The sequence below is a fragment of the Coturnix japonica genome, chromosome 7 (genome assembly GCF_001577835.2).
Source record: "Coturnix japonica isolate 7356 chromosome 7, Coturnix japonica 2.1, whole genome shotgun sequence".
In the NCBI taxonomy this organism is placed as follows: domain Eukaryota; kingdom Metazoa; phylum Chordata; class Aves; order Galliformes; family Phasianidae; genus Coturnix; species Coturnix japonica.
Genome location: NC_029522.1, coordinates 28,330,294 through 28,474,472, shown reverse-complemented (window position 1 = coordinate 28,474,472; position 144,179 = coordinate 28,330,294). Strand labels below are relative to the sequence as shown.

General features: G+C 41.9%; 3 protein-coding genes and 1 long non-coding RNA gene across 15 annotated transcripts in view; all 4 read right to left on the bottom strand.

Moving 5' to 3' along the window:
• Positions 1–33,178: 33,178 nt before the first annotated feature.
• LOC107316987 lies at positions 33,179–40,903 on the bottom strand. Of its 2 annotated transcripts, XR_004308032.1 has the most exons (6): positions 39,132–40,901; positions 38,522–38,589; positions 37,474–37,571; positions 36,741–36,942; positions 35,770–35,891; positions 33,179–35,280 (listed from the first exon to the last, which is right to left on the bottom strand). It is a non-coding gene; the product is annotated as an uncharacterized LOC107316987 (long non-coding RNA). The 2 variants fall into 2 exon arrangements; XR_001556663.2 differs by having other exon boundaries at positions 35,770–36,942; positions 39,132–40,903.
• Positions 40,904–68,119: 27,216 nt separating this feature from the next.
• LOC107316986 (histamine N-methyltransferase-like) lies at positions 68,120–93,349 on the bottom strand. Of its 5 annotated transcripts, XM_015869145.2 has the most exons (8): positions 83,632–83,693; positions 83,124–83,212; positions 80,949–81,099; positions 80,797–80,849; positions 77,902–78,009; positions 75,728–75,858; positions 75,149–75,242; positions 68,120–72,380 (listed from the first exon to the last, which is right to left on the bottom strand). In XM_015869145.2, exons 3-8 carry the CDS (start codon positions 81,083–81,085, stop codon positions 72,025–72,027), a joined length of 879 nt encoding a protein of 292 aa, XP_015724631.1. In that variant the 5' UTR covers positions 81,086–81,099; positions 83,124–83,212; positions 83,632–83,693; the 3' UTR covers positions 68,120–72,024. The 5 variants fall into 5 exon arrangements, with proteins under 5 accessions (XP_015724631.1, XP_015724630.1, XP_015724632.1 ...); XM_015869144.2 differs by lacking the exon at positions 83,124–83,212 and having other exon boundaries at positions 83,632–83,770; XM_015869146.2 differs by lacking the exons at positions 83,124–83,212; positions 83,632–83,693 and adding an exon at positions 81,307–81,869.
• Positions 93,350–101,934: 8,585 nt separating this feature from the next.
• On the bottom strand, positions 101,935–113,475 carry LOC107317036 (carnosine N-methyltransferase 2). 3 transcript variants are annotated; one of them, XM_032445894.1, is made up of 9 exons: positions 113,099–113,475; positions 111,142–111,322; positions 109,124–109,185; positions 107,641–107,779; positions 106,478–106,530; positions 104,026–104,133; positions 103,781–103,911; positions 103,321–103,414; positions 101,935–102,728 (listed from the first exon to the last, which is right to left on the bottom strand). In XM_032445894.1, exons 2-9 carry the CDS (start codon positions 111,165–111,167, stop codon positions 102,373–102,375), a joined length of 969 nt encoding a protein of 322 aa, XP_032301785.1. In that variant the 5' UTR covers positions 111,168–111,322; positions 113,099–113,475; the 3' UTR covers positions 101,935–102,372. The 3 variants fall into 3 exon arrangements, with proteins under 3 accessions (XP_032301785.1, XP_015724723.1, XP_015724724.1); XM_015869237.2 differs by lacking the exon at positions 113,099–113,475 and adding an exon at positions 111,810–111,939; XM_015869238.2 differs by lacking the exons at positions 109,124–109,185; positions 113,099–113,475 and adding an exon at positions 111,810–111,939.
• A 9,543-nt stretch (positions 113,476–123,018) lies between these two features.
• Positions 123,019–144,179, bottom strand: part of THSD7B (thrombospondin type 1 domain containing 7B) — a 461,190-nt gene continuing 440,029 nt past the window's right edge. For 4 of the 5 annotated variants that reach the window (XM_015869059.1, XM_015869058.2, XM_032445654.1 and 1 more), the window contains 10 exons: positions 143,632–143,747; positions 143,384–143,501; positions 137,819–137,964; positions 132,888–133,047; positions 132,381–132,554; positions 132,202–132,297; positions 130,799–130,896; positions 129,051–129,243; positions 125,685–125,772; positions 123,019–124,176 (listed from right to left, as the gene is read on the bottom strand). In XM_015869059.1, the coding sequence (XP_015724545.1) occupies positions 124,095–124,176; positions 125,685–125,772; positions 129,051–129,243; positions 130,799–130,896; positions 132,202–132,297; positions 132,381–132,554; positions 132,888–133,047; positions 137,819–137,964; positions 143,384–143,501; positions 143,632–143,747 (1,271 nt within the window). In that variant the 3' untranslated portion in view covers positions 123,019–124,094. The remainder of the gene's footprint in view (positions 124,177–125,684; positions 125,773–129,050; positions 129,244–130,798; positions 130,897–132,201; positions 132,298–132,380; positions 132,555–132,887; positions 133,048–137,818; positions 137,965–143,383; positions 143,502–143,631; positions 143,748–144,179) is intronic. The other variant, XM_015869061.1, reaches the window with a different exon arrangement.

Genomic DNA, 144,179 nt, shown 5'->3' with positions numbered 1-144,179 from the left:
AAGAGTTCAAGGGACTGTTGGATACCAGCTCTTTTACTTGGTTTATTTCCAGAGAGCTGTGATAGGCACAGAACTGCCATGTAAGCTTTGTAAGCTTTCCTACAAGCTGAAGATGTGTTTGGATCAAGGAATTTATGTAATCAAGATCTGAGTGCCAAGTGACTTCTTTTGCTCTGAAGAAGTGTGTTGAACTCCTGTGGGTAGGTCAAGATTTAAATATAGCCTTTCATGTTATTTTATATATTTGACCTTACACAATTTAATAGTATTATTTTGCTCCCCAAAGAAATGTCCTTCGAACTACATCTTTCCAGCATAGCAGCATTTTTATCAGATTCATCTGGAGCTCACGTTGCCCTGGAAGCTGACTGAAATGTGGGTCAAGTCTGACATCAAGTGGTCAGATGCACTGTGTTCCCAATGGGACTACTAACACTTTGCCTCTCCTGTCTTAACATGAAAAACCTCCACCTCCACTTTTTATCTCCAAGTTTTTTTCTTCTGTTAACAAGATTTCTTAGTACGCATCCTACATTGGTTTCCACTAAGGCTCTGGTTATGTTATTCCTGATACACTTATGAAGTGTTGTTGAATTAGTCTTGCAGTAGGTATTGCAGCTGCAGAATCAGTCAACAGAACATCCTGACTGTATAAACAAAGTAAGTGTCCATGACATGGAACTGCAGATAAGACCTTTACATGCACTGCTTTGTTTTCCCAATGAACTCTAACAAGATCTATTTCTTTTTAAAGATGCTCTTAGCTCTTGAGGTGCTGAGTCTCCCATCAGTGCAGAACTTGAAGCTTACAAGAACTACAAGAGGGTTTCACACTCACACGGTGCCTCCTACTGTTGAAACATGCAGAAAACTCTTAATTCAATAGCTCTTGTCATTCAGTTCTGAAGAAACTTAATGAGACTATTTATTCCAAGGTATAGGAGATGTAGTGGGAAGAGAGATCAGAAAGAATTGAAGCGTTTGACTGGAGATCTTAGTTTTTCCTAGATGTGTCTCTCAGGTTCAGTCTTTGGCATACTGAGTTGCTGCCTTCATGTTTTAAGTGGGATTTGTACCCATGTTGACTCAGGAACAGGGCAGGAAAACAAGGTTGGTGCTCTCTTCCTCCAAAGCTGGTGTTATCCTTCAGTGGCCAGAGGGATGTTTTTCATCTGTCTGCTCAGTGATCAGCAGGTTTGGTTTGACATGTTCAAATGGCAACAAACTGCAGGTCGTAAGTTGTACCATATAAACTTTTTATCTGCACGACTGACTTACTTATTTTTTCACTGAAACAGTAGTGTATTTCTATCCTCTCTGCATAAATCAAAGATCAGCGTACCTTATAACTGTAGAGTCAGCAATGCAAATACAAATGTTCTGTTTCTGCCATAAATGCCACAGCTTGATAAGATTAGCCGCTGTGTTTACGTCTCTGGGACTCCGAAGCAGCTATTAGCAGGTGGGCACCATACTTTAAATTCATTACAGAGGTGAAGACGTTCACTTCAGCTTATTTCCTTCTGGGGCAGATTTGGCTTTTTAGTCTGGAGCAGTAGTTTTACAAGGACCTTAAGCTGACATAAACCAGCATTGCTGCCAAAAGAAATACAGCCCTTCCCCTGGTTCAGCACAGCTGTTTTTGCAGCTCTGCAGAGACATGGATTGGGAAATTCTTACAGTAAAAATAGCAAACAAAAAAATAAGGCACATTTAGTTCATAACCTTAAACGCTTTGTAGGGATGCACTGTAATTTATGTCAGTGCCTAATGGTCACCTTATCCTCTGTGAGCAGAACTTCTTGCTTGAACTGTATTTCTTATGATAAACAACTCCTTTCTGTGAGGTAAGCGGACATGGCTCACTTTCCCAGCATATTCTCTGTTTGGAGATCACTGAGGAAAAGGGGCATGCAGAGTTTTTGTTCTAAAGTCCTGCATCCTGCTTTACCTGCAGGTAATTCAGAAATGAAGAGAGAGACAGGATTCTGCTCTATGGTTATAAACATAACAAGCTTGACTAGAACGTTCAATGCAGTAGGTTCTATTTTAATGTATCTGGACACATTTTGTTGCCATCCATCTGATTTTGAGTTTTTTATCTTTAGTCTTCTATAATTCCAATGCCTAGATAATGCTGTGGTGAATCCTCTTAGTAGTTCAAGGCATACTTGCGTGTGTATCCTTATGGATGGCTCTGACCAACAATGTATTACTAAAATAACTACTGTTAACTGTTTAAAATTGTTTTGGTTTAAATACTAACTATATGATTTGTACTAAACCATGCTATCACTGAAGTCCCAAATCATGCCATAACTTGTCCCAGCACTGGTGTTGCGATCCATGGTTCAACATCCATAGAGCACTAAAAAGATTCGCCTTTGACCCAAGGAGCTGGTATTTTAAAAGAGATGGGAAGGAAAGAATATTTGAGCAAATGACCACGGACTACAGACTTCAGAATGCCTCTTCAAACAGATTTTCATGTTGCTGTCCAAGTTAGAAGCCATATGGGGTGTGAAATGTCATGGCTTCCATCCTAGGTAAAAATAAGCTCAGAGCAAACCATTCTTTTACATCTCTATCGTGGCCATCTAATTCTCATGAAGTATTTCTGCTGAGCCATGCTGTTTGCATTTTAACTAGTTACAGCATTTTTCCATTGAGTAAAGCTTTGCCACAGCAGCAAATATACCAAATGGTCCTGTTGAACATTTTAAAAGGGCATCTTTTCAGGGCACTATTGATGCCAGACTGATGGGTGCACTGAGGTTCATCATAGAAAATAAACTTGGTAGCCAAATGGCAGAGCTATGTGGCTCAAGCTGCATCTTAAGGGCTTTGAAAGGAATTTTGGCCCGAGTTCACAACTGTAGTTTATTGCAACTCATACAATTTTTGCAGTAATTTTACACAAATCTGGGCTTTTTTGTACTGTACAGACAATTCAGCATGTGTGTGCATTTTTAGCAAAACAAATCATTCTCTTGTTTAAAAACAAAAACAAAGCGCTACATATGTTACAGGACTGTAGTTACCGTTCTTTATTTTAAAGTCATACACAAATGGTTTGTTCTGCTCTGATTAGCTTATTAGTTAATGTTGGATCTGAAAGGCAGTTTTGGGGCATTGTCTGTCAACTTAGTGGAAATTAGGACAGTGAGTGCCTTCAATAGTCTTTGTTCATTAAACCATATCTCTGCAGATGTTCAGTCTTTTAACATTTCTTTTGCTGCTCTGAAGTATTCTCATTTTTTTTCCAGCCAAAGAGAAATGTGCGGCTCTGTGTACTGTCATTTATTAAAGATGCAAAAGAGGTAGTGTTCAAAAGACTGGCACCTTTCCTCTGAATATATTATACCCATAAGTGCCAATTCACATTTACAAGCCCTCTAAGAGAAAGATGAGTGAAATGAAAAAATCCAGAGAAATTTTTGCTCTCAGGAGAGCCCTGAGAATCTAAGAAATCTAAGAAATCATTAGTTCCAGGGGAAATTCAGCTTTAGCCAGCTGTGTTTCTCTGTGAAGAAGGGTTCACATGCAGGTTCCCACTGCCAGCTTTTTTCACTTACACTTCTGTAGGTGCTTACCAAAGTTAGAATGTTGTCCATCTGCAGGCACCTAATGAAAGGGCAGGCTGTGTTCTTCTGATGTCTTTGAGGCAGAGCTCCCATCAGAATGGCAAACTAGATGCTGTTGTAAGTGGAAATCTTTCTCCAAGTGATGAAGTCAAAATTTTCTGACTGACACTGTGCTCTCACTCCTAGCAGAAATGCCTTATTTATGTTGAAATGAAAGCAAAGATGGTTGTTCATACCTGAAGTGCAGTTAATGGGCCTGGCTGGCAATGACAAGTGAGTGCTCTAATTGATTAGCCAGGGAAATGTACTTTATCTGCTTCTCTGTGGTGAGATTTATGCTGGATTGATCATCAGGGTGCTAGTTTTACTCCTTAAGACTGATTTCTTCTTCAAATCATGCACATCATTAGTCAATAGGATGGATGAAAAGGTGGTGAGGTAGTTGTTTGTGCTTCTAATAGGTATTCTTTATATGTGTAACTATATTCTGTTGGGATTCCTGATCACCTTCTAGCTCCAATTTATGTGTTTTACTTTAACAACTTCCAATCTGGATAGAAATTTGCTTATTCATAGGGAATGCTGCTCCTGCTGGAGAAATTAATGAGTAAATGTTTATGAAATTCACAAGGTGATTTCATCACGTTTGCTCACTTTGACCCACTCTTATCTTGAAAGTACAGATAATAACCAACAAGAAAAAAACACTATATAATACCCTTGAAATATGTAAAATTAACTGGTTATAAAAGGAAAGGTCATGTTTTATCTTGTTGCTTATCATCATGTGTTCTCTGTACTTACATATACGAGAATATATTGGAGTAAAAATTAGGATAACACTACAGTGTGTGAAAATAGGAGTTGATAGTAATATGACTGGTCACTGGTACAATACGTGCTTTATGGGAACATAATATAGACATAGGTTGATAGTACAAAGAAAGGGGCTGTTGGAAAAGTTCAGTATATTAAAAATGATAGCATATCAGATATGGCAATTACACTAGCCATCAATCTTCAATAGTTTGTGAAGAATACTGCTAAAATGCAGTGAAGCTTTATAAGATTTGTGATCACAGAGTGTAAAATATAACAGATGCTACAATATTTAGATGCCTGCTGGCATTTACTTTTACCCTACACAGCTCATTTCAGTTATATGAAAATTTTATGTGCTCTGTAACCCCATTGAAATAGAGACATATTTGCAAAGAACCCACAATGGAACAGAGTATTTTGAAGATACGCAGTATTTGATCTGTCTAATAAGGTAAAAAAAGAGAGGAAATGACTAGTTAGACTAAACTACTATTAGTTTATAAGTAAATTACTATTAATACAGAAACCATGATACATGTAATGCAGTCTGCTATGAACTCTGTCAAATATTCATTACTCTAAACTGGCTGGAGAGTTCATGCAGCCACTGTGCAGTGCATGCTGAGATCTTGTGGGGGTGATCTCTGTGAGTCAAAACTAATGAAATAAGACAGGAAAAGAAAGTTCCTTTACTTCACTATTCCTTTCAGCTGGGAAGGATGACGGACAGCCTTCTCTGTGAAATGGGAATCTTTCGTAATAGCTGCCAAGGCTGCTGCAGTTTCTTGCCACTCTGAAGACTACTAGAGGACTGTGAAATCAGGACCTAGATGTGCTTGCTAATTAATACTGTCTTTTGGAAGGGTGCCCAGAAGTAGCTTTTGCTATCAAGCTTTATGTAAGTCACCATGCTTCTGTTCTTGTAGACTTCTGTATTCCTTGCATCACAACTCTGACGTTATTTACCTTTTCCTAGTTTCCCTTGAGGCTACTGTACTAAAAAACATAATAGCAGAGCACATCTGATGTAATTCTGGTAATCACTGGACTCGTTACACTACAACAAAGAAATGAATTAAGGTCAAAAGCATCCTCTCTAACTTGAGAAGTGTTCCCAAGGCTTGACCTTGTAGATGTCTGACACGCTATTTGATCAAGAGAAAAATTCGCTCAACCCAGACATGCTAAAGGACACCAAATCTTTCAAAAGCTTTTGAGCTGGCAGTTTGTCCATATGGCATTTGGCTTGCTTTCTTTCCATCTTTAGGTTTCACGAGCTGCTTTTCCATTTGCTAACCTGGCAGGTCTGCAAGTGTCAGACCTGTAGTAAACCAAAAGGCTCCATATGCTTTTCATTATAATGGAGCCCTGTTTAACTCACCACAGTAACTCTTAGGTAACTGTAACTTGCTTTCTTTTAATCATTAATATTTTGATTTCGTCAAAAGCAGCCTGGCTCTTACTGAGGTCAGTATCCGGATTGTGACCTTTCATCCACAAAGCTCACAGCAACTAGCCCTGTGTTACTGACTTATCTTTTAAAGCCACTCAACATTAGTAGTTACAGTTTACAAATCAGATCCCTTGGCACCTATGGAGGCAAAATATTTTTTCTTCTTCTACTAGTCCATAAATCATAATATGGTAGAAAGCCTGTCATTTGTGACTTGACTGGAAACAAGTTGACTTGGGCCTTGGAGATAATTTCTGCTGTGAGCCTGAATTCCTTGAGCTTTAAAGAGCCACTTCAGTGACTCTTCTGTCCTGTACAAGGTATTTTACTGAGAGTCACTGCAGCTTGACAGTACACAAGATAGCCAAGTTACATTATTGCTGGAGTCATCCAAGCTGTATGTTCTGTAAATCAAAACAGTATCTTGAAGTGATGTTGCACTTTCATTTCATTGGCTGTATACACAAAGAGCACAAGAATCTAGCCACAGCTAAATCTGGTAAATTTAGGGTCTGTCTGTTCTGCTGCAAAGCAATAAAACAGTCATTTTCTAGTTTCAACAAGCATGTTTTGATGTTAGAGGCAGAATAATTTCATTTTGTGCTTCTGCAAAATTGAACAAATTGTGTCCAGATAAGGGACATAAGGCATAGGAACTTCCCTATGAGATGAAATAAATTACGTCTATGAATGTCAGATAGTATTGAACAGTATCTTCATCACAGTAATTCTGAAATGTAATCTAAGCTTACTTGGAAATACGGGTGATTATTATAACACATTTCTGTCATAGACATGGCATTGGAATTAGTGAAGTCTAGTGCAAATGAACACAAAGTCCAGAAAAACCAACTAGGTCAGAGAACTTTAGACTGCAGTATTTCTTGTTAAATTCTCAAAACTCAAACTGTTATGTGAACTGTAGCAATTCCACAACAATATATTTTCCAGTAGCTAGAAAACTGAAGCAAATACGTGAACTAATACCACCTCACCTGGCATATAAAATACAAAATTATGCACATGTATAATATGCATCAAATGTTTCTCACTCGTCTCTGGTGACTGCAGAACGTTGGCTGCAGTACTCCTGGTTGGAGTGTGAACAGTTCTGCCTGCGTTTTCTATAGGCTGCCGTGGCTTTGGGCTGCTGGGATGTCAGCTTTGCCCTTCCTATGGTTGCTGTTCCTGCTGCTCCATCCAAGCGGTGATTCACCCAGGTGGCAGTGGGAACAGTGGCAGATGGCATAGCAGGTGGTGGTCAGAGAATTTGGAGAAGTATTTTGATATCCTTCCCAAGTGCCCCAGTTCCTGCACCAGAGCCTTGGCCAGTAACGGTGAAGGAGAACAGATCATTGCCCTCCAAAAGATCCCAGCTCTAAGAGAGAGCTTTGTCCCAGGATGCAAGTGATATTTGTATTATCTCAAGTCCTCACTTTCTGCCCACTCAAGCTACAACCACATGCAGCCTATTCAACATCCATACTGCAACCAGCTGTGACTAGTTGTATGTACTGCTGGTAGCTATGCCAGTGAACCTCACTGATGCCTGTTTTTAGGATCCCAAGTGAGGTGTTTGGCTGTCTAGTTCATGTGCTTTTTCCATGCTCCTGGTCCAGACTCAGAGCCCCAGGACCTCTTTGTTCTTAGCTACTTGCCCAGCCTCTGTAACCTTCTTGCTTGGCAACAGTGAAACTGTAGGGGAAAGAGAGATGCATGTAGCTCTCTAGGTCAGCAGCCTACTCCTCAAAGCATTTATCCATTGACTTTAGTGGGTTTCAGCAGAGGCCTATATTTGGATATTATGCTGGAGTAAATTCCCTATTCACAGATCACATCCCAAGAGGCGAAGTTTGTCCTGCTTCACATTCCATGACAAATCCATTCTGAATCCTTTTATTATTAATAATAGACAGCAAATTCTGATCTCAGAGTTCCTGTGGAAGAGTCAGTGATATCTGTGTAATCTGAATCAAAACTGTTCTTAAAGGTTTAAGTGAGTTCTAAAGATTTTATCAGCTCAATTTCCCTGTGCAGCTGGGCAAGCTAGCACATAATTAGAGATAAGAGCCAAGAACTTTAAAAGATCAAGAGGTGAAACTAAGCTTTGCTAATGAAGGATATCATGTGAATAGTATTTGATTTTTTTTGTGTATCTGATGCTACAGCTGAACAAGGTAGAGTTGTTCAGCGCTTAATGGTGGCTTCTGCAACAATATAGGCCTTTGTGTGACAAATATTGTGACAAACATTGCACAGATGCAAGGGAGAAAGGATTCTCTCTATTGAATAGCAACAAACCTGCCCTCTCTTTAAATTAGCTCAACCTTTGCCACTAAGAAAAATACTAAAATGATAACTCCTTCCTCTGCAAACAAAATAGCAGCACAGAGATTGCTTCTCTTCACCTGCCCCAGTCTCTTATGAGACTGTATATGGCTCCCAAATGCAAGACAGTGAAACTGTCATTGTTCCCCTTAAGCCTGTCTTACCATAACACCCTTGAGCATAAGAGTGACTCCCCCCCCCCCCCATGACTGCCATTGCTCAATGTCAAATCTCAGCTGATCCTGTCCCAGAATTAGGAAGCTTTAAAATATACTCAGATTTAATGCAGTTCTTTTTAATGTCTTCCAAAGAAGGCACAAAGACTAATGTCTGAGGAGCTTTTGATATTAGGAGGCAAGGTGAGATGGGTAAAGTTGGGTTTTGTAAGATTTTTATAAGATTGTTAATGATGTCCCTTTGACTCCAAAGGTGCTTGTAAAACTGTTGTTACTTTCGTGATAGTGCAGGTACAGATATGACATGCATGAGTTAATGTGTAATTGGAGGCATAAGGTTCTTTTGCAGCTATTTGAATCATCAGCAGGCTCTGATGTGCTCCCCAGTATTCTTCCAGCAATTATTGATAGGATTGTGCTAGGCAAGGAGACTGTGTGAAAAGATACAGGAATAATTCAGGTTGGAATAGTTAGGGTTTCCAGTCCAAACTCCTGATCACAGCAAGGCCAGTTCTGTGCTTGGACCAGTCTGCTCATGACATGATCCAGCTGTTAACCAGTACCCCAAGGTGCCTTTCTGCAGTGCCAGTCCTCAGCCTTTACTGTTGCTGAGGATTATTTGCAGTTTGTCGAACATCAAAGTTTTTGTTGGCACATTCCTCCTGCTTGTTTAAGTCTCTCCAAATGACGGCCCTGCTATATATGCTTTGAATTTTTCTTGTAAGCTTTATGAATATATTTTATTTCATTTTTAGTTTGCTTACTATTTCTTCAGACAAACTCAATTCCTCATTGCCAGATTTTTTTCCTTTCATACCAAACTCGTAAGTTTGCTTTTTGAGCATTATAGAGATAGTGAATATAGCTATAGCCTGGAACTACAGTTTAAGTACTAGCCATGCTTTCCTGCCTTCTGAAGAGAAGTTAATTGCAGCAGTAGGGTAGCTTCACTGTTGTTGCATTTTACCCTCACAATTTCCCTCGTGAAATCTAATTAACATTTTGCAGACTCGGATCATATCTTCCTGTTTGCCACTTGTGCTTATGTAGGCATAAATATCCTTGGAGCAAAATACCTTTTTCCTCCACCAAGATCATTATCCCTATTATCAGACTAGCTGATTGTCTCTCATCTCTGCAGCATTCCAGTACTATTTGTATAAAACAGTAAAGAACTATTGTTTTCATTTTACAGATGGGAAAAGTAAAATGACGAGGTATTAGAGGTCTGAGGCCCTTACCTAATGCTCGTTTGAAACTCAAGTAATGTCAGAACAAACGAAACCATATGACAGGGTGAGACATATGGGATCTATATCCACTCTTCATCAGTCTGCTTCAGAAAAGTCTATAGGAACTGAATTAGAGTAATGCTGGTATAGCTACATTTATCCCCTTCATAGGCATTTGGAGAACTGGGATTACATACACAGAGCTCCATCCATGAATGACAAATCTTTGGGGGGGGGGGGGGGGGGGGAAGGCAAGTGAAAAATTCAGCCATTTATTATAGCATTTTTGAACAATATCACAACTATTTTCAGTTGAAAATATCTTCCTTCTTTTGGAGAAAAGCCATCTCTCCATTACAATTAGGGCAAATAAGCAAGTACTGACTATAAAGGGTAAATTTCCTTTGCTCTGTAAGAGCTGAACAACAAGGGAGTTCTGAGAGCAATCTACAGAAGACACCTTTTGTTTTCATTGACTACAATACACAGAGGAACCCCCCTCCCTTGCTGTCAACTACAACACATCACTGCTTCTGTCCTGTGCAAGTGGGTCAGGCATAGCGGTGATGTGCAGCACTAGTATGAACAGTGAAGCCTGGTTGATTTTTTATTAGCTGTCAGTAAGAAATTGTTTTGTTTGTGAAATCAGAAGATAAAATACAATGAAGTCTCTTAAGGAGTATTTGACAGAGATTTAAAACAGAATCCTAAAAAGGGAAGGCCATCGATACAGTACACAACAAACAGAACTAATAGATGCAGGGAAATAGATTTACTATCTGCGCTCGACAGCTTCCAAACTTAAGGTTCTTGTTAAAACGCTGAGTCAAAACAAGGAAGAATTATTCCTGTGTTTGAAGCGTTTCTGTTTCGGACTATAATGTGAGCAATAGCCAGAGCTGGTCCTGCCACTGCAGCAGTGCTTTGGGAAGATGCTCGGTCACTACAAGTGACAAAGAGCCAGAAGATCCCACTTAGCTTTCAGACATTTTCATCTGCGGGTATACACATTATACCAGCAAGGTGAAGAATCCAGTCAGATGTATATTTATGGACTGATTTTATAACCCTGGCCACTGGTCCTAAAATGACTTTTGAGTTATGTTAATTGTGTTGGCTCGTGGAAATAGTACAGTCTAAACAACCCTCAGAAAGAAGAAACTGAAGCTTTAATTGTACATGTGCATCTTGGTGTTCAGACACTTAATTATGCCATGCAAGGTGGCTCCATCGATAGGCAGAAGTCTAGGAGCTGCCAGAACCTGTGTGCCATCAGCTATGCCACATACAAATGATGCTACAGCCTCAGAATGCCAAGCAGCCCTATCTCACCAGCAGCAAATTACTATATGCAAAGCTTTGCTCAGCCCCTCTTTTGGATATGGGATAGGTTGGTGCACTACATCTCCTGGCCTTTTTTGTGGCCAAAAGCAGGATCTAGCCAAGAGAGAAAGCCAAATTAACTATGCATTTGTTATGAATGATTTAATCTTGCTTTATGAATCCTTTGTTCACATTTTGCTTGTTTTGTTTCCTTAGTCCTAATAGACTTAGAGTAGTTGTGGAAGTTGTACATGCTACAAAAGAACTATTTCAGTAGCACAATTGTTTGCTGTTGAGAAAATAGTTGTTGAGAAATCTTATAACAACCACTGCTGATCCCTAAAGGGGATTGCTTCTCCCACTAGCTATTATCTAAATTGGATGTTGTCTGGGAAGACAAGCTGAATAAATAAAGTAACGCTAGCAGGACTGGAGTGCTAAGGACTCAAAGATTCTGACTGCACCGTTTTAATTTCAGTGTAACTCCACTGAACTCAGGAAAGTTATTCTGGCTTTAAACCTCAGCCCTGGGGTCCAAAACGCTACAGGGAAAGAAGCTGTCTGCTCCCATTTGAACAAGAGGAAGGCCACAGCATGACTTTATTTACATAAACTGCCTACCAGATGGAGAGAAACCCTGGGGAAAGGCTTGCGCTCCCTGCCCCCACCACTTCTCATATGCAAGGTGTGGGGGAAGGCTCTGTCTGCTAGAGGTGCCCACCTCTTTCCTTCCAATGGCACCTGAGGAGTCACTAGGTGCTTTTCAGACTTGTTTGCTTTCATGAGAGTAAACTAAGAGGAGAATTATATTTCAGACCAGATGGACCAAACTCACTTGATGCAGCTTTTGCTTAATGCATCTGTGCACTGCTGGGTCTGTGCTCGGGACTGTTTTTCGCTAGAGGGACTTCTTGACTAGAAAGAGCAGCCAAAGAGAAGAGTTCAGCCCTGCCCTTAGATACTCCACACAATAAAACTGCTTGAGATTTCAGCTTTGTTAAGAAGCAGAGGCTGGAGGAGGAAGAGATAGCCACCCCTTGGATAAGGCCAGTTTTAGGAGTCAGCTAGTGAATCTAGCTGTGAAATCACTAAGGCCGCAAAAGACCTCTAAGATAAGTCCAGCCATCACCATACTCACTAAACCGGTGGGTCAAGCACTAGTTGTGGCTAACATGCTCTTCACAGCACTGATTCCTATTCAAGTAGGTGTAGTATTACTACATGTATCAGAACTGATTTTTTCTTATCTTCTAAATAATAATTTTCTCTGATTCATACATAGAGTCTGTGTGAGGTTCCATTACCTTTGGAGGGCACTAAGGATGGGTGATAGTCGGAAAACTGCAGGCTGCAGCTCCCATCCCAGGTTTATATGGATGCTCAGTGTTCATCCTACCTATGAGCTGCCTGGATGATGGTATCTGGCTGTTCGCAGAGCTGTGTGTGTTTCTGGTGCTTACACTTTGCAGCATAAAAGCTCTGAGTCTGGGACTTAGGATAAGACATAGCTTTGACCACATTTGTTCTGCTTTTGCTCCCATGACAGCTTCAGCAGAGGTCAGTAGAGAATTTGATATCTGATACAAACATGGCTGTTTACCAAATTCTAATTTGAAAGTGTAAGGCATTTTATTTCTGTTTGGTTTTCTTTTCATCAACTCATCTGTCTAGGATCTCTCTTTCTGGAAAGAGGCAGGGTGAAGAATTTAGTTTAATACACCATTTAAATTCCATAAACAAGACAGAAATCTAGTAGCAGGCAGAGAATATATATTGCAGCAATAAAACTTCTCTGAAAGAATTGCAGCAGCAGCTAGGGAATGCTAACAAGGGTTTATTTCCTGTGAAGTAACATTTACAGGCCTAGGTTGGCTTGATTTTCATTTAATGAAACACTGCATTAATATAATCGTGTTATTTTGTGAGGAGGAAATACTCTGGAAGCTTTTTGATTCTCTTCAAGTCCCTTCTCTCTCCAATACTGCCACTGCACTGGAGAGATAGGAGAAAAGTGATTGTTACTGAATTTTACTTTCCTATTGAAAGTGTACATCATAATTGGGTTTAATGTGTAAAATTCCAAATAAAATGTAAGTTAAACTTATTTCCTAATTATATAGAAAAAGTTAAACTACTCTGAATTAAGAGCCTGTAGGTTTGGTGTGAGCAACATCAACTCCTGCCAGTGACTCCAGAATCTAATAGAGCTCAACAGCAAATGTTTCATCCCTTTTTTTTCAGCCACATGAAGAATCAAATCATGGCAAGGATCTCACAGAAACTAGAAAAGTAGCTACAAAAGATCAACTTGTAAGAAGAAAATGACAGGAAAAGAAAGTGCTTGTATGCAAAGAGTCCTTTTCCATTCTCTAACTGGGAAGATGAGGGGCACAGCACTCTTTAAAGTGGTTGGTGGGGGAGGGCTGTGCAAGGAAGGGCACAGTTTGCTGTTACCATCTTAAGCCCCTGCTGGAGTTCTCTTGCCTTTATTTAGATACAGAAGGAAAATATAAATGTAATGAACATGAGGAACACAGTGCTTACTTGAGTTACATTATATGAGGCTAGTATTGATAGAACATGCCTTACTCCAATTACAGCCAGTATCAGTAGCCTACTCAAGTAGATTGGCTTCTCTTTGTCATACATTCCAGGTTATTGGTGTATATTGTGTTAACTGCAGTACATTAGCAAAGAACCAAGCTAATCCATGTGAAAAGGCTACTTCCTATGGTTCCTGCCTGCCTACTGCCAGTTTCATGCTTAATCTACTGCTCCATTTTTTACTCCTCTCTTGCCAGCAATTATATTTCATTGGTGACTGTTGTAGTATAGAATGGGAGGCAAGGGCTCCTACATTGCCTGAGAAGCAGCATTTCATACGGCATACCACTTCAAGGTATAGAATCCAGAAAACTAGCAATTCCACACTTGATTTCTAGCATAATTTACAATACCGAAGGAATACTACTGTCAACTTCTGCTGATAGTGGTATGTGGTATTTTCTGTATCTAAAGGCTTGCTGTGTTTCCATGTCTTCTCTCAGCTATGAGAGCAATTGTGCATATCCAAAACTGTTACTTGACCATCTTCTTTTATAAGCTCTGCAGAAGGAGCTGATTCTTTCTCCCCCCCCCCCCCAAAGAAGAATGAAATCCAAACCAAGCAAACAAACAGAAAAGTAATCAAAATAGTGAAACTACAAACCCACAATTGCTTTCTTATTTTTACAGAAGCAACAGGAACCTAATACCTAAAATGAAAGCCTACACAAAATCTTCACATTTCCTTTCGGAGCTGTAATAGGATGGAAGGTACCATGACAATAGCAGGGTAGCAACATCTTTGAATGCAACAAATGAGAATAAACACAAGTATAGTAGCCACAGATGTAAAAAATTAAGGAAAAAAAAATGCTGCTTACCTTTAGAAGACCTCAGGTAGTCAGGAATCTCCAACAAGAGATGCCCTCACCTCCACTGGCAACCCTTAAATGAGGTCTGGGAAGGGGTGGATCCTTCCAGTCAATCAGGTGCACTACTTGCACCTGAGCTGCCCTGGGTTGGCCCTTCCTTCCCACCAGGTGCTCAATCACTGCTTCAAGCGGTGACTCATTTCCACTACAGCAGCGGACTTAAAGGTCCTGATTACCATAGATAATAATACTGGTGTAATGTACAGTATTGATACTGTTAAATATGTGTCTATTTTAAAGCAGGCTGAAGTGGTGTAGTTAACTGGAATGTTTCACAACTGATAGGAAGGAATTTACAGTTAAGCTTGTAAAATACATAGTTAAAGAACTAACTTACTTTTAAGGTTCCTTAAGGTGTGACAGGAAATGTCACAATGTCTTTGGCACTAGAAATCCATTTTATTTAGAACAGGTTTCAGTTACTTTCCTCTTCCTTTCTCCAGCAACTGGAAGCTTACTTGGAAATCTGTAATTGCTTAGTCCGGCTTTCATGTAAAGTGCCAAGCTTGGGAGCCCAGTCCAAACCAAGTAAGCTGATGAATTACAAATGCATTTGTGATAATAAGAGTTTCACCCACAGGCTCTCTTGTTGCAGACTGAACATTGTAGAAAGCAGCCAGCGGTTCTGCACACTGTGAAGGTGAAGCCTTGGGTGCACTGTGCACAAAGCAGCCGCTGATTGCTGTTAAACAACGTCCACATCTTTGAATCCCAATTTAGTTGCAATGCTGGCAACCCAGGTGGCTCCGAAAGGGAAGATGTCTGTGAATCTTTGATGCCTAGTAGCTTTCATTTTAGCACATTCTGTGACATTTTCCCATCCATGGGAGCCCAGCTCTAACTGCAGAATGTGTCCTTGTCAGCTCGAGCGGTCCAAGCCTCCAGGATTGTGCTCACTATTCATCCTGCTCAAGGAAGCATTTCGGATAAGAGCAGGACTGAGGTCTGGGAACGTGCCATTGCAATCATTTTTCCAGAAGATTCACTTACCATAAAATTAAAATATCCTAGCTGAAAATGTAACAGAGACTGCTCCCTGTCCGTCCTCTCTGTCAAACTGGCAGGCATGCAGGCTTCCTGACTTCTTGGCATCATGTCAGCCTGTCAGGCAAATTTTTGTTACTGGAGCACTGGGGACTGACCTGGGACTGACGTGTTCCCTGACCCCAGAGTATTTAGGGAAGCCTCACATTTCTGGTTTGCTTCTGGGGTTCCAAAGAATATGAAGGCATTTGGAAACACTGAAATAGGGCAAGGTTTTCATGGCTGTAGAATAGAATGTGAAAGTTTTCATTTCTGGAATAATTTTCCTAAAGTTTAAATAGAAAACAGTACTCAGCATCTCCATTCCCTGGCTGTCTTTAGTCCAAACTGTAATTGTTCCTCTGTATGTTTTGTACAGACAAGATAATCTTGTAACATAATTCCTTTAACACCTAGGAGTGGTTGTTCAAGTTCATACATGAAAAGCTGTACCTATAAAATGAATCTCTTTCTGCGCTGCAGTCACTTCTGAAGCAGGACAGAGCCAGTCATTACATGAAGACTCCCAGACCTCAGGCAGATTATCTCTACAAAGAGTCCAACCTTTGTCAAATGTATTTTCTGCCCTGTTTTCTACCTCCAGATGTATCCCTGCTTGTCTCAGCACAGCTTATGTGTACACCAAACTAGATCTGAACTCAGACAAGACCACACTGCTCCCTCTGTCTTATCCTGCGAGTTGTTCAGTTGCTCTTGCAGTAAATACATTGTACTTCAGGAATAGGATGCTAAGGCACTAAACCAAATTGCTGCAGCAACATATACTCTATTTTCAAAGCCTTCTGAATAGTCCATTAGATTTAAAATGACTTTGGAAAGAGCAATTAGAAGGTTATACCTTTAAGAGAAGTGTTATACATTGCTGCTTTGAAACTAGAATTGACCACTTGGAACAGTATGTGTTGGCTACATCTCTTGTCTTTTATTGAGTATAGAGGAATTAAAAAAATATGTGTAATTATCATTAAACCTGATAGATTATTTCCATTAAGGAAAGGGAAGCAGATATAATGCCGCACAGCTAGTAGCATAGCAGAGGTTCAGTTGCTAAAACATAGGTGTTTCAGCTGGGGTCCCATTACACCAAGTGTTCATATTTTGAAGAGGTTTGGAAGCTTTTCATTAATGATAATGGGAATTGCCAGGTGCCCAGTAGCTCATGAAATGAAGAACTGAGTCCAAAATATGCCAGTTATACCTTGTAAATGTATTTCTCTTGTATTTAACCCAGATTTTCAATAAATAAACTGACACTTGTTAACCAGACTGCTGATACTACTACCAATGTGGCTGAGTAAACTCAAAAGTACTTTGAATAATACATTTAATATGACTGTATTTAGCATGAATATACTATAATTTGTATAGGAGAAAGTTACAATCTTGTTAAGTTTACTGGCTAAGAACTACTTTTATCTCAGTATTAATGACTCAAACATAATTTTATCTGAACATTTAATCTAAATTAGCTGTCTTCTGAGGTGATTACACTGCTTAGAATTACTTTTTTTTTTCTTCTGGACCGTGCATTTCCCTGCAGCTTAGTTTGCTGATCTTTGATTTGTGGTGATACAGATCATATACAAGCTGGTTTGTTGTTTTTAATGAACTGGATGTGTTGTATAATAGAATTGCTAGGTTTGTGTTAAATTACAGCTTTGGGACTCATTATTGTGAGATGTTATCCACTTCGAACCGGCTTATTTTATCACAAGGAAAGAAATTGAATTTGCTTAAGATGGCAAATGCGGCAATAGATGGGGTAGGCGGTGGGCATTTTGGGGCACCCCGTTGAGCTGGTATGTATTATGTCTGATCTAATTCACCATGTATACACTCCTACATACGTCAGAGTCTGTATAAAAGAAGCCTAAAGCAAACAACAGCCACAATGCATTGTTGAACTGTTAAAGTTGCTCTCTAGCCACTGGCCTTTGACTGTTTCGATGGTAAATTTATGAGATCCTTTCCTTAGGGTAATTTGTTCTGATTTTTAGTAATGTGCATGTAGATGCTAATGATGCATTTCTTCCTTCACTTTTTTTTTAGCTTCAGCATGCAAATATTTCAGCACATACACAGAAGCAGTTATCAAGCACTGAAGTTAGAGTGTGTGCAGCAGGGTAAATTGAGTAAAAGCCAGAAATTATATTCCCTTTGACAACTGCAGGGATGGAAGATGATGAAACTTCTGTGTGCCCTTCTTGGTATTTCTTTTGGTTTGAAAAACACGATAAGCTTTCAGCCTAGTGTGATGCTGTATGGGAAAATTAAAGAAATGATGTTTACTGAAATAATTCTAGCTACCACCTGCAACACTATATAAAAACACTGCCTTGTTTTGATGGAAAATAAAGACACATGATGATGGACGTTTCTTATACCCAGTTAATTTAAATCAGTGAGAAAAGGGTTCATTTCAAAGGTGATTTTGAAATGAAAGGAGTAATGGAAAGTAAAGTAAAGTAAAGTAAAAGGAGCAATGTCTGGGTGATTTAGGTTTTTATATAGGGGTATTTGAATCACTGCAGTTTAAGTCAGAGTTTTATTATAAAAGAAGGTTAATTGATAGCTACAGGGGCTCTGGTCTAAAATGTCACATTAAGGTTTGCAATGTAGCAGATCTATCCTACCTCCAAAATAAAGCCAATAAGCAACAATAAATATATATATATTTTCAGAACATATTAAACAACTCATTTTAAATGAGTCTTCTCTCTGTGTTCCAGCATCACATGGCATAAAAAGAAATACTGGCTATTTGCTCTCTGCAAACCTTAATATTTAGGGTGATATGGAATACTGAAGTTGACATTGAACTTTGTGCAGTTAATTTGCTTTTGTTGAAATAACCTTTAAATTATCCTTCCCTTAAACAGACTTTTACTTTGCATATTGGTAGGTGCTCTGTTCCATTCAAACCCATCATGCTGCTTTATATCCACTCTCCCATCACTTTGCTACCGGTATTTGATAGATAGGATATTATATGCCATACAGCATGATATTTTTCCTTAAATTGCTTTCCTGTCTTAAGGAAGTTCCAATTTTTGCATGACCTTGGTTCTAGAGGCCTTGATTTACATTACATTAACAGGTTTATAGAGTCGCTTCATAGTTTGCTTTATTGCTGAAAAACGGAATGGTTTTACTGTTAGAATTTACTGTTCTTTTTTTTCCCAATTTTTTTTGGCATATGTTCATGCTTTGAATTTCTCATCACTGTTACTAGTAATGACTTTGCTTCCTTTTTTTCCCCTTTTTAATAGAGGATAAATGAGCATGTGATATTTTTCTTCAGTAGAGACTGGGTAAATCCGAGATATCACATAGGATGAGAAGAATACTGTGGGTATGATTAATAGCATCATCACTGTAACATAATTTAGTTAGAAGGACTTATACAACTGATAAAGTGTCATGCGCTTCTACTAAACTGCAATCTAAGTGAACTATATTTCAGGTTTTTATATCCTCATTTCTGTCTTCTGTAAAGACATTACTGTAAGATTCACACAAGAGTCTTTATAGTCTCACCATAAGTACAGAAAGTTAAATCAGAGCTTTTTGCATGAAACATTGTTTTTTGATATAAAAAAACAGTAATTATGATTTTGACGAAGGAATAAATTATTTCACTAAATACATTCATTACAGGCTGAAGCTGAGACTAGAAGAGATTGTTTCTAGAGTGAAAATAAATTTGTTAAAATATAAAACACTTTGAAGCATTTGCAGTAGATAATGCCTTCAATCGTAGACCGTGGACCTTGTATTTATTAATTAGAGAAAATAGAAATGTAAGTTACAGGCAAATAAATGTCCTTTTGTTGATAATTAAAACCATTCCTGACTTAGGCTACTTGACCCAACTTCTTTGAACAATTGAAATACTGCATTTTAATTTTGTCTGTGTGTGTTTTCATCAACACTGTAAAGCCTCCTTTCCCAGCTTTCTATCCTTTCTATCTTCCACATTCAAGACCTCGAGAGGAGCCCAGTAGCGTTTTCTTCATCTCCATCAGCCTGTTTCCTTATCATCCTTCTCATTCTGTTAAATTGTCTCGCTTAGGTCATTTCCTCTTTTGTATTACTGCTGCTTTGCCTTGCCATGTATACAGTCTGCTTCTTTTAAGATCAAACTTTTACGTATTTTCAAATAAATCTGAACCCCAAGATAGCAGAGCGCATCTATGTGTGATTTGCTGGTCAGGAGTTGTATCATTTCCAGCTCTTCACTGACTTGGTGTTCTGCATTATTTCCCCTTTCCTTCTGCTGTTTCCTTTTCTTTTCACTGTCTGCTGTGTTTTCAGGCACTAAACCTATCCAAAGGAGTTGTTTTGCCCAGTGTGTTGGTACGCTGGGGCCTCAGTCTGCGACAGCCACTATAGGCAACAAAAATGGAATAGTGAATGGGCTCCACTAAGTTATTGAATGTTATTACAATTTCTGATCCCGAAACAACAGCGTGCACATCTGGTTCCTCACTTCAGCTTGCTCAAACACATAGTGATTTTTTCTTCCCTCTGTGGTGCTTCATCCATTCTTGCTGCTGCTTGTACTCCTTTGGCAGCTTCCTTGGCTTTATGCTGAGTCCTTGTACTCTTAATTCATCCACTACCAAGACTGAGAATAGAGAGCCTAGCTAATTGGTAAGTAGCTCATTTGGACTTCACACATTGAATCACAGGACTGACACTATGTAGACCCAGCACTCAGGTAGGGCATTATCTAATTATTATTGCGGAGGAGGCTCTGTAAAAGCTATGGTTCATACTACTTCATCAGCCTACTACTGAAAAATGGAATGGGCTTAAAATTAAGATCCCCTTACATAATGGAAGTCATAATGAAGGGTATGGCTCATAAATTTCAATTGTTAAATAGTCTCAGTGGGAAAGGTGACTTGACGTTCCCATATTTTAAGGATTTAAAATCCAAATTCAACAATAATGGTAGAGGGTTTAATTATCAGCTTATATTAAGTCTTGAATACACGAGGGGCATTTCCACTCTTCTTTATCTGACTCATAAGCCTTTGACTGAAGATTTCTCCTACTCCTGAAGTTCCAAATTCTAAAGATATGTTTTAATGGATGCCAGCTGTATAAAGTACACCTTATAGATGCAGTTAGTCTAAAAATGTCCTGATGCGAGCTATGTAAAAAGAAGGTGACAAGCCCAGTTTAATAATTTTGTAAATGTTCACATTTACGCAAACTGTCTTCCAGAAGCATATGACATGTAAGGCATTTTAAGAATACTTAAGGAAGCCACTAAATGGCCATTAGGCAAAATAACAAGTATTGCTTCTGTCAGAGTAGGAAGAAGCATTTATGGGCCGGGGGGCTTGGAAGGGAAAAAATCTTTGCCTTTCCACTCCAATATAAAGCAACCTTTGAGGTGTCTCAGAACTCACTGTATTAGAGACAGCAGCATCCATAACAGACCAAACATTGCTGTTGTTCATCATAAAACTGATGTGCTCGATATTTATCTCTACAGTGTAAGATTGAAAGACCTTCTGTTTCAAAAAATCCTTGTGTGGTTCATCCATTTGTGGGTATGGAGTCTGTGACTTTCTTCAGGTTTAGAAAGCACTGATCACAGCGTGGGCACTACTGTAATATAAATAAATAGTAATTGCAATAGTAAGAGTGTAATACTGCAGAAAGTAATATTGTGTTTGTAACCACTGCTGAAACAGAGGTAGTGAGTGATGACCGTGTTTAGCTAGACTGCTGATGCAGGAATACAGAAACTGGAAAGATATCAACCAGCCTGATTTAAGACTTGGAGAGAGTACAGAGCTGTGAGATTGATAGCACAGAAAGGAATCTTTTGGTTGAGGTCCATGGCCTGCATCAGAGCTTTTGGGATTGATAGCACACAGCACTATCAATCTCAAAGCAGCAAATGGGACGACTATTCTCCATGAAGAATGGGTGATATTAAATACTCTGACATCCACTAGATTGAGAACTGCAAAATGACTGAGGAAGAGTACATGTTTGTAGAGATAATACGGTGCTGATTCTTCATGTAGTTTGTTTTGCACCTGAGAAGCATCAGTGGCTACTCCAAGTCCAGCTTCTAGAAGCTGCAAATTGTACTGAAAATAATAACAGAAAGCAGAAAAATGCCTAGAAGGTAGGGAAGCTATAAAGGAGAGTGGCTGCTTCAAAAAAGTGTCGAAAATAAGTAACACCGCTTACTGTGAGCTATTTACCATTTTCCATTTGGATTTCATTGCATATTTTGAATATTGTATCATGGACTTTTCCATGCTGTGTGTTTTGCTCAGAAACTGATGGCAGAATCTGTTTTCTTGTATCTTGTGTTCCAATCCTCTGTGTTTTATGAGGCTCGTGAACCTGAAAGCTAAATCCCATTTAGGCAGACATGTTGTGCTTCAGGTCTGTGGAGTTACTGGCATGAGTTGGTTTGCATTTATTATTTCATATATTTATTTTACCCAGCCCTATATTCTCTTCCTCAATACAGTCCTATGTAACACTATTTCATGAGAAAAGGTAATTTACTCACTAACATTTCAAGGGATGTGGAAATCACTTTCTCCCTGTGTGGACACAGTTGCCTTAGCAAACATTGCTGCTCACAGCACTAGCAGATGCATTGCTAAATGAGCATAAGTACCTCATGTGTGAAATGATTTGCATAACAGCAATCCACAGTCAGAGCCATTAGAGGACACAACCCAAGCAGTAAAAACTATTGTTGCCTTCCAACAGTAGAGAAATGTATGAATAGTAGTGGAACACCCCCTGAAATCTGGAGGTTATTTGCTCCTGTAAATCCTTACTGTTGATCAATGTGTTTGATCGCTCAGTGTAAAATTAGGGAATAAGTATCAAACTTTAGTCAGACAATTATTATTATTATTATTTTAAGATCTGCCCATAAGTCTGTTAAAACCTGACTTTTGCTTAAATGTACCCCTTGAAGAGCATGAAGACAAACAGAAATGTATGCATGAAGCAAGAAGTAGCTGGTTGCCCTTGTTGCAGAGAATTCCCAGCTGCAAAATGTTACTAGTTTTTAATGCTATTTATTATATAATAATATTATTTATTTTCCTTTGTATACTCCAGCTTTTCCTCTAGGTTTTAGTAATTCAGGTCTTGCTTGAGAACAGTACAGACTTGTATTGTAGATCTGCTGGGCATTTCCTTGACAACTTGACTCTTGAACCCTTCTGGAAAATAAGAGGATCTTCAAACAAGGAGTCCCCTGGCTCTCATTTCCAGTGGTTCATGACAGGGCTTAAATGAAAGGATGGTAAGTTACAAAGACCATATATTTCATCTGAGAAATCAGTATTTCAAGTGTGATTAACAGGACTTCCAGAGTGTGTTAAAATCCGTATTTATTGTTCATACTGTATTATAAGTACTGAGTTTTGATTGGGAAAAAAAATTTTTTTTCAAGTATTCAAGTTCTAAGCGCATCTTTTTGTGAAGAAAATGGAATGGCTGTTATGGGCTTATTTACTGTAATGTACCATCAAAATCCAAAGTACAGTTAAACTCAACTTTGTGTACATGCCTTCCTGTGAAACACTTAAGGCTGAATACCTGGGGTTGACTAACTACTGCTTCAATGAGAAAAATAAATTGTTGCTATGCTGGTCATTAAGGAAGATGTAGAGGTAATCATATTTAGATTCTTAGAAGGTGTTTCATAATAGTCCGAAGGGGATTTTGAAGTCAGACGTTAAGAACTAAAGATAGCTGAAGGAGTTTTAGTGCTCGTGTGTCACAATTACGGACTGGGGAGGCTGATGCTGAAGCACAAACGTTGCATTAGCGTCAGATTGTGACAGATTGAAATAATAGACCTGTGCAGAGGAAGACTGTAGTTGGCATCAGCAGAATATGCTCTTTAATTATAAACTGAGTTTCCACATAGTAACACTAACATCAACTGAGTGCATAAAGAAAAAAATCCCATGTGTACAGTATAGCTCATTTGGGAAGACATCTAGATTATGGGACCTACCAATGACAAATGAAATTCAGTCCAGGTAAATGAATAAACAATGAAAACAACAGCTATTCATAAACTGGAAAATCTGCTGATATCTAGACAAATAAAGCAATCTGGATATTTCTGCATTAAAATAATCCCCAAAGTATTCATCCCAGTGTGTACTGGCAATGAAAAACAAATCAAGTAGTGGAGCGAATTGAATTACTTGTCCTCTGCAGTATAAATCAAAAGGAGATCCAGGCATTTTTATTGCTCCATATGGTAGAGTTGGCCATTATCTAGAGTACTGTTTATAATACTCACATCAATGTAGGGAAGTTATTACTAGAGGAGGCAAATCACAAAACAATCCAAAACAAGAAAGCTGTTAATGTAATCTTCATTAACGAGGAAAAGTAAAATGACAAGTTAACTATATGGAAAGGGAAAAGAGCAAAAACAATTGAATTTATCAATCCGAATCTTCTGGTCAGTGAAGAGAATCTGAAACTGAACACATGATGAAAATGGAGAACCAAAAGGAAGTTTCAACAAAGCTTCATGCTGATACAAAATTCATATATCACTACGTGTCTTGTCCTCAGTCATTGGAAGCTAATGGAAGGGGCATTATCTACAGCTCTTGTGAATGCCTGAATCATATCAAAGATGAGCATACTAATTGAATGAGCCTATGAGGTGGATGCGAGGCAGAAATGCCTTAATGAAGCTTTGTCTCCAGTCAGATCTTAAATAGCAATTCTTAAACCATGCAAGGTTTATGAATGAATGAAATTAGGACATGGTAAACATAATACTGAATTTATCTTTAATACGAAATTCTGCTTCTTGGATTTCCACTTTGCATTATCCAGCTTTGTACCATATGTTTGCACAGTTCTAGAAATTACCAGTGGTTGAGCTCAGTTCTGCTAAGAAAACTGAAAGGTTTTGGTCTGGATCTGCACTCTGTTGCACCTTTGCTTGACCATAACTCTGGAAGTCACTGGGCCACTAATACAAAAAAGCAACTCAGAAAATAAGGGAACTAGCCAACTCCAAAATGTTTAAGGATGAACTCAATCATCCTGCTAAGTACTATTCAGCATGGAGATGAAGAGGTTAATTGCAGTTGTCCAGCCAGTTAGAGATCGATCTTACTGTCAACATAAAAGACTCCGCGACCCTTTCACCTTCCTACTTTCAAACTATCTCTGGACCTCTTCCTTTAAAAACCTCTTCTGGCATCCACCAGTTTGCTTTGTCCTGTGTTGCCTTCATGCCCAAGGGAGCACTAGCTGATACAGTTTACCAGTCACAGTTGCCTCAGGGTTTGCTGAGTTTGCTTATTTTGGATTTACAACCTCAGGTTTAGGCTCATCAAAGTATGCAGATGGGAAAGAGATTACCTTCCCTTTCCACTACATGGAGCGAATTGAAATGTGTGGAGCTTCCAAATACTGAGTTTCCTCTTCTGTGGAAGCATTTGGCTTATGAAAACCTATTAGAACCAGAATGAATTTTAAGCATGTTTCCACTGAGTATAATTAAACATATCAGAGACTCAATGAAATGTATTGTCCTATGCCAGACTAAAGACTGCATGGAATAAAATAAATGAAAATGGATGTCAGAGTGAAAAGAAATTAACATTTAACACCTCTATTAAGATCAATTAAAAATGCGTTGTTGTTCAATGTATTAAACAATGTTCAGGGAATGTAAAATGAAATGTCTCATTGTTGGTTAAAATTAAAACATTGAAATGCTGCTAGAAGTTCAGAGATAATATAGCTAGCCTGAGAATATATCACAATTCCAGCAGCAACCTGATAATTAAGCCTTTGTTTCAAGTGCAAACCCTTTTGCATATAATAGGACTCTGGAAGTTCTGTAGGTGACATGATAAATGGAGGCAAGCATTTTTATTCCTTATTTGTAGACACTGTTGTTTTTTGAAAAAAAGAAAAACAGAACAAAACAAAGCAGAAAAGCTGTAGTATTAAAGCTCAGTTCAGCATAGTGCTTCATATTTCCAACACTAATATCTGTTGTTTTTCGCATCAATAAACACATTAATCAGAAGGAGGAAAGCTGAAAACATTACTCAATGATCCAATGAGATTGTATAATAAGAAGCTAGTAATGGACAAAACTGATGGATGAATGAGAACAGTGATAACATGAAAAAGGTAGCCTTCCAAAACGCAGCCATGCTGCTTATGGTTTTTGAATGAGTTTCAGAGTTTAAGCATGAAAAATTACTCTACGTTAACCTGCTTTTAAAAGTCCTCTGAGCTCTTACAACATAAATTTATAGCACGGAACTTGAATATTGAACAGATCTGTACCTTTCTTTCTGACATGAGATGTAAATTCTAAGAAAACATACCACACGTCTCAGAAGTTCAGCAGTTCGTTCCCATGATTATTAAAGAATGTAAGGATGCTTTTGCAATGCGCCTTAACAGAGGAAATCACCTTAAACATTAGTTCACATTGTAGAGGTGTTTCTGCCCATTTCTTCTTACGTACTTATAGGTGGCTTTTCATGAATCAATCTGTTTGCTGTTAGACAACAATATTTTCATCTGATCTTCTGGAAATGAAGCTTATGCAGCCACAGTGATTCTATGCAGGCCTGCTGGCAGCTTTCAAACACAGCAGCCAACTAAAGTTGGTGAAGGAATCAGTGGTTACTTATAGATGTCTTATAAAAATAGGAGGAATAAAGAAAGAGCATAAAAGGCATTTTCAGTCTAATAGGGCAATTGTCTGTGGAACATTGAACTGCTTACATATAATTGTCCCACTTGTAAGAACAGTTTCTGAGTAAATCTATAATAAAAATTCAGACAGACAGACTCAGTTCTGATGATTACAATGGATTTTGTTCATATGTGATAATTACATGGACTTTTTCTCTACACTCATCTGTATACACACCTAATAATATGTAATCTTTATGTTCACATGAAAAATAAAAAAGGCTTACCAACAGCTAGGCAAGATAAAATACATCCAGACAAGAGCCATCTACTGACATTTGTTTTCCAAGTTCTGATCAAAATAACAAAACTTTATTTACATCAAGCCACCTAAATTTAAGTTAAATTTATTGATCCATCTCCCCCAGCTTATTTAAAACCAGACACAGGTACACACATACATGCCCTATTTAAATATATGATTCTCAATTATGAAAAGCATTTGATAAATTTTTGGATGACTGAAGCATAAGAACAACCGTTGGATTTTGTCACTATCACATGTCCTCCTAAAAGTACCCTAATCCTGAAGAGCTGAGGCAATGAAATTTTACTTCCCAGAAAAATCAAATGGAAACTTTCTGTTTCCAGTGCAACTTCATTGACTTGCATGGACTTTCTGTTGATTTACGTGAATATAAATGGAATCGGAGATGACCCGGTAGAATACGTTGTAGTTTACACAAAAAGGATTTATTGCAAGGACTCATCAAAAGAATTTTTCAACATAATTTATAGAGCTGTTTACTGACTATAACTGACCTTCAGAACTGCTATTAAATATTCACTCTAAGGACTGCTCTGTATATTTAACTAAAACCGTAGTTTTGAAAGGCTGCCCAGCACGTTTCTACCTACCGTGTTTTCCTCCCAGCTTCAAAGACAAAAATTAGTAGCTGGGAAATACACATCCTTTCCACTTTCAATTGACAATGAGAAGTCTAATAAGTTCTGATGAATTGTCCTGTTTCATGACATTAAATGCCAACCTGATTCAATGTGCTGGATTAAGCACTATTTCACTCTTTCCTGCTTCTGTGATGTGTCCTTATAATCATCACGTTGGAAAAATTTGTCCTGACTGTGTTTGTTGGCATTAACTACATACTGCTGGTTTGTGCACAGTGATTGAGGTCTACATTTCTTTGTGTGTGTGAGAGCAGAAAACATTCCCTATGACTTTAATAGCAAAATAGCTTGCTTTAGCCATATGCTTGTCAGAATATGATACCGCCATGCTTTGGTAGGGTAAAAACAACCTTTGGAAAAAAATCTAGAACTTATTGGCTAATTCTTTTCAATGATGCATTTTTACAGCCTAATCAAGATAAGCCCCAGGAGGGAAGCAGAGGTTTGTGAGATGGATCTGTGCCCCGTGTGGTTTTTCAAATGGATTAGAAGTCCGTTTTATTAACAGAGTGCAGTGTAGTATGAAATAAACCTGAAAGCATATGGTTTTGCCCTGATGGAGAGCCACAGGTTGATGTTCTACTGTGGTTCTCCCTCTCCTGTCCTCCCTATGCCAGGCTTCCCAGCACTGGGCTAACAGCTGGACCTCCCTTCTGCTGTTTTTTTGATGTTACAGCAGTGCAGCGAGGGAGATGGGACAGTGGTGCCCAAGTGACTGAACCAAGCTGACTGACCAAGGCTGGAGGATCTGTTGCTTTGATGGTGGCCAGGTACAGCCTGCCTTAAATGCTTAAGGGAAAATGAAATGGTGTTTCCCATGTGCCATTTTCTTACCATGGATAGCATACGGCTGTGGCAAAGAGGTTCTGTTTCCATGCAGCATCTCCAGCTCATGAGGCGATTTCACATCTCAGCTGTGGAAAATGAACAAGCAAACAACAAACTCAGTTATTTATTCTTCAGCTTCCTCTCTATGATCAGTGTGGACAGTCTTTGGATGGAGAGTGCCAATTACTTGTAAATTAAATTGTGTTAGGGGAAACATTTCACCTGCTTTATTTCCTGTTGATGGGATAGTTTTCTTTCCTGAGGAAACAAAACACACCCCAGTTTGTTCTCAAGAGCAGCAAGTGGATCAGTAAGATCAGTAAGTTCTTGTTGATCTACAGCAACCCTGATGCTATTCCTAGCATTCAGTCTTTTTGTGAGCCTCTGCTCTTTTCCCCACTGCTGCCATCAGGGAGCAGAGCAACATAGCATAGTTCCCATGAAATGCAGCCTTCTACCCAGATCAGGGGAATGCCAGCGTGGATATGTATTCAAGCTGATCAAAACATCCTTACCCACAGTGCAAAATAAGCCCAAGATTCCCTCACATGCATTAGACAGAAGATCCCACATAATTCCTGGGATTTCTATGATATTTCTTAATACATCTTACAAGTGCTTCCGAAATGTTTTAAATTAAGTCAGTTGCAGCTGCTCTGTCAGGAATTCACTAAGCACTGCAGCCACTGAAGCAATTAAAAAAATTGCACAGAAGGTAATTAAAAGCCTTACTGGTTCTTGCTATTAGACTGACATTTTAAATGCCTCTAGATGTTTTATTGTGCCAATAACCTATTTCCCTAGTCTCAAAGAGAAATACAACTGACATCAGTAATTTACTAAAGTATTCTACAGGTATCATAACGTTCCAAATAGAAATCTATATTAAATTACCACAGTTTCCTGTTCTTTGCAATCCTCTCTGCGCAACTTAGCAAAACAGTGGTTGTTTGTTCACGGGTATTAGAGCTTAGTCTCTCATTCTCATTTCATATAGTGAGCTGTGTAATATTTGTATTACTTGCACACAAAGCAATGCATTCTGGTTACCACATGGGCTGAAGGGATTTGCCTTTTACTGCACAGCAACATAGAAGCAGAGCTGGGTTACTGCACAGGGTAATTCTCTGTGGCAGTGAGCTTTGCACATGAGTATGGCTGCAGGCATGGGACTCTGCTGTCCACAAGGACAGCAAGAACATAGCTGGGCTTCTCTCCATGTTTCTCCATCCTCATCTCCTGTGCTTGCAGACATCCTAACAGAAAGACCTTGAACGTGGTATTATTGAACCTTATTATGTTCACCTGAGCCCACTGCTCAAGCCCACCTAGATCCCTCCGGATGGCATCCCATCCCTCAGGCATGTCAACCACACCCCACAGCTTGGTGTTATCAGCAAACTTGTTAAGGGAGCACTTGATCCCACTGTCAGTGTCATCGATGAAGATATTAAAGAGCACTGGTCCCAGTACTGACTCCTGAGGGACACCACTTGTCAGTAATCTCTACCATTGAGCCATTGACCACCACTCCCCAGGTAAACTGTTGTTTCTTAATGATAAAAAGAAATTATTCTGATGTGTAAGCATAACAATCAGAAATAATGACGAGCTTTCAACAACTTTTCAGTTTTTTCTCCCCTGAGCAGCTGATTTCTTAGCCTTATTAATATGTAAACAGAATTGCTTTGGAAGGAATTTCAGCAATAGACAAACACACACATTTCTATGACCCATTAAAAACCCACATAGAATGGCTTACGTTGACCTCTGTGGTGTCTTGTTTTACCTCATGCTGATCAATGCTACATGTCTCTACAATTCACATCAACTAGAATGCAAGACTGCTAAACTCTCTTGGCACTGATCTCTGAAGTCGCATCTAATTCTCTTTCAATGAAGCATTGAATTATTCCATACAGTGAGATGCCTGCCAGTTTGTAGCATAGCTCTGTGGATGCTGTTTTTCCAGGTGTAAACCATCAGTGGGATTGGTCAGGCAGGCAATCAGTTAAACAAATCCAAGTAGAAAAAACCTACATACACAGCTGAAAATGAGGCAGATATTTTGTTAAAGTTACTTAATGAAAATGTGATATATGACTACAGTAACTGATGCTACCTAATTAATAGAGAGTTAGTTTTGCCTAAATGATTAATTTACTAGAAAAGGAGATGCAAGGATTAGAACATGTAGAGCCATAGTTGTTTCCCCTCATTTTGCCATGGATTTGGCCTCGGGTCATTTAGTTTCTCCTCCTTGTAGCATTTCCGCTCCCCATTACAAAAAGAAAAATAAGTTTTTCCAACTTTATCCCAAAACTTAGAAAACCTTTTTAAAATTTTTTTAAAATACTACAGTTGTTGAGGTTTATAAGGTTACAAAAGTCTACAAGTGAAAAATTGTCCATGGGAAACAATAATACTAAAACTGTGATGGTAAATGTGCTTTCCTCCAGTTACTAAGACTTCAAAAAGTGCTTGCTCAGGACACTGAAGTCTCTTTAAAAACATAGCCTAGGTGCAAAGACAAATCTTCACACTTTAGCAGGCACAGGTTGTATCCTGTTAACCACTCAGCTAGTCCACATCCTGCAAAGCGCACCTCCTTTGGGCAAGAATGTTCCGGACTTGTAACAGCTGGGGCACTTTGGTAGCTGAAATCTATCTACTCTTTTACATTTAGTCAATGTGTTTCTATTGACTTTAATCACCAGATTACTACATTCTGGTTTTGTTACCTCATTTGCTTAACTCCCATTGTAGAGCCATAGGTTGAAATATATTAATTTATTTACTTACCCACCTTTTGTTCCTGGCCAACATGTTGTTCCTTGGGTTAAGTTATTCTGGAAGGAGTTCTCAGTTGCTTTACAGAACTTTAGTGTTTTTAAGTTCATATCCCATAAAGATCTGAGAGTACATTAAATCAGCAATAGTGGGAAGGCTGAATCCTTGTTATGTCAATGATCCCATAGATTCCAAAGCTGGTAGAGTCAATGCCCTTGTTGCCCTTTTTTTTAAAGGAGACAGGAAGAACTCCTTTCTAGCAAAACCCTATGAGACTAGACTTCAGCATTTGGTTGTCTTTACATTCAAAGAAAAAGCAAGATGTTTGTGAGAAGCATTGGTTTCTAATTAAGCCTACCTGAAGAAGCTGTAGAAAAACATCTCTCCCCTTCAGCCCTGTAAATGAGATCTGTGTAGGATCACCCAAAAGAATCTGCTTAGCCTAGGCAGCTTAAATAGTGATGGGTTCTCATCAGTGGGGTGAGGGAAGCACAGCTGCATCTAGCTGGGGGTCTACAGCTGAATGGAATTTGGTCTTACAGGCAGTGGAATCCAAAGATCTGAAATGGGTTTTCCCATTTAGTGAGCAATGTGAGTGTCTGAGGTAAAGTCTGATGCTTTAAAGCTGAGAAAACATTTTACTTAGGAAATGTTTTGATGATTAAGTTTAACTGAGTAATGATCTAAGAGCATGTGGATGGAAAGCTTGGCTGTTTAGGTGGAATTGTGAAGCTGCGAGCTAATTCACTGACATGCAGTGTAATTTGTGATTAAGGTTATCTGCAATATCTAACCTTTTAGTAAATGCCAGCTGCATAATGACTGTCAGATTTCTCTCCTCAGATATTACACTGCAGAAGGTTCTATTTGGCCATAAGAATCTATTTAATAAGACTCTAATGGGAAATGACCAATATCTGAGTATTACAGATTAAAAGTGACAATGCTAATTGACTGCCGAGGTATCTACATGAAGAGAGACCAGAAGAATCATTTAAGTCTAAATGAAATTGGACTGATTTGATATTTGAAAAAGCATTACATTCCTCTTGTGTTTGGCAGCATGAATTAATTGTTCCGTGTGTCAGAGAGAACTGGTTCCTATATAGCAATAAATAGGCTAAGATTGGTGGGGAGTGAAGAATGTTAACTTGAGGAGGTTAGAAACAGTGTAGTAAAATTGCAGGTACATGTGGTGTATATATATATATATATATATATATATGTAGTATAATTTTGATGTCTAGGAATGGAATGACGTTTTGTGTGTGCAGACACAGCTGTACAGAAAACTTGCAGTAATTTCACTGTGGGGGTTTGTGATTGTTAGAAAAACAAATGGGAGACACAGACAAGTTTCTTTTCTGAAGATGTGAATGCAAGCTCCTTTTTGTCTTAGCTGGGTTTTTGGAACGCATTTTGCAAGTAAATAAAACATGGAAATAGAAAATCACATCTGTCTTATGTGAATGGTAATTGGTAGGAACTTCAATAATGAAATGATTGTACATGGTATATGCTGTCTCATCTAAAAAGAAAATAATAAATTCTTTTCTCTAATCTTTGGTCTGCAAAAATTTTAACTTCCACAAACATTTTATGTGCACAGAAAAAGTAGTATTTTCACATTCAGTTGCTATACAAATCCATGCTATTTTTTTTTTTTTTTTCCCTTATGGAAAATAAATGCTAATAGCAAAAATTATCTGGTAGCATTGCTCTGTGTACTTCAAAATAGCATGGGGTGGGATTGTAGCAGTAGAGGAAAGGCCAAGGGGTTCAATCCACACCCCCTCACCCCCCCAAATCTAATCAAATTCTCTTCAGCAAAGGGGAAGATGTCGTGTATCGCAGCAGCACGAGTCACCTTGCCAGATCTTATTTTGTTTTATATGAAAACAAGTGTTTAATTTCTCTCTGGTAGTTTTTAAAATCCACGTGAACACAGGAAAAATTGCCAGTGAATTTAACACATAATTCGGTGGCTCAGTACAGAGAACTGTTATGTATGTGCTCAGCTTCATGCGAGCAATTTACAATGGAGATGGAGGAACATGTGGCATGGTTCAAATTAAATGGATCCATAAGTTTTCACAAAATCATCTGCTTAGCATCTCTGGTGGAAAATAAAGAAGGAAAGAAGCATGGTAATCTAACAGGAATATGCACTGCTTTCCATTGACCCTCAGCTCATGCCTGAGAAAGCATGCAGGGTTCTCTGTGGGACATCCTGCCAGTGCAAGGAGTGAAGTAGGGAAGAGAAACAAAAATAATAATGTTCAATTCTTTGAAATGCTGTAATTTTGTGTTCTTGCACAATCTTCGGATTAAGTGTAGGGTAATTTATCTTTAAGGCAACAGCTTTTAGGGTTCCGCTTATGGAATGCATAGGATTGAGGTAAAATGAAGATGTAGTACTCAAGTTCAATTACATTTGTTTTTATTCTAGAGTTGATAGATCGTGTGTACAACCGCTGCAGTGTGAAATAACAACACACAGTTATTTGAACAGCTTGGAATTAGGGAAACATAACAAAATAATCAGCATGAAAATGAACTTAAACATATGACCTAATTCTTCCTTCATATCAGTTTAACGCAAGTATTGCTGTTGCAATATAAATAAAGCCCATTTCAGTGCAGCTGGTTCTTAGATAAGTGAAAATGTTCAGACTTCTGCTCTGTGGTCTTCAGTTTGAAATAAAATACCCAGCATTCTTCTGGTCTTTAATTTTTTTTATTTATTTATTTATTTTTTGGTAGCTAAAACTGAGCCAGTTGATTGCTAAAGAAAAAAGTGTGTGAATGTTTGCATAAATAATGTGGCTTTGTTTAAATTTGATAACGACCTTTGAGGTCTTTCTGTTTCATAAGCCAAAAGATTTTTGAAGCTCTTCTGCATAATTCAGTCAAAAACAGATGCTGTACGGCCGCTATTTGTCTCTGTTATTCAGCATCTCTGAAGCCACATTCCTTCACTCCACTCACTGATAGCTCAGCTTAGCACCCTTGAGGCTTAAATACCAAACTCTAGTGTGGGACGTTCCATAAGAAATCTACAAACTGCTGCTAGCTCATCTATAATGTTGGAATGCATATTTTTGTAAACTGTCTAGATTAAAAAGTAATTGGATGGATTCATTCTGTAAAGGCCCAAACTGACCATGTAGTATTCTAAAGTAAAGTCCCAATTGTCTAGTTGCTAATGAGGTGAATACAGTCATCTGGTTTTCTCTCTATGAGTCCCCGTGCTTTTTCCCTTCCTTTAACCTGCCTAAAGATGAAACTGTTAGCTGTGCTTCTTGAGGCATTTTATTCTGAGCAAACGTAGCGTGCAGGGGCAGTTTGCATCAGTTTTAAAATATTAAAGTGAATAGAAAGTAGAGATCATGCGTTATGTCTCTCATAATGCAGTGGAGGGGAAAGAAGAAGGTGAACGCAGAAGAAAGGCTGATTTTTCAGATCACCACTGTGGAGAGGAATGTCTGTCCACGCGTATTTGCACAAAGAGCTCCAACAGAGAGCTACAGATAAATCATTTTTCATACCACAGGATACATCAAAAAATAGTTCTGTTATTTTTTTTTTCTGTTTTATCCTCCCATTTATATAGGTATCTATTAAAAATAGGGTTTCCTTTTAATATTTTTAAATGTCAATATTGTGTCCAAATCATTTTTAACCCTGCTGCAGAATCCATCCCTGTCAATAGATATGAGTGACTTCAATTTTTTTCCCCTTTCCAACAACTTACCATTTTGACATGTAAAGAAGAGTCATTTTGTAAAATTCTAAACTTCTACAAAGGTAAGAAGTGGCAAAATAATAACAACATTTGTCTTCTGTCAGGAAATATTGACATGGTATTACTACAGCAAAATTGGTTTGTGTTGTGAAGTGTGTCTCATAGATAAATCAGGTCTAAGACTTTCTTAAGGTAACTAAATTGTACTTTAGTACTGATACATACAAGGATATCAAGACACAGAGTACGGGGCATTTTTTTCTTTATTTTTTAACCATGGGCTGGGTAGGAGCAATTCAGTTTGTGAAAGAGGTTCCTGCTCTTTATCTGCCTTCACTCTTCCTCCTGGTGCCAATGTGATTGAACATCTTGTGAACATACAGTGCATGCCTCAGCCTCATAAACAAACAAGCAGTGATGAGATAACAGAGATGAGATTTACAGACAGATGCCTTTTCCATGTCAGATTAATTGCATATCATTCTAGTACATTAGGACAAGCATATCTATGTTTTCACATAATTAAAGTATGGGTGAGACACGGGTAGCCAAAATGGCTTTGTAAATTCTTTATTGGCATATGCTGCTTATCAGCCCCAGCGCTGAATGCTTCTGCCTTATTTGTATGCCTGTGTGAAGGACTTGCAGAAGATTTGCAAAGTGCTGCTCCTCGTGGTCATGCTTTGCTGAGAGTTGCTAAGCTGACATCTGGCTGAGCATCTTCTTGCTCCAGGGCATCCTCCACGCCGTCCTAGGAGGTGCTGGCTGCTTTGCCAAATGCACGGTTTGAACTGGTTTCTTCATGCCTTGCTCTGCAGAACACCAATGGTTTTTCCCCATGAACTTGAGAGGAACAGCAGCGCACAATTAGCAGTTCTTCAATACTAGAAAATATCCATCTGCTCTTGGCACAACTGTTTGTCAACATATAAATAGCTCTGCTAGTAGCAAATAGAGCAATTTTCTGCATCTGCCTCATGCTTTCATTCCTCTATATGCAAGTGGCATTTGCAGTTTGGTAAAAGGAATTAATATACTTGCAAAAGTGTCACGTTTTTTCACGATGTCTTAAACGGAATGTTTTCAGGAAATAAATGGAAACATGAAGATTTTTCTTTCTGGCACTGGATTGTACTTTCCTACTCAAAAAGATATAGAAAGTATATCTGATTGGCTGTGTTTAATTTTGCATTGCATAATAAGTCACCTGCTGGAGTTTCTCACAGTTTTTCCATTCACTTGTATAGAGGCTAATCCTAACTGAGAAAGAAACAAGTAATTCTGTGACCAGTGGAACTTACCAAGCTCCGTTCCCTGCGGCTCCCTCCCATGTGTTCCTTTAGTGCCTAATAGTTCAGTTGAGTTCACACTGCAGGTTCTCCCACAGTAAGGTGCCCAGATTAGTTTCCTTAGATCGGACTTTCTGCTCACACAGAACAAGTAGAAATTTACACTGCATTTAACACGATGTGCAAATAAAAGTTTTGTTTCTTCAAAAAACAAAACAAAACAAAACAAAAAGAAAAACAAAAAAACCCAAACATTGGCATTTTAGAGCAGCATTTTACTTCCTCCCCATTCACTGATGATCATAAACGCCATCAGATTTGTAGTGGTAGTACTTAAGTATCTATAGTTGCCTTTGGTTTTGCATTCGGTCTTTATGAAATACAGCAGTAATTTCAAGCATGAGGAAGAGGGAAATAACCATTATTTCCTCAGATATCAACCTATTGTAACTAGGTTAGAACAATTGGTTTTCTAAGATAACCAGGCTGTTTGGTGTGGAGATGATGCATTTTCAATGTTTGTTACAAAGGATTTTTGGAATCCTGGGATTCAGAAGCCTTCACACCTTTGACAGGTGAGCTGAATAGCACTGGGATCCAAGTTGGCTCGCTACTAAAGAGGGAGCACTATATATTTTGGATCCGGGTCATGTCTGCACAATGGAGTTTGAATATGTTAGTTTTTTCCTAATCACAAACTTGTCACATAGGTTACTTCTTTGATTTATGGGAACCTGCTTGATAGGATAGTTGATGCTTGTCACATCATTAAGATAACTGTGGTTTGGGAGTTGCTCAGCTGCTTAATAATATATTGAAATATTTGTCTGCTCTTATTTCCCTGATGGAGTCAATACTAACGAAGAAGATTTTACCAGCAAATCCTAATTCTTTTTCTAATTACATCAATAATAATCAAGGTTATTAATGTCATTGTCTAATTTACCTGTGTTTACGTGAACTGTCATATAGCAGTACATTACCAAACGGCATTTCCTTCCTGTTAGCAATTGCTTCTGGGAGTCCTGGATAGGATGCACTGCAGTCAGCTCCATCTCATAGGAGAGCAGGTGATGGTATCCATGTTACGGGTTGCATGCTCCTTCTCCCAGCAGTGCCAGTTACGCAAAGGTTGGAGAACTGAGAAAAGCTCAGTGCTTGAACCCCATGAATATTTCTCTGCATCTGATTCAAAAGGAAAAATTATTCTCTTGTGTGCAGATGAAGAAAGATTGGGTTGTTGGAGTAAATGTGATGCTAGCAGGCTGATGGTTTGGCTAGGTTCCACGGCAAAAGTCAGAGTCTGAGGTGATTGTCAGTACAGGAAGGAAATATAGCTTTTCCATTAAGTTATTTATTAAGACTTTTCTGGATAAAAGGTCAAACAGAGCATTATTAGATGTTCAAGGGCACTGCCTAGATTCAGAAACTTGCATTTAATATATCTGGGTGCAACAGCAGACAAGAACTCAGATAGGAATTTCAAGCTATTTAGAGAGTTTCTTCCCCTCCTCGCAGCTGTTCCCATTACCTGGTGAATGCCTCTGTGGGCCCAGAAGGAGATGGATACTGTATGAGAGGTTGCTGTTTCAGATGAGCTGGCATGAGTAGGAAAACAACTTCCCTCAGTGTATATTTTTTAGTAGAGAAGGAATGAAAGAGCACAAAAGCTGTTTCTTGCTGATCAGTAAATTAAATATACAAATAAATAATCACCTTGGACAGCTATATATACCAAGATGAGCTGTGAACCTCCAGATGTCCTTAAAATCACTTGCACTGACCTCATGAAGCACAGGAATGATGAGTGGCCCCTTCATAGGAATGGGAACAGCAAAACCAAAATAAAACAGAAAAGAAGCAGTGAGTGAGTGAGAAGGCTGTTTTGCATTGATCCTGGGAGCTTAGTGCCTCGAAGAACTGTGCCTAGGCTTTGCTTCTGGAAGTTTAAGCACATGTAAATCACACAGCAAATCATTACAGTACCGATGGGCATTCAGAGCCGTCACAAGATTTCTCAAGCCTTTTCATTACTTTCTTTTCAGGGACTTAGAAGCAGCATGAATTAAAGAATAGATTTTTGTAACAGTAGCCACTTTTTAATTTTCCATATGACAACTCTCTTTTAATTTCTCATTCACTAGCAGAGCCCAGTGCAGAAGCATTGTACGTGTGCTGTGGGCAGGCTCCACCAACACATAATTCATGCCATACAAACCAGAGTGGGAGCCAAGCTCTGCTTCACAGTCAGCACAGTAGGCAGACAATGCCATACAAAAAAAAATGATATTAGTTTTAAAGGCAGGGAGTGCATTTCTCTAATGGATCTTAGTTATCTATTTACTTGGGGGTTTCCAGAAGGTAAATGATAAATGTGGTGTGCGTTCTGTACAGCCCTGCCTGCCCTGCAACAGCTCTCTGCCTGGGGATGGTGTGGTGATGCTATGGCACTCGTGCAAGGAACTGATGGTTCCAGCACCTTGATGTAGTGACAGCATGCATCCCTTTTTACTAAAACCGTGCACTAGACTCCAAACCTAAATTCAGCTATTATTCACCTAAATGTACAGCCTCATGTTTCATTCAGGATTACTTCAGTGGGGTTGTTTCTCACTGATTGCAGCTGAAAGGCAGACAAATCAGGCTTGTTATGCTTAAGGGCTGTGAATATTTTTATTTTCTTTTTTTTTTTTTTTTTTTCCAGTGGACCTGATGCCAAAGTGGTACCATTTCCTCCAAAGTAAATGGGGAGCAATCACCTTACCTTCGTTGTCATTCACCTTGCCATTAAACCTGGCTCTCCTTCATCAGCATGATGATCGGAGTCTGAGCCTGCGAATAATCAGAGTAACACAGTGCAGTATTTAGCAAAGCAGCTGCTGAAACACAGCCCCTCATCCCCTTGTGTGCCCCAACAGTGGCCTGCAGGAAGAGGCTGCTGTTGTTTCTCTCTCACCCTTTCCCTTCTCCTGCTTATATAAAAACTGAAGGAGGGTGAGGTTTTGTTTTTTTTTTTAACCAGAAAAGAAACTTGGAACTCAAGTCAGTATAATGGGAGATTTAGGGTTTGGTCCTGCTGGAGAGATCAGATGTTGACCCAGATCTCCATGAGATATGTGGCTGAGGCTGCTGGAAGGACATTCCCTGAGAGGAGGCAGGTGGGGATCCTAGCTTGGAAAAAGCCACTTTGAGGACAGGGCTGGTGTGTAAGCTACAGGTAGCAGGGAGAGTTCCAGCAGGGACTTTTCAACCCTTCTTCCAGGCTGCTGTCAAAGACAAAGCAACGAACTACAGCACACCCGTGGCCTGAGCCCTACAGCATGGGTGTGGGATTGGGGCGTTTCCTCCCACCTCTGCCCACCATGAGCCCTCACCTTGTCATGGGTACTCCCACAAGCTCAAGTCCCCACAGGTGGTGCCAAGTTGGAAAATCCCATGGGATGCACAGGATGTGAAGTCTCACAGGCTGCTTGGCTGTTCACAGGCATAACTTCATGCATTTGCACATCTCACATTGGACCTGGGAAGCTCTCAGAGATAGGCAGTGAGTTGAGACTAGACTGCCTGAATCCTTTCCCACATTCAGCATTAGGAAGCTCCCCAGTGTCACCCAACATGCCATAGTGGATGATGGCTGGCATGTGCCTGACCTGCTGGGATTATCCCACTTTTACCATTATTGGTATAAAAAGCTGAAGTTCCAAAAAGATTCGGCAGCATTTAAAATGAAAAAAAGTCTTACCTTTGGTAAAGCTTGCCTTTTATTTATGAAATTCCTAGCATAAATAAAGTCTGGTTACTGTAGACCTAAAAACCACAAGACTTTAAAGACATTTTTGTCAGATCATGGTAAGAACAACCTTGATGTGGTTTTCCAGGCTTTGAATTATAATGTATGTCATCAGCAATGTTAGTTGTTATAATTTACTCCTGACATTAAGATCTTGCTTTTGGGCATATAGTTGCAAATGTATCCTATTCACTTTCTTACTTTTAAATGCCCTTCATGTTTCAGTAAGACAATCCAATCAAAACTAAAGACCAAATGCACTGTAAAACAAATCAAGCATACAAACAATTCTTAAGCATTCCCCTTGTAGTTTCAGTTGCTTGCCCAAGGCTTCTAAACTTCTTAAGCTATGTAATCATGAAGCATAGAGAGGTTTTCAAAGGAAATATTTATATCGTATATATTTTATATGTTGCTTGGGTTGGAATTTATTAAAAGAAAGCCATATATGTATGAATTTATCATCAATTTAACCATTTTGATCTAAAACCCACCAGTACACAACATCCTCATTTAGAAGTGTTTCTTTCTGATTTTCTTATTTCAAATAAGAAGTTTTATGACAATGCTTTGGATGTGAATAGTTGAGCTAAGGGATATACACCTCTGGGTGAAGCAGAAGTCCCCCATGAGGAGAGATGCTTTCACTTAATGATAGTCATAAAGCTGATTTTTAAAGCTATACAAGTCACTGATTCTCTGTCTTCAGCCTTAGGCTGGATCCCATATTCTGTTGCTTTCCTTCAAACCAGTCCATGTTCTGCACATTAGAGCAGAATTTGTGTTTTCTTGTCTTTCTGTACCCCTTCATACAGAGCATGAGAATGAACAAAATCTTTTTAAAGCTCTGGAAGAAACTAGCCCCCTAAAAAGCAGCCCCAAGGAAAGGGTCGTAAGGCTGAAGTAAAAACAGGAATCCTAACTGACATCCCTGGTTTGGGGTTTAATCTGAAGAAGAAGCAGATGAGCTTTTCACTGTGTGATAACCATCCTCCTGCCCTCCTCAGCTGCAAATAATTAAATGAGTTTCAGTAAGTGTGACATAAGATCAGCTCCCAAGAGCTTCCGCCAAGGAGCACTTATAAGGCATGAATTAAATAAAGGTTGAAGTACTTTTAGCCAATCAGCAGGTTTCTCCTAGAGAGACAGGAGCTCCTTCATTTAGGAACCTGACATTTGGTGCCAGTTCTACCGAGCAGAACAGATCTCACCAGTTACGGCGGTAATGAAGGAGCGATGGTGGTATTTGCACTTGACTCGAACGCCGGCATAAATTCTGGTCCTCGTGCAGAGCACTGCGGCTTCTCTGAAATAAAGCATATTTCAGCCTCATTAACCAATTTAAGATCTGAAATGAAATGAGATAAATTTAACCTAAATCCATCTTGCCCAGGCTGGCATTAAGAATTAGCATCTCTGGGTCTGCAAGGCTACTGGAAGTGGCCATTCCTGGAAAGTAATATTTCCTGAGGTGTTTTTGTTAATGGGCACAAAATTTTAATCAGATCAGGTACGTGCATCTTGCTTTGTGAATATTACTGGCACCCATGGAAACTTGCAGTATTCCTGCGCTAGAGTTTCAGGCAATGATTAAATCTTAATGCATTAAAATGCTACATTTACCATTTAGCCACTAATACAGAATTAGAACAATAAACACGATTATAAAATAATTACCACTCATCAGAATAACCTTTATTTCAAACAGCACGTTTCAGTCGTGTTCATACTGCACAATTAGAACCATTAGAATATGCTCAGTTTTCACCAGGATGGCCAGCCAAGGCGGAAGGCTGAGACATAAAAATGGTAATTAAAGCCTTGAAAGAAGGTTACATTGGCTGTTATTTGTTGTAAGGATGGCACCGTCGTTCTCATGGCTCAGCCTTCTGGGATTGGCCAAACAGGTGAAGTTTCCTCATTAATTAATTTTCTCTCAGCTTCAGAACAGCCAAAAGTAGAACTGGAAATAACCTGTTTCTGAAGGGTCACCTCTACGTGACACCCCTGTATTGGTGTCATCAGAATTAATAGGAAAACTTGCCTTAAGCTTAATTGGTATTTTAATGCCTACATTTTTAAATTACTTGAACACTTTCTTAATTAAACTGGAACATTAAAAATGAAACTGCTTTTTATTTTATGCTGTTTTCTTCATATTAAAGTATTTCAAAGATAATTGCAATCCATACGGAAGGGTGGCTTTTTTTTTTTTTTTTTTTTTTTTAATAAAAAAGTCTTGTACTCAATACTACACGTTAATTATAAGAAAGAAACAACTGGGAACAAAACTGTAATGGGTAGTCCAAAGGCCAGCAGTGATTTCACCCCAATGATTGAACATGGCAATTGTTTCCCAGGTGTGCAGATCTTAATCCCACTGTGGATTGGTACTGCTTCCACTGCCTGTATCTTTAATATCTACATAGAGAGACACTGCTGTGGTTGTTAAGACAGTTGGGGAAACTCGTGCTTTACATCAGTACTGTCACAAGTTAAAGGTCCAGAGACCTTAAGCTAACGGCTCAAACCCAGCAAAGCAACAGAATGAAAAACTACACCTGTTATTCCTGCTGGAATTTTAAGGAAAATGAAGTGAACAATGAAATTTCTCAATGGCAATAGGGTCATTCCTTCCCTCAGCTTACGATGTCTGTGGAGAACTTCTGACATCTTTCTAATGTATGGATCATTTATTTTGTGCTTATTATGTGCTTTAACATCTCGCCTGTTGCTGTATCCTCATGCACCATCCTGAGATAAACCACATTCAGCAAATAAACCACATACTTGTCTTCACCTGCACCACTGCAGCTAGGGGTAGAAATGTGTTATTGAGCTTAATGGGTAAATCCATTAAATATTTTCAAGCTATGATTGTTGGAAACAAAATGCTAACTGATTGTAGTAAAGAGCCTTTTATATTCCATATAAACATAACTTGGCTCCCCTGGAGGAGCACAAAGAAGAAATGGGAACTGGATGAAAAAGGAGCTGGGGAAGCAGTGTCAGCTTGGGATATGCAGCTCTCCGCTGTTACACCAGTGCAAGCAGGAGCAGGATATGGCCCTGGCTTCTCTCCCATGCTCTTCAAGCAGGGCCCAGGCTGGGGGGTTGCCCATCTTTTCTTCTGAAAGCATTTAAGCCTGGCACTTCCTTAAAGAACTCATCACTAGTGCCAATTAAACAACTGAATCTTTCTTTTCGTTCCGTTAGGAATTTCTTTTTCTTTTATTTTGTCTTCTGAAGGCCCAGCTTCTGAAGCACAATACTGCGTATGGAGTAAAGCGAGCCATTTGCAAGGCTGAGCCCTGAAATTATAAACAGCTTCTGATTTTATAGGCAAGGAGTTCTCTTCAGAGGAATTTACATCCCTCTGTCTTTAAAGTGGAGACGAAATGGACTTCCATCATCCACTGAGCTCAAAGCTCTTACTGTCCTTTCTCTTCTAAAAACTTTTCTTTTTTGCAGAATAACCAGATCCTTTTCCAGGGAGAAGCAGAAAAAACAGAAGTGAAGGAAAGATGGAGCCATGGTGGATGCTTCATGCTGCACACATCACAAGCAGAGCTGCTCCAGCCCTGGAGACATCCCTCTGCCCTCGGCAGCGTGGCAGCAGAGTGGGCTTTGCTGGTTCTCCTGGCCCTTTTCTCCTTACCCAGGAAAACAGCTCAGGCCGTGGCTCAGAGCCTCTCATTGCCTCCCAATTAATTGCACAGCCGACTCTGTGCTCTTTGATGTCACTGCTGCGAGCGCTGATAAAATTTGAGGAGCTTTAGAGCATGGAAGTTGCCGCAGACAGTTTTTCTTGTTGCTTGTGTGTCAATACCCTATCGAGTCAGCAATTATCCTAAACCCTTACTGCAAGCCGATGCAAAATAAAGGAAAATTTTCTAAGTAATCATTTTTTATAAGACGCTTCCACCGCATCCTGCTCCACATGCAAATTCATGTGTGCTTGCTGGCTTTTACAGAATTCTTGGAATTACTATGCAGAAATGTTCTTACTTCAGCATTGAGAAGGGAAGGACACGTCCATCCACAGACATATGACCACAAAGCGCCCAGCACCACTGACAGAATTTGCCATTCTGCACTATACCTCATCCTCTGACATTTGCAACAGCATGGCTCTGCAACACGCTGGAAATAAAGGTTCTGCATTTACAAATGCCACAGGAGTGAAGATGAAGGAAGAAAGCATCGGCGCCCAGCTGTTGGAACCAACAGCACCATGGAGCAGGGGGCGGGGGCTGGGATTAGCATGCTGCTCACACGCTCACTGCCTTCTCTAATCACAATGCAGGCATTATCAGCAAGCAGTGAATCTTTGTATTATTTCCAAGTTTCCCCTATTGTCAGTCATTGTGACAAAGTGCAGGACGATCTGACACAATGATGAATCACTCCCGACATTGAGTTTTCATGGGGCTGTCAGGCGATCTCAGTAGGCTGCATCACCTGGAAATGCCACAAGACTCAAACACAAGAACAAAAGCAGAGTTTGGGATCAACTCCACTGACTCGGGATATAAACAGGGGAGTTGGAGGGCTGGCTCGGGGTCTTCTCATCCACATATCTTTGTGTTCTTCTAGCGTGAATGCAACCACAGGGCTTATTAAAACATCTTGCATGCAAATAGGAGGATGGGTTAAGTTTTTAATTTAAATTCCTGCATGAATGGATTCGTACTGTGCTCACTTATTGCAGTACTGTCTCCAAGATGCAACTCCTGTCGGATCATGGGTTATTTTCTCCTGACATTTTGGGTTGTATATACAGAAATGAGCTTCTTTCCATTTCTTATTCCTGCCTGGCAAAAATATCTCACAGGCTTTTCATTCTCTCTATGAAGTCAGTAAAATGGAGCAGTGCCGGCAACTGATTGATGTATAGTCAAATGCAAACATGCATGTTTAAGTACATGCCTTGCCTTCTTGTGTGTTTGCTTGTTGGTGCTATTGTAAGTCCAGCCCAGAAGAACACTGCTCTCTCCCACATTATTATTCACAAAGGCAGTTTTCTGAGTTATTTCTGTTCTCGCACAATATTCATGATAGCAATTTGATACCTTAGCAGTTTCAAGGTTATCAAGTGATTGAAAATCCTACTGCTTACTTCAAGGTGTAACATATAAACTCTACTGCCATCCATTCAAGTAATATAATAGTTTTTCTTAATGCCTTTCATGATCCACTGATTTAAAGTGTAAACGAACTTCAGAAAGGGCTTATCAGCCCCAGACTCCATTGGTGCTGTTTGCAGTGGAACGCAGTCCCTTGAGTTTGTATCAGTGCGCGTTGCACTTCCAAGCAATATTTAATCTCTTCCCGAGGTACTGATACATCAGCTCCAGAATGAGGACATTAAACTACAGTCATAATGAGAAACAAAGAAGTGGTTATTCATTTCATGTGCTGAAAGGCCAGCACTCTGAATCTGCTGTGAGAACTGAAGATTGTAGATCATGGCACTAAACTTTGTGCCAAAGAGCAGCTACAGAGCTGTTGGATATGGCAGCATTGGGTAACGATGAACAGATCACTGCATGCTTAATGAAGGCACTGAAGAAAAGGCTATCACTTCTCAACCTGTTTCAGAGGCTCCCAGTCACCCACCCAAGTTTGGCCTTGGTTGCAGTTTGGGTGGTTTGTGATTGGTGGATTGTGTTGCTTGATAGAGTTCACATGGCGGCATCTGCTTAAGTAACAGATGTCTGTGCCACTAAGGTGCTATGTTCCTGCTTTTTATATAGAGAGAAATTGCTTTTTGAAGAGTTTTTATTGTCTTTATGCAAATTAAAATACAAAATTCCTCTCTCTCCTTAAAGGATCCTCATTATAACAAGAAACTTAAATAATCATAAATACATATGCAGCCCCATAAAATCTTTTGCTTGTTGGATATCAAGGAAGTTCCTTCTGCACTGTCAATTGTGCATGAAATTAGTTCTTATTTCAACTACCAGTATGAAGACACTTGCTTTCATTCAGCAAAGCCCCACTGGATTTCTAAACAAATAGTGCAGAATAGTTGTTTGTGCCAAAGTATTTCAAGGAGGAAATTTTGCATTCTGTTTTTTACGCAGGGCTGAAGAGGAAGACAGAGCTCTGTACTTATTCCCTAGAAGCCCAGTGAAAGGAATATATACGCTTTTTATCTTTCCTTTGCCAGCTTTCTTTAGTAGACAAGCGCGTGATGTCTTTACGGATGCATTTTTTTTAACTGGGGATTGAAAACTGTGAAGAAATCATGCCTAGAAAATGACACCCAGAGATGCCAGCCCGCTCAGGACCAAGCATTAAGATAACCAAGTCCTTGGTTCACCTCACATAACTTTGTATCAGATGTGACTTGATTCCCCCCACAGCAATAGATTCCCCATCCATTTTGATTATTTCCAGGAGCAAAGAAGGAAGAACTTTCTCATTTACTTACATATGGATGAAGTCAGCACTCCATAGCACAGCACCATCAGGAAGGACAAAAAGAAGAGACAAAAAGAAGAGCTGCTAAGGGGATACTTAGTCCCCAGCTGGGTGATACCAGACCCTGAGAAAGATGAGACTGCAGTGCAGCAGGATTCCTGGAGATTATTTCCTACAGGCTGCTTGTTGTGGGACAGCAACCTCTGAGCTAGATAGAGCAAGCAATCCCTCACAAAGAAGGGAATAAAGATGTGCTAAAACCAGCCTGGGGCATCTACCAGCCACTTCCAGACCCTTTGCAGAAAGAAGTACGCATTTCAATCAGCATTTAAAAACACCTGCCCATCACCTCCCCCAGTTCAGAACAAATTGTCTCCAGCTGCCTCTTACAAAGACCATTTGGATATCTTCAGTTTTCCAGTTCTCCTGCCCTTTTGTGTGGGCTCAACCACTATCAAAGCTGTGAGTTTTCTTGGAACAGGGAGCTTCATGTCTGGTCTCATCATGTAGTATGTACTCTTTTTGTCCTTTTGGAATATGCTGCATTGAGGGAAAATAAATATAAAGAAAAAGCAATGGCAGCAAAAATGTGATTCCCCACCAGTGGTTTGTGATGCTTTAGGAGACAGAAGGCAAAGTCTGCTCAGTGTTTCAATGGGCAAACCTAATTTTAAATAAGTGTTTCTGATGTGACTTTTTCTTAACAATATTTCTTCATATATCTGCCCAGTAGTCTGAGCAAGGAGGTGGTAGATGTGCAGTGTATTATTAACCCGGTGGCAACAGCATTAATAACATAGAAGGGTGCTTTATTCTACTGCTAGCACTTGCATCTGTTTCACAAACATTACCAAGATAATCACATTCTTCCTGCATCTGCTTTGCTTTAGCTCACACAGATAATTCAAGGGTAATGCACCTTGTCTAAGCTAATTTTAAAAACATGCCTCAAACACAACAAAAAGTGCTTGGTGGGTATTTTGTCTGAATGCACTACATCAAAATAACCAAGTAAGCTCTAAATATTTTGAAGAAGCTTGGTCAAAAGCCAGCATTTGTCCAGCCATGTTTCTGACTTGCAGGTTTTGAGATTTGGCCCTCTGGGTGCAGGTACTGGGGTCAGTGGATACAGACATCAGTTCCTGAAAGGCAGGTTCACATAGAGGATATTTGAAAATGAAGATAAATTAGGCAAAATTAATAAGCATAGTAAAATGTTGTGCTTAATAAAAGTGGAATGTTTGTTCACTGTACATCAGCAAGAGGTCACATCCCTGAAGAAAGTCTCAAATCCTTCCTGAAGCTGTGCTTGTTGCACACCAGATACATCAAGCCCTGGTTTGTCTTTGGATGATTAAGGACCATCAGTGACCACTACTATCAGCAGCTCCTGTGAAGAATTGTGATCACGCAGTAATCCAAGGTGTTAGACACTCGAAATGACTCCATTAGAGCTAGGAATGGAGGGAATTTATGAAGGCATCATTAGCATTTCCTCCCCAGACTACATGCAAATTCCTTGCAGGAACATATGATGCAGTTGCAGCTAAAAGGAGTCTTCTCCTCAACACTGGCCATGGCCTGTCACCTTCAGGAAAGTGTGCCATACGCTCCAGATAGCTCATATCACTCTGAGCATCATTCCATTCATAAGAGTTGCCATCATAATAGCCTGTTTTAAATGTTACTTTTCCCAATAATCTGTATTATAATTGCAATATTATTTCAGCATTATAATTAAAAATTATTAACATCACTCACATTTGTGTTATTCACCAATCAGACTTGATTAGAAAAGTTCGGCTTGCATTTGATTGACATCACAATGAAGTGCCCACCAACATAAAAAATGAAAGAAACCTGGATTTTCCAACCAAACCTTGAATTTCTACAGCCAAGAGAATCCCTCCTAAAATAAAACCAACCTGTTTGTAGCAGCCCAATGTTTATGCATTTGGAAATCAAAGATGGCAAATCTTTTATCTGCAGCAGGCTAGTTTTCTTCATTCCTTCAATGCTATCATTTGCCCAGAGGGGTGGTGGATGCCCCATAACAGAGACACTCAAAGTCAGGCTGGATGGGGCTCTGAGCACCTGACTGAGCTCTGGATGTCCCTGTTCATTACAGGGGAGTTGCATCTGATGAACTTTAAGGGTCCATTCCAACTCAAATGATATTCAAATGGTATTGAGATATTGGTCAAATCATGCCTGGGACGACTGGTGCTGTAAATGGGAACTGGCCAACAGGTCCAAGGAGGGAAAGGCTGAGTCCTCCCGCAACTTGTAGAAGAGAGATTTTAAAATGCCTTGTTGAAACATGCACAGAAAAACACTGCCCTGTCATTGGGGATAATAGGCAACAAATTGATACAGTCATTAGGGAACTGAAAATGAGAACTACAGGAAACAGCAATTAAGCAATTTCAAGCCTAAATCATAACAGCACGAGAGAAACTCCCCAGATGCCTTTGCAGCCTTTCAAATAATCACCGGGTAAGTTTTGCCAGCAAAGAAAAAAAAAAAAAAAATAGAAAAAACAAAATCAATGAGGATATTCAGGAAAATACAGGACTGCAAAATCAAATTAGGTGAGGGGAAATTCCCAATGGAGAGGAAAGGATATGCAAGGGCTGCATGGTCCCCACGCACCACGTGGCTGCAGCCACATCCCCAGCCATGCCCAGTGCCCACCCGGGGGCCTCCTCATTTCAGGCATTCTCTCTGCCTGGAGATGAAGACATGCTGGAGTCTAGTAGGCTTGGTATCACCTGTGGTTACTTTGGTGATGACCTGAGCAGAAGCCACAGCATTGTTCTGTTTATCGACTCCATGATTCAAGACCACAGCGCAGAGAAGGGACTGGGCAACCCTTTATCTTTAGTGGTGCATGCAGAATCTAATCCTAACAGTACAAAATCCCAAATCTTAACTGCAGGTAGTGCAATCAGCTGAATACCTACTTCTCTCCATTTGCATAATTAATTGACTTCTTCTTAACTGCTCACTGGGGACACTGCAAAGCAGAGCAGTACAAAAGAAACACACAGCAACAAAGAAGAGGGCCTGTAATTGTGATTAATTCTCAGAAAAAAAAAGGGGGTTTTAAAACCCATTTCAAGACTCAGCCTGTGCAGCATGCAAGGTGAGCTGGAAGATAGAACTTGGTGAAGAGGAGACAGCCCTGGTGGGTTCCTGCCCATGCATTCTATCTTGCCAGTGTTCTGCAGAGCTTTGGACCTGTATGAGCCGTGCTGGGGAGAGGATTGTAGCAGAGACAATAACTGCAGCTTCTCCTGGAATGGGTAGGATGAGCTCAGCAGTGCATGGAGAGCTACAACCATGCAGCTCACTGTATACACCTTCTGTCCTTCCTGGCCCAATGCAGTGATGACAGCAGGCTTTTTTCCTCCCTGTTGCAGCCTGGCAACTCTGGTGGGAATTCTGGGCTAAATGGCATTTTCTTTGCATGTACCACAGAGTAAAAAAATAATTTGTTTTATTTCCTGTTTATTTTCTATTGTAGCAGCAGAAGGGTCAACAACTGATAAAGGGAGAAAAAGAGAGAGAGCTACAGTAGTATTTTTTCATTTTATTTATGGTGACATCATGTAGCGAAATATAAGAACAGATCTCAGCACTGACAGCTTTGCTGCCTTGCGCTGTCGGAATGGCACACAAAGCTCCATCTCCGCACTGGGATGGGCAAAGGCCTGGGCCTGGCATGGGGCAGCTTTCAGGAGATCAGAGGCAAGAGCAGAATAGCCCATGATTTATGACTTATTTCTATCAGAGGAGAAGGCTCAAGCTAAACATTGCTGTCCCGGTACAGAATTCAAAGGGACAGGTTCTCTGAATGGAGAAGAAAGGGAACTGGAGATTCAGCAAAATCCCCCCCAAAGGAGAATGTGAGTGATATTATAGCTGAAAACAGATATATTCAGCTTCTGTTGCATCTTGTCCTGAATAGAATAACAGAATCCTGAAATGGCTTGCATTGGAAGAGACCTTAAAGATTACTCACTTCCACCCCTGCCACAGGCTGGCTGCCCCCCACCAGCTCAGGCTGCCCAAGACCCATCCAACTTGGCCTCGAGCACCTCCAGGGATGGGGCTCACACACAACACCCAGTTTGTGTGAGGGGGGAGCAACAAATCATGCTTCTTAATCAAAAAACATGCTGAAGGAGATGACGGACATTTCAAAAACAGCAGCCAGTAGGAACAACGGTATTTAACCATAGGGATTTATGTTCTCTGTTGCACACAGTGGTGGAAGCAGCCTTGATGCACACTTCCATTAACACTGCAGGTGCGAGGCACGCCTTGCCACACTCAGCTTAACTTCAGATGTCCTCAAGGGACTGCACAGGGGAGTGACTTTGATGGATCGCAGCTGCTCTTGAAACTGAGCTGGGAGAGATTAGCACATCTCAGGCAGAGAGGTTCTGCTCACCTGTTTTTTTTTTTTTTTTTTTTTGTTTTTTGCTCTGATGAGATAATTTTTCCTATTAACCTTGATAACATTCCCAGACACACAGGCCTATCCCACATAGAGGGAAATACATTTTTAAATGGACATTTCTCCCTTGCCCGTGCTTGTACTGGGTGCTGAGTTTTAACGCCTTGGCTGCCAAGTGGTAGAGAGGTGCCATTCATTGAGTCCTAAAGATATTAATCGTGATGGTTTACAAAATAATTTGCAAAAAAATTAGGCTTGATACTATGTATTTGGGTTTTTTTTCTCACCAGGAAATGCAGTTTTGAAAATGTATTACACTTTTCCAGAATACTTTGGAGAGGAGCTTCATTTCATTTTGTTTTATTTGGAAGCACAGTCTTTCTACCTCAACAGCCTTTGCCATAACTTTTAAAGGACACAGGCAGAGAAAGAACAGATGGAAATCACGAAGATTGCTTACTTTGAACAATGCAAGAAATGCACAATGCCTATAAGGTCTCATCCAACTTAATGGGAGGACTATCAATCTCCTGTACTTATATTGCCTCTGTTACCATAGGATCAAAGCACCTCAGCAACTTTCAGGGATTCATCCTCAGGAATAAGTGAGCTGGGGAAGTGTATTTTTGCCCGTTTAGTTGAGGCAGAGAAGGAATTTTTGTGCTCCACACGGTCACACACAGAGATGGAACAGAGATCTGAATCTGGGTGTTCCAAGTCCTTTCAATGCCCTGATGGCAAGCAAACCCCATATGCTGATTGGGTGTGTTCTGGATCCAGCCCGTCCCAACAGGCATATGTGGCTTCACATTCCAAACATATCAAGCTATCCAACACCAAGTACCTTAAGCACCAAGCATAACAATCAGGTGAGCTATAAGATCTGTCTAGCCATTTCACATGTTTCAGAATATCCAGAATTGGCTCCAAGAACCAGTTGGATTATAAGAACCACACCAAAACCCACATGATTTTTCTACAGCTCAATAAAATAGCTTTGTCCCTCTCAGATGAAGTGCATGTTGATTACTGAATGGGATATGAAGGAAAAAACATTGATGAAGAGCCTTTACTACCTGCAAACAAAATGACCTGTGCAACCATCCACCTGCATCAAATCAAGTGTCGTGAGCATCCATGGGAGAGGTTGCTTCTGAAGAAAGAGGAAAAAGCATGGGCCTGAAAATAAATGCGATATTTTAAACAATATTTAGGATGGAAACTGAGATTTTGTAATTAAAAGCTTGGGTGATTGTTTTGATTTTTGAAGAAATAAAATTGGGAATAATATATGGAACACTCATCAAAAATCTATCTCTACATGCATGCAGTACACAGAGGGCAATTTTGGGTCATTGTGTGTGATATATTTATAATAATAACATAGATATTAACTTCAAGTAGTTGCATACTGCATCCAGCGCACGTGTCATTTCCAGGAACTAATAAAGATGGTGTGAAAGGCTTAGCTATGGGGATTGAAATAGTAAGGAGAATTCAGAAAACATAGTTAAAGAACTTAAAAAGAACATCTGAGAAGATGAACCTTTTGATAGGATTTAAACTGCCTATGGGATTCAAGAGCTTTAATCAACAAAAGCAGCTTATTCCATCAACGTTGTGAGCAAGAGCAGAAAAGGCATCATCAGAGAAGAGGGCTGTAGAAAACAATTTCTTTGGTTTAAAAAAAAGTGTTTGCAGAAATCTGAGAGCCCTCCTTTTGTCTGATGACCATCTGGATGGTTTTTGACTTGGAAAGCCTGTCCTGAACTTGAAGCAAACAAACATTTGTTCACATGGCAGGAAAGAAAAGATTGAAGCAATGTGCCAGAACTAGAAAAGCTGCTCAAGCATATCTGTAATGTTTACCTAGAGCAAGAAAAAACGTGCTTCTCATTTCTGGGACATTTTCTTTAGTCCTCTTGCAAAGGTCTTCTTGACCATTCCACAGAGCATAAAGTTGGGGAAAGATGTTTAATCTTTTCCGTATGCAGTTCTTAGTACTGTAACATATATTTCCGTTCAGGATCTGTTAAAAGAAGACCCTGGAGAGGTCTGAGGATTAATTTTTATGCTTCTTGATGAGGTTTTAGCCCCCATTCAAGCAGTTGGTAAAGCCATTCCCTGGGGAAGTTGTGCCCCAGCCCTACTGCACTGCCCAGTGCCCATGGTGAATTGCTGGCATGCTCTACAGGACTGGCACACAGCAAGGTGATGGGGCAGATGGCTCTTCTGCACAGAGCTGGGTGACCAGAGCCTGAGCCCAGCCATTTCTAGCAGCTGCTGCCACACTGATGGACCTGAAACATCAGCTGGTACTGGCCCTTTCCAATGCCTATAAAGAGGGATGGGCGGTAAACTCTGTAACGTGGAGGAATAGTGCAAAGAGGCAGAAATGTTTATTTTCCTATTGGCTTTATGTTTGGCTTTGGGTGGCACTATTTTGGATGGACCCTGGACAGTTCTGTCCCTGTGCTGCAGTTTATACTCCCAAACGAGCTGGCAGGTCATGAGCCGGTTGTTTCCCACATCAAGCTATTCAGCATCACTGGCTGTTTCTTTGCTAAATGAAATCTCCCATATCCTGCACCAAACAAAATCAGTGACTGCTAATATAATATGTACATCAAAGTAATCTTGAGCAGTAGGTAGCAGTACACCGGGCCCGGTTAATCCCATGCATAAGGGTGAGAGAAACACTGTATTTCTTCCTTTCAAAGCCTTGAAAAAGGTCTATGTAACATTTTCTATAATGTCACCTAACTATATCTCAGAGCTTTATAATTTGCTAATGCAAGAGCTTTGGCTTGGTGCATTTATAAGAATCCACATTTCTGGTGAAGGATTGGAATGTTTGGGAAGGAGCCGTCCTCCACAGAGTACATTGACAAACTACCTGCATGGCCAGCTTAGTTGTGCACTACCATTGCTCCAGCAAAAAGAGAACTGCATTCTCTGATGAGCACCAAGTTGTTCAAGACCACTTTGTTAGAGCACTTTTAGTTTTAATTTTTTTTATTTTCATCTTAAAATCACCTTGAAGCCAACTACAAAGTATTCAGAGTTAAAATGAATGGCGAAGACTTAAAAGAAAGTGCATGCATTAAAATGCTTTAAATTCCAGTAAAACCTCCCTGAAATTTTTAGAGCAGATTGAGGACACCTATGCAGACACACATTACGTTCCTGCCAGCTCTGCAGAGTCTGAGGGCTGAGTTATTAGAAGAGCTCTTTTGCTGGATTTCAGACAAATCACTTTAAAGTGCCAAAATTGATTTGGCATGAAATCATCAATAGCGTCCAGAATACTAATTGCATTAAAGGCTGAGGCCAGGGCTGTCAGATCTGCTTGGCTAAAGTTGGGCTCATAAATTAGTAGTTGGGCCTCCAGATGAAAGCCTTAAGACCTCCAGCTGTGCCACGTTCACTGATGTGGCTGGAGGGGCTCCAGGGAGTTGACCCAGCAGTGCAAGTGCTCCCAGGGATACTGAGGCAAGACAAAGAGTTTGCTTTATGGCTTTGCATTTCAGCTCTAATATCTCCGTACTGGCTTCATATGCTCCAGGTAAGCACTCCAGGTAGTGGTCCAATGATTGTAATTTTGAGGGTTTAAATTTCTTTTTTTTTATTATTTTTTTTAATTTTTTTTAACAAGTGGATCTGGATCTGGACTCTAAATCCCATCTTTTTATTTTCACTCATTGAAAATACACAGTCTGTGCACTACGCAGGTACAGAGCTTCTCTCAGACTCCCTTTCAACTCCCATCATGGCCTTGGGTGAAACTTCTCTCAGTCTCTCCTTTCTCATTTATAAGACAGCAGTGATGATGCTTATCTTCAACACATGCTGTGAACATTTCTGACTGTATTCAGCTGCTTCCCCCAGAGTACAGAATTACTGTAGGAGCTTTGGTATGAAGGTATAGATATATTTGCTTCTTCTGTGTATCTGTATTTATAAAATGCTGTGGAATTTAAGAGCATGAAACAACATTTGGACTGGGTCTTTAGGCAAGAGACGTATGCATGCTGTCTCTAACATTCAGGAACAAGAGATTTGGGTGGCACAAATCTGCTTCAACTTCAATTGGAGAGAAATTCCTTTGGAGAGATGTATTGATTCAATTCAGCTCAAGTCCAGTTCCCTGCCTTTTCAGCAGCAACATTTCCTAAAAATGATTGGGAAAAGTAGAGTTTGGGAGGAGATCTGCCGCCAAGCAACAACTCAAGGGAACTAAAACTGTCTTAGCTGATTAACAGAAATGAAAGCTGCTCAGAAACAAATCTGAGCATGAATTTGGAGCACAAGAATTAATTGAGAGAAGGAGATTCTCTTTGTACTTCTTTTAGTAGGTCAGACAGTTTATCCACCAAGATGCCTTTGAAGCTGCCAGCAAAAAAGGCATCACTGGGAAGATGAAACAAGCCAGTGAGTGAAGTCAACTGCTTGTCCTAAAACCCATGATTCCAACCAAATTACTTGCACAGTGCATAACACAAGCCTAAGCTAAAGATGCTCCCATTAGCTTTCCCAAAAAGAGAATAGGGAAGCGGTATCTGTGGGAAGCAGGGAGCTGAAGGTAACGCATAGACTTTATCAGTGCTGAAAGAAGGGTGTAATGCTGGAAAGTTGAATTTCTGCTTCATTCACTCAGTCATGCAGTGCTTCTGCTTTCAGTGCAGAAAACACCCAAGGAATGAATGCAAACAAGGCAAACTCCTCCCTTCCTGATGACATTAAGTTAATGGCGGTGTGGGCAGGTGAAAGGCATGGTAACAGCATAGTAATAACATAGTCACTTCATAGATGGATATTCTTGTAGCCATGAAGTCAGTGGGTACTGGCATTAGGCAATCTCAGATTTTAAACTTGTCTGGTTTTACTGCAAAAAAGACAGCATAGGATACAGAAGTAAAATAGGTGTTAAGATATTACAGTATTGTTCTTCCTCATCAGGGAGAAGTCATGGTCTGAAATGCCATCCTCTACCTCCAGCATACACCCCTGAATCTAAAGGGTCACAGATCCTTTGCTGACAGTGAACAACATACAAGAACAGAGGAAAAGAGGATAATAGCTGCAGCATCTGACAAGACTGGGGGAGTACATTGTGAAAGCAATACTTTCTTAGACCAGATTTTCCCATACCTATAGCTCCAAAATCAATAAAAGAGGCATTCTGTCACGACGCTGTATTATGTTGTATTTATTATTTTTTCCAGCCTAAAGTGCTTTGTGTGCGAGATTAAAAAGCTGCAAGTCTCAGGCCATCTGGCCAACCAAATGGATTTAGTGTACAGGATCACTGCCAGATGTATGCCAGTTGTAAGTTTAATTTTTGAACATACAAAGTGCCTGGGGCTCTGTGTCTGTTATTCAGAGGAAATCATGTTCCAGTTTTCTAAATGAATCTAGATACGGTTTGATTCTAGGTGTATAGGCTTTTCTCCTTCACGTGGCTTAAGGGCACATTATTTTCTTTTCATAAAGAAAAAATGATTGCAGTTGTATTTTCCATATATCTGATATGTTACATATGTTTGATCACGTCTGTCTGACCCTATGGAACAGTTAGAAATGTAGTAAGTTTTCTTCAGCAAAGTTGTTGAATCAAAAGGTAAAATTTCACAGAGCCCTTCAGATGAACATGCACTTACATTTATGATCAACTTGGAGAAGAAATATATTTTCAAGTATATAATAGTTTTTTAATACTTTAAAAGTGATATTTAATTGATTTGACTTATTTTAAGTGAGGAGCTAATGGAAAACAAGTAGTATTTTTAGCTTTACAAACCATTAAGAAGGAAAAAGTCCACTTAATTTTCAATTAATCCAACATATCTGAAACAGATATTGAGAAAGTGAGTAGAGTTGCAAACACAGATAGCTCTGGGCACTGCTCTGGGCCTGGAGGCTTATGTTCACAACACAACAGCTGAAATCAAGAGTAGAGCAGGATCTGGGTGATTGAAACCAGCAGTCTGTGGGTTTGACTCTCCTGAAATTGTCTCTAATGCCAAAAACCAAACCTCAGTCTTCCAAAAGAGGGCTATGCTGATTGTGAAATCAGCAGGCAGAATTGCACTGTTCCTCCTAGAGATGCATGGGATATTTCAGTTTGCAGCTCAGCCGGTTACCCACTAGAAAAGACAAAGGACACGGTGGAAAGGACCCTGTGTGTTTTTGGGTGTGCCTTTCCATTGAAGAGCCAATAAAAGAAAGGCTGGCCCTGTAATTTATTGTACTCCTGAAAGTCATTTTCCCTTTGATATAAACCATTTTCTCTACTTCAAACTTGCTCGGGGGTGGGAATCAGGGAAAACTAAACAAATAGTAGATTTCATAAAGGAACAGCAAATTGAGCAAAAGAAGGATTACGAAGACTAAATCTTTTGTTCAAAGAGTGATTAAAAAGCATTAAGTTGGATGAAGTCAATCTAGAGCTTAGCTGCACAAACCCTCTGCCCTGTTTTTCTTCCTTTTAGTTTTACACGTATTAAGAAATGAAAAGAGTAAGAGAGACCTCACTAGGACTGCTCAGACTGGGGCTTTTCAGAAATAATACTTAAGCAAAATCAGTTGGATGCAAGCTGTGTTTCATGCTTTATAGGCAATGGGATTTATCCTGGATGGCTGTGTCCAAGAGCAGCAAGAGTGAGCTGAATGTTCTCCTCCTATAGAATAGTTGAGCCAGTAACACACAGAAGTACGTGCCACGGGTATTCCTCCAGGCAGTGAATCTTGGTGTATTTGTGGCCTTTGCTCCTCATGGCTTATGGGAAAGTGTTCACTTGCCCAAGAGCAAGTATAGCTGCAGTTCACTCCTGATGTAAATCAGGTCTATAAGTATTTCAGAATATGTTTTTCCAGATTAAATCTGCACACAATGAAGGCATCCAGTTCTTGGGTGATGTTCCTCTTAAGATCTATGTCCAGAAGAGTGTAGTTTATTTGCAGGAAACAGCAATAGCATGAAACAGGTGCAGGATGCTGCACCAGAGCCAGGCACATGCATCCAAAGAGGCTAAAAAACAAAAAATGGCTGCATTTCTACACTCTGCTTTTGTAAAGCACTTGAGAAGCTCTGGGCCCTTTTTCCATGCTACATTTAAAGAGATCCAAGACAAGGAGCAGAGTACAGCTACAAAGAGAAGTTTATTTTTTCCCCCCCCACAGCATTCCTGTAGTTAGGAACTTAATTGTCCTCCTCTCTTTAGACTGTGGCTTTAAATACATTGCTAGTTTAATTTAAAGCTAATTGTTAATGTTATACCATCTGTCTCCAACCATCTCCCATCATGCTCTTCAGTCTGCAGCTTGTCTTATCCTTCCAGTTGATCCTGGTAACGCTTTCCTTACTTGAAAAGTTTTTGTTTCTTGTCTTTGCCATTTCATTGTATTTTTCACTATATGATTGAGTGAAAATAAGGATTTGAGGGTAACAAGGGATTTCCTTCTGCCCCATAGCAAACTAATACATAGCCCATTGGCTAAGGCACACACCCAGGGCAGAAGGTGCTGAATACCCACTCAGCCTGATCCTTACCAAAGCATGAGTTTAGCTCTTGCATAGTGCAGAAGAGCCCAACAGTGCAAGACCAGTGTCTGAAAGCCTTCAGCATCCTTCTTTCCCCTTGCTGCTCTCGCCTCTGCCCCCATACAGAAGGAAAACCTGTGGATATGTGTCATTTTTCTAGTCTTCCATTTAGCAAACCAAAAGAGCAAAACCAGCAAGAAATAACCCTTCCAGCCACGACATCTGAAAACCTGAGAAAGGACCAGAGTTGGCCAGCTCCATCCATCGGGATGCCTATATTTATATGGACTTTTTCTTCCCTTTCAAGTTCACTAGATTGTTATAAAATCAATGTCCTCTCAGAATTGCTTTTCCAAGAGGTGATGCTCTATAAATCATGAAAAGTAGACATGGGAAATGTCAAGCTGGTCTCCTGGTCCAGCCATTTGCCAGGAGAAGATTGTTCCCTGCAGAATTTTTCCCAGTGCTCTGGGAAGGATAGCACAGAGATGTTTTATCTGCAGCACAGCTCCACACCTATTCATAGACCTGCACAACTCAGTGTGGGTATTTAGTTGTGGGAACCTGAATTCACAGTCCTGTTATTGCATATCCCTTTACCCACAGTGCTGCAGCCAAATTTGTCTAGTAATACCTGACCTCAAAACCACAAGTTTGAAAGCTGATGTGCTCTTGCAGCTTGATAATTAAATGAGGAACCGATCTTATCCAACACAATGGCATATTCTGCGCTTCCAGAAGGCATCACTATTGAACCAACAGCCCCTCGATTACTCCCCTATGAGTAATGGGCATTACAGCAAAATGTTCCTGTGGTTTAAAGCAGTGAAGGAGCATTTCATTACCAGATCCTCTGCCTCTTTGCCAGAAGCTACCACACAATAAAGTGCAAAGGAGAGATATAGCTTGCAGCATCTGTCAGTGCAAGTAGCCCTCGGTTCAACCTCTGATGTTATAAATATTATATTAGAAGTATTAGCAAGAGCAGATTGGATTGCAGCAGGTCCAGAATGAGAGAGCCCAAAGGCTCGCAGTAAAGCTGGAAGAATCAAAATGGTTTGGCACAGGTATCTTCTCCTCTCCTTTGCACTGTGCAAGGAGGGAAGAGAAAGGGGAATCTCTCTGCCTTGATTCAGCTCATGCAGAACACTGTCTAGAAGAGCTGCTATCAGTGCCTTGGCAAAGATGAACTAGTCATTGCCAGAAGGAACAGGGAACAACTAACACCTTAACATTAGTCACCCCAAATCCATTTTGCTGTACTCTTAGCTGCTTTGTGCCTTTCTGGCCACATTTATCAGTGGTTAACCAACTTTGCCATTGAATGATGGCTCAGTTGATAACTTGGGCTGAAATTGTAAGCAGAGGCCTAACTCTCACAGGCTTTTGGGTGAACCCAGGCACATCAGTGAAGGTCAGAGTCTGCATGAATACAGGTTTTGAAAGATGAAAAAGTAGTACTGGTTTCACACAGTGAAAGCACAACACAATAGAAAGCAAACAAGACAGCAGAGCAGCAAGATTCCACGCTGCAGCAAGTGAGGGTGCACTCAAATGCAACAGCACCAGGCACAAAAATAAAAGAAAAAAAGCTGCTCACCTTCAGAAGGCCTGTAAAGTCCTCAGGTACACAGGGAGCTACACTGCCAACCCTTCAATGAGCTCTGGGAAGGGGTGGATCCTGGATCTAGCCCTTACTGTCACTCAGGTACATTGCATGCACCTGAACTCCCCTGGGTTGGCCCCACCTTCCCACCAGGTGCTCAATCACTCCTACCAGCTGTGACAGCATTTCCACTACAGAGAGCCCTTGAAACTGCCAGTCCATTCTTATGTTCAGCTTCAGTCTCTGTGAACTGGTCCAAGGCTCTGCATCTTGGTCCTTTACCTATATTGCAGAGAGAAAAATTATTTCTCTATCCTGAGCTTCTGTAAAAAGGTGAGGAACTTCTGACAGTGGCCATGTGAGTGCCTTGGGTAAACAGGACAATTAATTACATACATTGAAATTTGGAGGGAAAAAACAAAGTCAGCGGATATATCTCGCATTCCTTTCTGTCGCTGCAATTGTAGGTGTTACTTGTAAATAAAAATTATTCATCACCAAATGATGAATCACCAATTTTTATTACGTTCATGGTATTATTAAAAAAAATAAATAAAAGGAAAAAATATGAACATCCTCCACCAATTTTCCTCCAGCAATGAGAGAACAAAGCAGGCAAAAAGCACGGATGAGGTGGGCATTCTCACACCACTAAATAAACTCTTGTCCGTGCTGCGTACAGGGGATTAGGAAAGACAGATGCCGGAATTCGGCCTTGCTATATTTCCCTGGAGGCACGGGGAGATTGAGGGGAATTGCAATCATTCCATAACATGTGATTAAGAAATCAAGGCATATATATATTTTAAGGATGATTTGCTCAGGACGGGACCACCTGAAGGCCAGAGGAGTGGGGAGAAATCATCCCCACTGATACTTCTGAAGCACGGGCCTGCATTGTTTGCTCTACAGCATTTTTACCTCCACAGAAATGTTCTTATGCTCATCATTTTGGGAAAAACACTATTAAACAAATAAGTGTACATTTAACTGCCCCATGCTGGCCCTCTGGAAGGATTTTCCGGCCATTTCCAGTTGGAAGTAGGTATAGGTCAGGAGCACAAAATGTCACTTGAAGGCTTTTCTCTATGAGAATGCATGAGCTCAATTTCAGTAGGTGCTGGGAGAGGCAAGTCAAGAAGCAGCAGTATCATTTGTTTCCACCTGAGGGTAAAACAAAAATAATGTGCTGCCTGACCTTAGATCAGATTCACAGCAGCCAAGCAAGAGGCAGTCAGACACCCCCCCACCACTTTGCTGCTGTTCCCCAACTCTCTTCTAGTGCTGCCTTACACCATGTACCAATGCGATGTGGCCTGGGGCAGTACTGGTGTTCCTTGTGCCGTGCAGGTTATGTACGTTCATTTCCTTCTCTGACTTCTCCTTTCACAATAGGCACTGCAATTTGTGCTTTGGCTCTCTTCCTAATGACTATATTATTAGCTCTATTTTCATCTGCTCTCAGCTGTTTGTTTTGCATAGTTATTTTGGCTGCTCTGCCTGTCACAAATTGAGTAGCTGAACCAAGTCCACCAGCACTGCCAGAGGAAGCCCATCGCTCTGTCCGGCCATCATCGATTTCACCCCACATGCGCTCCCTGCCCACGCCAGCCTCCCAGCCACTGTCCTGCTGCACTTCCCACCCTACAGCAGCGCAGCTAGGAGCAGGGTGGCCATATGGCCTGGGGCAGCTGGGCCGCATGAGTCTCCATTTATAAATCTAGCCTACGCTTCTGAAGCTGCAGAAGGTGGTTAATATGTTATGTGTCATTTTATGGGCTATTCCAGTCTTAATTACAAAGTCTGACACAGTGCACAGAAGTTCTCCTATCAAATGTGCTCCCTGCGGGGGCAGCCAGGCTTTGTCTGTCACTCAAAGTATGTTTCCATCAGCATGCAGGACATTTGAGCAAAGCAGCTGATGCTCTGCACTACTTGAGGTGGCTCGTCCTACTGCTTGTCACCGCTGTCCCTTCAGCAGCATGTCAGCAGTCTTGGTTCTTGGTACAAATAATGTAAATGAGGATTGCAAAGGGGTGGGAGAAGACCTTGAGACCCTTAATGGGTTTGTGGAAGGGAAGGTTCTGTATGATTTCTTTTCTTTTTCTCTCATGTAAGCTTCAGACCACCTCTCCATGTCTTTCAACATAACAAGTTGGTACAAGGGAGTGTAAGCTAGAAAGCAGTTTTCCAGCTCTTTTACCCCAACTTTCATCCCTGTGTCCAAGCATGTATGTCTCTAATGACACCAGATCAGCTGAAATCATTTGCTGGCTTCAAAGTCAATTGTAGGGGGTGTCCAAGAGAATGACAGAAAGTGAGAGAGCTTCCATTAGCCCTGAAAACCTCATCAAAGATAAGAAAAATGTTACAAACTGTTCTCCACTCCAGAAAACATATTAATAACCCTGTTCTCAATAATTTCCCATGTCTTTATGGGAGTCTGCCCTTCTGTCACCAGTAAGATCTTGATCGCTGTTCCACCCTTCCTTTGCACAGCCACACAAACATGTGTTTGGTTCAGACTGCAAGCTCTGGACGAGCTGCTGCTAACGGGGTGGGAATATCCAAAGGGCAGAAATCACAGCAGGCAATTGCCTTTCCTATGGGCACTGGCCCGTAGCTGCAGGCACTGTGTGTGGTACCTTAGCCAAAATGCAGGGTAAGAAGCCCAATATCTGGGTGGGAATGTGCTCTCCTGGGAAAAACAGCTCCATCCATGACAATGCTTGTGCCAGGCTGCTGCTCTGCTCAGTCAATGAGAAAGCGCCTGCTGATTTTGATGGGCTGTGTGCCATGTGCCAAGCTTAATGCTGTATGGCATGACACACATGCCCTTATTCTGCCCTTGTTTGGAGTGCTGGGCCTTCTGCTAGCTGGAGTCTGGGTGGAGGGGGGAAAAATATAAGAAATAAAGTTATTTTTTACGCCTTGAAAAGCTCAGAACTGAGCAAAGTTGTAACAGCCCAGCCTGCCGCTCAGTACAGATCAAAAGGCTGCTTCCAAGTTGTGCAGGTTCGCCCCAGGACTCCAGCTAAGTGCAAGCAAGGCAGGGCTGGTAATGCACAATTTAATCAGTGAATTTGTAGATCTCAAAAGGCGTGCTTAATTTAATATTGTTTCTAATGGCTATTGTCTTCATGCTTGCCTGTTTCCCCGGTGTTTTTCTCTTTTGTAATTACTCGAATGGGCATTTCCAGGTGCACTGCATATATTAGCAAGCAATTTCATTTTACTAATGAGTGAGAAGCTTTTAGTGTTTATTTCTTCACTGCCCTAATACTTACCTTATTAAAGTTCCTGATTTTTCTATACAGAGAAAAACGAACGTTTCCCACTCCTTTCTGCCTCGCTTTTCTCTTCTCCCTTATGCTTCCCTTGAAAGAAAACGAGTTAAATTACTTATTGGCTGGGGATATACCAGATTGAACAACAGGGAAGAGCAACGTTGAGGGGGCTGCTCGGTGTGCTATTGATTAGCCCCCAGTGCCAGCCCTCCCCTGCTAAGCTGCCCAACAAAGCACTGCTTGAATTGAAGCCAGCCTCTTTGCTGCCAGGACCTTGGGGCTGTTTTAAGCTCTCTTGGGGTACCCAAGGCACCCAATTCTGCATCCCATTGCCATCCCTTAGCTCTCACGTGCACTTTCTGCACTTCCTATGGATCTCCCATCCTGCAGCATGTATAATGCATGCACTACATCCCTTTACCACATACTAGCCTCATTTTCAGATGAGTTGTTTATTAACATTATTACAAACAGGGCTCTTCATCTTCTATTAAGCGGTGCTGCAGCCACCGTGATCCCACACGAAGCCTGTAAGGAAGCACTTGTTTCAGTAAATTACCCTGCAAATGTCAAACTTGCCCTGTATTATTAGCTGTACATCTTACATCCTCTTTATTAGGATTTTGTGTCTTGAGGGTGCCCTGTGGCGTATAGATTTTTTAAACTACAAACCAGTGTCATTTCACTGTTTAAAGGAACATTTAATTAAACTGGATTCATTACTTGCATGGGGCAAGTTAAATGAAAACTAAATAGATGGCATATGATTACATGTTATTAAGAAGAGCGACTGCTCCAGAGACCAAACTCTTTTAACACAACATTAAGCGGAGCTCATTCCATATGCACAGGTTAGCTCTGCCCTGCGAGGGGAACGTATTTCGAGATCAGCAGAATGGTTATGGGCACTGAACAGCTTTTAACAAAATGCGTGTTTTAGGGAGGAACACTTTTCTGAGCTAGACTTCAATATGCTAATGGCTGAAATCAAAGTGTCCACTGATTCTAGGTAACCTTTTTAAAATTAGCATTTTTATAATATCAGATGGAGGTAAATGATAAGATTGGCTTTATTTATTATCTCACTAGCTATAGAGTAGCAAAAGGGCCACAATGAGGGTAAAAATAAAATTAGAAGCATTTCTTAAGGTGGAGCCAATTGGTCACACTGTAAATTTTAATGCTTTCTAGGAAAGTATAAAAGGAATCACAATTAAAACTCTGTTACACACTTTTTGATTCCTTACTCCTTTTGTGCTGGTACAACCAGGAGCTCACCAAATTTGGGGGGATCTCAAGTTGATCTCTGAATTCCCACTGCAATTGTGTCCTCTTACATCCCCAGTGTTCTCTGTGGCTGTGAGATCCCAAAGCCTTCAGCAGTGATGTGGCATGTGGTCCAACAGGTCAAAATGCATGGAGACAAGTGGGCAATACTGCTGGTAGTCGCGTGGTTGGGCTAGACCATCTTAGAGGTCTTTTCCAACCTTAAGGATTCTATGAATCTATTATATGAGACTTCTACCCCTTCCCTCTGGTCCATGCCACTGATCTACGTTTTCTGAAGCTTCCTCTGAGGCAGAGGTACATGTCGTAGATAGAAAACTCAAACACCACTCTCCTATAGCTATATATACATGAGAAACTGAGCTGTAGTAGCTCTTATTTTAATTAAAAACCAAATTGAAAAAAATCCCACAGTTTTGGAGCAAGTTTGCCTTCCAAATGGAACTGTAATCATCCAGAGGTTGAGCTTAACCAGCAGGAACTCCTGGGCTTATTTTGTTAGCACAGGCAGCCCTTGGGGCACATCAACATGGCTTGGAGGTGAGCTGTAGCCAACACGGTAATGAGAAGGGAGGTAATTAGCAGGGCTGATGCAGGCAGATGGGAGATGAGAAAGCTGTGTTTGCTGCAAGGGAGCCTTTTATATATGTTGGCCTGGGATCTACAGCAATGCGTGATGAATGACCCTACATGTCCATAAGCCATTTGAACAGGAAACCACAGCATCTGTGTCCCTTTCCTGGCTACAGGGAGGTTGTACCCTCTCTATAAATCATGCCAGAATTAGGTTTTCCTGGGTAATTTGCATTACTCTTCTCTGTCATGTGGGCTAGCTCCCCAAGGGTTTATATCAGCTGCCCAGCTTGAGAGTTTTACCTGCAAGACAACAAATCCCAAATTTATCTAGTCAAATCTGGATCAAGTCCTTACATTTCTCTTTCATAAGTAATGCTCTGTCCTTCACATAAACATAAGTAAATAAAATCATTTGCTATTTTTACTACAAGTGCATCTGAATACCACCAACCAAGATGAGGACTCAATTGTGCCAGGCATTAGAAAAACGAACAGTAATCCCCAAAGTGTTTTTAAAGTCAGGAACTGATAGCTTAGTTCTCCTATGAAGACCAGGCACTTGAATCTTTAGAATATATTTCTATGCAGAGCAGAAATGGCTGTTCTGCTTTCATTTCTTTTTGTTCCTGATAGCAAGCAGAAAGTGCCTAACACAAAAGCTCGAGTGTGACTTTCTAACTTGAATCCCCGAATTTGTGTGCAAATTCATCCAGACCCATCCACTGACTCCTGAGCAGTAATTTCCTCCCAAACCAAGAAAATGAAGAGCCAGGCAATGCTCATTATTTAAAACCCAGCTTCACTGTGCAGAGATGGCTGCGGCAGGCTTCCTAGTTAGAGAATAGCAATCCCAAACCCTTAACATCAAAGCACATTAATGACTTCCTGATACTGCATGGGATTCACAGACGTGCCCAGAACAATCATTTTCAGAGCAGTTTGACTCCTGAGCTCAGCTTGGTACGTTTTGAAGCAGTTTGTTCTAAGCAAGTGATGTTCACTATCCCAGCCTGACACAAAGCCTGATGGAAAAATCTGTGATCGATTATAGCAGCGGGGCAAAGAGATATGATAGGGAAGCAATGCAGAGGAACAGATATCCATCACTGGTTTGCAACGAGCCCAAAGACTATAGCTGTGGTGTTACAGAATTTGCAGGCAGCGTAGCACATCTCTTCGCTGTATGTAGGTAAACACTCTGGGCTGCAGACAGTTTGTCTTACAGACAGACTGATTTGGTATGAAAAGTGGATTTTGAAGCATGGATTTTGTTGGAAGGGAAAAAAATAAACCATTGTTTTGTTACCTTGAAAATGGTGTAGCCTGAAATGAGTGTTTGTGGCTGTTTCGCAGCTGCTTATTGCAGTTATTTTTAAGCTTCAAGATTTCTTTTTTATCTACCACTTTTAAATGATTGAGTATGAAGTACACGGTGGAACAAATTTGTATTGGCTATGAACTAGCATAGATGATTAACAAACTCTTTAATGTCGCTTTTGCCTTTTTCTTGTTGCTGGACAAGATCAGACTTCAAAGCAAATTAAAAATGTGAGGCCAAATACTGATTGCAGTATGTGCAACAGAAATCTCCCTGTCAGCCTCAATAAAAGCAGGTGTAAGCTTTCAGTGTTAGTCCACTCAATTCAATTCTCGTGTCTTTCTGTCTTTATCTAATCTAATATATAGTCACAAGATAAATTATGGGAGGGTATGATAAATTGCATTGCTATTCATTGCTGGCAAGATCACCTGTAGTCCAGCCACTAATTCATCTCCGCCAGGATCCACAGTAACATACCTGATCCTTAAAATAGCCTCCAAAAATGTTTTCTTTAAGAAAACAAAGAAATTACATATGATGGCAAATATTCTGTTTATCCTCGCCAGAAGAAATGTCTCATTGCCACCTCTGCAAAATCACTCTGCTATAAAATATCAATTACAATTTGTAGCATGAAGATACTGGGACCCTGTATTTTATTTGAGTTGGAAAGTACTACTGTGATATTTAGGGATCTCAGACTGGGAATGACAGCATCAAAGGATGATACGGTTTAGGTTTAGGGTGATCGAAGAGTCATTAATTTGGCTGTTTGTTTATTGGTTGTGAGGCTGTTTTTGTTTATTGTTTGTGGGGGCTTTGGGTTTGGCTTGGCTTGATTTTGGGTGTTGGGTCTTTTCTGACCCAAACATGCAAAACATGCAGAATAAAACTGATTAAGAAATCTATAACATGCCATGCTTATTTTTCCAGTGCCTATTTAGAGCAGTTCACTGTTCTTGAATAACATCACCATTCTGAATCACACCAGGACCACCCTGGGCCCACAGATTTGTGCATCTCATCCTTATGCACCTGGGAGTGAAAAGAGGAATGAAAGAAAAAGAGGGAAGATACCCTTACATCCAGCTCCACCTGTTATACAGACTCTGGTGGGTAGCAGAGGCCATTGGTGAAGTGCTTTTGAGGTGCAAGAAAACTCTGAAGACTTGAACAGTAGGTCTCAGAGGGTGCAAGGCAATAAAGGCTGACTTCATGTGATGTAGGAGAGCTACTTGTCATGAGTAGTGCAATGAAGCCCTAGGACACAGGTAGGACTGCACCACCAAAGCTGGTCCCAAGCATTCATTCTAATCTCTAGTCCATGCTGTGGAATGTGCTGAGTCAGTGATGGGCACTAGGCCTCATCTTGAGCCACCCTTGGACCCCAGACCCACATCCCACCTCTTCCAAGAATGAGGGAAGCATCAATCTGACAGTAATGTTGGCCAGAGGAGACATGCTAATACCCACACCCAATGCAGTGCCAGCTTCAATGTTTGCTTTCTGCTTCTCGGTGTATTTGTTTCCACTGGGGAAAGCCACCACAAATTTCCATGAAACAATGCTGAAATCCAGTCAACAGCTGCTGAATCTCATCCAGCAGACTGCTGCACCTCAGCAGTTTGCATATCGAGCTTTAAAACAATCTGGGATATTTTGACATGGAAGATACTACTGACATGAAAAGATGTTTGCCATATTCACAGCAAAATCAGTTTTCAGCCCCATGAAAACACAAGCAGTACTTGAAGACAGAACATATATTGAAGGATAATAAGAAAACCTTGCCTTGCTGGTGGGAGGAAAGTTTTCCAGGTCATTTTAGGGAGGTGAAGGCTTCACCCTACTGTATTTAGAAGTCATTGAAGCATAATGCTTGCATCCAGCTAATTAGACACATTGCTATAGGCAGCAGAGAAATATAATAGACAGATGCATTCAGTTAGCCAGATCTCCCTTGGTGTAACGAGCTGAAGTCAATTACGGAGTTAAATTGGGAAAGGTTTGACCTGATGTCATTTATATCTCGAGTCATAATTAACACTTAAAGTTCAACTCTATGGTAATTTTCTTTTAATAACACTTAAAACGTATATAGAGCTCAAAGAATTGCATAGCCATGATGAAGGATGACTTGAGTGGATGCCAGGTTTTCAACTCTTGTAATTAATCCTCAAAACACCTTTGCGAGGCAGGTAACATCATTCCTCTTCAGTTTCTCCTTTGAAAAGAAGCAGGACTTGCCCAGTGCCTACCCAAAGTCCTGGAGATGAAGTCTGAGGCTTTTCAGCTGTGAAACTCAGTGAGCTCCCATCTTTTTTGCCATGTTATATTTTTAAATTCTAAGATGATGAACAAATTACTTGTCAAATGGTCTGTTTTTTCTTCCATTTAGGAGCTAAATAAATAGAGAGAAAAACATCTTCCACAACCTCGGAATTTGCTTCTCAGTCTTTCATATGGATGGAATAGGAATGGTGCTGGGAGAAGAAATGTGCTTTCAGGCTGAGAACTTGTAAGCTGAGTTTCATCTCACTGCAGATTTTTATGGTCAAGATATAACCCCTGCAAACAGGGGTTTATAATGGAAGTGCTGACACAACTTTTAAACTACAACAGTGGAAATGGCGCCGCAATAATTTATAATCTACAGGCAGCTCTTGGATTTATTATCGCAATGACAAATGCACTGTCATTGTTAATAGGATATTTCCCAGCAAGGACTTCTTGTTATGCAAGCCAGGTTCACTATGTCATGCAGCATGATAGCAATAAAGTCTACAAGAATTTGTAATGAACTTCAATTACTAATAGATTATGGTTAATGGGAAATATGTGCAGTAAAGATATGGGTTTTTATATGCGCCTTCTGGTACTCTACAAGGCAATGATTTATGCTACAATTTATGTTAACATTCTCCAGTTCGAAAAAAAGCTTAAATTGGTGGAAAGCCACTCCATCCATAACAAATATTTAGGATAATTTTGCACATCATGTAAATGAAGATGTAAAATTAGATATTAATCCATTTCATTTTAGCATTTGTATTTTTATTAAAAATGAAGACTTTGCCCTACTGTGTAATGACATTAAAAATCCTATCATGGGCTACAAGCATGAATTACACTGATGTAGAAATGGCGACAGCAACTCAGCTGTAAGTGCATTTGTTCAATTTGCTGTTGTAATTAACAGAGCAGCGAGAATATTTTCCTAGGTATGATTTAAAGGCACAGTCCTGAAGCTGCTCACACAGATGTATGTGATGTGGGAGGGATGCACCTGAGAAGACTGGGATCCTGACTGATGTGTCTTTAACACAAGCTGCCTGAAGCCTTTTGTGTTTCAGTCTGTTTTATGACAGCGTAAGGCCATTGCTCTTAGCAAGCCTGTGCAAAAAGCATATAAATACACCCTATAGGTATAAATGTAGCTTATAGGAGTGTGAGCAAGGCATATCTGGCCCATTGGCCCCCATGGGTTTGCAAAGAGTGAGGTCTGGAAAAGTGCCTTTAGAAGAGAAGGCTGCTGGCTGAGATAAGGTGGGCTTTCTGAGAGGAAAGCAGCTAATCCACGTGGAAAGCATGCAGGTAAGATCAAAACTGCCATACAAATCCCAGTCTGCACTGGGGTTGGACTGCTCAAGCCTGCTCTGGAGCAGCAGCATTGTGCTGTGCAATTCAGGGTGATGCTAACATGAAGATGTGGCACTTCAGGCTATTAGGGAGGCATTTGAGAGATATACAAAAGAGAGATTTAAATAAGATTTTATATTCAAATGAATGTAAAATTGTCTTCCCCCCACGCTCATTTCCTACTAAATAATACTGGCAGCATTTACTTCTTGGAAATGTGTGTGTTACAAATTTAAAATTAAAAACAATGCATCCCTTAAGGTTTCTTTTGTAACACAGTCTTCCCTCAGCCCAGCAGAAGCAGCCACCTCTGCAGAATGAACTTCACTGCATTTTACCCCCTTTTTTTCACTAAGGTTCTCAGAAATCAAAACCGTGGCAGAGGATCCCATAGCGTGGAGATAAGGAGTTTTCCTCTCCAGCCTGGGGCGACAGTGCCATTTCCCCAGTGAAATCTGCTTTGAAATAAGGCCCCATTTAATGGCATGCACCCATCAAGCGCTCCATTTCTCATCTTTTGAATCTCCTTTCCATTTCTCTTTTTTGTCATATCTCATCTCTTTAGAACCTTCTCTGTTGTTTATCTTCTTTTCCTGCTCAACCTCAAGGTGGGACCATTCCCGAATTTTCAGAACAGCCCTCCCCAGAAGACTCTAAAACGCTTGTTTCTGCTATTTCAAAACTCTGCAAAATCACAGAATGGGCCGTGCAGCCCTTGTTGGCTGTTGTTGTTAGGCTTTTTTGTTTGTCATGGCCTCTGAGGGCCTCCAAAAGACACATCACTTCTGCCAGGGTCGGTGTGGCAATATACAGAGGTCACTGCCTCCATGGGCACCACTTAGAAGAGGTCGTTGACACAAAAGAGCTATGGAAATAGCTGCAGCTTTAATTTGTTTTCCATTAGAGATGCATGCAGGAAGCTGTCCTAATGAGAGATTTTCTTTCTATCCCTTTCTGGCACATCACTGTAGCAGCTTATAGATGTACTGAGGTCTCCTAATGCAGGAAACTGTGTGAAAGTGGCAATAGATATTATTCTGTTCAACAGCTGAGAAATTCTGTGGAAATGTTCTAAAACACACTGGAATTAATATTTGATCACTAGGCAAAGCGTGTGTTTCAAATACTTCACCCTAAAATGAGCAGAAATGGGTATTAATGTCTGATGCATTCTCCTGTAAATCACCTCAAATCTTCGATAATCTACATTGTATCAGAAATGCATACGTAGAAATAAAACATTAATTCACGCCACTGAAGCATTAGCTAAAGTACACTGTTCCCACACTCAACCAAACTCTTTCAGTGGCAGGCATCACACCTATCCCCCTGGATACACCAAGCATTCAGACTATTAAAATCATCCAAGCGGCTGTATCTCATTCCACTCTGCACTGCACCTTATAGAGAGCACTGCCCTTCTTAAAACCATGAAAGCATTCAGCAAAACAAATGCATTGATTACCGGAGCAGAGACAGCAACAGCTGATTCCTAACCAAGGCTTTGCACCAGTGAAATCCACCCCTCCAAGTTGGTTGTTAATAGTCCTATGCCATGACTACCTTCAGTTGCTTCCGTCTTTCAGTACCAGTATGGACCCAGTACCCAAAGTGCTTTTATGGCCCAGCCTTACAATCAGGCTCTCAGCACGCATAGCTGCCATATATATGAACCACAGGGAAAGGACTCTGCTGTTGCAATATCATAAGTATAAAGTGAAAATACAGGAAGGGGAAAGTAGTGCTATCACACAGAGCTGCATGTGGAGGCAGGAGCAGGCAAATGTCACACATGCAGAAGGTTTGGGTCACTTTCCTGGTAACTGGAGGCATAAGATCTTGAAGTCACAACAAGCTTAAGGTACTCTCGAGATATTCAGCACCCACCCAAGCAGTTGGCTGTTTCAAGCCTCCAGTCTTGCAAGTGGCACCAAGAAGCTGTAATGTGTGTACTTTGTCTGCTGAAAGTTTTTAAATGCATATGACATAACCACGTATAGCTCTTGATTATTTCTTATCCATCAGCGAGAGGAAGTGGTCAGGTTTCTGCAGTGTTTGAACTGATGATCCAAGTTACATCTGATTATACCATATCAACATGACAAAACACAATTTACTGCTGAGTTACACGTTCATAGATTAGTACAGAATTAATTTGAGTTTTAAAGATCACTTCTAACAGCAGATGTTATCAATGATTTCTTAACAGACTCCAAAAAATAAACTATGTGGAAGTAAATTGAACCATTTGTAAAGAATATATATATGTATATATTTACCTACTTCAACTCTTAATATTTTCTATCTGACCACTTGCTTTTCTTAATTCAAGGCTCAACCATTATTACACTCATGTTGTTACTAAAAAACACCTTCCCATTTCTCTTTTCACTGCAACCAGGCTTTCTTAATTCTTCCAGTACCTGCTGCTTTAGTTCAGGAGGAGCATTTTTTGAGAACTCATAGGTTTCTGTCAAGAAATCCAGCAACAGCTCCCCATCGTTGTCCCCTTCAGCAAAGCAGCAAGTTATGTCCATGCGGGATGGGAGCTCATAGATCTTGTACTTCAGCCCAACTGAATCCAGAATCCCTTTGATATGAGCAGAGGACACATAAGTGCAGAGGTCATCGGTAGGAAAGGAAGACCCATACTTCCTCCAGAGCGTTTCCCAGCCACTGGTTTCTAAGAGATAAACCATCAGAAAAACATTCAGGAAAAACACTATTTGAACATTCAATGGCCTGTATCTCTCAGGGACCTCCTTTTGTAGTCCATGTCTTAAGCACTAGCTATTCAGTGACATTTTCTTGAATTAAAGCATTCTCTAGATTTCTTTGCCTGTTTGGAAGACCAAATCCTCTCCCATTCTTCATCCAATTACTTAGCTGATTGATCTACGTGAGTGCTTCATTAAAACACCTATTGCCAGTAAACTATTTGCTGCATTAAACACATGGGATGCAAAGCCCCGGTCACATTAACCATGCAGTTAGACATGTGGTAGAGAAAATTATTGGAATAATCAGAGCCTGGAATGAAGCTGCACCATTCTCCTTCAGCCTTCACTCCCACTCTGGTCACATGCTGTGGGGCATAGGCAGCATGCATTCCAAGCAGTCCTCCCAGTGGTGCCAGAAGAATGCTTAGGCTGTGTACTATTTAGGCTGTACAAAGAGTCCAGGGACATGGTTTAGTGGGGATGGTGATGTTGGGTTGACAGTTGGGCTAGATAACATTAACGGTCTTTTCCAGCCAGAATGATTCTATGATTCTATGTTTCTGTGATTCCAAGATGATGGGGCAGGTAAGAAAAGGATCCTGCAGTCACCTCCAAAAGAGCCCACACAAAGACTCCCCTCTTCTAAAGGTATGTTTTACAAAGAAAACCAATTGGGTAAGCTGAAAACTCCCCAGATATGTCTTCACTTCTTTGTTTTCCCTCACTCAGGATCTGTGATTCAGCATTTCTGCTCTAAATCATTTATAAAAGGATCACCCAAATTGACTGGACAGGATGAAAATACCTTTAAGCCTAATGAGCAGGTCTTGAGAGTTATGACTATAAATCTCCCTAACTGCTAAAACCAGTTGCTTGGCACTTTTGCAAATGCTTTATCTGCAAGCAGTTATTTATAGTCAAATAAACAGTTTGGTGTTTAGAAGGGCTACGATATTTTCTTTCACCTGGTGGAAATTGAATGCAGAGCACTAATAGCAGAAAATTTGCTGGTGTCAGTGTTGTATGACTCGGTGCCATCTCCGAGCTGAGCAATTATACACTACCTGAACAAAGCATTATTATAATAGCTCTCAATAGGCTCAGCATATGGCACTACTTTTGTTTTCAAGGCGATGTAAACACATTTTTAAAATGTGTTAAAAATAACACCACACAGCTCTTGCAACTCGCCTGCTCTCCCAGCAGGGATGGATCAGGCGGCATTGCAACCTCCACCGAGTGACCGAGCCCTCTGCTATCAATCCTATTCCCAGAATGTTTTTTAATTAACACATCCTAATGTGTTTGTGTTGGAAATGGCACTGCCTTCATTTCATTTATTTATTTATTTACTGGAAATGAGCTTTGTTCTGCTTATCTTTCATTAGCTCTTTTTGCTTCGGCGCTCATTTTGCTCTTCCTTCTTTTCTCTGCACACTTATTCTCTTCAAGGTTTTCCTTTCCCCCAGCATTTTCCACTCCACTTTCTGACCTCTTGCTATAGTCTACACATTTCCCCAGACAGCTGCCATGTCCCACTTCAGTGAGACTAATTCTGATTCTCAAAGGGACCCTATTCACTAAATGCACCTGCAGAGGAATCAGCCCTTACCTTGCAATTGTATTTGTAACTTCCTCTGTCTGAACACAAAAGAGCTGAAATTACTCATGCAACCATTGGGCATCATGTGTTGAAGGTGTGAGGAGGAGAAATGGGAGGGATGATACAACAAGGAACCACCTGGCCCAGGGAAGATTCCCAAGAAATTCCATAAATTCGAATTTATAGTGACATTGATTTTGAATAGACACACGTTCCTCCCTGTATTCACATTTCATGAACATCAAAAGGAACACGTTAAGCAACTGAAAAAGAGTTTCAATGATAGGCACTATAACTACAGGCACCTAATTAGTAATAAACTGATATTATAATCTATTATTGTTACTCAAAGAACAATAACAGTAACTCAGATCATTTAAGATTCAGATTTCTTGCAGCGAAGTGCTTGAAAACACTCTAAAGCAAAATCACTTTGGAGAAAAACAAGTCAGAGAGGTGCCATTTCTCTGCAGAAACTTCACGAAAGCAAGGACAAAAAACAGAACTCCATCAAATACATTTCAGATTGCAGATATGGCCAAATTCAATAAAACCATTTAAACCTCTGAGGGAAAAAAAAAACCAAAAACACGCTCCAAAACACCAAACCAAAAACCACTGTTTTCCACCCAAACGAACTACATTAAGGAGACACGTAGTTTGAGAAGAAAATGAGCCACATGTGCTCCAACAGCTGCTGTACAGTACAGCCGAGCCCTGCCCTAGCTGTTTTCTTAATGCTACACATCTCCAAGAGCAAGACAGTGCCTTTGGCATTGAAAACCTTTGGCAGAAAACAGCTGCAGCGGAGCCTGATGTGGCTCTTGCTCCATCATTGCCAGAGCTGCAGTACAGGGAAGGGGAAAAGGTGAGAGAAAGGTGTTTTGTACCCACAGAATGGGCTTACTAGGTCACAAAACCTTCAGCTTTTACAATCTGCAGCACAGAGCTGTGCAGGTATAGACAACATGTGGATTTCTGTAGATGCAGCTGAATGAGCACTGTTTATTCCAGTTTCCCTCTATAGGCAATAAGGGATATTGCAAACAAAAATACACATTACTTTCCGGGAATCTCAGAGGTCCTGTGGCTCCTGCCCTACTGAACATGTCATGGAGTGGCTCTCACCTGACACCAGGATGATGAGGAGCTTTGCCTGTGCATCCAGGAGGCTGTGGAAGAATCGGATAATTGCAGGGATGTCTTTCACGTAGTACAGCATCTGGGAACAGCAGAAATGCTTACAGAGATATGGTGAGGTCCCGGAGAACACTATAACTGGTACCACAAGGTAAGAGGAACCAACAGGAGCAACCTTGGCCTGCCTTCATATTCCCAAACTTATGTTTGTTCATAAATCTGGGATTAAAAGGTTTTTCTTCCTTAGCTATGAGGACAGCTTGCAACGGCTTCAATATACTTGGAAACAAGGGCAATTTCACAGGGAGGATAAGGGACTTTGAAAATACTAGTTAAAATGTGTTTTCAGTTGACTGCTGCCCTCAGCCTGGCTAATAGGAACACTGTGCTCAAAGCTGCTTTGCTGTAACTCATCTTTCACTTTTGCAGTTTACTTCTGCTTAAGTACATGAAATTACAGGGAAGTAAACTCACCTTTCTTCCCTCAGAGTGGATAATGAGTTCACATACCTCGTGCTTGCTTTTAACAGCCAAACCTTTGACAACTTTTACACTATTAACTTTTACCTGAATCATGTGAATGAAGTCCCATTTTTGAGACTTCTTTTCTGACTTCATTCGACTTTCATATTCATTAGCTGTCTCCTCATGCCAGGTAAACTTTACATTGTTGAGGTTTGAGGCTGCAGCCACACGTTCTGAAATACAGGAGAAGACAGGACAGAGTAAATGCAATTGCAAATAAGGGATTCATCTCTATTCAAGGCCTTAATACATCCAGAAGTCATGTTTAGGCAGAGGGCTTTGTTACCAATTTAACACAATTTAACCTATGTGTGAGAAGGGAGCTGTCTGTGTCTTTGTAAGAAGTCTTAAGAGTGTCTGATGTTTCCCCTTTGCACCTTCATTTGATCTCCCATAGTCTTTATCTGATAGAAAAGGAAATAAAAGGAACTCTTTCCTGTGGCTTGTTCAATCTGCATTAAAAGATGTTGGTTGGGACAAACACCAATAAGGCCCCTTCACTGAGGTGTCATGCAGCATCCACGTGGAGGAGCAGAAGCTAAACTGTGCCAAAGGGTTTCCCAGATCTGACTGAATAAATACAGAAACTTGAGGATGGAGGATTGGATTCAAAGCGTAAGTTATACTAATGGGCTTGGCTCCCCACGGCATTTTGTTGCTTTTATAGGAGCAAACTGCAGGATGATTTTGTATTTTAGGAGTCGCTGGAATACAAATGTCCATCTGCTGGCATATGGAGCTCATCTTGCTGCTCTCCTGCTTAGGGCTTAGAACTGCTCCAGGAAAAAAACTAGCTCTGATGCAATTCCTGTGCTTCGCTGGAGTTAACATAAATTTAAAACTTAAATGGCCCAAAGGCAGACTGAGCCTTAGCTACAGAACACATGTTCAAAACATGATTTGCTAACACCAGTGCCTTTACACTGCTAATCACAATGTTCCTCCTTTGGGCTGTGATTAGGATAAATCCCAGTCAGACAGATGAGAAATGCTCCATCAGTTCTTATCTCCCCTCTTTTATGGCCAGAAATGGAGCATCCCTTTCGGATGCTGCTGCAGCAGCTCTGCTTGCTTCCATTTATCAGTCACTGGCCATAGCACTTGCAGCTCAGATGTAATTTGCTGTTTTAAACTTGGGCTTCTTTCAGCAGCAGTTCATATCACCACCACACATAATCTGGTGCAATCTGCTCCAGTTCAATTGCTACGTGGTCTGCAAGGAGACATTGGGAAGGAGAGTGAATTATGCACCTAGGAAGGTTTTCAAGGCAAAATTTCAGAAAGGACAAACTCATTCTGATTATGGGAAGCTTTTGCCCAAATATTCATCTGAACCCAATACAAATCACCCTAAACACATGGGGAAATTCCTTAAATTTAATCCTCATTTTAACCCAGTTTGCTGCCTTGGCAGAAGCCATCCACAGGCCTTTGACTCTGTACTGGGATGGCCACAGTCCCAACATGTTGCTCAGGCATTGTAACCAAAGCACAGGCCATGGTCACCAATGGGCTTAATCCCCACACAGACCAAGAACGAAGGAAAGCCACTGCTTGGCCACAAGACAGTGAGAAGAGACTCCATCTAATGACAATTCCTAAGAGGAAGTTCTGTTTGTCACCACTGCAAGTCCCAAGAAGAAAGTTCCTCTCGTGAGCTTGGCTTCTCCTTTACAAGAAGAAAGAAGCTGGTTAGGCAAAAAGCAGAACTACAGAATCCTCAGAGGCACAGATAACGTTTCCAATTCTCCGTGGAAAAAAAGAGCTCAGAAACATAATTAATGATACCTACTGGGAACATGATTAATTACCAAATAAGAAAGTTTAAATAAAGAAATTCAGATGAATATTTCATTTCTAGTTTAGCATAAAACTTAAAATAAGGACGGCAACTTATATTTTTTTAAACTTTCTGCAGGAAAGAAACTCACCAAAATGGAACAGGATTGCCAATTAATCAGTGGTTGAAGGTGAACCCAGGAAGATGCAGCTCAAACTCAGCCTCATACAGCCTATAGTCCACTGCCCAGACAGAACAGCAGAGCTATGTGTTAGTGCCCAGACTGTCTGATAAACACAGCAAATGCTCTGTTGCCTATTCTTCACTTCAAACTTAACTTTTAAGGGCCTTTGAACTTGGGATCATCCAGAGTTCAACTCCTTTTAATGAATTTAGAATATTCAATATAGTTTTAATTTATTTAATGACAAAATACCTTTGTACTTGAGGATTTGATCAGCACTTGGCTCTATCACCTCGTTGTTGATGGCAACACCTGGATAACTGGCTTGCACAGCTGAGATGATCTGCAGATCAATCTCACCTAGGGAAAGAGGCAACATCACACAAGAAATGAAAGCAAAGCTCAGGTAGATATTGTCTCAAGCAGCATCCAATGCCCTATTTTAAGTCTGATGCATTGCATTTAGGTACAGAAAATGTATGACATAGGTATATGTAGGTGCTTTGAATTCTCAGCAGATTGCCACTGAAGGCTTTGCTCTAGCCATTGCTCTTGGCCACTTCTCCCTGTTCAGCATATAGGAAGCTCAGGGAGATGATGCTCCTGACTGAGGGGTGATGTATGGCTGGTTTGAATGGATTTCATAGGGCACACTGCTGCTTATTCTGCTAGAATGTATGCAGGTGAAAAAGACAATAGAAGAATAAATAAATGAAATGAATAAACAGAAGAAGCAGAATGTATTGTGTACACAGGAGCTCAGCCCACCACATGGACCTCCACCTGGAGTGTCCAGTTAAGCACTAAGAGCTCTCTGCCTGCTTCTGGCCCCAGGCCACACATCAGAACAAGACACTCCAACCCAAGGGTCTCACATCTCATTTAGGCCTCAAGAATTTAACAGAAAAACCTAAGGAAGATTACAACATTTTCAGACTTGTGAGACTTTCATGGAGCAATTAATAACACCAACGTTTACTTGACATCTTGGCAGGCATGTTCTTTGAGGGAAGTTGAATTTCGGAAGTAGCATAAATAGCTGTGGCTTTGCTATCACTGCACACCCTGTATTTCATTGGCAAATCAGAGCTAAGTCAGTCATCTGCAGGCAGCCATGGTAAACTCTGGAAAAATAGAATTTGCAAGTAACTACTGCAATTGTTTGTTTGCTTTGGTTGATTTGCCAACTTCCTATAAAATAGGAAAAGGCAGTGAAGATCAGAATAAAAAGGGATTAATTTCTTGCTACCATATGTGAGTAGGTTAATACATCCCCTTCCACTCTACTGTGGCCAAACCACCCCTGTATTATTTTTAACCAAAAAAGCACCAGTTTGATTCATAACTTAATCCACAGCCTTAATTGACTTCAGTTAGCTCTTTTATATGCAAACAAGTGTCCTGAGGCATTTTACAGTCAAATTTGAAGCAGCTTGCATTATCAACAATTTGGCAATTAGGCTATCCGAATTATTTAAACTCTCCAACACAATTACCTTTTAAAGGCTACCACTATGTTCGCCATTAAGTTTCTAATTAAACATTTTACGTAACGGGATAGTTTATAGCACAGTTGCTACTTTATAGCAGCATTGATGACTTTTATGGTTTTTAAAGGTACAGAGTGCTGCGCGCTGGAGTGTGAACTTAATAAGGCAGAGGCTGTAGGCAAAGGCAGATGCATTAGATGGGCAAGGGTAATGGGATATGATGCTACATTAAATGGTTTGTTTTTTTCTCACTGTGGAGAAAGTTCACAGGACGTGAAAAAATGGGGAAAAAAAACCTTTTCCTTCAATGCTGCCTCCCTGTGAAGTGCAGGGGATGAGGCCACAGATGCTGGCATTAGGTTGGGGATTGGTCCTCTGGAGTTTGCTCCCGCCTGGCCCCTCAAGGACCTGCAGCAGGGACAAGCTTTGGGTCAGCCTTTATGCTGCAAAATGAACACTGACACATTATTGACTGAACACCTTTCTTGCTAAACTGCAGTGCCCCTGATTAAGTAATTAAGCACCTTTCTAATTGAGTAAAGAGTTCCTGTTGTAAACAGCATTTTATTGGCAGACGAGTGGCTTCCTTTGATTGGAGAGAAATGTTCCTGCTCTACCACACTATCTATTTGCTACTCAACACCCACCATTTACATACAATTATCTTTACATATTAGGAGAGATCAACAAAACTGAGATTAATCCTTGGAGGTAGTATGACTAAAGCATCTAAAATAAACAAACTGCTCATATAGTTTCATGTCTTAATTGGCTGAGGAGAATTAGGAAAAATAAACTTTAATTAAGAAGGAACTTAAGCAAGAACAATGAAAAGAAGCCACTGTAAGCTGTTGGTATTGTTTTTCCATCTAGTTAACCTCAGCCTTTTTCCTTCTGATATTACAGATCCCAATGAAGCTTGGTCAGCAGAAACCTAGACCTGCAGAAGACTGAAATCAAACTGAACAGGAGCACCATGTTCCCCACATGGCTGCAAGGTACCAGTTAGGGCAGATGGGGACAAGTATAACAAGGACAGATGGCTTTAAGCTGAAAGAGGGAAGATTTGGGTTGGATTTCAGAAAGAAATTTTTTACTCAGAGGGTGTCAAGGCCCTGGCACTGCTGCCCAGAGCTGTGTGGGTGTCTCAGCCCTGGAGGCATTCAAATCCAGGTTAGATGGGATCTGGTGTTTTCAATCCTGTCCATCAGATCTTTAAGGTCCCCTCCAACCTAAGCCATTCTACGATAAGCACATGCAGGTAAGGCTGGAGGTGTCCCCAGATGTGCTATTAACTGATGGAAAACGAGAGGAACACATGATGGTGATGTGGGCTCGTGTTTGGCCCTGGTGTTTTGGGGTCAGGAGCTGCAGAAGGGGTTTGTGCAGTGGCCATGGTCAGTAGACCATGAGAGATACAGGAAAAGGTAACTGAAAAGAAAAAATATGTATATTCTAAGGAACCTAACTCATGCTCTTGAGTTAGGGTTTTCTGCATGGAAAGCAAGTGGGGCAGTTTAAACCTCTCTGTCCTCAAAAAGTAATGTGGCAGAATGAGAGTTCATCCACCTCTTCCAGATGACTTTTTGTGAAAAAGTCTTTACTGCAATTGGTATAAAAGGGTAAAAGCATATCAGTAGCAAAGCTGATAGCATACCTGCTCCACCACCAACACTTAGAATATTGATTGCAGACTTCCCACTTCCAGTACTGCAAAACAATTACAGATGTTAGGGGAGCTGACACCAGAGAGAGTTACATCTACTACACAAAGCACCATGCCCTGTCAGCTCACCATCCCTCCATTACCTTGCCAGCAGGCCTGGCAGCTGCTGCTCCACAAACTGCTTCATGGTCTGGTGCTCAGTAGACTTGGCCAGGAAGACGTGAAAACAGCGGACGTAGCGGCTGAGGTCTGTCAGCAGGCTCCTCATGGGGGATGCCATGATGGATCCAGGAACTGCACAAAGCAGAGGGGGGAAATCTGCTCCACTCCCATATCTGGTGTCTCGATTCAATTACTGGGGATGGTTTGACATATACCCAGAGGAAGATTAAGGCAACAAATGAGGCCAAATGCTGTCCAATTGATTTATTACAAATTCTAAGCAACTAAGGAATGTGGGGAAGATGGGAAAGTTAGCAATAGTAAAGAGAGAAATTCTATCAGTTTCCCAAGCAAGGATAGTCTCCAGTAGGGATGCAGCAATGTCTTGTTGGTCTGTAGGAAGGCAGCAAGTTGGTTAGCAATATTTTGTTGACTTGCTCAGCAGTTTGGCAGAGGGAGTACTCCTTCTTCCTTGAAACATGGGTTTTTATTCTCTCCCTAGCATCTTTTTGGTCGCCAGAGTGAGCAGTTGGTTGTCAGGCGCACTTCTGCTTGGTTCATCAGGGATACTTACATTTTGTTTATCAGGGCAACAGCACACCCATAGTACATGCATGTCAGTTGGGTAATTGGCAGTTGATCATGTGATTATTGCACGGTGAGCTGCTAGGTATGCACATTGGCTGCATGGTGGTCGTCTCCTCTGACAGGACTCCCATAAGTCAGCTTGAATGCCCAAAAGAAGCAATAGCCAAAAAGGTTTCTCCTGGTCTCTCAGCCACACACATTTCTCTTACCACTGTGCTCATGGTAACCATTAACCCCAAAAGCTTGTCAAGCTTGTTATGTCTCAGATGGGTGCTGAACAAGCTTTGAGCCAAAAACTGTTCCAGCTTCTTACACTAGGAGAAGGGAAAACAAGCAATGGAGAGGCTCTAGATGTGAGGGTTAATCACATGGCTGCACAGTGATTGCCGAATGAAAGACTGCTCCTGTCTGTGTGCTGTGTTCTTTTAAAGAACATTGTGGAATGTTGCAATAGGAGGCGTAGATTGGAGCAGCAAATGGAAATATGTCATTAATCTCCACACCAGCTTTTTTTGGCTTCGCTGACACAGGACACTGTGACAACCCACTGGAAGGGGTTCAGATGCTTGTTAAATAGAGAGAAGCTCCCTCATGCTTTGGAAGCACAGAGGGCTCAGAAGGGCTGGGCTGGGTTAGCAGAGTGCATGTCTCCAGAGATGTTAGTGGATGTCTTTATTGCTTCTTTTTGAAACTTTGGATGTTCTTAAAGGGGACGCTGGCATCGGGGTTGAAAACAACAACAACAACAAAAAAAACCTGTAAAAATGCACTCTGTATATTTAATCCCTGTGAATATAAAGGTGCAATTCCTACAGGCAAAGTAGAGCTTTCCTGAAAGCCACACAGCTTGATGGGATGCATGTCAAGAGCCCTGGAGCCAGAGCAGGCAGCATGGTTCCCAGACACTGCAGGAAGAACTGAGACCATAGCTTGTGCCTATCACATCTTGTCCTCAACAGGAGAAAGAGGAGCACTACTCCTCCCTACATGCACCATGCACAGGAGCCTTCCTGTGACTGCCATCGCTCCTTGCTTCCCCTTTCTGAGCCTCACTGGTTATTTTGATTGCTCTCATTGGACTTCTGTTCCTTTTCAATGATAACAACAGCTGCCAGGCTTTACTGGCTGTCTTTTCTGCTGGTGCCAAAAATACCGTCCAGCTCACAACATGTGCTCTTTTTGCATCACAAGAGCTGCAGCCCTGCACGTCCCAGAGGCTCACACAGGAGGCATTCCCACTACTCCTCTTCTTCGAGGAACCACATGCTGCTGCCAGAGCCCATGCACAGGCTGTACTGTGCTGCTTGCTTAGCCAGAACAACTCCTCCTAAGGACAGCCACCACAGCAGACTCCCCACTTGTACCTCATTCCCTCTCACACAGCAAGGATACTTTCTAGGGCAGAAAACCAGATGAAAAAGATGATGGAAGAACATGAGAACTCTGCTCAGTGCCAAGTGCTGGTTGGCACAGTACAGGAATGCGATAGGACCCCGAGCACAGAGCTGCCAGCCTGCCCTGTGTGAGAAGCAGGGAGCAGCATCCCCACTTACTGTCTCTCAGCTCACCTCCTTGCTTTTTGCTTTCAGTTCACAAAGAAGCTTCACTGTGTGCTGCTAAAATATTTTACGACCTTCAATCTTGAGAAAATATTTTGCTGTTAATGAGAGGAGATTGAGATAATCAACATTTCTTGTCCAGCTCTTTCTGCTTCCTGTGATTCAATTTGCCCACCCCTGGCTCTGCAGCCTCTAACAAACAGCTGAGATTCATTTTCATGTTATGTGCAGTTCAAGGCATTTATCTCATTTATTTCATTATGTTTTTGGCTGCCGAAATTTGCCCCATCTATTTCATGTTTTGCAGTTTGAACCACAGCTAGAGAGCTTCAAAAGTGAGCTTAGAAAGAGACAGAGGGTCAGAGAGAGGAAAGGACTGGGATTCAGGGTCAGACTGCTAGAAAACTTTGGATGTCCATTTGGGTCTGCTTCCTTTGCAGGAAGTTTGAAGCTTGTTAGTGGGGGATGGTGCTGCTGGAGGATGCCCGTGCAGCCAGTGCCCATGCCTGGTACTTACGTGATGGGACCCAGTGAGCAGCAGCTCCCTCAGTGCAGTGCAATGTCACTATGCTGTACTGCACTGCTGTCCACTCTGTGCCTCCGGTCCCACCCCAGGATGCGACGTTGCTGCTGGGAGGAGGTCCAGGGATGTGATTCTGGGCTGCAAACACTGCATGGGGTAAGCAGAGGAGTTTGGCTGCAGTTCACGCATGTGCTGTATCAAGTTACCGCTGTGCACAGCTCAGCTGGAAAGGTCATAGAAAAAGGGGTAGAAAGGGAAAATGATGTCACATCAGGTACCTCTGACCGGTTCCAACACCACAGCTGTAATTCCACTTCTATGACTACATGTGCAGGCTCTCTGAGATATCTCTGAGCCATTCTGTGATTCTGTAAGGAAGACTCAGGTCAGATGTTAAGAAGGCAGCTGGATGGGGCTCTGGGCAGCCTGGTCTGGTGGTTGGTGACCCTGCACATAACAGAGAGGGTTGAAACTAGATGAGCATTATGGTCCTTTCAAGCCACTCTATGACTCTCCGAAGAAATTCTGTACTCAGAGGGTGGTGAGGCCCTGGTACTGCTGCCCAGGGCAGTGTTCTGCCCCATCCCAGGAGGTGCCCAAGGCCAGGCTGGATAGGCCATGGGCAGCCGGAGCTGCTGGGGGACAACCCTGTCCTCAGCAGGGGGTTGAAGTGGATGATCTTTAAGATCCCTTCCAACCCAAATCATTCTGTCATTCTATGATCTCTGGGATCCAGCCAAGGCTGCAGGTGCTTGCTGCTTCACACAGTGTACCTGGCACAGGCTTAGAGATCTAGCAACACCATAATTGGGGTCTGAGTGACCAAGAGTCCCTACAAATCATAAATGCCCATCTCAGTATGCAGCACATGATAATGTACAGTTTTATTTACAGTTTGCCTATAGAAACCTATTGTAATAGATTACTTTGCATTATATGCGGCTTTCTTGCAAGCAGCTCAGATTTTGCTTATCCCTTATTTTCAGAGGCTTAAGCATGCAATTTTCCATATTGCATGCACCCTCCACAGCCTTACTAACAGTGGTTTTAACCCAGGGAGCACGAGGGCAGTGGACCCATGCCTGTCATCATGCTGCAATTTGGTGTTCATAACATTAATAAAATACGCCTCAGATTATTCACTATTCCTTCATGTTTAAAGTTCATAGCATTAATAAAATACGCCTCATATTATTCACTATTCCTTCATGTTTAAAGTTATACAAAGAAGGTTTCTTTCTGGACTTGCAGGGGGAAAAAATGAACAGTTCACAGAGGAACAAACTATTCATGTTGTAAGGAACATACCAAATAATACTGGTAATATTAATAACCCCGCTTTCAGAGATGCAGTCAAAGGAAAAAGACATTTAGCCAACAGTTTGTCAAGATAAAAAAAAAATCTTGTTATCAGTTGCAAAAGCTGATTGAGTCACTACTGAGAACTGTGCTGTTTTCCTGCTGTGTTGTCCCTCTGTCCATGCAGGGCAGCACCTCCAGAGCAACTGCAGCAAAGGAGCCAGCACCCAACATCACAGGGCCCTGCAGCACACCGCCTCCATCCACTTCTCCCCTTCCTCCACACCTCAGAGTAGCTGCAGATGGACCAAATATCCATGCCTGGAGATGCACACATTTGTTGGGCTCCCCTCTGGATCTGATTTAATCATGCTCAGCCGCACCGATAACAGCGGGAGTGAGAATGTTGCTTAATGTCCAAAGAATTATTTCTGCTGTCTTCTAATAAAGCACGCCGATGTAGGCTGGAGTTGATAACACGACTGCTGCACTAAGGTAGCAAAATCTCATTTTACAGGACAACTGAACTGTCAGTGCCAAAGAGCAGACAGGTTATTGCTCATGCTCCTCCAAGGTTGCTTTTATTAAAATGGAAATTTCCAAAGCTTTGCATGCACACACAGGCACTGAAGTCCCTCCCAGGGCTGGTCACAAGGCTTTGAGGATTTTCTCTCCCTCCCCAAGCACTATGTAGACATCACCACCTTACACCAGACCTGTTATGTGCTGCATGCCTCCCACATCATTGGAGCAGGTTTCCTGAATGTGAGGTAGCATGGCACCATCTGGGCCCATCCAGGGGTTGTGCACACCCCTGGTGTGTGCCCCCACCTTATCTCCAGCACTCAAACTGCTGCTCCAGGGCATTTCTGACCCTTAACACAGCACAAACGCAGGACAGCAACAGCACCAAAACCAAATGTAGCTACCCAAAGCCATGAATTCAACTAACGTGTCACTCAATCTTCTTGAGTACTCCTGGAAAACAGAAGCAATTTTTACAAATGTCTGCCTTGGATGAAATCATTTTGCTTTTCTTCCCCTCCTCAAAATTAATTGAATCAAAGATTGTTTGTGAAATACCTCATAACGGAGTGCTCCCAACTGCTGGCTCATAATTAGCGAAACAAATCGGTGCTCTGACCCCAGACTGAGAAAAAAATTCCAATATTTACAGAGTATTTCAATAAGAAATTTGAAACTGAAATTCTTCAATTAACATCAGAAAGTAATTCCAGCCCCCAAAGGCTTGTGGTCAAGGGGCTTGTTATTGAGGTCATGTCAAGAGGTGATGGAGGACGCTGCACACTTTCACTGCCTCATATCCTCATTGGAAAGAGCCGGGGGCAAGCGATGGCATTAACATCACGTGCAGCTGTCATCCTGCAGAGGTGGCGTGGATGGACCAGATTCAGAGAGCCACTGCCTCACAGCACACCTGAGCAACTCACAGCTCACTTTTTGTTGGAACCTTAATGCCTGCCAAGAAGCCAGTTCCTGAGCTGGAGGAGCGTGAAGGACTCGGCAAAGACCTGGCTGATGTTACAGATGTCATGGGAGAACAGAACTGCGCCAGGGAACAGGAGCTGGGTTTTCCTCTTTCTATGCAGGCATGGATTTTTGAAAGCAACAATCATTCGTTATAAAAATGCAGTTTTCAGGGCATTTTGCCCTAAATCACAGAGGTGGCCAGAGGAGAACACCTGGTGCCACGCTAACAGGGCACAAGCCCTCCCCAGCTTTGCCAAGCTGCTACCTGCCCGTAACAACATCAGATCTGAAAGACCCTGTGTTTCTGCATCATTAACACAGCCAGCAGTAATGGGAAGAGCTTTCTTCTGTTTGGATGCAAGCACACAGCTCCAGCACAGACATTTTGATGCAAGGAACCTGGCTGTGGTGGTTTAACGGGGCTGCCGCCTTCAGAGCACTATTTTGACAACTGAATATTCTGCTTGCATCTCCTCAGTGTTTCACATTCGTCCTAAATCTCTCTGCTTGAAGTGTAATATTTTCATGTCATTCATATCTCTTCCTGTGGGAACTTGTGATAAGCTTTGGAAACGGCTTAGACACACACACTCCTCTCAGATTGCAGCAGCCTCGTGCAACTCTCAGACTTGAAATCTTAGCATTAAGATCACAATAAAACCGTGCATTAGGAGCACTTAGACGTCTGTAATCCCTCGTTTGTGCTGAAGCCCAGCATTTAAATTACCCTGACTTGCTAAAAACTTACCTCCCTACTAAGAGATATCGTCTTCCATAGAGGTCTTCACAAATTTTCTCGACATGGTCCTGAGCACCTGCTCTGCATGTCCTTGTTTCATCAGGGGTTGGACCGAAGGAATCAGAACTCCTTACCAACACCAACCCTTCCAACAAAACCTGTTTTCTTATATTCATGCTCCCAAGCTCTTGTTTGTGGATGGAGGTGGCTGGTACCGTATATTCCCACTGGATACCTGCACAACACTGAGCCTGCATCTTATACGCAACACGTGCACATCCCTATACTCCATACCAAACTCTTGCCTTGATCACAGAACCACAGAAACATGTGAATTGGAAGGTTCTTTTAAAGGCGATCTAGTCCTACTCCCCTGCAATGAACAGGGACACTTACAGCTTGATCGGGTGCTCAGAGCCCTGTCCAGACTGACCTTGAGAGTCTCCATGGATGGAGCATGCACCACCTCTCTGGGCAACCTGTTCCATTTTGTGCCATACTGCAAAAAAATAAAAACCTTTGTCCTTATATCCAATCTAAATCTCTCTTCTTTCCACTTGAAACCATTTCTCTGTGCTGTGCCTTAGCTTTGTGAATAGCCATTCCTTAAGCTAAGCTACACTTGTACCGGAGTTTGAACTACTGTATGAGTTTCAGAGCTGAGCTTACCACTTACTGCCAAAAAGAGTTGCAAATGTGGGATTTCGCAGCAAAACACCAGTGTACAAACAGCTCTTCCTGGCTAGCACTTATCAGAGCTAGGTACACAGATCACGCAAAAGCCTTGCAAAACATTGTTCAAACAAAAACATACAAAAGCTGTTAACTGATACTACTGCCATTTTTATTTTTTAAATTATAAGTTAATTTGGAGCCAATGGGAGTTTTGACTTGAAAACTCCTCCCTGCAAAAGGGTTGCAGAAAAGGCAGTCTTACAAGTGTAAGTACATACTGTAGGTTTTTAGTCACTCTGTGCAAAGCTGCTCCCAACTAAATGACTGTCACCTTCTCAAGCATAAAGCTGAAATTGTTTTTATTTGCACTGAAGCCAGATGGGAAGAATTTTGTTGAGATTTTTTGAGGTTTACCTGCATAAGGAGTGGGGCCCACAGGCAGCCGCACCATTGGGATGCACCCCGATGAATATACCACCTTGTTGCCCCTGTCCCATCCCAAGCACGCACTTATCCCACAGCCATGCCCTCACATCCTCACACACCCTTATCTCCTGCATTATCTCTGCTTTCCGCTCCCTTCCTGCCCTGGAGACTTGCAACCATTGCCCGTAATAATTCCGTTTCTATCTCTCGCTGCCATCCAGCCAGTGCCATTGCAGGCTGTTTCCACGTGTCACCACTTCTTTCAGACATCACATTCTCCTGCAAGATAGCACGCATCCATCTCAGCTGCCCGCTTGCCCCTTTATGCAGCCTTTATATTGCAAGTTATTTAAACTCCCAGCTATTTTCCTGATTAAATAAACCCAGAAGCAGCTACTCTAAAGTTATCAGGCTTTTATTAGAAAGCTACATTGCCACCTGGTTATTTTGATCCCCATTCACCTCTCTTCCCTGCAGACAAAGGCCTTGAGTTCCTTTATATATATGTGAATTCATTCTTTTATTGGGCAGGAATCCTCTCTTATCTCTGCTCTCAATCAGTCCCACTCAGCAGGTGGTGTTCTGTATGTTACATGGCATTGTTTTGTCTCTGCTCTGACAAGCCCACAGTGAAATTTAGAGTGACAAAAAAGGGGAGTGAGTAAAGGACTTCAGGATTTGTTCCCAGTGTTGGGACCTCCTTGCCATGTTACAGCCACCTGCTCCTGCATTGCAGCCAGGCTCTGAGGGATGTATTTCAGGTTCGGATATGTAAGGATGGATATGATAGCTCACAGCTCCTACAAATAACGGTTCTCTAGCTACTTACCTTCAAGATATGTATGTAAAACACTCCTATTGACTGCCACCTCTCTCAGAGCTGCCCTTCATTCCACGTTGTGTTGGCCACTACCATGCACAAAACATCGCTCCTTCTGCATCCAAGGCAACTGAAAAAAAGCAAGAAATACATTCTACACAAGACCTGAACATGCAGAGAGAGAACCTAATAACAGAACCAACAAAAGTCATGCAGGGGATTTATCCACACAGCCCCTCTGTGCACAATGCTCCCCATGCAGCCCAAGTTACACAGTACAAAGCCCAGAGCTGCTGCCCTCCTCCAAAGCCAGCAGCCTTAAAGGCGGCCGGAGAACAAGAATTTCATTTTGTGAAACATGAGGGTTAATTCCTCTGAGATTTAATTGCCTTTTGTTTTGCTATTGTGCAAAAATGAAAGCACTCAGTGGGAAGAAATGCACTGCAGATAAGTGTATAAGAAAAGGACTGTGAGGCTCGCTAGGGAGATGAGAACCTCAGCACAAAACCTTTGATTTATTCTAGGGAACGGGCTTCTGCTAATCACCTATTTTTTGGTTCATTGGCCTAGTCCTGTTTTGTGATGAATGTACTTCGTCGTCACATCAGAAATGGAATGCTAAAAGGAGTGTAGTGTGAATTTGGAGGATGCCAGGCCCCACCAAATAGACGATGCTGTAAATAACACTGAAAAGTAAGTCACCCATAATGCTTTAAAAACATCTGAATATAAAACTTCAGAGCCATCTTTTTCCAAACTAAGGTTTTGCAGCACAAGAACAACGCAGAAAAGTTAAAAAAAAAAGGACTTCATCCTTCCTAATTTATTTTTATGCGATGTTATTTATTGCACGTTGCCTCAAGGACTTTCTTGCTCCAGAGCAAGCTGCAATGCTCCAAACCCAGAGCATGGCTCTGGTTGAAGACCCTGCAGCTGAGGTCACTGCCATAAGGACAGAGAAAGCCAACTGTGCACAGGGCAATGCAGCTGCGCAGCACAGCGCTCACTGACACCACTGTGCCAGAAGAAGGTTTTAACAAATTCACACCTTCATCCCTCCTACTCAAGCTGGATGCACCCAGTTTACAGGGACTGCTATCCTCTCAGATGTCCGAATAGTGACTGCTTAATTTTGCTGAAGTTAATGGAGAGAGTGTCTGTAATTGCAGCTTTCCAGCTTTCGTGATGAAGTAGGAGACTGCGTTCTGGCACTTACAGCTATTGATTATTTAAACTAATGGACTGAGACTGATCGAAGCTGTTGCTGCAACCAGGGGGTCCTGCTTTGTGTCTTCTTTTATGACCTCAATAGAAAACATCTCTCATAGCATGACTCAGGGAGACAGCACACACCCCTCATGCTCACCTTGTGTGTCCCCTCAGTGCTGTGCTCCATCCCAATGCCCTAACAGCAGTGAACTCACACAGGCTTTCCATTGCATTGCCTTGCCAAACCAGTAAAAAGGTGGAAAAGTAAGAAATATGTCAGACTGAGCAAATGCCTTGGGACTGGCATTGCCAAATTATTCATCTAAGAGACTTCTAAGTGCTGGGATTCTTGCACAGCTTGCCTAGACCAGACCAACACACTCTGTTATATCACATACTTTTGGGGGGTAATTTCATGTTCATCTGCAGATGGACAGGCAATGCTGAAGGCCAAGGTGATTGGGTTTACCATTATACCTGAATTTCCTTCTCATAACTGGCATACATCAAATCCAGCCTTTGAATTACTTATTTGTGGTAGCTAACATGAAGCAGAAATATGGCAAAGAAAATTATTAGCCAGAGTTTATCTTTGTTTGTACCTCCTGTAGGACAATGAGAAAGGCATGAAGCTCCACTCCCTCCTGTACAAGGTTTCAAAGTGTTCAAATGTCCTCCTGAGGACCTGCCCCAACCTGATTCCCTTCCTGTTCTTATACATGATCAGAAGTATGCATATAAAGAACAAGAAATTATTTAATGGGCTAATTAGATTGTTCAACAAGGTGCCTAGAAGTGTTCCGAATACCTACGCTCAATGACAGCTGTGTCAGGCACATGCTTACAATCTCTCTCCACCATTTAGCAAGATGTAAACCAGTTAGACAATAATATAGTCTGATACAAACAGGACAGGGGAAGGTCCCCTGTGCAGCCACAACCCCCAGGCTCCATCTGCAGCCTATGCCTGATGACATTCATAATGCTGAACGTATCAGCTGTTCTGGTGGGACACAGCCATCTTGTAGGGCTCCTGGCTGCACTCGGAGGACATCCCAGCTGCCCCCAGACACTCTGAGCAGCCCATGACAGGAGCGAGGCCGCGTCATTTGCGGGCACAGTCAATGGCACTTACGTCCAGAGAAGGTGCTGTAATGAAAAGCCACAGTTCATGCTCATTTCACCCCAGTAAAACAAGAAGGACAGACGAAGAACAGCCCTTGCAATGTTTTGGGCTTTCTCTTAGAGGGGAGCAGTTTCCCATCAGCAGGGCAATGCTGACCTCTGCTGCCTGCAAGTAAAATTACTGGTGAGCTGCGTTCTGAATTCCAGACCGACAAGCTAGAGCCTGGAGAGACACTAGAAACACCGACAAGGTTACAGGTCTGCGCCAAACCCCATCCCACTTGGGGCCTGTCATTTAGTTCACTTGATTGACTTTAGCTTTGCTACAGAAGCTGAAACACCAATGCAAAGGTGCAACATCAAGGCAGACTGGGTTTGCTGTCCCAAATGCTGTTTAAGCATCCAGGTGGAAATTTCCTCCAGAAACCATTCCCAGAGCAGCACCAAGAGATTCCTCACTCAGGTTATTCCTACTGCAGCCAAGAGTGGCTTTGCAGTCTCCCAGGACCTGAAAAACTATCGCACAACCCTCATTTGCTGACAGAAAATAAAGGAGCAAGCGTTTGAAGTTCTTCCTGCTGTTATCCTAATTCAGACCCTTCACATTTAGAGGAGGAAGAAAGAAGCAAATGGTTCAGTGAAGGTAAATCTGTAGCAAGCATCTTACAAACAGTCTGCAGTCCCACCGAGCTCTCATCCGTATCCACCACACTTTACTTATAGCTGCAATGAGGGTGTTTTACTGGAGAATAGCCTGGGGAAGAGGAGGCTTGGGGAGACTTCATCACTCTCTACAACTGCCTGAAAGGAGGTTGTATTGAGACGAGGGTTGGCCTCTGCCCCAGGTAACAGCTATATGATGAGAGAGAACGTCCTCGAGCTGAGCCAGGGGAGGGTCAGCTTGGATGTTAGGAAAACCTTCTCAGAAAGAGTGGTGAGGCATTGGCACAGGCTGCCCATGTGGAGGAGTCACCATCCCTGGAAGTGTTTGAGTCCTGTGGAGATGCAACACTGAGAGATGTTGTCAGTGAGCATAGCAGAGATGGGCTGACAGCTGGACCAGATGACAGAGGTCTTTTCCAACCTTAATAATTCTGTGAAAACCTCCTTGCGTTCATACACATGCTGGGTGCATGGACAAACCCACAGCCCTCCAGCCCAAGCCAACAGTGCCTGAAGGATATGCTGTGCAACCTTCTACTGCTGCTCCCAGTCAGAGGGGAATTATGTCTGTCTGTAGTCAGGGTACTCTATCCTGGGATGTGTATTTCTTAGTCGTTGTCACAAGGGCTAATTTATCTTTGGTAATTAGTTTCTGTGCCTTGGAGCAGTGAAGCGCAAATAAGCGTTTAACGTTGATCTATTGCAGCACTTCGCTGGGTAAATAGATGGCTGTGGTGCTGGCTAATGCTGATGCATACATGTCTTGTATGATCATAGGACTCACTCAGGCTTGTTTAAGTTTTTAAAACCAAAATTGTCTTCTCCATCCTGATCACGATCTGGAAGGCAGCAACTCTCCTCCTCCAAGACACAAGCCTAAAACACTCCCCAAGGGGAGATCACACCAAAAAGAAACACAGAAGCTTGGCGACAAGGGCAAGCAGCAATGCCTTTTGCTCTGTCCACCATCACAACTGCTTAGGTTCAGGTATTACAGCTGCTACACAACCAGCTCAGTTCAACAGTTTGCCCCAGTCAACCTGTGGCTGGTTTTCAAACAGTTACATGTGACTATATACATTTTCTTTTTTAGTTACAAGAACATAATGCCACAGACCAAGGGGGAAGGATCTGTAACAAATCTAAGCTGGGAGTACAGCTACAGGAATACAGACTGAGAAAGGTGATCCAAGATACAAGAGCCTTACCTGAGTGATGTGGTCAGCCTTAGAAACTCTAACAGAAGAGGTAAAACAACAAAGAATCAGCAACCCAGGAGCAAGAAAGCTGCTGATTTTGAAGACTTGAGTAAGAGATTTAATCAGCAATTCATTGCAGCTGGAGTAATGACCCCCTGATGGAGCACCTGCTCCAACCCAAGCTCATTGATACAACCACTGTGGACAGGACAGGATGTGCTGTTGTACCCCAGCAACCAGGACAGAGGCAGACGTGCAGTGTCTGGCAAAAATGAGCCAGGAAAATATTTTTATATTAGAAGAAAAACTGCATTCAGGCATTTATTGAAAAGAATTGATGTAATAATGCTAACTTACGTGTGGGGTGGGCTATAAAAAAATCCTTTAGTCTGGAAATAAGTCACAGACACTAAAATCTGTTAAAGCTAGTATAGCATTTTACTTAATTAAATATGCTATTACTATTTGGTAGGAAAGTGCTTTTTTCAGTGGTACCTAATTATTTCCATGAAAAACATTTGTGTTCATCCTTATAACTGTGAAATTAAAAACAGGCCATAAAATCTCACTTTGATTGAGAGACTCTTCCAGAATACACTAAGAAATATGAGCTCAGCGCCTACCACCTGGATATATCGACTCTTCTGCAACAATATTTAACAAAGTGCAATTTAGAAACTGTTCACTCCTGCCAAAGGAATGAGAACTGAGAAGTATTATCTGCTTGCAGTGTTCAAAAATGATCCTAATTTGTGGTTTGAGATATGAAACCAGGCTACACAAATACAAAGCAACTAATTTTATCGTGATTCCAAAACATGTGTAATAGTTGGAAAGTAATTTCTGCCATGTAGTCCATTTTCCTTATTAAGGAAAATGCAAAGGTCTTACCTTTTGCTGGTTGTATCAGAGGTGAAGAAGACTCACTGTCACCATCCATGATCATGTTACTGAGCTGCTTTTTCAGCAAAGGTTACAGCTGCCAGCACTGAATATTTGGGCATTTCAAGTTTCTGAATTTGTTTTAGTCTTCATTTGAACCTCACACTTTTTTTCCCTTTCTCTGGCACTTTGTTTCCTAGGATCTCCAAAGCACAGCAAAAAGCTATCACAGATGAACTTCCAAGTTAGAAAGACAGCCACAATTAGGCAGAACTAATTGAGGTTCTGGTGACCTGGTGAATAAATCACACTTCGAGAAAAGAATTTGCCTAAGTGCAAAGTATCATTACAACTTAGTTTGACTGGAAAAGGGCTTCTTTCCTCAGTCAAAATTTCTAAGATCCAGAAGAGCATTTTCAGACCACTATTACTGAAATAGACATTAACGTTCAGCAAAGTAACTATCCACCTCAAAAATATGGGTTATCAAACAAAAATCCATTTCCAGGTATTTCAAACATGGGACTTTCTCATCTTCAAATTCAAAGGGATATGTGCCTAGGAGCCTTAGTATCATTTGAGGAGGTATTAAAGGACAGACATCATGAAGAGATAGCACAATAGCATTTCTGGTGGAAAAGTACAAGCCTTTATATATATACATATATTCCTGATGAGTCAAATATCAAAATAAATTCACTTCAGGCACATTCCCATCAGTTTTCATCAGCATTCTCACAGGAGTTTTATTGGCACAAGTGATCACAGGAAGCAAACTTCACGTTGAAAGCGCTCTACCAACCTGCAAAGAATGAGTTCATTAGGAATCATTAATTGGGTGAAGACATTATCTCCTCTGAGAGGTCTTTCTCTTATTAGCACTTCATAACGTTCAATCTATTCAAGCTGACTCCAGAATGCAACTTTCCACCCTTGCTCTGAATAGATAAAACACCCCACTCCTGTATCAACATACTTTTGTTTCCATTGTAAAGAAATAACTGCCCTTTGCTCAAAGGAAGACAGGTGAGACAGGTGCCACAGCAGAGGACAGAAAATGAGGTACCTGAGATTTGAAGAACACATGATATCTGCTGACGTGATCTGCTTTCACTCAGGGAACTCACTATGAGAGCCTCAACTCAGGGTAAGCTTCAGCCTTGTGTAAAGCCTTGTGTCGGGGCACTGCTTGTCCTTGAGGCCAACTCCTGTCTTTGTAAAGAACTTCAGCCACTTTTTGGGCATCATGAAGGCCCTCTGCACATTCATCACCAGATAAAAGCCTGAAGGAGAGATACATGAAATCACATTTTTTATAAGCATCTAAAAGCATTGCCTCCTGTTGACTTCATCTGACACCATCTGCACTTAGGGCTGAGAAGATTTAGAGCATTTGCATTTGTTTTTAAAGGAAGGAGAAAAGAAGCTTTGCAGCTCTCGAAAAGGACAAGTTTGATGCTGCGTTTTTTGATTCCACTTTTATGGAACTCAGAATTTGCTGTGGTCTTCTTCCTTTTTACATGAATAACATTGCAAGGTGCTTGTTTGATGTATGTCGTAGAATTTTAAGCAGGGTGGTTGTGCTCTACCATGATGACAGTCTGGTATTGTAGATATTGTAATTCCTCTCTGTTTTGGGTAACACTTAACTCAGGCTTTTCCCTTGCTATTTAGCAGGTTGCACTTTATGCAGCTTTTAAGGTATATGACAGGAGGAACCATTAAGATTTTCTAATTCCTTCTGAGTCTTGTTCTTGTCTTTTTAATAACTTGCCCCAAATTTTCATTTCTCAAGCTGAAATTCCTCAATCTTTGCTTCATCCTGACAGTAGATCCCTCTGGAATGCTTAAAAAGAGGTGGCAGAAACAGAATGCCTTTGCACGTACCCCTTCACCAGGAAAACAGCAACACTTGGATGGGAGCAGAAGGGGCTGAGAGATGTGGGGGAATTGGACAGAAGAGAGGCTTTGGGTTTTTTTACTTTCCAAATGCAAGAAACATGAGCAGGAGAAAACCTTCAGCCTGCTCTGCATTCAATCCTGACCCACACACACTGCAGGTGTGAACATAAGTGAACACAATCTTTCTGTACTCAGATGTATATGTTCCTCTGCCAGTCAGGAAAAAAATACAGTCAGTACCTTCTAGCCTGGTCTTGGAAGCAAAGAAGTGACAGACCTTTCTGTGGTTGGGTGTATGCTAATGGCACGCAGATGAATGCAGCTGCACCACAGGAGTGGTACCCCAAAAAGCATGGGGTCTGTGCTTTCAGAGAGCCGAGAGCAAAGCCCTTCCCAAGCTCAACCCACCTACAAGCAGCTTCAGTGCAACTTCAACCTGACAGTGATACCACAATACCTGCTGCAACAGCAGATAAGAAACCCCTTTCTGAGAGCTGACAGCCCAGCAACTCTGCTTTGCCAGCTGCTAACTGCCAGCTGGAAACAGACTCAGTGTCATCCTTTTTCCCCAGAGGATTACGTGTGGTGGAACAAACTTTTCCTCCATCTCTTCCCCTTGCAACACTGGGGAGTGCCTCCTGTCCCACTGGCACTGGGCCTGGTGCAGGTCAAGTCTCCTGGTTGGTTCCCTTCCTCACCCTGCTTTCAGCACCTCATGGTGCTAAATGCATGGAGACTCTATGGCATCTATGGTTCATCCAGGCCTGAAATATGCCAGGCAGAGCTGAGCGGTCATGGTTGTTGGTGCCAGATGGTCTTCATGTCGGAACTGATAAATAAATAAAAGATAGCTTTCATCAAGACAAAGAGCAACCACAGAGAGGCACTTGAATTAGTTTATACACTGCCCATCTTTGCAAAATGTATGAAGGGAAATTAGGCTAATTAATAAGAGAAGACAGAATGAAAATCTGAATTTAACCTACTGTGCAGGAGGTGCCCAGTCAGCAGGTTGCCAGAAGGCAAGGGTGGATGGGAAGGAAACACAATGAGTCATAAAGGAAAGGTTACTTTCTACATTCCCTATTTCCTTCCCTAACCTGGGCAGGATTCTGGTCAAGGTGGCTTTTTTGTCTGAGCCATGTGACATTTTGTATATTAAACTTTCAGGGTCTGTGCTGAGAAATATATGAGCATGACTCCAGTACCAATATGAATGCTAATTATGCTCAAAAATAATTAGTTGCTGGGTGATGGAGGTGGCAGATTTATTTAAATTCCTGCCAGTCCAACACAAGTGCAGAGATTGTATTTGCCTGGGGTGGCTGCTCCTCTATACACACTGGGACCCACAATACAGCTCACCCATGTGGAGGTGAGCTCTCCCATTAATACCCTATTATGGCTTTGTACTACAGGTTACATTAATGTCCTTACTTAACATTTCAGAAGCATCAGTGATATTAATAAACATTAAGGACCGGCTCAGGAATAATTTACACTAAGTGCAGTGAAGTTATGCTCTGGCAGCACTTGTTGTTTTAAGACATTTGTAATGGGGTGACACTCTCCTTGTAAAACACCCAGACGAGAGCAGGTCATTTGTTTTGTGTCACCTTAAGCTCTGAAGCAAAAAAATCTGCATTAACTTCTGGCAGTGAGTCACACTGGGAGGCTGGCCATGACCTCGTGTTCACAGGGCGCAGGAGAGAGGTTTGCTTTCCTTTGGGTTCCTTGGGACAAGGCCATGGAGGGGAGGATGCTTTGCTAGGAAAGATGAGGGCTTTGAGGGGAACCTTGCAAACTGAGAAAGTTTAGGAAGGATTTCTAGGCTGAAATTTATATTCTTGTAGCTGCTTTTAAGTGTGTAGGAAAACAAGCCCTATCATGTAGGGGTAAGTTTGGGTGAATAGTTTTCAGACTGAAGGTTCTTCACAGCTGAGTGGTTTGATTCTCCAGTGCTAATTATTTCTGCCTTCAGTTGGATCATGAGAGTTGAAAGGATTCTTTTTCCTTTCAGAAAGGGATAAACAATTTGGAATATGTTCATATTATATGTACCGACAAGAAAACAACTTGTCGGTAGCAAATGATGAAGAAAGTCTGTCAGTTAAATGTATTAAATTTGTAGATGTTTTCTCTGAATTTCCTTTAATACCTTCCTCTTTTCCCAAATGGCATACAACGACAAAACAAAGTCAGTATTTATCTATAGGAAAACACCTGCAAATCAGGATCATGAGGCAGTTTGTTCTTAGCCCTTATCCTAGGAATAATAAAATCAAATCATTTAAAACAGAATGCACAGAAACACAAGGGCCTTGGTCTTGTCACAGTGAAGTCAATGGCAAAGTACCTATTGAGTTAAAACCTGAAGAAAACAGCCACCGGAGCAATGAGCTGTAATCTGCCTTAATCCATAGTATCAGCTGTTGACAGATACATAGAGAGTGCTAAAAAGCATTAGCAAAGCAAGAGGGACTGAGAGACAGCTCTGAAACTTTCCTTATCACATTTCTAAATTCACCAGAGGTACCATCCTTGCAGTGTATGACAAAACATATGTTTTCTCTCCAAACTTGCTGGCAGATCTAACCAAAAGTGTCATCAGACTATCGGGAACTGACTAGTGGAAATGAAGCTCTTGTTCTGCTCTCCCTTGTTCTTTTTCAGAGATGAAAAGAAAAGCCCCGCTGGGATCTGCCCACCTCATATGTTCTGCAAACCCGAGGTCTTTCCAGCTGGAGCTTGTTCTCTCTTGTACTCTTCAAAAAGTGTTGCAGCAATGTTTAAAGTGCTATCTAATTACTTATTTACTTATACAGTGATCAATCAATCCATTTATTTATTTCCCTCCTGCTTGAACGAGAAATCAAAGGAGAATTGAGGCTGAACAACACATTTCTTGCATTTTGGGGCAGCAGTTAAAACCAGAAGCTTCAGATAATGCTGTGGAGGAAGGAGGAGCGATCCATAACACCCTCAGGATGCCCATGCTGCAACCCCAGGTCCTGTGTCTTGCTGATCTTATTTATTCATAGTAGGGAGATAAGCTATAAGGTTTGTTTTCCCATTGCTTTGTGATTTCTGAAGGGATGTGCATCTGAATTTTGGCACTTCCCAGCAGAATTAATCTGACTGACAAAGGAAGAAGAAGCAGAGGAGCAGGTGTTATTAGGAACATGTGTCTGGACCCTGAGATGTTCACCCTGCAGGCGTCAGTCTGGCTGAGTGCTTTTTGGCGAGACAAGTCAGAAGGAGCATCAACAAAATGGTCTGACTCTCCCCAACCAGCCTGGAGCTGCTCTGCTGGGATGAAGAATTAGAGTGATAAACACCTTTTTAGAGATACGGCCTGATACAGAAGAACCAGCCCTTAGTCCTGGGGTAAGCTATGTATAACCTTGCGGGAACTGCTCTGCCACATCTAGATCTTGCCCCTGTTTCCTTCTCTGAAGGGAGCTCCAGAGCTAGCACTGGATGCAAGGCTTGGTGTTTCAATAATATTAAATACACTATTAATACAGATTCTGTGTAGCAAACTAGTAGTCACAAACCTGCAGATGCATGGATACAGTGAAGCAAGCAGAGCCCAGGCAGAGAAGCGTGAGCCTGCCTGCTTGGCTCTGTTCCTTCAGCTCAGCATCCGAGTGTTTTCTGAGCCAGACACAATCCATTGGCTGCTGCAGCCCTCTCGTGGTCACCTCAAAGACAGAATTTCTATGTGGGAGGTTAGAGTGTCTTAAAAAGCACCACTAATAGCTAATAGATACCATATTAAAGTAACAATAAATATATAAATAAAAGGAATAGAAGCTTAGAATAGTACTTGCTCCAGGTGTACAAGAAGAGTCGCTGTTAAATGACTTGTTAAATGACTTGCTTTTCAAGAATCAAAAGAAAAACTGCAGCTAAAGCATTAAGCAGCGGTGTTTTTAATGGGGGTGCCCCATTTCATCTCCCTAGGCTGTCACTGAACAGTCTGCTTTGAAGTACTCCCTTTCTTTTGAGCATTTGTGCATTGATTTACAAAGATATGAGTAAATTTTGTTCTCACTGATTTTTTTTTTTTTTTTTTTTTTTTTTTTTTTTTTTTTTTTTCAGCATCTGCTTACTGGAAACACATCTATATGCTCAGGAAACTCCATGGAGGAGTGAGGCTGTAAGTGCTGTTTGACTGGGGAAGATCTGGGGGAACATATCAGGTAGGGGGTACTTCGAAGCTTGAAAAGGAAGCCTAATATTTGCTATATACATATATATATATTCTTGTTTTACCAGGTGTAAAATAAAATAGTGAAGTTAGGCTTCACTAACACTTGGAAATAAACTGTGAGAATTAATAGTGGAGGGAGGATGTTGATGGGAGCCATGCTAACAGCCTTACACCAGGCCAGCCATAAACTCCCTGCCCATGCTGTAAGCATGCAGAGGAGCCAGCTATGGAATAAGAATAGTATGGATTGAAACAGGAAGCTTGTGCATAAGGTATGGGATAGAGGAGACTCTAAAGGAGGCTCTGTGGTGCAGATTGATATTTCTTAGACCAACAGCAAAGAAAAAGTACTTACAGATGATGAAGCCATGGTCCTTCCAGACAGATGATGTCATGCTACCATTTTTCCACAGCTTTTCTCTTTGTTCCATAGCCCAAAGCACAGAGTGAGGTTTCGACTTACCTATATGGCCACTGTGAGCCTATTCATTGTATTTAAGTAACATAGGTGCCGTGGTGATGTCACCCCAAGGGCAGGTGCAGGACATGGACTGCAGCAATGCTGACGTGTCTGCACACATCCTCAGGGTCACTTTTCTCACTTTCGAGAAGCACTCAGTGTTTCCATAAAATGGTACTTTGCATTTCTTTTCTATTTTTAACTTAATAACCTCTTTGCTCTTCATTTTCTCTAAGCCCATGTATACAGAGAGCAAGATGTGACATTTTCTGTTTTAAAATGGCTTTTATTTTGTATGGAGAAAAAACAGTAGAAAGAAAGTAACAAAATTAATACCTGCCTGAACGAGCACAGGGCAAGTATTATCCTGGAATCCAGAAATTCTCCAAACAAAAAGATGGAAAAAAAAATGTTAAGACATCTTTACTATGAGATGCTGAGATGTTTGGGGTAGTAAATAACTATGCTGATTAGAAAACAAACAAACACAACAATATTAGCCTAATGCAGAACAGATTGCTCCTGTCAGGGTGCACTGAGGCACATACTTGGTGCAAAGCAGGCGTTGACCAGGTACAGTTGTAAGAAACCAGTGCGTAAATGCAGATGGCTCTGGGGCATCATATGGACACATCTTTAGGTATGTAAACATGCTGTCTGCATAGAAAGCTGGAATTCCCAGCATCAAAAGCATAGAGAGGACACATACCAGAGGGTGGTGGCCAAAAACTCAGTGTCTGGATGGAGATCAGTGATGACTGGTGTCTCTGAGGGGTCAGTGCTGGGACCAGTGCTCTTTAACATCTTCATCAATGACATCAGAACAGGATCGAGTGCACATTTAGCAAGCTTGATGCCAAGGTGTGTGAGGGATGGGATGCCATCCAGAGAGACCTAGACAGGCTCAAGCAGTGGGCCCAGGAGAACCTCATGAGGTTCAACAAAGCCCAGTGCAAGGTCAGGCACCTGGGAAATGGCAACTTTCACTATCAATAAAAGCTGGGGTATGATAGGATAAAGCACAGCCCTGCTGAAAAGGACCTGGGGATACTGGCGGGTGCTAAGCTAGACATGAGCCAGCAATGTGCCCTCACAGCCTAGAAAGCTAACTGTATCCTGGGCTGCATTTAAAGCAGCATGAGAAGCAGGGAGAAGAGGGCAATCCTGCCCCTCTACTCTGTGCTGGTGAGACCTCACCTGGAGTACTGCATCCAGATGTGGAGTCCTCAGTACAGGAGAGACATGGACCTGTTAGAGTGCATCCAGAGGAGGACCACAGAAATGATCCAAAGGATGGAACAACTCTCCTATGTGGACAGGCTGAGAGCTGGGGCTGTTCAGCCTAGAGAAGGAGGCCTGAGAGTGGACTTCAAGCATCTAAAGGGGTCTATGAGAAAGAAACAGTCAGCCTCTTTAGCAGGCTCAGTTAAAATAGGAAAAAAGGAAACGGTTTAAAACTAAAAGAGGGGAGAGTTAGATGAGATAGAAGAAAAAGAGATAATCCTTTACATCACAGGCTGTTCCAGCCTCCCCGACTGGGATGGATGAGCCCTACTCCCCTGCCTGCCCATCTCAGCTTTGCCTTACAATTGCATTGCCCTACGTCACCTCTGCAAGTTGGTCCAGGCTTTAGGATTCCACTACGATCATACTGAGATTGTTGCAGAAAATGACTCTCCCATCCTTCCTACTGCTGCACTCGGGCTGGCAGAGAGCCTCCTGCAGGCGGCTCCGCATAGCCATGGGTGCTGTGCCCAGGAAGTTTTTCGTCCCCGTCAGAAAATCCATCATATGGCCTCCATCTGGGTCCCCCTCAATAAAGCACTGGGTGATGTCCCAGTCTGATGGGAACTCGTAAACGTGGTACTTGATGCCAAGCTTCCTCAGAACCGCTGTGATGCTGTCGGAGGTGATGTAGTGGCCACTGTCAGTTGAAGGCAAGCAATGCCTGTACTTCTTCCATAAGCTGGCCCAACCGCTGCTGTCTGTAGAGGAGAGGGAAGTCAGGCACATCTAAAAGCATACACCTGAAAAAGCTCATCCCAGGTCAGCCTCCTCACTCCTAAGCTGGTGGAAGGCTTAATGCTGAACACGGGGAACTGTTTTATACACCACACCACCAGCTTGAGAATGGGTCACTGAAAAAATACACATCCTAAAAAATACAAGTATGGCAATATTATAAGTGCCTCCCTTTCAAAGCCCACAAGTCTAGGCAGCTCCCTTTGTTCTGCTCAAGTCTTGGACATTGCTGTGTGGAGAGGATAGCCTCAGAGCTCAGGCTGCATGGTGCTCATTTTACCATGAATGAGGGCTGGCCTTCTTCCAGGCACAGCTGCACTTCTCTCCAGGCAATAATGTCACAGAGTCATTCATCTACTTTAAATGCAGGGAAGCAAGAGCATGCAGGTTATATCCATGTGGTCCCATCAGACATCAGAGTCCAAGAGTCCAAGCCCATGAAAACATTTGTTTTGTTTAACTGCTATAGAATTAGTGCTACTGAAATCCCAAGGCAATTATTGCTGGCTCTCATAACTTCATAGCAACAGTGCAAAAATGGGAGGTCTCTCTTACCTGACAGAATTATGATCAGGAGTTTACCCTGATGGTTGAGGCAGCTGTGGAAAAACTTGATGGTGTTAGGAATATCTTCCACACGGTACAGCATCTGGAAGGGAAAGCTGCATGCAGTTATTCCTCCTCCAGCCCTGCAAGGCTCGTACACTCTATGCAGAACTGGTGCTTTACACTTCTCTTACGCTTCCCTCCCACCGCTACCAATTTTGTGGCTGGAAGATGTGTGCATCCCTATAAGTTTTTAGGTAAGTTCTTTGCACAGCTCACCATACACACACCATACTCACCAAACCAGAGCCCAAGACCTGGGTGGATTGGGAATGGTGTTTAGTACTTGTACAGCTGTTGCAGAATGTATTGCTTGCTGGAAAACTGCACTCAGCCCTAGTCCTCCCCACTCAATGCATCCAAAAGAAATTAAGGGATTGGTTAAAACCAATAGTACTGCATATCTTACCTGAATCATATGGATGAAATCAAACTTCTTGTGTGTGTTTTTCTCTTTCACCTGTTGTTCATACTCCGAGGAAGTAAGCTGGTGCCAAGTAAAAGAGACCCCCTGCAGATCTGGAGCTCGATTAACCAGCTCTGTTTAAAAAGTAGAAACCAAACACAATTTTCAACAAGCAGCATAAAAAAAAATCACACAAATCCACGGTCCTGGCCATACCCCAGATGGCAGAGGGGACTGAGGTGCCTCACCTTTGTAGGTGGCCACGTGCTGCGGGTTGGGCTCTATGATTTCATTGTTAATAAGGACCCCTGGGTGTGCAGCCTGCAGGATCTGGATCATTTTTAGATCCTGTTCACCTATTCAATAAACATAAATCTGTTATTTTTAAAAAACACTTGAACAGTGATGAAAGGATGCCCGCTGACAAGGTAACATTATTTGCAGATAATAATAAGAAAGGAAGGAAGATATATCTCTAAAGAAGAGATATGCAACAGAGCAGAAGCCTATTAATGGTAATATTCTGGGTCACAAGAGGAACAGGTTTAAATAATCAAAGATCAATGTTTTAAAACAATAGGAAACATAACCTTTGGGGAAAAACACAAAGTTAGAATGAGAAGCAAGGAGGGAGTCAGCACAGCCATGCAACATTGACATTGGTGCTATCCTGGGAGGTGACAGCAGCTTTGCCACAGGTGTCACACTGCTTGGAGAGCTGGGGATATGCAGTGGGTCAGTCCCCTCTAGAGCCAGGCCACACAGTCTGGTCATCCATTATCCAGTTGTTGTATTGGAGCTGCAAATAAAGGCTCATACATTTGCAGTTTGAGCATCATGTAGTTGCCCTGCAAATTTAGTTACTGCTGCTCCTCTGAGACAGTCTGAGCTGTGGAGAAATAAGCATCAGTCTGTATTCTTGTCCTAGGAAATTCCCAGTCCCTTTTGAAGTGATGTATATCACCTTTGCTCCTATCAGAAAGGCCACATGTTCAAAGCCTATCTGGTTCATCTGGGATTATGGAAAGAAACAGCAGAGATGATCACCTTGAGTGGATCTCTGTGAGAATCCTGTTTGCAGTTGATATTGGGGCCTAAAAATTGTCCTATTTGTGCAAATTGTACACACAGGGCACTTGACACCAGATCCTGTATCCTCTATGCCCTTTGGACTAGCTATGACAAGAACTGACATCCCTGATAGGTGTTATAGTAAGTTGAATTCAAAGACAGAAATTCCAGCCAGCTTGAATATAAAGATGCTGATAATACAAAAATGATGGACCATGACAACTCAACACAAGCTGACACAAGTGATGCTGCTCAAGATTTGTCCCATTCTCAGGCTCATGTGCCACTTGGAGAAAAGCAAGGAAGCTGCCAGCTGCAGCCCTTCAGCACAAGCCACGTTGGGGCACTGCTGAAGCAGGAGTGAAATCCCCTGCAAACCACAGCCTGCCTGATCCTCACCAGCAGCTGACAGCCAAGATGCCTGCACCAGCCGTGGGGAACACGGGCTGAATGAGAAAGCGTGACCAGGTTCAAGCAACAGCCTTTCAGGATGCAGAGCAGGTCACAACCCCCATTAATAGTTCAGTTGACTACACCGATTTGGGCTGTGTGAAATCAGAGTCCAAGCCTCAGAAGGTCAGGGATCACACTCGACCTTTTGCTTGGTGCCATGCTTGCTCACTCCCTTGCCGCCCATGCAGGTTTGGCTCAGACAGCCTTGGCACTGCAAGATGGGAGCCTCCATCCCTGCTAGAATGTCTTAGGGCTTTTACTTTCTAACTGAAAGTTCTCCTGAAGAGGAAACAAGGAAAAATGAGGGTAACGTAAAGGGTTTTCCTTTCCCTTGTGTTTTCTTGGAGTCAGGCAGAATTTCAGTGTTATAATATATATGGAAAAAGGAGTGAAACTGAGAATTGAATTAATATTCCTCCTTGCTTTCTCATATGCTCCAACATATACCCAGCAGGGGAAAACAACCACTGTTATTTTTGTCTTACTCAGGAAAACAAGCAGAAAGAGTGAGAAAAAATACTTGCACTCTGCAGTATTAACACTTATAATTCAGCTGAAAACACTTTTTAAAGCAAAATCGAACTCTGATAACTTGAACTGCTACTTCTTTTCTCTACTTTTTAAATTTTTTTTCCAGATTCCCTGGGAGCAAAGCCGGATGTTTCACTGTTCATTTAGAACAGCTTTAAAGCCATTTCTTCCAGAAGATTGTGCCTCTCCAGGGGGAAATAGCATTTGCAGTTAAACTCTAGTAATCTCTGGATAAAGACAGAGTCGTAACAAAGAAACCCATCCTGAAGAGGCTGGCTAGGTGCCATGCTGCTGGTTGTGGATGGCCCATGTCCATCTCTACAGCCCTACGTGTCCCTGAAAGCAACATAGAGTGTGAAGTGCCTTTGGGTGGGAGACCCTAAGACAGGACCTTTGGGTGGGAATAACCTCCCAGACACTCAAAGTCTTTCCAATGAGGTTTGGAGATGCTTTCCTAATTAATCTGATGAAAGACTCCCTGATTTTAGACACATGTAGTCAGAAGACATTCACCAAGAGGCTTCTGCAAGAAATAGTGTTATTAATGCATGAACAGTTTTCCCCATGGCTCAAAATACGAGTAGCACTTTCCCTTAACAAAGGACCACCATTCCCCAGCATCTGCTGCACTGATCAGCTCCTTACCTGTGCCGCTCCCTACTCCCAGAATGTTTATAGTCGATTTTCCATTGCCGAGACTGAAATTAGAAGTACATGTTATTCAACCACAGTGTGTCACATAACTTTATATTTTAATTATAACATACCATATTGACCCAATTTAACTGAGACGTGCCACATGAAATCTGAGCATCCCTTTGGAACTCAGCTATAACTTACTACATGGCAGGAGCTTACCCTGTATGAGCAGGCTCATATTTCAAAGTACAGTAAGGAGCAGGATATAGGATTTCTATTCCCCTGCCAGAGTTTTCTTCAAGCTATGTCTGACACCACGCATAAAGGCCTCAAGAAAACCCAGAGCAAAAAGTTCCCAGTGAGGGACAGAGCTGTGTCTGGCTGGGGCTGTGGGGACAAGGCAAGATGGGGCAAACCTCTGCCACCTGGGAAGACAGGTTTGGTTTTCTGCACTGCATCTTCGTTAGCATCCTACTAAGCTGTAATATTTTGTGTTGGTCCAGCAAACAAAACTGTTTAAAATTCACATTAAGAAATATTTCTTCTAACATTTCCTCAAGCACTTTTTTTTCTTTACTATTACTTCTATTGCATTAGATAGGTAGATCAACAGAGAGAGAGACAGACAGAGAGACAGATAGACAGATATAAGTGTCTGGTCTGGAGTTACCTGCCTGACTTTTTTCCAAAGGAGAACACACTTTTCACAACATCCAGAAATTATCCAGACTTGAAAGTCTTTTCTTGTGGCGTGGATCTAGCCTGTTCTGAAGCTATCTACAGTCACACAGGCTTAGTATATTACATCAGTACTTCAAAAAACTGATTATCATTTGATAATGATAGGAATGATAATGATGAAGAAAGGAAAAAGAAAAAAATTCAATACACTTTAATCCTTGGGAAATCAGCTAATGAAAGCAGGTGGACATGTAAATAAAATCTTGATTCTTTCCTTTACATAAGCTGAGAAGCAGCACAGGGTATTAGTTGAACTGGTGCTTAAACATAATATTCGAAAGGCTGCTGTTAATGGAATCAAAACTCAAAAGCATTAAAAGTTCATTCATGCCCCAGAAAATCCTTCAATATGTTTGCTGACCCTTATAGGCAGGTTGCCCTCCCATGATCACAGATGGCCTTACCACCTCAGTGGACACGCTCCTTACCCAGCCATGATGTGTGGCATCACTTCCTTGTTGAACTCATCCATACACTGGTGCTCTGTTGAGTGATCCAAAAATGACTGAAAGGCCTCTACATACTCCTCAGCCGTGAGGCTCCTCATGGAAGGGATGACATACAGCTCTTTAGAAACAATATGAATGGTGTGTTAGTGACTTCCTGGCAAAGGAAGGATTAAAGCACTTACCTCGTGGAAGAAACCAAACCAAACCCAGCCCAACCCAACAGAAGCCAGAGATTCGGGAAGACGGTGCAGAGGTCACACAGCCCAGGAGCCATCCATGCACATGGGCTCATGTGAAAACTCAGTCTGTTGACACTAAAGATACAAAAATTACTCTTTGATGTCCTTTGACACCAGCATGTTAAGTGATGGTCATTACTGCATGTTGCCCTGAGGAAGATGTACCCATAATTTCCTGGAGGTGATTAGGTGGATGCTACTTTTGCAGAAAGGGAGTGTCTTTCTAGCAAGAAGGTGAAGACGATTGCTCTGGAGGTTCTGGAAGGGCTGTGGTTCTCACACATGCTGGATAGGATGAATGAACCCCCCAGCTGTTGGCACACTTGCTATTAGGGATGATGCAACACAAAAATGCACACCTGCAGCTGAAGCAAAAATAGTTAACACCGTGGGCCTCATTTCTGGCTCTCACTGATGTGGGACTGCAATGCACTGCCAGGGAGGTGAATTCCCACTGGCAGCCATGGCTTGTGGCCATGAGGGCAATAGACAGCAAAAGCATTTCAGATGGATGGGCTCATACTCATACACTAGGACTAAGGTTTCCAGCTCTGAACCAAGGCCCAGGCAACTTGAGGGGCTACAAGTAATTACTGCTTTCCTGATATCTCATCCAAAAGATGTTGCTCCTGCCATGGCACAAGCTCTGGGCAGCTGCTTGAGTCTGAGGAGCAGTGATAAGACTAAGACTTGAGGCTCACTTGAAGATGCCATTCAGCTAGATGCTGTCTCTGGGGTCTATCTCAGACAGATGGCTACATCAAGGATTCAGCGGTAGTACCAGCCTCAACATCTGAGATCAGCACTGAAAAGGTAGTGTTGAGAAGGGGAAAAAATCAGCTTTTCCTCCTAACTGAAGTGAGGAGGAAGGACAGGACTCAGCAGAACATCTTCATCCTCATCTGTGCCTTCTCAGGAGTTGCTTATTTAAATTCTGCTTTTAGTTGCTGCTAATAAGATAACATTGTATGTTCTGTATAGGACTGTGCAGCCTTACATGGATGGGCTTCAAAGTCCAGCCCAACTGGAGGTACCAATATCAATATTTATCTCAGATAGATCACCCGAACTGCATTCAGTGTAGCACCCTGTTTCTTTCTTTTTCTTCCTTTAACAACTTCCAATTCTGTTGCCAACAGAATTAAGATATATTTATATAGTGAATGGGCATTTTACTTTTATCTCGTTTTGTTTTGTTTTGTTTGTTTTTTACTCCCAAATACCTGAATTATCGTGTGGATCTGCCAGAATCTCTGCTTCAAAGTTCATGCTGGGTAACCTATTCCTGTAAGGAAAGTATAGTACTTCGGTTATTTGAAGAACCTGCATGCTTTTTTGAAGCTGCATTGAAAATGCAGAACAAAAGGAAGATACTCCAGGACAAATTTGCCTCACTTGATAATCAATACTATTTGGTGCTCTTTTCCTACAATAAAGAAAGCTAAATGTTCTTGATCATACAGAATTGCCAGTGATGGAGTGCCCACCTGCACCAGCGCTTGCCTGAGATGTGTGGTGGAAGATTCTTCCTCCTCTGAAGAAGCGTTCAACAATCAATACAGAGGAAGGCATTAGATTAACTGTGAGATTTTTAGTCATGAAAGGAGTAGAAGAAACAGCAGTGAAATGACAGAAAGGCTATTGGGAGCTTCAGCATTCTGAAGTGCGTTTCTTGGCCCAGTATTTCAGGGTTTGGTTTTTAATTTCAGCTTCTCCTGGCTGCATCTGTTACCTGGATGATTGGTAGAATCCATAGGACTCAAGGGACAAAAGGCAAAGGAGTCACTGGACCGTTGCCATTTTCTTTCAGGCAAAGGTTTTCATTCTTAGTTTAGGGGTTTTTTAATGTGTGAAAATTTCCAGCAATGAAGTCACCTCTCCGTTTTCCTTTTACAGTATGCCACATCTATGAAAGAGATGTGCAAAAGGAAAGTATGAAATGAAACTGAAGCAAGGACCTCATTTCTGCAAAGAAAGTTTAGGGTGAGGCTACCTACAAAAGGGAAATAGTTATCTTCTGCAGAACTGCATTTCAACGTGGAGATGAACAGCAAGACATAGGACTGATCTTTCCCATACAGCCTTGGTTTAGCCACATTGCTGCTCCCACAGCCTTGCCATTACAAACTGCTTCATGACAGTCTGCAAAAGCAGTAAACGATCCTAAACTTCCCCCTGTAATGGGGATAATATTGCTTTTATGCAAATAAGAAATAAGCCAGGAGGTGGAAAAGAAAAATGAGAGACTTTTAATGGTGCCTTTGAAACACAGCACACAAAGACCGCCAGCAGGTAGCATGGAAATGGCCACATGTGCAAATAACACACTGCTTTGGTGAATGAAAATAGACTAAGGTGTCCCAGAAATACTTGGAGACACTGGGGTGCTGCCACCCTCCTGTAAGAACTTCCCATTTCATCTGAGTTCATTATAAAAATCCTGTAGAAAGGGCTTTTCAGGCCCCTACAAGGTAGATCAAAGGTCTCAGTTCTGTCATCTTGACCTCAGATCCCCCATAAAAGACCTTACAGAAGTTCTGCAGTAATGAGCCTGAACTTAGCCCCCCTCCATAAGCTCCAGCTTGGCTGTAGACCAGTTCTTCAAATTTCCACTAAACCTTCTGACCTCTTCCATCTCTGCCTGTCGAAACAGAGGACTATTTTGTCTTCTCATCTGGCTGAACCAAGCAAGGTGATCTTCAGGATAAATCTCCCACCAAAATACTGAGAGATGGCATGATTTCCCCTGCACAGCGATGGTCTGAGGATATACTCCATTTCTAACAGGTCAAATGTTTCCAGCCACCACAGAAGACCTGCCAGGCAGCCTGGATGGACTGTTCAGCACAAACATTCACCAGGAGTGAGGATGCCAAATTAACTCTCCCACCGAGGCTTTCAGCATTTCTCTGCAGGCAGGGTTCCTAAGACTGATTAACATCTATTGCTGGGAAGGTGGATACCCTTTGCGAGCACTGAGCATGGCAGCCAAAGGCTCCCCCTGGCAGCAGCAGGCAGAGAGAGGCACGAGGAGTCCCTCTCCTGCATCCCTGGAGGCTGAATGAAGTCCTGCACCAGGAGCCCAGGATCTCTTTCATTCCCTCATGTGCAAATGCAGGAGGTCTCTCTTCACAAAGCCTCCCTCACCCCCATCCCTCCCAGGATGCAGGCACACGTGCTTTTATTCTCAAATCACACGTTGCCACCCGTGACACAGGGACCCCTTCCCCACCCCACCTACCTCTTCATCTCAGGGCTGGGCTCCATGGTGCGGTCAGGTGCTAGGGTTCCCTCAGCCTGGCCGTGTGCTTGTGGCACGGTGTGGAGGCTGGCGTATCACCCGGCTCCTAGGTGAGCATTGCCACCAGCACCAGCCTCTTGCTCGACCTCTGGGGACGCTGGTGATGGCCTCTGGCCAGCACCTGTTGGGACAGCAGCGTCATTTGAGTGATGAGGGGAAACCCGAGCCCTACCCAAGCGGTGACGTCCATTGCACCGTCCTCCTTGTGCAGATAGTGACACTGGAAATGCCTGGGCAGGGAGCTGTGCTGTTTTCAAGGGGAAATAAAAGGACAGAGTGAGAGTGTAAAGCCTTTACAACTCCAGTGGAAGTGGCTGAGGGATGTCAGCCACCACTGGGCAGATCCAGGGGCTATTTAATTTGCTTTTAAATTTGCTTTGAACTCCTTCTCCACTTCCCAGCCCTGTACTGCCTCCTGCCAACATCTGAAGTCCTGGCTGCCCCTGGAGAGGAGAGTGGGCACAGGGCAGGAGCCTGTGTCCCTACTCCACCTGGAGCCATAGAGCCTGGCCCCTTGCATTCCCCATCAAAGCCATCCTGCTGCTCCCCCACCACCTGCACTCCTCCAGTCCCATCCCCATGCAGCCCTGAGCACCCCACAGCCAAACCTTTCTGGAGCAACAGAAGCTGAGGAGGAATCTCCAGTGTCTGGGAACCGCGAGGTGCTCAGAGAGCTTGCTGTGTGCTCGCTGGAAGCTAATCCCTGCCCACCCCGTCACCCGGCCCAGCGCTGAGCTGGCATTAGTGCACAGCAGCAGCCTTTGTTTGGAAGCACAAGGGACAAGAGGGCCTTGTGCACTGCCCTGCTTCAATGCCAGCCCTCAGGGCAGCCGTGCATGCTGTGCTTTGGGGTGTACTGGCAAGGTGCTGGCTAGAGCTGTGCTGAGCTGCGTGTTTCGTGCAATTAGGAAGAAAGGATTTTGTACTCTGAGGGTTACTGCAGGGTGATGTCTAAAGCTAAGGCTGCTCAGTCTAGGAAGATAAAGCAGCTGTATTTCCCCACACAGTTGCTGGTCCTCCAGAGCTCCACAAGGCTCAGCATCATCCACACGGTGCCATGCCCCCTCCAGCTTCATCAGACTGTGGAGACAAGCCCTGGGCCTGCACCACCAAATACCTGCAAGCCTTGTGGTTTGGAAACTTATAACCCATATCCCCCAGAACTGAAGCATGGAAACCCATTTTTTTTTTTAACATACCCTTCCTGCCTCTCCATTAAAGGCTGGTTGCTGGTGCAGCTCTTTTAGAGCACTAAAAACACCCTTTGTCAGACTGTTTGACTAGAGGTCATATCTCATGTAGGTGAAATCACAGAGTGAAGGCAAGGGCAGAGGGGAGTCTGACATGGCCACCTCCAGAAGGGCTGTTTGATTCAAGGCCTGACCAGCTTTTGCTCTACAGACCATTAAGCATTAAAAAATATATCTCTGAGAGCCAAGACAGTCATGGTAAAGCATTCCCTTTACTCTCAGTAGCTCACAGGACTTCAACTGGAAAAAGCACGCTCAGAATTTCAATTCCTACATTCTCGTGCTGCTTCCAGCCCAGAGCAGCTGCAGACTGGGAAGGGCTGGGATCTGCTCATGGCACTTCAGCAGCAGGATTTAGAACACCTCACCCCAGAGCAGGGCAAACAGTGTTGTACAGAAGAGCAGAGGACTACTATGGTCTTCCCTTGGTAGACAGTCAGCAGAGCCAACAGTGAGGCTGTGGAGAACTATCCCCGAGATATGCTTCTTCAACAAGGTTTGTGACAGAAGCAGAGAGCCTGGAAATGTCTCAAGGAACATTCAGCAGAAAGCTGAACCATTTACAGCTGTACCACAGAAATACATCACACCCAGGTGCTTTGACAGCCCAGCATTCCCCACGCAGTCATAGCAGTGTTGTCACCTACCTTTTGGCAGATTGCAATACAGTTAACAGAGGAATCATCCACAAGAAAGGACCTACGGGCGCTGGATTTATTCTGCTGAACACAGAGACCACTAGATGGTGATGCTAGGATGCTTTTCTGCTTCTTCTCTTCCCTTAGTTTCCCATTAGTTGAGCTTGGCCTTTCCTGGTAACACAGGTGGCTGTTGTCTTTTTCTTTCTGAGTGCTGACAGAGGTCATTTGGCAGCAGATCGCTCGCTGCCTGCCTGTCCTGCATGAGGCAGCCTGCAGCCAGCAGTACAGCAGTACAACGTCCTTGCTGCTGGGGGAGTGTGTTTATCTCCACTGAGGCTCAGCACAGGGAAGAGCAAAGGACTTGGCTTTCAGTTTTCGGATTAGCCTTCTTTTGTAGGCTGTAGAAAAGTATTTTATATTGAACACAGTGGGAGAAAAAAGAAAGGGTTTTCAGGAAACTGGTAATCTCTGAAAATGGCCACACTTTGGAACAGTTACCGTGGAAAAAAGTCAGGAGATTTTCCTCAAGGTCAGCAGTCAGATCCCCAGGCAATATTTTCTTCCTCCTTTGAGACCAGTTATTGTCCTACAAATAAAAAGAGAATGTAGATGTGAAAGATTGGATTGGCAGTGGCACAGTCAGTGCCAGTCTGTAGGGCAGATGTATGCCATGAGCACATATGTGATGCAGGGACACATCATGCTGAGTGATGCCATAGGGTGAGCAGAAGTGGGTGCCAGCTCTCCTAACACGTCTTTAATTGTACATTTGGTAATGGTAAATGGTAATAATACATTTTCAACCTCTGAGGTGTTGTGGGACACCCAGAGTGGACCAAGGATTCAGAACATGGAAGATGAATCATAGGATCATGGAACCATGGAAAAACCCAGGCTGGAAGGGAGCTCACTCAGAGACCCCCTGGATGCCTTAGAAGAAGTCCAGGCATGGGCTCACTTACCAGCAACCTCAGGCAAGCTTTTAGCAGCTGGTGGGTAGGGGAAGGGTAGTCAGTGTGCCCTGGTCAGAAACAACCAGCTCAGAAAAGACTTCAGTAACAACTCTGAAAGCAAAATGTTCTCCTTACTGATTACACCTAAAGCAAGCAGCTTATGCCATCAGCTCATAGCAAGCCATGATTTCAGACCTGGGGGGAAGAGGAATGGGAAGGCAACTGTTTAGTGACTTAAATTGCTTCTCCACCAGCTGCTAAAAACTGATTGCCAGTTTCCATTAAACAGAGGAGCACTGTTGGTCTCCTGGTTCCCCAAGCAGTGCCATTCCCTTGGGTATTGCAGCTGATCCATGCCCCACTGCAGCGCCTGCAGCAGCCCTGTGGTTTTCCTCTGTTAATCTCCCCCACTGCTTAGCAGTCTCCTCATGGTGACAACGAAATGTCTGTTTTCCAGGAAACCATTTGAGCGTTATGGATTAGCCATGGTAGGCACTTGCAGACCTCCATAAAGCATGTTGACACGCTCTCCGGTGTATTACTAACTTGGCTGAAAAATTGATCAAATCTGATAGAGTTGCAGGGCCCTGGGTCCCTTTACAATCTGCTGCTGTGCTACTCAGCTTTGGCAGAGGCAGGAGAAGCCAAACCTGGTTTCTGTGAGCACAATCTGCACTTTACAGGGCATTTGTGTTTTGTTCCATTGCAGTCTCCTCTCTGGGAAGGCAGCCAGGTGTCAGCTCCCTGGACATCCCCATGTCCCAGTCCTACCAAAACACCAACTCCTTCTGTTTGCTGCTTACAACTTGATTTTTGCTGCAAGCCCAAGTGAGGGCTGAATAGCAATACTGCAAACAAGGTGTCAGGTGGGATGGGAAACACTAAGATAGCAAATGAGGGATCAGAAGTGGAAGAGATAATAGAGCTAAGCATGCTACCAGAACCAAAATGCCTCTCTGCATTCATCCTCTGTTTCTCTTTGTGCTTGTGGTACAGCTTATATACTCCAATGATGTTGTTTAAATATACATTTGACATAGTGTCAAACAATTAATACCATATATTCTTATCAGAGGAAAAAAAAATGCCTTTGTGGGCATCAGGGCAATGACAGGCCATTGCCCTTATTCTCCCATTCAGCCCCAGAATCTCATTTCCTTACCCCAGTGCAGTTTTTGGGCCAATTCCTCCAGCAGGGCTGTGATCACTGGACAGATGTGATAGGTTGTGGAATGACCAGCACCAAATGTCTCCACAAAGGCAAAGCTCAGATCCAGCACATTTTCATCTGTTCCTGGACTGCAGCACAGCTCCAGCTTTCATCTCTTTTCCTTTCCACTTTAAACAGCAGAGTGAGTGAGCTTTCCTATAGAGAATGTACTTTTGATCTTGATTTCTAGTATCAGCTACAGCAAGAAGAATTAAAATTCAGGATTTGTTACCAACGCTTTAATTACCCAACGTTATCAAGTTGTCACCAGGCCTTTAATTATTTTTCAGTTTATATCTAATTTCCCGCATTGTGCTTTTGTGATGTTAAGGTAGATCTGCAACTATAATAGAAAACGTCCAAGTCCTTTATGACGTGGTGAATTGGAAATGACAATGTTAATAAAATTTACTCATCTCCCGCGCCAAGAGGCGCCACGGATACAGGGTTTATCTGCAGCTGGCATGCTGTTTGTTTATGCCCTTTTCGTACCACTGAACACATAATAATCTATTCTCCAAAAGAGCAGTGATGCAGTGGCAGAGTCTGCCCTGGTAGGTGACAGAGTCACTGTTCCTGGAGGGGTTCAGGAGCTGTGGAGATGTGGCACTGAGGGCCGTGCTCAGTGGGCATGGTGGGGTGGGCTGGGGATGGACTCAGGGATCTGAGAGGTCTTTTCCAGCTTTCGTGATTCTATGATTCTATATTCAAAATGCATATAGAATCCATGTGCTGGAGACTGTTATTTTTCCGCGCCTTTCTTTCTCCTAGTTGTCACAACAGCACACAGAGCAGTATCTGAACGCCCCATGCAATCTGCTCTTTGCTTGCTAACCTACAGCTCTCTCCAACAGCAAGGCTCACAACCGCTCCCCAAAACAACAACTACACTGCACAGATGTGGATCATTAGTGCTTGAACCAGAACTAACTTCTCAGAAAATTGTACTTATTGCAGGACAAATTGAGTCTGCTATGGCAGAAGCCAGAATAATTGCTCAGGGGACTGTAGGGCTTATCCAGCAGTTAATTCATTATTTGTACCTGCTCGGAGCCAGGATAGAAACAGCAGGCAAGGCAGCAGCAAACAAGGTACAAACTCCAGCGTCTCAGGATCAATTTGTTCAGATAAAGGCTTATTGCCATCACGGCAAGGTTGCAAAACACCTCTACAAGCGCTTACGGGTGGGAAAATAGGAGGGAGCAGCTTCACTGCAGTCCTTCAGCTATCTGATGTGTGAGCCCTCTGTTCTTACAGCTGTGACCTGAACACAAACAAAGCTGAGCTTTGGGCTTCGCTGTGTCACAGCCACCCTAACATCAGGGTCTGGAGGGCAGATCCCACCTTGGCAACAGGGGCAGGCCAAGGCGAGCAGAAAAGGAGCAGCAGCAGGAAGACACTGCTAACAAGCAGCCACACCAACAGCATGGCACAGCTATGGCTCCCATCACAACTCCGTGTACTCTTGGGGATGCAGCTCTGTGCAGCCCTACCAGCACTTCCCTGAGGGATGTGTCCCCTCCTTTCACTCAGCCCCAAGCACAAGGAGTCAGCAAGGTGTGAATCTTTGTGTGCTTGGTGTGTTCACACTGAATTTACTATAATATACTTTGTTAATACTACAAATATGCAACTTTGGCTAATACATCAGCTCAACCGGGTCCATCACTGCTTAATATTTTTGCAGCTCTTCCCTGTATAACGCAGGTACAGAATAGTTATTTTTTATTTTCGTTGAGAGAATGTGTTAACACAATCTTAGGGAGATTTATGCTATCTGTTCTGCACCATCACACAGCCATTTTTACTAAAGCTAGCGATAATTAATCTGATTTCCCCCCCTCCCTATAGGTATAGTGCAGATATGGCCATTTCTCTGCCCTTTGAAAATGAACACTTCCCATATGGCAAAGCAGTTATCATGAAGGGAGCCCCTCTGGCTCAATAAGGCCACCCAGGCTGCACTTTATTAGCACGGCCATTTTTCCATCAGTTACCAAGTGGAACTGAAACAAATGCAATAGGAATTCACAAAGCACACCATGAGAAGCACCTACAGCTAAAAGAGCAACAAAACCAACAGCCCCAACTTAGTTGGCTTTCGTCATCACATGGAGCAATTTGGGAGCACCAACACTTCAGTGCACCCCATTTCCATTCAACGCCTATTAACACATATCATGCTACAGGGGGATGTTTTTCCGGTGGGAAGAACACAAGTGCTCTCAAGGAAATGATTCAAGGGCAATAAAGCATAAATCATCTTTAAACCTGTATAAAAGATGCTGAAGTCACAAACAAGGCAGAAAATAATATGGTGCTGGAAAGCGCTTTTTCCTTATTAGGTTGATCAAAGAAAAGCCAGTCTGGCAAGCTTGTTCTATCACGCAAATGGATGTAGTAAAAAAAAAAAGAAAAAAAAAGGAAATGAAAATTCTGATCCATATTCATTGTCTGGATGTCAGCGAGGGAGAAATAGAAGTTGCACTTCACATTTTGCTTTGCTTTGCTTCAGAAAGCTGATCTGAAGTTGCACAGGAAAAAAAAAAAAAGTAATCAAAGCTGATGAAGAAGCAAAAGAAAATCAAAGATAATTAATAGAAACAAAGCAAGCATCAGACATGGTGTCTAATATTAACAAAATACAGAACACAGAACGTGCTCGACTGCACCCAGCAGCAGCTCTAGGCACCGACAGCATTGTAATGAGCAGATTCATGGGTGGATTTCTCTTCCAAAGCCCCCAGTACCAGCCTGGCTGTCACCAATACTGTCCTGACCACCACTAGCTCTGTTGCCCCTCTCCTTACACGCTCAGGGCCTTCATGATTTTCTTGCAGTGAGGGGCCCAAGACTGAACACAGCACTCGAGGTGTGGCCTCACCAGTGCAGAATATAGAGGGATGATCACCTCCTGCTCCTGCTGGCTGTACTGCTGATACAACCTGGGATGGCACCGGCTTTCTGCCACCTGGGCACACTGCTGGCTCAGATCCTTTTCCTCTGTGCAGACTTCCAGCCACCCTGGCCCAAGCCTGTAGTGATGCATGGGGGCTGTTGGTCATAGCAGGAGATGAGGCTGGTTGAATCCAGCTGAGACTAGCACTGCTTGTCCTCAGGCTGCAGCTTTCCTCACTTCATTTCAGATTTCACAGCACTGGGCTTTTTTTCCCCTAGCATCCATTTCTCAGGTTTGCGTGATTGTGTGAGACAGGCGGCTCCCTGGGTTTTAGATCTTCCTGGCTGTCATGGTGATGGAAATGAGGGGATGAACAGTAAAAACACTAATATTACGTGGAAAAAAATACTCAAAATGTTCATTACTAATTAACTATACTCCTAAAGAGTCAGCCCTGATGATCTGTGAGCTGGGCTGCCAATTCAGCAGGGCTGATTTCCATGAGGAGATCATAGCCAAGTGAAGTGGGAGCTGTGGAGGGGACCCAGTAGACTTAGCACTGCTCCTTTCTAGACAAAGTTTTGCCTGTACATTAATACTGCAGAACCTGGCAAAATAGAAGGTTTGACAGGTTCTTTTTGGTCACAAATGACTTGCACTGCATGAACAGGACTACTGAGCATCACATCTGTGCTCCTCACCTTTACATCTGCTGTCAGTCCCACAGGTTCATCAGTGCAGATTTTTGTGGTCAGAACTGGATGAATTTGGAAGATGATGCCAGCACCTATTCCTGTAGAAAACACAGAATTACTGAAGAGCAGTTCATATAAATAAACTCTTCCCTCAGAAGAAGACAGCAGCGTTAATGACAAATTGAGTGAAAACTCACTTGGCACGAGGCAAACCAAATAGTAAATATTTCACATTACTGCTCTGCAGTGACAGAGGCTGCATTTAAAAATAACTGCTGTGGATCTGCCACATTATCCAAAGAAATAGAGTGGCAATGCGATCATGACTTGACACAGCTGCACTACAGCTTTTCATCTCGGCCCAGCTGTTAACAGGCTTCATCAGCTGATTGCGTCAGGTCAGAATTCTCTGAAGACCTGGCAACCTTGTGATGCTTCCCCACAGTGAGGAACATGCCCAAACGTCACTGCTGCTGCCTCAAAGGCAGGATCATGACGCAGAGCTCACACCAACACGTGTCCCCAGTGCAATAGGAACCAGAGTGGAACTGAGTGGCTGAGATACTGAACCACCTTTTCTCCACTCCCAGACTGTCAGACTCTACAAGATGAAGTGCTTTGCTGAGTTACACAGTGCCGGGGTTAGGGAAAACACCAAATAGCTGTAAGGTGGCCTGGCCGGCTTCTACTGTGATGTTTTCTTGCAGTCTGTCACGGGAGAGAGAGCTCAAACAGCTCAGACACTGGCCTGGGTTTCAGCAAACGTGCTTCTCACACCTCTTAAGGTAAGCTGTTCAATTGCAGCAGCTGAAACACAAGTAGTCACTGGTGCTTTGGCTGCGCTGCAACTCCACAAGCCCTACTTAGTGTATGTTGAAAGAAAAATCTCCCATATAAGAATCTCTCCTGCAAAGATCCTTCTTACTTGGAAAGACTTATCCGAGGACAAGATGCCAACTGACACCATCAACTGCTTGCACTGTCTTTTCTCAAGGCATGGGGAATGATTTTAATGGGCTAGATTTAAATCCATCATGTCTTGACGCTGAAACTAATATGTATTTCCACACTCAGATTGATCCGAACTACCCCACCTAAATAAGTTTGGATACACTTGGTCTATCCAATGCAGGTAAACCAAGAAGCTTGATCCTGCAGGAGAACATCTGCCAAACACATTTCTCATGGCACACTTTAAATCTTTGACCACTCTGAGTCACAGACTGATGTTCTTCCCTAATTCAGTCACTGAATTTAATATCAGTACAGAAGACAAAACAAAACTGCGTAATTAAATCACTTAATCTAGAATCACAGAATCATGAAGATTGGAAAAGGCCACTAAGATCAAGTCTAACTCTAGCCAGTCCCCACCAGGCCCATTGACCACGTCCCTCAGTGCCATATCTCTATGGTCCTTGAACACCTCCAGGGACAGTGATTCTCCCACCTCCCTGGGCAGCCTGTGCCAATACCATTCTTTCCAAGATAACATTTGTCCTAATATCCAACCTGAACCTCCCCCGCTGCAACCTGAGGCCATTCCACTGCACCCACTGCTGACATTTCTGCAGAGAAGCTACTTGAAGCCAGGTCACGTGCACTGGAAGCCAGATTGCCTCAAAAAGCATTTTAACTGCTACCTTCTGCAGCTGCAAAATTAATGCCTGGTGTTCCATGCATCCACGGACTGAAAAGATTCTTCACTGTTATTATGTTTGAAGAGTTTCTTCCAAACGTCATATTGGCATGTAACAACCACAATATTCATAACGTGCAGGTGAACCTTCATAGGGCCGAGGAGAAAATTAACATTCTTCCTTATGAAAGGAAATAGAATCTGATTTCTCATTCCATCAAAACGCCTCTTTGCTGACAGGACAAATCCCACCAATTGCTTTAACCCATATATCTGTCTGGAGTCTGCTCTACACGCTATTGTAACAAAGCATGTCATCAAGGCGAATGAACATAATTGCCAGTGAGTGCAAATATAGGGTTTCTGGATTCTTTTCTGAGACATTTCATGTGTGACCAATGAAAGTTGTTTACATTTTTAAGTAAGGACAAGCTGTACTAGATGGGGAGATAAAAGGGCATACGCTTAACATTCATGCAGAAAACATCCTGCAGCTGTGATCACCACTACAACCATTCAGCCGAGTGTGCTCTCTTCTCCCCAGGTGTAAATGGAACCACATCTCCACGCATGGCCAAATGCAATGCCATTACAAGGGACAGTGGGGTGCTGTGCCCCCTGACAAGTCATCCTCATAGAGATAACATAAATCAAGCTCCTTCCCAGGACAGGAGCGTGTCCCAGCTGTGAGACATGGAAGTTACTTCATTTACATTACATTTAAACCAGGCACATGTTAAACCTGTCCTGAGGCACACTAATACATCAGGCATTCCAAGCCATGCTTCAAAAGGCCCCAAGTTGTACCATTTCTTCCTGCATTACTGCTTCTCAACGGAAATCAAGCCCTGACATTACACTACATCTCTTATTCCATTTGTAAGTGCAAATTAGGCTATGTATTTAGGAAAAAAGCAGACTTTCAAGAAACCAGCTATGCCATGAGGAAAGCAAATGACCTGATCCCTAACAATCATTCTTATGAGGACTAATCCAAAATGGAAACGCTCAACTGAGTGAATATAAGTGTACTTTAGCAAAGAAAACTATGCAATTAGGCTACTCTTAGAGCCATACAAAGACAAGCACAACCTAATTTACTTGCCTTTATCTATTTGGCTAGTCAGAATTCTTACACTATTTATTTCTAGAGCAAATAAAATCATTGTCTTTGCTATTGGCCATGGCATCCAAAGCTAAAACACTCAGTGGTGCTTCTTGTGTGGCTGCTGGAGGAGAGAGGAGCAGAGCTGGGATCCGGCCCTGCTAACAGCAATATCAGGCTCTCAGTCCCTCTGGTGTTCCTGCACACAAAAGCCCAGATGTTCCAAGTATTTAGGCACAGTGACATCTGGATGTGGTATCTATGCATGCAAATATCCCAGATGGGGCCCACGTGTGCAGCTGACACATGTAGCAGCATATACGGGCAGTTCTTCAGGCAAAGCACAACTTCTGTGCTTTCATTGCTTGGGCTCGCCCAGGGAAAGAAGAAAGCATCTCAGTTTGGGCTGAGATTCACATTGATATTGAGGGCAGTGGCCACATGTTGCAGTTGCCACGTTTTAGTATTATTACACCAACTTACCCACCCCAATGCCTATTTGAGCAGCTCTCTTAATTGAGTTTATTCCATCACCTTTCTTTAACAAGCTACCATTCTCCTTACATCATATCCCACAGATACACTATGTTACGGTCTGGCAGCACTCTTCCTAGCAGCACCAGACTGTCATTCCTCTTGTAACTCATACGCCACTCAAAGGTTCAGTACTGGGCACTGAAAAAAAAAAAAAAAAAAAAAAAAAAAANAAAAAAAAAAAAAAAGAAAATAATAATAATAATAATAGCAATAATAAAAAATATATAGGCCCTTAATGTTGCTGAGAACAACCAGACCCCACAGCTTGCACCACGATCACTTACAACTCCAAGGCAGAAAGTAGGAGCAGCCAAACACCCCTGGCAGGAAGCTGGGTTCTCTGCAACTGACTGAGATAGCGTTCACTCTTGATTCCATCCATATTTGTTTCTGTGGAAGAGGAAAGAGAGTTTCTGACCTTGCTTTGCAGCCACAGCACCACCATGGCTTGATTCTGCGACCTCCTGCCCTGCCTGGGAAGTAAACCTATTTGCAGAGCCGTAACTTCAGTGAAATCATAGCGTTCAAACTCTGAACCTTAGCAGTGCTGTGACACCACGAGCATCGCCTTCAGCCTCGTGATGCTCTTCTCTTGTCATAAAGCCCTGCTCAGCAACTGCACATTGACAAGAGCTGCTAATAATTCTTTTCTTCCCTTCTATCTAATTATTCTCCAAAGAAGTAGCATTGAGCTAAAAATAGGCCCAAGCGTTCTCCAGATCTGCAATTACTCTCTCAACTTGTGCTTGTCTACACCATTTCTTCAGCTAATCACTACAGCATTAAACATGCCAGAAATGTTTGAAATCAGCATTCAGTCTCAGACACAGTGAAAGACTAATAATGAATGTTGTTTATACACATTTAATTCAACATACCAGAAGCAACTTTCGCACTCTCTTTAGCATTTTATTTGCTTATAAATACAAGTCAATACCACAAGATGGCACTTCCTCACTTGCAACACATACTATTATAAACACGTACCCTCTTCAAATACTCCCAGATGTTTACAACACTTAACTTTTCAGTGGTTTTGAAACATTTAAAAAAGCAAGGCCTGCTACAAACCGTATTTGTGTTTGATGTATATTAAATGAGGTCAGGTAATTAAATTCAAAAAAAGAATTTATAAATAGTTCAGATAAGAAAATTTAAATACAAAAGCAGAGTTTGTATTAATTGAACGGAATAACAATTTAAACTGGCCGTAATGTATCTACATGCTTTTGTTTAATTTAAAACACTTTTTGAACAATCAGGCCCTTTAGCCATTCGTCAGAGCACTCATCTGTCTACTCAACTCTTTAAAAAACACTTTCAGTTCTGAAAGCACCTCCTCGGCTTCTTCTTAGCAATCCTTATTCTGTCCTGTAGGTGGAAATGAAGCAAAATCATATTCCAGACTAGAAAACAGGATAAGAAGGAAGAAACTTGAAAAAACCAGATAACTTCAGACACTCCGACTCACTACTCTTTGCATTTCTCACAATACGTGATCCAGTTTTAAAGTCTTCAAACGAAATGTAAACACTAGAAAACTCATTGTTGAAATATGTGAAGAATAAAGAACCCTGCACTAATATAGTGCATAATGATGCTGTGTCAAACTTGTCATTTACGGTAAATGTCACATTTTCCTCCAGATTGTCATGCCTTTTTTTGTGTGTGTGTTGTTTGCTTTTTGGACCGATTCCATCTGATGTTGGCAGACTTTCTTATTATAATTCCCATTGCTCAACAGGAAGAGATGCATTTTCCAGTTTCTTCAGGAAAGTTTTGCAAGGTCCAAGACTTTGACTCCGTTATTTTTATTCAGGTGGCAAAATTTTAAGCTTGCAGTATTTCTGTTCTGCCCGGTTATCACACATCAGGAGATTCCTCAAAAAACTGAGAAGTCTGAGAGTTACAAAAAAGAAAGCGGTTAAGGCAGTCGATGTCTACGTTTGGATTTCTTTACTACATTACATGTCAATGTCTCCATCGTAGGCTAAGGTTAGAGGCTTCTGTTGTGGAGGAGTGCTTTGATGCTGCTTGCTTTTTTTGCTGCAAGAAAAATAGAAGTATTTCAGGAGGCAGAAAATGTTAATACTGTGTGAAGCTCAAATGCATCAACATAAAAAAACCCCACAAACTCCAGCATAAAAATCAGCTTCCCACACTGGCTATTCCAGTTTGCAACCAGGTGATGTGGCAGAATGGAGGCTTCTTCCAAGAAAGCCGGCCTACTTGGAGCTACTTCTGTGTTATTCCATGGGTGGTGTGGACACACAGCCTGCTAAGGAAGGGCAGCTCAGTGTGCAGCCTGTTGTGCTTATCATCTGGAGAGGAAATCAAACACATTTGTCTCTGGTGTCTTCTCACAGATGATAAAACAAAGAACACCTCACGGAAAAACTGAAACATGAACTGGCTAGGCCTGGGAGATTCCTATTCTTTTTCTTGAAACAACAGTAGTTATTACTGAGAAATACACTTCCTCACTTCAAGCATTCAAGTGATGGAGAAGCATGTAATGCTGTTTCAGAAACACTCAGTATGTTCCACTGAGTGATCGCAGAGAATCAGTAGCTATATGACTTCAAAAAAGCTGCAGCTCCAATGCATTGCCCAAACACTGCTTTTAATTGAAGAGAGAATGAGAGAAATAATGGGAGAGAATAAATTCTGTGTGAAATGGGGTAATGTTGTTGTCAGGATGTGGTTGGACTCTGTCATCATGAAGCCCTCCATGAGACGCGCTGGTGCAGATCAGAGCTTTGGCATGCACAGCACCCTATTTCTAACAGTGGCTAGTAACAGCAGCTTTGGGCACAAGACGTGTCTCCTCCTGAGGTATTCACTGCAAAAACCTATTTAGGGATTTCCTGAGCTAATACATACATCCAGAAAACCATGATTAACACCAAGAAAGCCACTCTCCCATCAACTGTTCTGTCATCTTTTACTCCATTCATTTTTCTGGCTCACACAGCCTTGACAGCAGTAAGCTCACAAGGTGGTAATGCACAGTGTGGAAATAAAGACCTTTTGTTTATTTTAAACACTTCATCTGATGCCTCCCACTTCTTATACTGCATGAGATAAAGATTCCCTGGGCCCTTTTCCAACTCCATTCACTCCATTTCATAGTTCTCTATTGTATTCTCACATCAAACACCATTTTCCAGCTGAATGACTCTGTTCTATTTGGGCCTTCTTTGAATAGGAAGGTGCTCTTAGATCCAATTGGTTTCCTTGCCTTTTTCTCAGCTTTTTAACTATTTTTTTTTTTTAAGAATACAATAAACAATAAGAATCCATTCCCCATCCCAGCAGAATTATGAATATATAGGTCTACTGATAATCAAAAGGATTTATTTCCCTGCATGACCACCACACGTCTTCACAGTCATGTAGGTTAGCATCTGCAATGTGAAGTTTTACATTGCTCTGAGGTATGGGCCAAATGAAGGTAGGTTTCTAATCCAAGTTCCATTCTTCCTTAATGCCTTAAGGATTAAATCCTAAAAACAAGTGAGCAAACAAAGCCCCGAACCCCATGCCACACTCACCACATCAGGAAGGATGTAAAAATCAGGAGAACTATGATGAGGAACCCGCTAGCTGAGACTCCATACACCCACATCTTCAGCTTACCATCTGTTAAAAGATTGGAAAAAAGATAGAGAAAGAAAAAAAAACAACAACGTTTTATTCTAAAGTAAACAAATTCTTCTTAAGAGGACAATTAAGGAGGAAATACACAAGCAGAATTCATAGCATCACGGATGGGAAACACAATAATGAATTGCTGGGAAAAATCTATCAAAAATGTTTTTGATAGGAAAGATATTCCTGTAAAAATCAATTTTTTGAACACAGTCTTAACTTTGGTAAGGACTTTAGAAGCTTTTCGATGAAAGCTGAAAGGAAACCTTTGTGTCAGCTTCCCAGAGCAGCACTATTTCATAACCCACAGCCAGTCTGTTGTTGTGGGTCACTTGGGGTAGACATCAGCATGCCAAAGAGAACCAGCTGCTTAGAGCTGCGAAGTGCCTGGGCAACAAGTGGGAATAAATTCAGCTTAGAGGAAGAACAAGGATAGGCTTTGTAATAGTAAGAGGAATGAAGCTGTGCCACAGGAAACATAACAAACTTCCAAAAGTGAGATAGGGCTGCTGACAGGGCTGCTTGGTCTGTCCCCAGGCACTGGCATGGGACTCGCTCTGCAATCCATGCAAGAACCCCTCCACACACATTTCATCTCGAGTGTTGTGAAACACTTCCTTCTGATAGGAAGTCTCAATACATCTTACTGGGACAGGTTTTGAACTAAAGCTCTGCATTAATAATAATCATTTTTAAAAGATCAATATTTCTGCTTCTTGCTCATTTCTGGTTGTAAAGAATTCCTGGTGGACAGACATGGTGGTATTTTCTCCACGCAGCAGCAGTCGGAGCTGATTCATATCAACAGAGTTATTAATCCACACTGGAGGCAGAAATATGAGCCCTCTACATAACCACAGACATAGGCTGGCCAGGTCCATTTCAAGCTCACTCATGCAAATGGGGACTTATTGCATGGGACAGACATGGAACCTATTATACATTTTATGTTTGAATGATCATTTTTTTTTTTCAAAAGGAAACATATTTCATCTGATCCCTTTTTTTTCTTTCTGGTTTTGGTTGCGGGTTTCTTTTCCCTCCGGGCTTTGTGGGAAGTCTGATATCACTCACAGACTTTCTCCTCTTTTCTAATCACTTGCAGCCTATCTTCCCCATGAGAAAAGCTCTGTTCATCAGGTTGGGTTTTAGTTCTTCTCCTGATGTTCAGGTATGAAATTTACGGCCAAGAAACATTTAGCAGTGCTGCAAAGGGATTGTCACAGCCAGCACATGGCACCCCACCAGGTCTGCTATGAAGGCAGGCAGGCTTTCCAGCTGCAACACAAAGGCACTGGACCGCGCCAACCAATAATTTAAAAAATACCATTTAAAAAGTTCCTGTGTTGAACTCTGGCCTCCCAGAGAGTGGCAAAGAATGGAAAAATAGCCTGATTTGAAATCAGTTCTGTGTACTCCTGCAGTGCATTTGAAAGAACAAAAACATCAGACCCATTAAATCATTATAAAATTTGTGTTCCAAACCGTAACTAGGAAGGAAAACCACAAATTAACTAGAGAAAGGCACATATACTTCTAGTGACAGATACAAGTCCTTAGACATACACAAATGTCAAGGACTATAGCACTGAAGGATGATAAATGCCATCCATACAGGGAGCACTCACCACAGTTTTGCTATCAAGAGCATAACTGGTAGGTAGCAGTGGTCTCCTGGCTCTGCTAGCACTAATTACTGCAATCTCCCAGATGAGTAAGCCTCAGAGCCTGTTTTAGGGCAGTAATTACATATTTTGTCAAGAGGCATGACAAAGGGGAACAGTGTGAAGAGCACCAGCCTTGAGCTGGGTCTGAAGGGCACAAACAGACTGAGGAGAACCTACTGGATAGGTTGATGATACACTTAGCACATGTAGCATGTTTATTTATTTGCCAGATATTGTTGCTGTAACGTTTATACTCCTAATATTACATAACACCATGTTCTGTTGATGCTCCTTAGTCCCTGTCTCTTTCTTTCGTCTTTGGTGGAGAACAGGCTCACAAATGCTGCGCTGAGGTCAAGCCCACCAGAAGGAAGCTCTGCAGCCTGTAATGCTGATTAAAACAGGACTGCAGCATCCACCTACACCTCTCTCCCTTTTTCTAACCTCATAAAGGTATCAGTTGAAGATCTGACACCTAAGGAAAACAGCCCACGGAGGGCCACGGTTGCTGACAAAAAGGCAATTAACCCCAAACCTGTGACTCAAACAGCTGGTGAACTGTGTGCATTTCTGGATGATGAGTTTGGTCAAAAACCAGCCAACTTCAGAAGGCTGTGGAGCAAGCTCTATTAGCTCTGAGACTGTCAACACAAAGGTTAGCTACCATATGCAAATCAAATATGTAAATATAACATTCAACGTGAGATCACATATATCAGGCAGAATTATAGCTCCCGGAATCCCCCAACAGAACCTTAAATTGCATGTTTTCTAAAATCTCATGTTCATTACAAGCTAATAGGAAACAAAGGCAAAGTCAGAGAGCAGAAGAAAGGGAAGATGGGACTTGCAGTATATGGAGGCAACTGACGTATTTCAGTAAAACTTGAATCATCTGATACTTTTGTCTCTCATTTTCAAGCTATATTTTCATGTCTTAAATTTAATATGCATAAATTAATATCAGACATAGTGAAATTGGTGACCAGCTGTTATAACTATGGTACAAGTCCTGTTAGAAGGCAGGTAGGTGTGCCTGTTCCAGCTGGGAATGATGACAAAGAAGCCAAAGATGCACTCAGGACTCACTGCTTGGGCACAGCAGCCTGCCTGCTTCTGGCTTGTTTTTGTTCTTTCAGTGTCTTGACTTCAACACTTGAAACTGCAAACTTTATACTTCCTACTGTATTTTTTTTTTTATACACTTTCGAAATACGTCAAGAAACAACTCAAGTTGTCTTTAATGAAGTCTTAAGCACTTTCTGCTCAGAATCTTCTGAAGTGCTACTGATGCCTTCCCTGGTCCAAATGCATTACTTACTGAAACATCACAGATAATCGTTCCAAGAATTCCCCCAAAGTGCATTTAAATATACTTTTGCAAAATATTGTCGCTCCATTCTCCTTGCTATCTCTCAACATAAGAGACTGTGATTACTCTGTACAGTCACAAAGGAATGGAAGATGACATGCGAGTTAGAAATGCGAGGCCGCTCTGAGCTCCAGATGCAATCTCTGATGTTATGATCTACAAAGCTTGTATCTCTCTTCCACAGTATCATTGTAAAGAAAATTTATTCCATTCATATTTAAGTTTCTCACCTGGATTAAAAGGTTGAATAGACCATCCTTTGAAAATGTCATGCATTTTGGAGTTGATGGGTTTATTTTTTCCAGCGATAGTCTTAACATCAGCTTTCTTATCTTCTAAACCTGGTACCTTCATGCAGTAATCCAGCAAACCATTTGATCTCATTATTTCTGTATATCCTCCCTCACAACCGCAGACTCCTCTCTAGGTGATAAAAGGGAATTCAATATTAAAACATTAGCATCTTCTCACAGGACAGCACAAACTGTATGTAAACTATCAAGAAATGGCACAGTACTTTGTGCACGTGTAATTAGCGAGTTCACTGCCACCAAACCAAACAGGACAGGAACTGGTGCTGCAAACCCATTTCAGCTCAAACAGCCATAATATACTTGGGGAATTGGTTGAAAGAGTAATTACAGAGAAGCTCGATATGGAAACATTCTCATCCCAACAGGCTTAATCATAGGCATCTGTGGCCTGATCCAACTCGTCAATAAAAAAATTAGCAGTGACCCTGCTGGGCATTAGAAAAAAATAACGAAGAAACAATCCCAATTCAGACCCAACTCTCTATTCCAATGTATTTCTGCTCTAGTAATTCACAGGGCTGCCTATAAGGAAGTATTGCTCTTCTGACCAAATATCTGCTATGTTGGACCAGTGTAGGAACTTTCTTCCAGAAGCTTAGAATGTGGCGGTTCACTAAACAGATCCTCCACTTTCTGGATGTCTAATTTAATACAGCTTTCTTAGATTGCATTTCTTTTCTAATTATCCTATAATTACAATGCCCATGTGGAGGTCTGATATGCTCTGCACGATCAGAAAACTGATTTACAGTATCTGTGATAAAAATGTAACTCCTGACACCTCAGGGTTTTTGCCACAGCACCCCACTTGTTGACAGACACAATCATGAGTTTTTGGTGCAAAAGGTGAAGGATGCCTCAGCAGTTTTTACAGCAAAGAAATGCACATCTACCCATCACATGATGCTCCTGTAGGTGCTCGTAATAACCCTAATATGAGCTCACACCCAGTGGTAATTCATCCCACAAGACACTCAGATGAGACTGGAAGCTCTGGAAGCTATTTTTGAAATAGAAATATCTACACCTTTAGCTGTATCTGGCTGCCTTAATGTTTTATGTTCTGTCACAGTACTGACAAGGAGGACGAGGAGAAAGCATTTTTGGAAGCTCTCTATCTGGACTTCAGTACCTTCAGGAAGGGCCATTTGCAACCTCAGTGGCAAAGAGGAGACAGGGACTCACAGATTCAGTGCGTGCTGCAGATGGTCACTATTTCAGCAAGTGGCTCAGTTTTGGCTTTGCTTCAGGGGTTAATGTGGAGGTAGTGGGATCAGGCTGCTACAGTTTCCTTGCACTCACAGAGACCTCCTGAGTCCATGGAGGAGCTGGAGAGCAAATATGCTTTTGTCTCCTCTCTTACTAAAGTTTTAAATGGTCCACTTGCTATGTGGCAGTAAAACAGCATTCAGTGAAAGTTAAACCAGAAGGTTTCAAACCCTCCCCATGAAGCAAAACCAGAATTATAACACTTACACTTACACACCTCTACTCATCTGCAGAGTTATGAAGCTTTCAGACTGAAATTCCTACAACTGCCTCGAGGTGGTATCATGGGCATGCTAAACTACCTCTTAGCTCCTAGAATGCATTTAACATACAAAGGTCATGAAAAAGATTTTGCAACATTCACTCCTCAGCCACATTCCACAGCAGCAAAGTACCTGGGTGCAGTAGGAGAAGGGTTTTCTGCATGCTGGGCTGCAGTGCTGAACTTCAGCAGGTTTGGTCTGAAGAGCACACCCTCCTGGAAAAGAAGTCACTTTCAAAACAGAAGAGTGCTTTTCAAATGAAAGAGAACAGGGTATGTTTTACAATACTTTTGACTTGGATCACTGCACTGCAAGATGTGCTTGCTTGCTTATTTTAAATAGCTAAGTAGTAGACCACTGAACACATTAGCATTATATCTGTAGGAGTCGTATTAATTAATTTACTTTAACAAGGCAGGGAATTATTATCATACCCATCTTATTAATAGAGAAAAGAGATACACAGACTTAAGCAATTTGCCTCAGGCCACATAGGAAGTTGGGGACAGAATCAGGAATTAGATGCAGATCTTCTGTGTCCTCATTAATGTCTTATCTACATAAGAAGACATAATCCACGTAACACCTTAGCCCATTCTCACTTGGGAAACTCTGTGCTTCTATAGGAATAAAAAAGTGTTAATGAGTTCTTAGCTACTTGGCAACCTTCGCACATAAAACTTTTGTATATTATCTTAACTACTCATTATAAATAGAACTAGATAACATTTTCATTCCTGCTCTCTCTTCATTCCTCCTGTGCATACCGAGATAGATCCCGTGGATGTGCAAGCCCTATTACCTTTGCCAACCTCCTGTACAGCTTCAAAGTGCTGACCATGAATTTCAGTTTTCATCCTGTGCAGGAAGAATTTGTAGGTCACAGCACCAGCAGGAATCTCACAGCCTGAGTGATCTGAGATTCCTGTCTATTGAATAGAAGAAGCATTACAGAAGCTGGGCTCTTTTCCATTGCATGTGATTTTCTCTCCACAGTTACAGAAAGGCCTAGGCAGGCCTGTTAGTACAGGTGTACCCATTTCTTCCTGTGACCAACTCAGCAGTCATAAAATCATAGAATCATTAAGGTTGGAAAAGACCACTAAGATCATGTAGCCCAATAATCAGTTGGGGTACTTCACCCAAATGTCCTCGTGCAATGACATGTGCCATGGTGACCTGACAGCAAGGCTGCTGAGCGCCCACCTTTCCTTCCTACACACAGCTCTGAACTGAATCATAGAATGACCTGGGTTGGAAGGGACCTCAAGGATCATGTAGTTCCAACCCCCCTGCCTGGCAGGGCCACCAAACTTCCACAATTACTAGATCAGGTTGCCCAGTGCCCCATCCAACCTGGCCTTGAACACCTCCAAGGACGGGGCATCCACAACCACCCTGGGCAGCCTGTTCCAGGACCTCACTACTCCTGGGGAATCAGGAAGGAAAGCTCTCTAACTGCCCTCCAAACAAGTGGTGCAGAAGAAAAAAAACCTGGAAGAAGACTTTCCAGCCATGTGTGCTTTTGGACATACCTGTGACATTTATTCCATCTGAGCGCTGACACCACACCGTGCGCACATTGTCTCGCCAAAGGCCGGTTTTCCACAGGTACTCGTAACACCTCCCTCCTGCAACATCAATACCACTCAGCCTTCACTTTTCAATAAAACCAGAATAAGTTCTTGAGCAGGACAAACCCTGGCAAGGCTACCTGAGCATGGCCGTGTTTCCACCACTTGTCCAGAGCAGCTCTCTGTGTTTTCAGCAGGTTGACGTATGAGCGCCCTGGAGCGAGCCTGCCGTCCTGTTGTTTCAAAGCTCCTGCCATCGATGCATGTTAGCTCACAGGAGCTCCACTCTGACCACTCAGTCAGGTGGCAGTCACCTGCATGCAGAGAGAATAAGCCGTTGGTTTGCAAAAGGAATCAGCCTTAAAGGATTAAGGACAAGCTGAGTACAACGGCTTTAACAGTGAAATAACCCCAGTTTATCACCCAATGGTATGCATTATACAGATTTTCTGCTTCATGAGAAATCTCATTTTCTCCGAAAAGAAAGTCTTTTTCAGGTGATCTAGAAACAGCAGACTGAGCATTTACCTGATCTGCTGAAGTACAAATTCTTACTGTAGCAGCTGACAGTGTTCAGCTATGCAAGCAACTCAGTCTCAGAAAGCTATTACAGACAGAAACGTAGTGTGACTTTCAAAAGACTTTACCTGGGCAAGGCACAGAGCATGGTAACTGCAGCACACTCTCCTTCAAAGGTAGCTCACCACATAATGCATTTTCTACTGGTTTGGATGTAGCAGAAACAGATGCATCATGCACTACGCACGTGAGGTTGCGGACTTGCAATCCATCTCCACACTGTCCACCCTAGGAAATGACAGAAAGGAAAGAGACACCCATTGCTGCTGCTAGCAGACGGCAGAAGAAATACACTTGAATCTGCATAAAAAGAATTCAAAGATATAAATCCAGTTTCTGGGCTGCAACAGTACCCTCAGTTATGAGAAAGCAGATGGAGATCAACTCTGTACACAGCTCTACAGAAGCTCAGAGGCAACGGAACATGGAAAAGTGTGTTGCAGACCAAGTGGGGAGAAGAGCATGTAAATCATTTCCTCTCCACACGTGGGAGATGTGGGAAGAAAGGAGTCACTAAGCAGATGGAGCAGAGCTCAGGCAGGTGCTTTCCCTAGCACAGCAATGGAAAAAAAACAAATGTGAAGAGCACAGCTTTAGGAATGCTGATCTCTGCCCAGGTAGTAAAGCTCCTAGGAGAAGAGATGGGTACTGTAAATGCTGAACGCAGCCTTTGGAGTGAGCTCTTCATGTCTTCAGTTAGAGCTTGAGAATTCACTGATCCTTAAGGAATGCCCAGTTCAACAGACACCGAGTTTTTTGGCTTCCCTGAAGAGGCCAAGGGTAGAACGCATTCAAAAAGGAAGTAGCATTTTCGTTCACCTCCTCTGATGATACAGCCCAATATAAGCACTTAAATGATTTAAACTCAAACAGCAAAAACCCATCGGTGCTTTTAATTAGGCTGCAAAGATTAACATGTTGTGTAATTTCTTAAATGTGCAGGGAGTTATAGGTTCTGAAGTGGACACAGATCACCTGCCTTACTGAAATGCTACCTGAAGCCAGCCACAATCTGTTAGCACTGACCCTGGTGTGAACAAGCAATAGGGAGGTTCAACGTAAGCCATTCCATGCTCTTCTGCCCAGCCCTGAGATAGTCTGCCATGTACCAAACTACTTGCTGAAGACTTCCTCTACCAGCAAAATCAATGTCATTTGGCTAACCTGATGATCAAGTGCTGAAGATGCTGTGAGAATTGATGCCCAGAGGCTATTTCCAGAGGCTGGAATTGTTTCATTTTTTCTCTGAAAAACAGAGCTGCGATGATGTCTGAGGTACACAACTTAAACCTGTGCTATGCTTTACGAACGTATGTCTCAAACCTTGTGGAAATGGCACTTTGCAAAATTCAGTAGATAAAGCTCAAGAAGAAGGATGAAACATTGCTTTTATATAACCAAGGGAAATGCTACTTTGAATCACTTGGCAGTAGATTCTTTTAAAATAATGGACTTCATCTGTGAAACAGAATGGCTCCTACCAAGTACATTTATTCGGCAGCGTGTTTGATAGCAGGAATCTCAAGAATATCTCTCCTGTAAACACACGGCACCTTTTTCATTTTCTCCAGACCTCTTCTGTTGCTGACACACAATGAAATGGAAATAGGGGCATAAATAGTTGGACTGAGAGTAGTTGCTTATCAAAAGCATCTTAGAGAAGTATTAGTGTAGATCTACCATATACAGCCGGATCTCAAGTTTTTTAACACCGTGTTTCATTTTAGTCGGTATGTAACTTACTGTTCTAAATCACCGTTTCACCACTGAAACCTCTATTGCAGCCTAAGATTAATGGTGTGTGAATAACTCACGCAGCTGTCAATTGGGTTAGAGTTCTTGGAAATTGCTGGTGGAAACAGAATGCGATGTGGAGAAAATTCTCTGGGGAAATGGGCACTAATCAAACTGCAGTCTGTGCACAGCTCAAGGAGTGGATCAAGGAATTACTGAAGATTACTGGGAAGGACAAAAAAACTTTAAAAAAGATAATTGTTCCTTTATAAATGAGACTTAAATATGCAAGTATTTGTCGACACAACGATGTATGAATAGTCATATAGTGGCAGAGACATGAATATAAATACCACAAAAAGAATGCCTTTTTCTTTTTTTTGGTAGTTTCTACTATAAAAGTTAGTGCACCTGAAAGCAACATTTTTCATTCTTCTATCAGGCAATATTGACAGTACATTTGTTTAGGATAAAAAAAGGACTCTAAACCAAACTCCAAACAAACATGTTAGCTTTTTAATAGTGCCTTCCATTTGCTTGCTTTCACTCAAGACCAGAAATGCATTTTCACAATGAACTGAACACATTCAAAAGATAAGGCGTCGTACTGTCATTTACAGAGGAAAATGACAGCGGGCTTTTTTGATGTTTTTGGCAAGGTCATGAGCAATGCAGGAGCAATGCATTAACTTCCTTATCATCCTAAAAATTATTCATGTCTCCAAAATTATACATTTGAAGACCGAATTAATAGGTGTGGAATCAGTGGAAATTTGCTGCAGCAGCGGCACAATGAAGACTCAGTGAGTAGCTGCAAATCAGAGGAGCGCTGCTGAGGAAGTGATCGAATATTCAAAACTTTGGGGGACCAAATCTATATTGTAAGCACTCTTCCTGGGGAGGTGTGAGCTGAGGCCTGCCCACATAGCAGCCACCTACAGCACACAGGCTCACAGTCCCAGTGCAATCCCTTGTGGAAACATGCCTTTTTGTTCTCCCTTTTTAGCTTTTTCTGGGGTTCATGTGTACTCACAATCATCTTAGGTAAAGAGCTGACTGGCCAATACTTTCACAGGTTCATGAGCATTGCATCAGGTAAAAATCTTCCTTAATGAGAAAGCACTGTCTGAGTACATTTAAGGGACCACCTTTTAAAACACTTTAAATATCAAGAAGGGGTTCTCAGTCTTCTTATCAGCATTAGGCAACTACTTCTTGGTAATATCCAGTTACTTGGCTTGTATTCCTTTAATGGAAAAATTACGAACACCGTCACCCACTACTAATTTCTATTTTCTAATTATTATTTATTTTTTTTTTACTAATCAGTGTGAAACATCTCAGCTCCCATTGGAAAAAGACTGATGTAATGCATCCCCTTAAGATTCTGTGTACTGCCCATTTTCCAAGTTCCACATCCCTCTGAGTGCAGCAGAAATGCCCACACTGGCAGGGGGGTACTCATGATGTGGGGAATTGCCCGGGGAGCAGTGCACTGACTTACAGACTGTGAAAGCAAGCACTTCAAAACACTTAGTGGCTGTACTCCTCAACACGCACACACCTCTAATTATTCACACAAAGTCAATTTAGCATAAAATGGTCCTTCTGCAATTAAGAAATGCAGTCTCAGTTATCTCATAATACAAGGAAGAAATACTTTAGCCTTATAATTAGTTGTCCTGTTTGCATTACTCCAGGAGGACAATTTCATGATATGCATTTCAGTCTTACCATGGGATGTATTTACCCTCTTCTACAAAGCATCCTTGAAAACACGACTTCTGAAAGCTTTCTTTGGAAAGTACACTTAAGCTTCTTTTCCAGAAAAGCACAGGAATAAATCACCTTGTATTTATGAACTACATTTAATTCCTAAGCACCTCATTAAAGAGACCTGAACATGGAAAAAAAATGGCTCCTCTCCAAAACAAAGCAAAGGGGGCAGAAACTACAACACAGTAATTTAAGGAGAAAAGCAAGCTCTATCTCACTGCAAGTGCAGGATGATATCTGGCTAAGCAAAGGCTGTGATTACTTGCTCTGAGCTGAAATATAGCAGGGTTCTGGAAGTGTTATTTTTCTGGAATATGTGGGGCCTTAATTCAGCTTCTCTACTAATTCTTTTATCAGCCCTGTTAGCTCCTCTGCTTGAATCTCTCATCCCTAATGCTTAGCAGAATTTGCTTTCCTTTGCTGGACAGAATATCAGCTAAGGGCATTATACATAAATAAATACTGAGTGCAGCACATACAAAGGCTGAATTCACATCCTTATCTGCAATGAGTTGTTCAGCACAGGAATGAAGAAGAAAGGTGACCCTAAAGTGTATTTCTGGTTCTGTGATCCTGAGCTGTGTAAAGGCTGTAATCAAATTTTAGTTCCAAAAACCCAGGTAAATTCTGGCATTCGCTACAGGTCCATCAGCTGCAGCCAGAGATGGAGCAAGAACTCAAGCCATGCATGCTGCAGTAAAAAGCTGATCAGAAAACACAAAGAGTGTGTCTCGACTTCCACTTTTGGCTTCCATTCCCTACATTTGGCAATACAGAAAGTTAGGCAGGGGCCTGCGCATAGGTTTTGTGACACAGGATGAGACAGAGCAATTCTCCACCTGAATCTCAGCAAACAGGGCTCTCAGCAGCCTGAGCGGTTTTCATTGTGTCTGGAAAACTCACACCTGCCTGATTTGAGTCACCAACTAATCTATTTGAATACAGGAAATGTCAAGAGACAGCTAAGGAGAGAAGAAAAAGCTTAGGGGAAATAAATATCAGTTCAAGGCTGACAATGGCCAATGGCAGTGGGAGAATGACCGCAGTGTGGAGGGCATGGGCAGTGCCCTGCTGCTAGCAGACTCCAACCATTCTCCAGCTGTTAAAAAGAGCAAGAAGGAGCCCACACTCTTTACACTATTGCACTAAAGAACGTGCAGGAAAAAAACTGCTCTTAGAAGAAGAGAACAAGCTATTTTCTCGTTAGAGTTGCTTTATATAACTAAATTATAGGTCACCACAACTATGCTTGCTCAAGCACATTCACTCCATAAATCTCCTTTAATACATCTATAAGCTCACACGACTTGAACCTATATTGCTATAAATCGCTGCTGCCAGCTGAGAAGCCATGTGCACAGGTTTACATCCCCGAGTTTCCCCTGCTTAACATACATCTTATGGCTTCTCCAACAACTGCAAGAGAAACAAACACCTCCGACCCAACAAGGAGGATCTATGGTTACCCCTAGATGGCTGCGAGCTGTACCTGGAGTCTGCATGGTGACCAGGGCCCGAGGTGCCAGCTGTAGCAGGGCTTCACCGGGCAGCTGCGGTGCTGGCTGAGCTGTGCCGGGCAGGGCCGACCCTCGGCCGTGGCCTTCAACAGCACCGTGCGCCCACGCACCATCTGGCCTGCAGAGAGAAGGGATGTCAGTCAGCAGGTAGGAGTGGATTTGGGGGTGCTCTGGGGGTTAAGCATGGTTACAAGCTCATCTTCCATCAATAAAAATGCTCTTTTTCGAAAAACAAATAAAGCAATTACTGGGGAAGACTATTCGGCTGGTATGGATGCAATTACCAATCTTCTGCCGCGCGATGCAGTCACTGATATTTCTGAACACAGTGTTTAAACAGTTTTCTACGTTTCCCAAATAAGTCATTTGTTTATGCAATGCAGTTAAATACTTGACTAAATCCTGATTATTAAATATGACAAGAAAATAATTCCTACGGAAGCATCATTTCTACCACCATCCATTCAATATGTTTCCAGAGATTTTTAACAAATGAAATCTCCCTTTTATGACCAATTATGTGCATCTAATTTGAAAACTGCAAACACCCTAATGGCTATTACCGTCCATAACCACTTCTGCCATTTCCATTAAAATCCTATTTATTATTGGTGAAAACTTCTTCAGCTACTGAATGGAAAAAGCAATTATGTTACTACTTTTGAAATAATAAAACTGAATGCACTCATTAAAGTTACAGCAATTCCATTTCCTTCTCCTTTGCTGTCCATTTATATCCAGGAATGTTTTCACTCAAAATGATTCAATTAGAATCCTGGCTCCAATTAAAAAGAAAACTGGAAAAAAGCCCTTATGCAATGGAAGGCATAAGATTGTGCTACGGATAAATCTTCTGCCTCGCTTCTCAATAGATGGGGATTTGAGAGGCAGTTAAAAATAGGGAAAAGGATTCAGTAATAAGAGCACACCCATGCAAAACAGATGCAAGCCATAATTGCCAACTCCCTGACCAGGAAGGAGAGCAGGCTTTGCAGTGAAGCATCCCATTTGTATTTCAGCCATTTAGTTACCATCTTGGGTACCACTGTCATGAATGTCTCTCCAATCAGGGTTTCCCAAAAAAATCTGGCAAGTGAAAATTAAAAGCACACTCACCTGAAAATGCTCCTGACACATCTCAGTGGGTTTTCTTAGCTGTACAATGCTATTCCCTCGTTCTTACCCACTGAATTCCATTTTTAAACCCATTTAAACCAATTTTAAGACTTCTTCCTTTCCGAATTCTAATCCTCTGGACCGAGGAAGTTTGTAACAGAAGTGATGATAAAAGCTCTCATCCACATAACTGTGCATTCAGCCATTGTAGAATTAGATACATTAGGAGGTGGAAAAAGCCCTCCTAGCTGAGAAAAAAGATAAGAGCTGTGGTGCACCAGGAGAGCATCCATTCTGCTGCTGGCACATGGAGAGAGAGGGCTGCAGCAATGGAATTCAGATACCAATGCACTTGTAAGCAGGAGAACAAGAAAAGACCAAAGGATGTGATGCTGCTTACTCCAGAACAGGAAGCACATCCAGGGATGCTGCAACCAGCAGCGATGTGCAGCTCGTAAAATTAGGCTGGATGTTAGCATGTAGCTCTGAGAGCTCTTGGGACTGGTTAGCAGTGGAATAGGCTCTTAGAGAAAGCAGGAAAGCTGTGGCTGTGGGGTTTGCAGGGGACAGTACAAGGGACACCCAGGGCAGGCAGCTCACTGCTGAGCCCCATAGGCACGAGCTGGAGCTGGGACATGGCAGCCACAGCTCTGAGTTAAAGATCTGAGCTTATTTGGAGGGGCTTGGAAACCCTGAAGTATTCATCAAGCTACTTTAATTAAAGACGTAATTTCCTTTTATACTCCCTGCTTAACAACTTTCTAACAAAATGTAAATGGGAAGATCACTGAATAAAAAACACGATTTTCCTTTAAAGAAGAACTAACAACCATTATGTTTTTATTTACATCTTATTTCCCCACAGTGGGTTATCCAAACCATTTAAAATCACTGCATTCACAATGGTCAGACGGTGTTTGCCTCATTTATCCTATCTCTTCCCTCCTATACTGTGAAAAAAAATCATGAAAGAAATTTTGCCTAAGAACTTCTGTTGAACTGTCTCTTGGGTGCAATCACTGCAGTGGATCTCTTAAAGCTCTGTGGTTTATTTCCTCACTCTATAAACATTACCTAGGTGCTCCATTGCCGCTCAAGGAGCAGAAAAACTCCACCTGTCTTTCCTCTCTAAATACCTTATTTTTTACTGCCTATGCGGAACAGAAACTCCACACATCTAAATTCATTTTGCTTCCAACATAAACTCCAGAATAGAAAGAAGTTATCCTAGCTCTTCCTTTAATTTCGTAATGATTTTTTCCTTACTTTTGCAGTGAATTAGCCTCAAGTCTGTCTCCTCTGCTCTGCAGCATTAAATGTTATGTGTGCTGAAAACTGGAAATAAGAAATAATTACTTGTGGATATCTACATGGCAGTGTGTGTTGAACCCTGGGTATCTCAAGTTAAGTGCCATCATTTATCTGACAAGGTCACTTACCTAAGAGACAAGGCATAGGTTTAGTTGCTTTTATACTATCTTACACACCCGTAGGAGAGAAATTATATCAAACTGGAAAATGTTTACTTAGAAAAGTACAAGTTCCCCTGGCGTTCACTTGGCTCAATAAAGGAAATACATCCTGAGGGGAATCATCTTTATACAATATGTTGCTATAAGCTTTAATCCTAGGAACGCCATGCATTAACCCAGTACTATACACCTTTCCATAACAGTGCAGCAACTGGTATGAGGAAGCTTGCTATGTAACACAAAGTCAGTCTCAGGCCCCAGCCAGCATCCAGAGCAGATGCTGCACAGAACCACAGCTGCAACAGGCAAAACGTGTTACATGTCTCTGCAGGCTCAGTGCAGGCAGGGAAGAGATCTACTTTACTCATCATCATTTATAAAAATCAATATGTTCGCCTTCGGCTGCTGTGTACCAGAACCATGTTAGATGTCAGCACCACATCCACAGCAGCACCGCATCGTGTTTAAATGCATTGTTCCATAAAATAAAACCTGGGCAAGAAAAAGGCACCATCTATTAAAATACATCACAGCAAACCAAGTTACTGGAAGAAAAGGACAGAATAAAAATGTTAGCAGTGTCGCTTGAGTCAAGAAACATGTGAAAGCAGACATCAAGCAACACTAAATTTTGATCTGGATGATATTTAAATTAAGTTTCCCTTTGAAATTGTTTATGGTACTTCAGAGGGCCCTTCACACGCTCTCTAAGAAAGCCAGAAAAGCAGAATGTTATTCTGAGTGAACAGGAGAAAAGCAGGGCCAGTAACAGCACACACAGCTGATTTACTGTGAATTATTTCTGAGCAGCATGCATTTAAGTTCTACAGTTTGGCTTTACCAAAAAGTGGGCAATTATTTGTTTGGCAAACGGAAGCAGAACCAGCGTTTACTACCTCATATTCCCACAGCTTGTTTACAATCACCCTTTGGTTTCCTGTGTCTAATTTGAGGCTTAATCCTATTCTCACAAATACCAAAGAGAAACTCATGGTGGTTTCAAAAGTATTGCAGCCTGTCAACATTTGGGAAGGAAAGCTGCATGATACTCATCTGTGAAGTACCACCTGTGAGTGGGTACATTGATAATGGCTTCTCTATTGATACTACCATTAGTAGTATTTATAGCCAACTGGAAGATAAAGAAGAAGCTGAAGGGAAGAGGTTGCTGCTGTTGTTTCTCAGTTTCTGCTGTTGGAAACACACAAGAGGCCACAGCTACAGGAATGGTGCAAAGGCACCTCCATCACCCGTGTTTGGTATCAGAATTCAAGGTAGATTTCACAGATATTTATTGTCTGTACATTCGCAGAATAGTTACCTCCAGCTTTTGAATCATACATGTGTACAGCCTGATCTGCTCTGTCAGTTCTCTACTCACTGCATTACACTTATCTTGTCTGTGAAGCAGATGACCCAGACTGAGCTAAGCTTGTGCTTGACTATGTGGTTTAATTATCTTTAATGAGGTTTGACACCCCCAGCAAGGAGCTCACAGAAGAGCTGAGGTCCACTTCTGCAGGGCACCGAAGACTTCAGTTGGCTCCGGTCCCTGCAGAAGCTCAGCTCTGGCTTAGGACGCAAAGCAAGTATTTGCTCCATAAATGCATTACCAACCACCAACTCTTTGACCAGTCTTTAGGATTTGGATGAGCATCTCAGGATCAGGAATATGAGGCATGCCTCTACTTGCAACAGCTCATCCCTTTGCAGACTGTGCTGTCTGAGTGCTCAAGAAGAAAAGACCTTCAGGCACTACACAGGACAAACTGCTCCATTAATCATACTAAAAGCCATAAGGAAGTCACAACTTGCTTTTGCACTATTTATTTTAGTGAGTGATTGAATACTCCAAAAAAAATTTTTAAGTCCATTCAGCAACATGAGCATTAACCCTCCAAAGTGGATTTTGAAGAAAAAGTAAACTTTGGAATTAATAGCATTCCTAGAGCATTGTTTTTAAAATACTATCTAAGAATCATTCATTTATGTTAAGAGAGCACTGTTTTACAACAGGGCAAAAAACTCAGCAAAAAAGAATGCCACTAATCTAAATATTCAGCTTCTTCTGTAATATGTTTTGGTATCTGAAATCCACCTGAAGGGATCATTTAATGGAAGTTACGAACTTTTTTCTTTTTGACCTTCAGTGAATTTGGTTTAATACTCCCTGTATGTCTGATGCATGTTACAAGCATGGGAAATAACATCATGAGCGTATTTGGAATACAATCTTAAGTGCATTTCCTCATATCAACATTGAAAGTTTTGTTTAACTCATACAGAAGCAAGAAAGGCCCTACTTCTTTTGCTTTTTCTATTTAGGTGAGCATGGACTACATAAAGCTTTGTTGAAGTTACTGGAGTCATTCAAACACTTGGGGAGCTGTGGTCACAGGATGGAGACAGCAGCATGTAGTAACTCAAGAACTATATTCTTACTGTATATATTCTTTCTTCAATCTGATATCATTACATAGCTAAAAGCAATATGAGAAGATTTTCATTTGATTACTTATCTATTTATCAAAAATCCTGTAACTCCCCATTTCTGCTAACTCTAAGCACTTGTTTTATCTGGGAGGGGTTCGTGTTTCCTGTGGCTGTATTCTGAAAGTTTAGATTAAATAACAAAATAGTCATAGAATCATTGAGGCTGAAAAAGACCACTCAGGTTATCTAGTCCAATCATCAGCCCATCACCACCATGCCCACTATGCCAGGTCCCACCTTCAGGCATCTATCTGCTTGCTTCCTATACAGCACTTCAAAAACAGCCTGTTACATCTCTACAACCCAGTGTTTCAGGAATGTGAGCACGCCCAAAACCATCTCTTAAAACATTTGCTGCTACTCAGTTCTTGGTCACTCCGCAGGGCTGCTTTACACACAGCAAATGTTCAATTTCTATGGTGCGTGGTGGGAGGGGAAGGCCAGGAGGGCACTCACCGCCAGAGCCACATGTCTGGGAGCATTGCGACCAAGCTGACCACGCCGACAGCCGGCAGTCCACCACGCACTGCACCACACACTCGCTGCTCGTCTCCGCCGGCTTCTCCAGGCGACGCTGTCAGCGAGCAACAAAACGCACACGTAAGCCTTAACCAGGGCGACATCATGCTGCTGAGGGGCAGAAAATTAGGAGAATTCAATTAATATTTGCCCGTCTCTCCGCGGCGCGCGGCTTCTCTCTTCACCTGCTCGCAGTGCTGTGCACTGACCGTCTCCCCATCACTGCGCACACAACTCAGGAGCCGCTTCCGAACTCCTCGCCCACACGTCGCGTTCCTGTTGAGCTGGCATGTGCTCCAGGCTGCAGGCACAAGACACAGCACTCTGCTGTAACTTGCCTTTGAGTTATACTTCACCATGTTAGCTCGTATCGAATCCAAGAAGAAAGCACACAAAAGGAAGTTGCTCTTCAGTAAAAGCGAGGCTCAGATTTGAAGCTCAGTGCTTCGCACGCAGATAATCCTTAACAAAACCAGTACACCATGGTGCACAGAAAACTGTTAAATGCTGATAAAGCGTATCAATTAAACCCAGTTGGTGCATTTGCAGGGCTGTATTGTCAGAAGGAAAACTTCACTTTGATAAAGTAGCTGCGGAAGTTTCTGAAAAGCAACTATAATTTCATCCATTTTATGTCTCAAAGCAAAGCTTCCCATTATTTCAAATAGAGCTCAAGTACTCGTGAACTACAACAGGCATTACTAGGAGAAGGGAATTCATATCATATTGCTTG

Excerpts from the sequence above, each read along its gene's own strand:
- LOC107316986 (XM_015869144.2), bottom strand. The coding sequence starts at position 81,085 with ATGGCATCCCCCATGAGGAGCCTGCTGACAGACCTCAGCCGCTACGTC. Across the intron at positions 75,859-77,901 it reads TCAAATCCTCAAGTACAAAG|AACGTGTGGCTGCAGCCTCA; the intron begins GTATTTTGTCAT and ends CCTGTATTTCAG. Across the intron at positions 72,381-75,148 it reads CCTCATCATCCTGGTGTCAG|AAACCAGTGGCTGGGAAACG; the intron begins GTGAGAGCCACT and ends TTTATCTCTTAG.
- LOC107317036 (XM_032445894.1), bottom strand. The coding sequence starts at position 111,167 with ATGGAGCCCAGCCCTGAGATGAAGAG. Across the intron at positions 106,531-107,640 it reads ATGCCACACATCATGGCTGG|TCTCGGCAATGGAAAATCGA; the intron begins GTAAGGAGCGTG and ends TTCTAATTTCAG. Across the intron at positions 102,729-103,320 it reads CCTGATCATAATTCTGTCAG|ACAGCAGCGGTTGGGCCAGC; the intron begins GTAAGAGAGACC and ends TCTCCTCTACAG.